Source organism: Struthio camelus, chromosome 5 (assembly GCF_040807025.1).
Source record: "Struthio camelus isolate bStrCam1 chromosome 5, bStrCam1.hap1, whole genome shotgun sequence".
Lineage (NCBI taxonomy): Eukaryota > Metazoa > Chordata > Aves > Struthioniformes > Struthionidae > Struthio > Struthio camelus.
In genome coordinates this window covers 55,716,744-55,835,905 of record NC_090946.1, presented here as the reverse complement: position 1 = coordinate 55,835,905, position 119,162 = coordinate 55,716,744, and the positions used below count along the sequence as shown (strand labels likewise).

General features: G+C 39.3%; 1 long non-coding RNA gene across 5 annotated transcripts; it reads right to left on the bottom strand.

The window, feature by feature from the left end:
- Positions 1–7,093: 7,093 nt before the first annotated feature.
- On the bottom strand, positions 7,094–116,597 carry LOC104141563 (uncharacterized). Of its 5 annotated transcripts, none has more exons than XR_011141583.1 (9): positions 116,460–116,597; positions 105,046–105,157; positions 100,107–100,341; positions 95,636–95,699; positions 45,035–45,131; positions 40,672–41,156; positions 11,606–11,728; positions 8,841–8,980; positions 7,094–7,608 (listed from the first exon to the last, which is right to left on the bottom strand). It is a non-coding gene; the product is annotated as an uncharacterized lncRNA (long non-coding RNA). The 5 variants fall into 5 exon arrangements; XR_011141584.1 differs by lacking the exon at positions 7,094–7,608 and adding an exon at positions 44,674–44,805 and having other exon boundaries at positions 8,775–8,980; XR_011141582.1 differs by lacking the exon at positions 7,094–7,608 and having other exon boundaries at positions 8,775–8,980.
- Between the last annotated feature and the right edge of the window lie 2,565 nt (positions 116,598–119,162).

Here is a 119,162-nt window from a genome sequence, read left to right as displayed (position 1 = left end):
TTAAAGCCATTCTAAGCCAAAGAAGTCAGAAGGCAAGAAGAGCCTTAGAAGAACAGCAAGCTGAGGAAGGGGATTTGTGTCCCAAAAGGATCTTTTTCATTGCAATAAGGCAGATTTTCTAACAGCAGGACACCAGCCTGCCTCATATGAATACTGCGAGCACTCTGATGATCAGCTAGACTTTATGGCTTTAAGAAGCAGCAGCTCTTTCAGCTGATGACCCCAGGCTCAACTGAGCCTCTGCATGTTTACTTTGCAGAGGGAGAATGGTCTGAGAACTGCATTGAAATGACAGGTCTTTGCAAAAGACCCTTTGAATCAGAGGTTTGAGAGAAATGGAAGTGAGATGTCCATAAAAAGGCTACCTTGCCTCCAGTTTAGCCCAGCACTTCTGACTGCCTCCCTCTACATTAGAGGATCTCTAGCAGAACCGTGCTGATGTTTGCTGAATTTGGAGGAGGACTAGAGCATAACAGTCCTCTCCCTCCGAGAAAGAGCAAAGAACACAGCTGAAACGTGCAAACACCAATCTAATGATAAGCATTGGTGTGGCAGAGCCAAAGCTTACTACAGCAGCATTTCTGCCTTGGGAAAAAGCCAGTTTTGTGTCTGAACTGGACAAAGGAGTGCTTTAGGTGTACGCGTTCAATCTAGAGAATTTACTGGAATAGATACAACTGTACAGAAGCATTGTTAGGGGTTACTTACTTGAGCCAGTTGACCATCCTCCAGCATACATAATCCCATTAGTGTTAAAGCTTTGCCTACGAAGGGACATGAGCGCTTTTGTGGAAACACCTTTACTCTCTGCAGCTTCTCTGCAGCAAAGCAAGGACAGCTATTGTATGGCAACAAATATTCTGCCTGGCTCTCAGTTCAGAGCTTTTTAATTTGCAAGCAATTTGAAGACACCATCTTTTCTGAGTTTTCTATAAGATAGTATCTCAGTCCCTGAGCAAGCACCACTGTAATACAAATGATAAGTATGAAGAGGATTCTGAAGTAATTTAGCCTCCCAAGTAAGTATGTGCTATATTAAAATATATAAAGTCACCTTCAACAGTTGTACATTTGAGAGGCACTCCCAACACCACTCCTTCCTCCACAATTGGCAGTGGAAATCCATCAGTGAGGCAAGAAAGCCATGCCTGAATTCTGAGATCTGTTACTGGAGTTGCACGTGTAACAGCTGATTATCTTTTAGAGCAGTGTGAACGCCTGTCTTGATATGAGGCAGAAAGTGCCTGAATTTGGGTTATGCAATGGTAATTTTGTGTGGAATGTTTCACTGTTGAGGAACTCTTGCAATGAACATAACTATTGCAGGATCATGTATCAAAAGGCTTAAAGGAACTTTCTGTGAACATTTCACATGTCCTCTATATATTAAAATTGCATGTAATTAGGAATACCATTGCTTAATTAACTTACCAGAAAAGGTTTACCAGTGTTGTGATGCACAGCTATTCTGCACTATCAACACCAACAAGCTTGCGCTGCTGTAAACTGCCTGAAGAAGAGAGAATGACTGCTGTATGTCTGACTGGAGAGGCTGCAAAGCGTTCCAGGCAGCCAAGGTTTTCACCTGAGCTGCATTGATTCGGTCCTGGTGCTTTTAAGATACATGTTTTAAAGGAAATGCTTAACATCTGCTGTAGCAGACCAAGAATTGAAAGGGTAGCTTGGCTTCCACTGCAAGAAGCCAAGCCAGATTTATAAGCCCATTGCAATTCAGAAAATTTCAGAGATAAAATTGAATATGCTTTCTTCTTATTTATGCATAGCTGAAAGCTGATTTAGAGATCTTTCCAAGTTTTTCCACTGTACAATAGCCTGTGGTTCACACTACACATTAGTTATTAAATGTCTTCTGGTTACCAGATTAAAAAAGAAAAAAAAAAATCTAACGGCACCAAAAACTTGTCACTAATTATCTGAGGAGGATGCTTAAAAGCATCATTTTTAAGCCAAGAACATTTGCCTCCCTTTGGATGTCTAACGTTTCTATTTAGCACCTTGCATTAGAGATGTAGTAAAACATTTGATCTTGTGTTAATATGCAGTTCTGCAATGCATGATCGGGTTCTTTGCTGCAGTCTCCCCTGAGTAGGCAGTGATTCATCTCTAGGAGGCTAATTTCTTACAGTTGAGTGCAGGATTTTAATAAATAAACCCAAAAGTGAAGTACCCTTTTGAACAGCCCTCATATCAGCAGGTAATATCAGTAATTTAGGAAACTCAAACCATTCACCGTTCCATCCAATTTATTGTTTTGATCAGTGCTGGATTTTTTTTTAAATATAACACAAGTTATCTCTTTTGTTTTAATTAAGACCATACAACACCACTGAGGAATTTTAACCCCAGAATGCCAAAGATATATTATTTGAAGGGAAAGCAGTCAAAATACTCAATAAAAACATACGTTCATCACTGCACCCATGAAAAAGAACAAAACATTTTCTATGGTAACATATGCTAACATATGCTAACATATGGTAACATATGCTGCACCATCCTCTCCTGAATGAAGACCTGGGGAAGGGACTTTTGAAGAGGGAAAAAGTTCCAGAAAGATTCCTTTAAAGACATCTTTTGCCTTACCCCATAAAAGCAATCATTTCTCCTAACTCTTCCTGTTGGGCTTGCTGAGCATTTCAGGCTTTCACAGCCTCAAGAATCGCAGTATCCCTAATTTTAGCTAGGCTTGGCATGAGCCCATATAACGCTCCCACAATTGCTTGCTATCTCAGTTTGTGCCAGAAAGCCACTGAAGACTATCCACAACCCTGCAGGTTGCTGAGGATCTAGTCAGGCTGTCCAAATCTATTGTCTTCTGCTGCCAGCATCATTTTAGCCCTAACAGCATGTTATCTGGACTAGGAACAGGATTTGCTGTCCTATCAGATAATTTATCCCACCCAAGAGCAGTGCGGACGCAATTCAAGTGGTCTCCAGAAGATAAATTTTCTTGTCATTGCCTACTAGGATGTGTGAGCATTTGATTTCCCCTGACTTCAAGGGCTACCTGACGCTTACTTGGGGAGAGGTGGGAATATGTATTGTAGAAAATGTGATGATAGAAGGAAAAAAAAAAACCAACATACTTTAACAACTACCTCTGTAGATCTTCTAATGAAACTATGCCTTGTCATGGACAAAACACTTAGAAATAACAATGAAAAGAATAGGCATTGTTTAAAGCTATTATTTAGAAATCATCTAAGTTTTTAAAGGTTAATTAGTGTAATTTACCCATCTTGGTTATTAAAAAGAGTTATACATGAACAATAAACATAAGAGTTCAATACATTTTATTTCCACAGTTGATTCATCCACATCTGTTTAGCTTTTTGTGACCATCTAATTGATTTGTAGAATTCTGTCCAGTACAGATGGGCTACTGTTCATGACTATTTTCATACCATTTATATTATTGTTGCTCTGATTTTTATTCAAGGCCAAATAGAGAGGAATATAAGAGTGTGATGTTCACCTAAACACAACAATGACATTAAATTTTCATTTGGCTCTGAGATGAGAATAGATTTGTGAAGACAATCCACTATGAATACAAATGAGTTGCTTATACATAAATATAATAAGAGTTCTTATTTAATTATGACCTATTTTACCAGTTCTATAATATGCTCTGTTACGAAGTTTTGTAGCAACAGCCAGGCTAGATCAATTGTCACAAATGCATTTGGCTGAAAACTAGAATTACATGCCTACTTACGCTTGCAAAAGAATAAAAGCTATGTCTCTGTAGCCTGTTCTATACCTACTGTGATTCTAATAAGTTTGTATGTAATCTGTCTCATACAGCCATACACATATATGCTACATTATTTTATACATACTAGGTCTGTATAGAACTTTGCATTTGATGGAGAACCTCTCACTTCATTTTGACAACTGCAAGGTCAGATGTTTCCCACTGTGGAACCCTCCTTGCTCATATTGCATGTCTTTAACAGTGAGTAAGCCTCAAAATGAGCATTGGCCTGTAAGGCTAGCTCTTATTCTAATTTCTGCAAGTCGCCTGGGTCCACCTGGATTAGTTTGAATGAACTGCCCTTATTAAATCTAAAGATAGTAAATCAACCCCAGACCCTCAGTCATCCAAAAGAAAAAAGGGCAGTTAATTACCCAATGAACCCACCTTTGTGACATATAGTTGGAGCTTCATGCATATAGCCGACGTGTATAATAGCAAGAAAGTAAGATGCATGCAGCTGTAACATCTTAGTAAAAGACCTACACTTTCAGTAACTGTGTACCCGTTACTCTGTAGAGGTTTGCTTAAGCGTGCCAACTACTTTGCTTGAACATAGGGAAGTCATTTTCTGATCAGTCACAAGTTACCACTAGTTAACTTGAACAAAACTAACATAGAGTTTTACTCAACAGACATTTTTGTGGCCAAGAGGGCATATAATATTAAGCAAGCTCAAATCCTGAGCTACAGTCTTTGCACACAGCTTTTGAAGCAAATAAAAAAAAAAAAAGTGGATTATTGCATTCATGTATATGTTAATTTTTCAGAATTTGCTGTCACTAAACAAAAGCATCATAGAACAGGGGAGAGGAGAGCAGGAGAAGTCTTCTGTTCAATACGGACTAAACTACTTCCGCAGGAAGGCAGGTTATTAAAACGACACAACTAAGTAGATTCTAATGTACATAACCTCAGTGCAACTAAAAGCCTAATGCTTTCTTGATTTATCTACCACAGTTTAACATAAGACAGCCAATTACCGAAAGTCTTCAGTACAGCTGAAAGACTTCATTGACATGTTGCAATAATACATGACAAAAACATTTTTACATTGGGAAAAATCAGGGAGATTCTCCTTTGAAGTGAACATTTTCTCCATTACTGCATGCCCCAAACAGCAAAGGAGGAAAATCACTGCAGAACTGAAATGTTTTTGAGTATTTAAAATTAACATGTTAGAAGTTGTTGACGCAAATAATTGTTTCTTACCATGGAGAAACAGTACTGATATACTCTCCAGCAGAGGACTAGGATGTATCAGTTCAAAACACTCTTACAGGAAATGTTTCGTCTCTACTTTATTTTCACAATTAAAAAAAAACCAAAAACAAAAAACCCCCATACATGTCAAACAGCAAACTGTGAACTCCACTTTAACACAGTGCAATAGCATTTTTGTATATGGACCTGGCTTTTAGCAGTACCAAAGTGTTTCACTGAGTACCTCCGATGCAATTTCAAGGTAAGCAAGCAGCAGAGTATGAGAAAAATGGATATAGCAAAGGTGAAAATCTATTTCAAATGTAATTTGAAGCAAGACAGAGAGTCAACAAGGGACAAAACAAGGTTGTTCCAGTTGGTGAAGCTGCAGAAGAGAAGATACTTACCCAGCAGAGACAGCCGTGAAAATACAGAAGAGACCAGCATGATACAAGATGGGCCAAAGGAGAGTGTCACAGAGATTGACCTTGCGGGATGCAACGCAGAAGGGCTTTTAGCACAGAGGAGATGAAAACAAAGAAAATGTAGCTTAACAGGAGAAGAAGGAACCAATTCTGGTTACACAACCCTGACAGCAGCCAGGCTGCTTCTGTTGAAGGCTACGCTGACACCAAGGAGTCTGAAGGGTATCAGGTCATTAACTACACTGAAGAGAGCTGTTTCCATGCTGAAGAAAACCAGACTGATAGTCCCTCAGATCATCTCAGTTAAAAAGGTGTTTCTGACTACTTATAATACAGAGTTTCAGTATTCTGCTTCCAGTGGCTGCAAGTTTCTGGAACAGATTTTCTCTCAATTGATATCAATGTTGTGTCTTATAACCAGAGTTCAGGGATCTTAGAGAAGTATCTAAGGGGAGAATTAACTTCACAACCTAATTGTTGAGGAGATTGTTAGGGTCATTTCTGTAACTCCACAAATTTGGTTAATTATAAAATATATCTAACATCCTTTCAATGCAGTTTATCAGTCACTCAGAGCGTGCTACATGAGAACAGTGAATTTGTGTCTGTTTGCCTCCCTCACAGGGAATACATTTTCTGCAGCTATAGGAGAAGCAAGAGCTAGAAAAATAGGTTTGCCGGGTATAATCACCAAAGCTAACATACCTTTACGTCAAGAAAGGGACCCTGCTATCCTTGCATAATCCAACGTTCATCACCATGTCCCAGCATCTTCTCTAGAGCCCCAGCTGCTTTGAATTTTTTTAGCCCCTCCCATTCCTGGCAGCTCAGCCGTGCGGTCACTGCTCCCTTTCCCACCTGCTCTCCCTAGCTCAAGCCTCTGCCCTCATCCACCCGTTTTCTGCCATGCTCTTGGTGTTCTTTTTCATTTTGTACTGCTAAGAACACGTGAAAAAATCCACAGCGACAGAGGAAGTCCTTGAATCACTGCTAGTCAGTCTATATAAAGGGGGCAGACAAATCTCCATTTTACAGCAAGGCAACTTGGTTTCACGTGTGTTTCTGTAGCCAAGTGAAAGTCAGAAAGGCTTAAAATGTAAGGCGGCAGAAACACTGAAAAACAAAGGGTTCCACAAATAAACACAGCCTTACAGCTACTGAAGCCAAAGAAGTTCAAGCAGAGCTATGCTGGAGGTGGTTTGACCCTTAAACGTGGTCGTCAGCTCCTGAAATGGCAGAGCGCTTTTGCCAGGCTCTGCTTTTCGCCGGCGGGTTCCTGAGAAGGGAAAGCTGTTCCCAGTGGGGCAGGAGAGGAGGCTCGTCGCCGTCCTCCGGCCGCTCAGTCCCCGCAGCCGAGGCTGCGCCGCGCTCCCGGCCCCAGCCCCGCAACCCGCTGCCGCTCGCTCAGCAGCGCTCACCTGCTGCTCCCTGCGCTTTGTCCAGACGGACCTGAGAGCAGGAGCCGGGCTTCCGACGGGAAACCTCTGCAAGCAGCACAACAAAACTTTTGTTCTGAGAACCTCTCTGTGTGTGGTTTCTGAAGAAATTATAGTGGTTTTGTTCACTTTTTTCCAGAAGAATCAGTAAAACAACAACGTGACAAAAAAGACCTTTATTCCCTTAGGAAGACATCATTTCTAAAAGCATTTATTTTTTACAGAAAATATTTCTATTAAAAAGTGCCCCTTCTACTACCTAAAGTGAAATTAATGCTAAATTCACCAGCATAGTGTAGCAGCAAATATGCTCAGTCAGAAAACACTAGTTATACCAATCTCTCAACTTAATACTTAGACAGTTCAAAAAAAAAAAAAAAAACCAAGGAAAAGCTATCTGTGTTAATTTCACTGAAATAATGTTTTCAAATAGAAAGCAACAAACGGATGCGGAAAATATTGAAAAGTCATGAATCAGCTTTAATCAATTTTAATTCCAGTATAAGAGGAAGTAATGCCACTTGTCGAAAACAAAACAATCGTTTCTGACTGTTAAATTTGCAAGAGACTTATCACAGTCTGGAGAGAGGTAAAGCTGGATGCTTCCCTTTTCTACCTCTGCATTAATTGACTTTCAGTGCTATTTGATGTATTCTGGTGAAGTTTCTCTGTGTTCTGAGAAATCGTCCTTTTTCCCTTAAAACCAGCTCTGCCATACGAATAGAATTAATTTTTCTTCCAAACTTGTAAGTCTTGAAACTGGGACCTAGGTTTAAAAAATACACATAGATATTTTGTATAAGTGCATTTCTTTATTAAAAGCTTTTTGATTTAAAACCATATTTTAACAGTTCTATCAGGGAACTTTTTGTAGGCTAGAATACTTCTTCTTAAAAACATTGAACATGTTGGGTTGATAATAAGGTTAGAATAAAACTAAAGAATAAGAATGGAAAGAGTATCTAGTCCCGCTTTTGTATCATTGAGCTCTTTTTTTTTTTTAAACAAACTGACTTTTCTGGTCCATGTACATTTTATGGTTAAAAAGAGCCAGAATCCTTTTATAAAATGTATTAATCGTTTAGGATCTTAGCACCCAACAGTCCATTTGGGTGGTGGTTGCCTAAGCTCTTCATTGACAGATTCCCTTTGAAAACTATGAAGATTATGGATTTTACACTTACATATAAAAAAGTTGAACAATTTAACCTTTGTCAGTACGAAAAAGCATGAACTTGTTCCTTTGGAGCAACATTGTGAGGACTTACAGCCATCTGTGAGCGTTTGCAGGGAAAATAGGCCAGCAGGTTCAGGAACCCAGGAGGGGAGACCTGCTGTGAAGGAGGTTGCCAAAGTATCTTTGGGTTCACACCACACGGTCTAAACTGCAGGTTTTGGCTTTCACCTCCTCGCTCATTTATAAAGTGGTTCCTCTACAGGTGCTGGGCTCAAGTAAACCATGGAACAAACATCAGGGTGGCAAACAACACTGGACATTGCCTTTGTTCGATAATGGCTTCACTACTGAGTTTTTTCATTACTAATTTCAAATTCTTAAACTAAAGAGGAAGAATTCACTGCTCAGTATAGCTGCCACCTTGCTAGCAGGCAAAACCAAGTCTGTATCTAAAAGTTGTTTTCTTCTAAACTGTGCTGTTGTCTTTGACAGCAGTAGGACATGCATTTCCTTGTGCATGCGCCGGTATTGTTACCAGCGATGATCAAAATATCTTTTTTCCGGTTTCAGCAATTAAGAATATGCATGTTTTAAAAGTAAAATATATTAATTTTTAATATTTGCAATACAAATAAATTAAAAAATAGAATATATTTATCAAATACAAGATAAACAAATAAATAAATATTTGCAATCTATCTTTTCATAAGACAGTTTTAAGCAATGTTTTCTATCAAAAATTGAATGCTGAAAGTAAGAGCTTAACAGGGTTTATTTTTAATATAACGGCTCAACAAATGTTTAATTTCAAATCCTCAAACCCAATGCCAGGAGCGCCTACAAACACTGGTCTCATCCACAGTCCAGCCAAGGTTGGAGCCCAACAGCTCGCATGGGCTTTCAATGGCATGCACCGCCTGACGCCATTCTGCTACACAGCACAGCGTTCTGGTTTTTCCTCCTGTGACAGAAAAAGGTCTGATAAAGTAATGACTTGTGTATTTAATATGGAAATGCATTTACTTCAGCGCACCCCATGGAGCCTAATGCACTAGATCCTTAAGTTGCCGTGATAGATTGGCTTGACGCAGCCATAGTGACTCAGTCGAGGGTGACTCGACGCTACCTCCCTGCTGCTTGACGCTGCTCTGCTTCAGAGCACTGCTCGTGCTTGGACCCCCACCAGCAGCTGGGGCCCCAGTGAGCAGGAGACGCTCAGGCCAGACTGTTTCCTCAGCAATATCTTGTGCACCAGCAACAGAGGCAGAGGAACGTGCAAGCCACTGATGTGTCGCCCTGCAGAGGAGAAGCCCTCTGCATGAGTGGCTTAACCAGCCTGGTAGGAACCAGTCAGTTCTGAAGCTGCCTGTTGAACAAGTCCAGTGGGGGAAAACCCCCCGAATGGGAAAGCCTGGAAGTTTTGAATTCAGCTGAAGATGTCAAAAAATAAAAAGGCTGCAGGTACTACATTTAAAATATACAGCAGCAGCAGAGGCTGTATATATATGTACTTGATATATTTGAAATTTTGAATTTAGATTCAGTTTATATGCTTGAACAGTTAGGTGCCATTTTAGCTCTGCCTTTCATGCAAAGCATGTGTTCTACACGTTTATTCATACACATGGGGGGAAAAGCCTTGATCTGCATGATGCAGCCATTACTCGCGCAGTTCTGTGCGATGCAGTGCGAGAAAGGCAGTTGTAAAGGCTCCTTGCATCATTAAAGACTCATAGCACTGGGCCCATCTTTTGTTACATACGCTGAGACTGAGATCAGAGTAACAAGGAACTTTCACAACTTTTAAAATACTGAGAAACAACTATTTCATCTTAGATTTCACCCCTAATGTTCATAATTACTGGTTAACTAATAGTTCCCTCCAAAGAGAGTCCACAATGCAGAAGTATATTTTCAGACATTCAAGAGCCTGTCAATGTGACACCCAGTCTTCCAGGCAAATTCATTAGGCCAGAATTAAATGCCTACTTTTGAGGAAAATATAGGAAGAGAAACTTCATCCTTTGTCAGCCATACTTTTGTTAACCTAGACTTTGCCAGATTTGCAGCATGTCAAAACTGGTGCTTTCCTCAGCCATTGAGGCACCGAGAATGCATACTCATTGTTAATAAGTAGTTTCCGCTTGCATGTGACAAAACAGCTAGCTGGCTAGTCAGCCTCAGTCAGTGTCTATTTATGGCAAAATGTCAAAAAAGAATGTCCTGCATTTGTGGCTCAACAATAATGAACATGGCTAAATCTGAAAATTAACAAAGGAAAGTGAACAGCTTTTTAAATTCTGAAGAACATTAGATTCTGGTGTCCTTTTTGTTCTGATTGTTTTGGCTTAACACTGTGAAAAGACCACCTGTTGGGCTGCCATTTTGTGATTGTATTAAATGCAGTGATTGCATGAAAGAACACTTTCCAAAATAACCTAGCATTATTATTCACTTATTTTATAGTAAATCTGCATTCAAAACCTGCAGGAAAGTATAAGGCTTTTTTCTAAGTGAAATTTAAAGCTGTAAGTTCTCTATAAACGTGCTTACTGCAGATGCATGCTTTTACAGTGACAGCCATGATACTTTTAAAGGAGCTCAATTAAACCTTTGATGCAGCAAGAAGCTCCTATATAATAGAAAGCTAACCTGTTGAATAATAAATGTAAGATAAATGAGAGATTAAGTTATACAGAACTGAGTATCTGTGATAATTAAATTAGTAAGGACTACTTGGAAGCAATATAGCTTAAACATTTACTTTGCTCCTGGCATAAACTTGGTACTTTCAGTAATATCAAATTTTTCTAATGTCTATAGTAATTTTCTTAGGGGTAATATGCTTACAGTCATAAGACTACATTGAACTGTGCTAGAATTTGCCGCATTTTGAGCTGGTTTATCAAAAAAAAAAATTATAAACATTTTATCTAAAACTATAAAAGTAGTATTCATTTTTAAGTGTTTTTGTGAAAGATACTATATACAGACAAGTGATGATGATGATGATTTACCTAATAAAATAAACGTTGCCTAAATTTAAAAAAAAGCTTATTTGTATTTTATAAACATCAAATCACCCAACCATTAGTTTTTCCCTTCAAATGGGAGAATTCATTTTCAGTTTAATGTCTTTTAAAATAATACATAAACATTTCCACCTGATTCTAGTAAACATGCCTGTAAATGTATTAATGAAGCAACGACTCTCCTTGAGTGTTAAATAACTTTTATTTAGAGCCAATGTTAATAATGTTTGAAGTAGAAAAGAAAACGTGTTTTCTAAGTATGTTTTCTTTTACACAGTTATGATGAATTCTGAAGTTATTTACACACTCTTTCATATATTTACCTAATCTTTTTAAATATGGATCTAATTCTGCGTACGCTTATTGGCACACGTATGTTATTTACCAGCATGAGCAATGACTCTCCTCTGTGTACTCTCCTCATCTCATGCCACACAACATACATACATTTGCAAAAAAATCCTCTGAATTTCATCTGTGAAAGGACTTCCGTATTGGAGCTGGGTTACACAGTTAATTTAAGGGAAAGTAAAAAGGGAGACGTATAAAAATACCTGTACGTATTTCCAAATCCTTTCACTAGCTTCAATCACAAAAGTTATAGCTGCAAATCAAGAGTTCAGTCTCTTGGGTTTTGCATATTTTTCATTCTCAGAAAAGTCAAAGCATCTGTAGATCTGAAAAAGAGTCATAAGCTTATTGTTATACACCAGATAGATAAAATTTATTTCCTAGAAGGCACCCGTATATCTGATGTTAGCAAAAACGTAGTTTAACATACTGTAACCTTTTAAAAAGTAAAATGTGGTTTTAATAATATCGTTATAGGTTAAAGTGACTCTTAGAAAATAATAGTTTTATTAGTCAAACAAAATTGTTGGCCAAGCAGATTTTTCCATGTGGATTGAACTCTTTCTTATGTTAGAGAAGAGTAAGTTTTTATGTGACTATCAGTGCGGAGGGGGGGAAAAAGTGAAGTGGAACAGTGTACAATGGACAAGGATAAATTAATGTCTAGGTTTATTGTTCACTGTGACATGAAGTGTATGTACTACACACAACTATTATATTAGACAGTTATGGAAACTGAGGCTAGCAAGCAAAAATGGCTTCTGTCTAAATAAAAATATGTATCTTTGGGAGAGACACAATATGTTTGGAACCCTGAGGGTTAATGAGAGGTAAGCTGGTGAAGGGGGGAGATGAGATAAGGGAAATAAAAGAAGCTGAATAGATGAAAGAAGTGATTCAGTGGGAGGCATTGTTGATCACAGCTAGGTGTCAGAAACAAACTGGAAAAATGGGAACTGCTTTAACATTGGCAGGAAAATAATGATAAAAAAAAGAACGTATACCATGTACCAAAAAGAAAAAGAAAATAAGAAATTATAAAAGGCTTTCAGGCTTTCTTTGGGACACGTCAGTGAAAAATGAAGCAAGCAAGCAAGCAAGCCCTGAAATGGAATCCTCTCTAAAGGTATCTGGGGAAGAGGGGCGCGTTGTCCCATCCTTTTCACATCAAGAATTTAATTTTGCATTCTCTTTGTCTGTCTTGAGATATACTTCCAGTTGCTCTACACTGGCCTCTTTTCCTTTCTCTTTGTCCACTTCGGTAGTCTACACTGGTGGAGAGACCGTTAGAATGGAAGAAATGTAGCCATGAAATTAAATCATCTGGCTGTCCTTTGCCAATGTGATTTTTGCCTAAAGTTTGAGCTGTACTCCAAGGCAGAGCAGGATTCTTATTCATGAATACTGGAGGGAACTGCACTTCCTCTATTTCCCTTGCTTGCTATTTCTTTTCTTCAGACTCTCTTAAGAGAGAAATGATTCTTGGACCCTCCCAATTTCAGTATGCTTATGCTACATGCAATGCGGACATTGTTTGCAGAACTTTATTACCTATTTACTATATTTCACTTTAGGCAACTTATGAAAAGGTACCAGCTTATATTTTCCCTCTTAAAAGAACTCCACTAAAATGTTATTAATAGAACCTTTAAAACCCCCAAAATACCGTTTGCTCTTTAGTGCCAGGGACATTCCAGTTACTACGTCTGTATTATGTTTACCCCCATCCCCCATGAATTCCTAAGACAGTTTCTCTTATATTAAGCTTCCTTCTGGTGCCCATAGCAACACCATCTACTACTGAAATGTTCCTGCAGGATTTGCAGGAGTCCTTTCAAAACAAGATGCTGATTCTGCAGTTACTGCACACCCAGCTACGTATATCAGGTTCATAGCCTGAACCTCAGTTCTCAATGAAGGGCAATTCAGCTGACCACCGACTGTCCTAATCATCGTTAGTGACAAAACACGGTACATATGTTCTCGTTTGTTGGGGCTTTTTCCCCACAGTAACAACCAACTTATTTATTTTTGGCAGTTTTCCTAACTGCTAAAAATCACACGAGGTAGCAGGGTTTTGGTTTTAATATGATCCTGCTTTCTCTTTCTCCTTTTTTATATTTCTCTGTTTGCAAGCGCGCTGACGTGCAAAGAGGCCTCTGCCCTCTGTTATGTGGCTCAGGAGCCACCTTCCGTTCCTGAGGGCAACTGTGTGAAGCGGGGGAAAAAAGCCCGTTTGATAAAAAAACAAACCGGGATATTTAACATGACCTGCACGGGAAGTCCCAACGGCTGGCTCCTGCATCCTAGGAGTCTCTCCAGTAAAAGCTGGGCTACGGGGGAGCAGCCACCCGCTGTCCTCGCCATGGCTGAGTCTCTCTTGAGGAAACTGGAGGATCTCAGCCCATGCCCGTGCTCAGCCGAGGAGCGACCGGCGCCGCCGGCAGACGCAGCGGGGTAAACAACAAGGGCCCGTGCTGTTGCCATTACCCCATATCGCTCAGTGTCTGTATTGCAATGCGAGTGGGTTCAAAAACGAGTAGGTAAATTCACAGAAGAGAACTATCAGGACGTCTGAAAGGTTCCAGCCTGGGTCCCCGCGCTCTGCCCCGGAGGTGGGAGAGGGTTTCCCGCAGTGCCCTGCGCTCCTTCCCGCCCTTCCTGCTCGGAGCCGCTGCCTGCCGCGCGCGAAGCGGGGTACGACAACAGGCAGACCGCCTGCCCCCCGCCGCTGGTCTCGTACCAGGCGCTTGCCCTTCCCCGAGCGTGGGAGCGGACCTGCCCCTGTGCCTCCTGCCCTCTCGCTGGAGAGGCCACGGGGGCTCTTGGTGGTGAAGGCAACGGAGGCCTCACCCCAAAGTGCACTTTGTGCCCCTTAGCCCCCTTTCCAAATCTTCCGGGAAGAGGAAAAATGCTGCTCACAAACACTAGAGCGCTGCTAACAGGCAGTACCTGTCGTTTATCTGATTTTGGCCAAAAAAGGAAAGGATGCGGGTACTGCTTGACACCGTGTACCTTGTTCACTCATTTTGAACACGGCATATCATTTAAATTCTGTGTCACGCCACGCTGCATGCTAGGAAATGTACCCTAGGATATTTTTAAAGCTATGAAAGTTCAGTAAATGGAGACTTCCCTGCAGGACTCAGCTATTAAATCTTTGCTGGGAAGTGGGAGCCACGTCCATTAAAAAAATCATATTCTGGTGAGACTAATCACATCTTTGTACTACTAAAGTATGCTTGAATTCAGATGTTAATCACATAAATATTTGGCAGTTATACATTGTGTAGAACAAATGCCGCAATTTGACAGAGTTAAATAACCCCTTATCTCTGAAGTTATCTTGAGAATATGGAAATATTTGGGACGTGTGTTAAGAATGAACATTTGAGCAGAACATTTGCCACAGGAGGCCAAAGAATCCCTTCGCTAAACACTATTTAGGGAGAGAATAACTTGCCCGGGCTGCACCTACGGCTCCCTTGCGCCGCGGGCCGCGGCGTGCCCCGAGGCGGTGGTCGTGCTCCCCCGGAGCACCGTCCGAGCCGGCTCGTCTCCGGCCCCAGCCCGGCGCGGCCACGCGGGCAGGGGCTTGCCCGGCTGCGGCCGCGGGCTCCTGCGAGGGTCTGCGTGTGGCCCCCAGACCTTACACAGGTGCAAGCTTTGGGCCTTGGTGCAGAAACGTGCAAAGGCGGGGGGGGTCACAAATCGTTCTCGCGTTGCTGACTTTGGCAGAGTCATGCCAGTGTTAACCTACCAGGGCAAGAGTAAAACTGTGCAAATGGTGCCCTGAGGTACAACACGGCCCCGTTTCTTCCTTCCAGCCTTCAAGCATGCTGTGCCAAAGCTGTAATTCTGAATAACTAAGAGTTTAATTCTGAGTAAGTTTAACTCTGAATTAAGGCTGTAGCCTTTTTGAAGAAATAAAGGGTTCTTTAACTGTCGAATATGCTTTTCAACTTGCAAGGAGATATGACTGACTTCCAACATTAATACTGAGAGTCTAATTTTTATCTGCTGTCATTCTTTCTACGCAGTGTTAATTCCCCCCTGTTACTGACAATTAGCTCTTTATTTGGTCATTCCTATTCTTACCCAAGCAAAATTCAGGTCCCAGAAAATTTCTTTTGTTTCAGGGAATGGCAAAGTGGTGACCATATCCAGCCCAGGAGACAGATTTATCTGTCCTCCTGGGAATACTGCTTGGTCAGAGGAAGGCAAAACTGGGGGTATTACCATGTATACATTGGCAGAAAGGAGGGTTGCCGGGGGGGAGAGAAGGAGAAATTTGTAGCCCAACTTGGATCTGGCAGGATTTCTTTGCTCATCTGAGGTGCTGCATAGACATGTCTCTATTGGACTGGCTCAGAGCGCCAGGTTGGAAGTGGCGCCCAAGCCACAGGACGTGGTGATCCCTTCCGGCACAGACAGGACTAGAGAGGGGTTTCAAAGTGAACCGGATCAAAAAAATCTGGGCCAGTGCCTTTGCTTATGAGGACAAGAGCCAGAAAAAGCATTTTTACAATTAATTTAGACTAACTCTTAAGTTTCATAGTGTTTCTTTCTTGTGTACTCTCCGTTATATCTTACTGTTGGAAAGTATTTCTTTCATGCAGAGGAATCGTGATGCTACGTAAATCTTCAGGAGAGAAAATGACATTTTTCTTGTTACGGGTCTTAAGCAGAAATTGCAATCTGAAAGAAGTGTTTATCCTCCATTTCTTAAGAAAATGTTTCTTGAGTAGATATGTTAGTCCTGCAAAGTTAACAGAGCAGCTGGTTCATTCCAGCCTGCATTACCCTTATATTTAAGAGGCTGTGATATACTGTTTAGATCTCAGAAAGGTTGGAGACACAGGGCCTCGTTCATCATCACATTGATTTTGGTTTATGCTTCTGTGAGCTGTTGCTTTCAATTAATTCAGGTTGGTGTAAAAATGATTCAAAATACACACTGCTTCTTTCTAAATGCCTAGAAAGTCTCTGGTGCAATCCACGATTAAATTTTTCTCAAGATAATTTATAATGATAATAATAAATCACATCCAAAGTTGTTTGTGTCCATGTGAGTAATGCATGCCTGATTTAAAAAAAAGAAAAAACATCCAGTGCAAGACACTGCTCTAGTTGGAGAGTAAAGCTGCATAACACAGATGTGGAAAGGTTTGTTAAACCGTCAGGATTTTCCTCTGTGATATATAAAATTCCAAATCTTAATTCAGACTAGTAGTCAGTAGTTCTTGGAATGGAGATCCTAGTACTACTTTTGAAAAACAATTTTATTACCTGCAGGCGCTGCTGAGAGAAAATCTGGGCTCCTGTCCAGTGACCGTTCCCTTTAAAAAAATCCTCTCGCTGTCCCCAGTCAGTATCAATATTTACTAAGTCAAGAAATTCCATTCCTTGTCTCCATATACTTGTACCTAGTTATAGCCCATCGCTTTGTTATCACTTTGCTGTGCTGACCAAATGTAAATTCTTTTCTTAAAACAGTGAAAAAATCAGAATTGTTAATAGTATAAGTTATTTTTAATAAGTATAGCAGTATATCTTATGTACCAGTTTTCAGGAAGAAACATAGCTAATATGAATGACGGGTTTCATATTCATATAAAGGCTACATAGATTAGCTGCTTTTAATCCCATTTAACTAAAGCTCCCCATTTCATTCTTCTAATCTTTCCTCATAAGCAAATCCTTCCAACTCCTCAGTCGTGTTTCCTATCCTCCTTGGAATTCGTCTCTATTTGTCTACATATTTGGAATAGAAAAAGAGGCCCAGAGTGAATGCAGGATTCTAGAAGCAACTCCGCCAGCATTGTGCCGAATCCGTAATTAAAAAGGGTTAAAGTTAATATATTTAAGCTACAACAGTGAATCCACTTGATCACACATGACAACAGAAGTATTTATAATTATAATGATTGTCTTACCTCTCAAATGCTCAGACTTAAAGTGTATAATCTGTACAGATTTGTTTTCTATAATGAAGATATTAAGGACATTTCCAAGGCAGTGCAAATTTCACTTGAACTGGGGAAAGAGATTTTTTTTTAAAGGATTTTAAAAATCTCATGCCATGAGGATTTGGTCTGCAAGCACCAATCTCTCTCACCCTTCCCCGCCTTCACTTTAACACTGATCTCTCCCGCTCAGCGTAGCAGGACCGGTGGAGAGCCTCCTTACAGTAGCAGCCTCTGTGTGCAGGCACAGAGCGCTCAGGACGATGCACAGTAGCTGCAGGTAGCAGCTGCAGATGATATTTTCAAAACGTTTTTGTGCACTTTTACTGAAAGGCTTCAATAACACAGTGGAGATGAAGGAAACCCATACGATCATTCCATCAAATTTTAACTGAATGTCAATGGAGTTTGCCTGTGTAAATTTCATTATTCGTATGCCCACATGACAGTGCCAAAAAAATCCCCAGTTGATGCAGAAAACCTAAAGCTGTTGACTACAGGAGTGCAGGCAAAGACTCGGAGACATCATGGATTAAGATTATACAAGCACAATGTATTTGTTTTGTTACCTTTCTGACCTATAACCAAAGCTAATAACATTTTGGTAAAGGCATATGTAAAGTCGAGAACAGAACCCAAGCTGCTTTTTAAGTATTAGCTCTTAAGAAGCACCATAGTCCGCATTCTGATTCTGCTCTATTTTTTGACAAACCACCTGCAAAACTACCATTTCTGTCACTACTGTTGCACATTAACGTGGCACCTAGGAACCCCTTTCGTGCATGGCGACCTCAGAGGGGTAATTGCAGTTCCCACCTTACAAAACATCTCTGATCTGAATTGCTTAATGCTGTGCACAAGTTCCTGATACCTCATATTGTCACTCACAGACCAGGGGCTCAGAAAGTTTTTTTCTTTCCAGCCAGTGGTGTTGTGGTATTAATCCAAACCAGCAAAGCTGTGCAAATAAAGTGTGTTCTTTCCAAAGACTGATTTAACTGTACAGAGCACATATGCATGTGTACCTTACTCCCCCCCAACACACCTGCACAAGTACATGCACACATTTACATCAGTAGATTAACTGCATCTAAAAATCAATTACTTATCTGTATGCACACGTGTTATTAAGATTTATGAAGGCTATGCATAGACTTAACTATGGGTTCTACTTAAATTCCTAAAAATCTGAATCAGAGAATGGTCCTGATGCTCTTCATCCCTCCAATATTTACCTATACATCATGAGTGTGTAAGGTACATTTGTATATAATATATACAGGTGTCGGGGGGATGTATCTAGATACATAGATAGATATATAGGCATCATGCATTATTTATAAAACTAGTTTATTACATATACAAACAATAATTATTATAAACATGCAATTATATATCCATATTTGTGTGTATATATAGATTTTTTTTTTTTGTCCTTAATGGAAAACTTGAACTGCAAGCAGCCATGTCAGACCTCAGATGGTTAACATTCACTTCTTGCTGTTTTATTGCATATTACTGTGCGCTCCTGAGCAGCAGGAGCAGATTCAGGCAATTACAATCAAGTCAGGGCACACGCCGTGGCTGAGCAACACGATCATGATGAGGATACTGATGAGGCACTTATCGAAAACCCCACATCATCCACACTCATCAGCCACAACATGTCACCCCAAATGAGGCATCAGCTGCCTTCAAATGGCTCATTGCACACTGTTTACAGCTTTCTTTGGACCCACTTTTGATTTTGCGGTCAGGACTTCGTTCAAACAGCAGCTGACTGGCACCGGCAAGCCTCAGGACTCGGCGTAGCTGACTTCCCGGGAGTCGGCAGTGTTGTGACACGGGGCTGCCCGAGGGAGACGAAAGGTCCCGGCTCGGTTCCCCTCAGACATGGGTCCCTCTGGGGAAGGGGCCGGGAGAGTTATTTAGCAAACGTCTGCTAGCAAGGAGGGAAGGGGGGAAGAGGGGAAAAGCAAACAAACAAACAATCCCACAGCGGTTTCTCATATTTTTGATTTGCTGCCTCAAAGGACAATCTTAGAAACCAGTAACAGGGATTGAAGTGGACCCATTTTGGCCCAGATCCCTGCTGTTCCTGGGACTCCTTGAGCCACTTTGACAATGGAAAAACTTTGACAATGAAAAAGGATCCTGAAAGTGGGTGCAAAACTCATGGATTCTGTATTCAAAATTTGCTTTGCATGCAAACGGCATTAAACTGGGCCGAAAAGTTTTCCTGTGCTGCAAACCTTTCCGCTTATTTATTGGGATTCAGGAAGACGACCTTTTTTTTTTCTTGCAAAAAGGAAACAAACAAAAAAAGAATTGGCAGGAGGGAGGGAGGGGAGAGTATCTCCGGGGCTCGCTGGGAATCAGCCCTCTTCTACAGGGAATTTCAGAGCAGACCCAAAAAGGAACAACCCGAAACAGAGAAACGGAGCCAGGCTCCCCCCACGACAGCCGGCGGGGGCTCCGAACAGGGCTTCAGAGCTCTCAGGGGAATAGGACAGACCAGGTCAGACCCTTGCCTAAATCGAGCGGAGTGAGAAGGCTGACCCTGACGCTGGTCCCTCCAGGCTAGCGCTCCCCTGAGCCGAGCTGGAGCTGAGAAGCTCTCCTGACATCATTGCCCAGAAACAGGCATTTCCACAATACAGATTCAAACCAATTCGTTTTGACAAATAGAAATTTTCTAATGAGAGAGCGTTACATCATAGAGTCCTTGACCCTGTGCCAAACAGAGATGAAAGAACCTTCGGGTAAATAGAAACCTAGTCCTTTAACTTCAGACATTAGCTGATGAAAAATGTGTATTAATAGATTATTGCCAGTTCCTTTCAGTTCGTGTGACAGATTGGAGAAGTGGAAGTGTTTCTGCTCCACTACTCTTCCTCTCCTACCTTATAACATCTTACGAAAGTAAATTTATTAATCTATCACAATATCAAATATCAAAATTCCCAAATAATTGCCTTCCATGCTATTTAAAATTTTATTTTTCAAATAGACAAATTTATGAACAGAAAGCTGAAGTTATTCCCTCAGTCTTGCATGGCCAGCTCAGACCCATGAAGTAATTTATTAGGCAACTGTCCTTTTTTTGATCGTTCAGTTAAGAGGTAGGAGTACATATATAGCTACCTTGGTGATGATCACTGTCTTCAGTTTGTGCTGTTTGTCTCAGTGGGTCTCAAATTTTAGAATGCAGTACGCTCACTTTGTATGCCAGATTGCAACAGCATATTTCATTGTGAAAATAATTAAAGCAAAAATAGATGATCCGTGCAGGTTTTCCTACATTTGTGTGTTCATCTGAGTTTTTTCCTTGCTGCTTTTGGTTCTAACCTGTGCAATACAGTGCTTTTTCTCTTAGGGACAGGTTCTTTCTGCTCCATGCTTTTTGTTAAATGTTAAATAGAGGATAAATATTTTCAAAAAAGGCCCAGTAGGGAAAGATACTAATTTGTACGATTGGTTCATTAGTCTTATTTACTAAAACCTTGTTTTTCTTTTCCAGGGATAGAAAACATTCTATACAATTCCCAAACTAATTAAGTACCTCAGAAGAGCTTAAACTTATGGTTAGGACTTCTATTGTGCTATCTTTACTGTGGTGCTCCGAGATCTGAGCAGGGGGAGGAGGTAAGGAGAGTGCACATATTGGGGTGGAATGGCATAAAACTCCTGAAAACTGCTTGACCAAAATAAAATGGAGCTACTCACACGCAGCATTGCAAAGACACTAAATTCTGTCTGTGTGAATGACGCTAGAGAAGAACTGAAGGACCAGCGCTAAAACATCCTAATTACGAACCCGTGGTGCAAACAGAATAACAGACATAGCATCAGCTCTGGTAGCTGTGTAAAAAAGAGTGGAAGTTTGCATTTCAGTGTCTGTATCTTGAATTGCAGCGTGGGTTCTCATGCACACGTATGTTTGTGTGTGCGTGTGCGTGTGTGTGTGTGTGTGTGTGTGTGTGTGTGTAGAGGACTGTTTTTGGGTCATCATCTTACGCTCTTTGTGATGCACATTCTAATTTAGGCAAAAGGGATGCATCTTTCAAATGCAGATCATGTTTGCGTTAGAAGAGCAATGAGAACACTTGTCACTTTCAGAACATTTATGTGCTAGAAGTACTGTTAGCAGAAGAGCAGTTTAGATAAATTCAAGACTTTTTTTTGCTGATCACAAACATTAAGCTTCACACCTGAAACCCTCAACCCCCTGCTGTGCTCTAATCCTAGCACCATTCACCCTTAGAGACTCAAAGTGCTGTGCCACTGCTCTCAAACATTTGATTGCCCTTACTTTGAATGCCACCACCTGCAAAAATGCCTTTTTATTCCCTTTGAGCCTCTTGAGAAGGAAGTAAAAATGATAATTCATGACAAACATTAATTAATTGTTTACAAGATGATCTTTTCTTTTTCTAACTTCTGTTCAGCAGACATGTTGAGCTGCAAGACTCCACGCTTGATGCCAGAGCTTGTCAAGAGGTCTGCATTGTTGTTTATCACTCAGGCATAGGATAGACTGCAGGTCATTGTTTCTTCAGCTCAAGTAGCACTGTCTAGCTCTTGTTTGCAGAATGGAAGCGCCATGCATGAGTTCCCTAGCATAAAAGAACTACCGGTTCTAAGAAGGAACAGGGATTTAGCTTCTAATGCAGAGTAAATAAACATTTTTCACCATCTTTTGCTCCATGTGATTTCTGAAAGGTCAAGAGGTGCCATTACAGTATTTTAAAAGCTTCAAATTATGTTTAAATAACGTATCACTAAACTCAGAGAAATCTTATCGGATTTTAAGAACCTATTGTCGCTGTTTTAGTTCTTGAATTCATCATCGCAGGAAGACGTATTTTGAAAGGAATGCACTGCTGTTAAGAAGGCTGAGATTCACTCAAAGTTTGGATTCAGCTTCACCCACAGGCTACAGTGTAAAAAACCCACTGATGATGCAGAGTTGATTTGAGTCATTTAATTCAAGAATTAATTCTACCAGTGATATTATGCCACACTAATATTTGACCTGACTATCCCAAACTCAGAGAGTCGATTTTACAGTCAATATAAAAAAAAACAGAGCCAAAACATTCAAACTTGGGCAACAAAATTAGACTCCCAGAACAACATTTAGGCAGCTGAAGATAAGCAAACAAGTCTGCAGAGAGATTGAGCTGCCGCCACCCCACTGAAATCATCAGAAACTGCAGTGAACAGCACCTCTGAAAATCAGACTATTTGTATTTACACATCTGCATATGTAGGCAGGCATGTTTGGACACCTTGTCCTATTGCTCTTGCAATAAAACAATCCCAAGAACTTTAAACCACATCAAAAGTCTGGCAAAAATGTAAAGAGAGTGAAAGGTCTTACTTGTAGGAAGTGTACAGTAATATGGCTTCGCGAAGAACTCAGGTTTCCACATTCCAAATTAGGAGCCCTTAGATCACGGCTGCAAGGCTAAAAATCAATGCTCTATTTTCTGAGTTAATACTAAGGGTTGCACTTAACAGACATGGAGACTAATAAGGTATGCAGAAGGAGTAAAAGCAGTGCACAAAAAAATTCAGGCCTTCATCTTGGCGACGATCCAGCACAATGATGTTTCAACCAGATTTGAAAAAAAAAAATCAATAACATCTGTGGTATAATGGTTAATTAAAGAAGCTCTTCAGCAGAGCTCAAGATGAGAGGCTCGGCCTGAAATTCAGACAGCTGAAGCTTGATTATCAGGAAAGAATGCTTTTTTAGCTATGAGTGGATAGGCCAAAAGCTGCAATGTGTGGAAATGGGGGAAAAATTGCTTTTATTTTAACTTTCTTTAAGTAATCAATACATGATTTTCACCTGCGTTAGGAGCCTGTTTACATCCAAAGGCTGTTTCTATACATCGACATAAATCTAATCCACTTCCTTTTGGAATCTATAGATCTAAAGACAACAGCAAAGATATCAGGTTGGCTGCCTACTCTTAATTCACAAACTCTCCACTTTCCCCCAATGCCCCCGCTGGCTATCCCCTACATGCAAAACCCATCCCACGGCAGATCCCTCAAGTTAAATTCTCTTCTTTATTTTACTCTTTAAGATCTGAGCCTTTCGAGACTGAGCCTGAAAGAACTGAATAGAAGATTAAATACTAAAGCACAACATGTGCAGTAACCAGACAATTCTACTGTCAACTTCTACGCCTTTTTATGCTGTTCTCTGAATTCTTTTATTTATTACCTCTATCTAAAATGCATATGCACAGACTTAAGGCCAGAAGGGACTATTCTAGCACCTTGCGTAGCACAGGATAGAGGTTTTCGGCTGGTAATTCCTGTGCCTTATCTATATCCCAGCGACGAACTGGAAGACACACAGTTAAAGAAAAAAATTGATCCTGATTTAGAGATTTCAAATGGCAGAAAATCCACTCCCTCGCTAAGCAAATTGTTCTGAAAGTTAATTAGCATCACCATGAAACTGTCTTACTTCTATCTGAATTTTTCTGCCTGCTTGTGTCTTGGTCTGCAAAGTTCAAGAGCTCTGGGCTATCAGAAACCATCTCTGCAAAAATTTACAGATCATGGTCAAGTCTCCTCTTCATCTTCTGGATGAACTGAAGAAGATGGTACTTCTTTACTTTCTTACTGTAGGCAGATTTTCCAGATTTTTTTCTTGAAAAAGAAATTTGAAAAAGAATTGCATCATTCTGCAATGCTGAGTGAGATGTCTCCCACTTATTACAACTGTGCACAAACTGGATTTTCCGTTTTCCAGGAAATTCCAAAATGAAATTCGAACAGATGGCAAATATTTTTTAAATTAACTGTCAAATGAAGTTTCAGGCAGAGAAATAATTTTCACTAAGCAAAAACCGTTTAATAAAATAATTGAAAGTTCATTTTAATTTTTTATTTTGAAATTAAGATTGCTTCTGTTTCCATACAGCTTCTCAAAAAAGCATAGAAAATTATGAAAAAAATTGTTCCAGAAGGTTAAAAAAAGATGTTTCCAAATCACTAGTGTTTCTTTTCGTTGTCTTTCTAAATGTAGTCTCTCGAAAGCATTACTTTGTTCCAGGCTTTACAGATTTGAGGGAAACAAAACTGTTCACTGAAAAAAATTATAATAAATCAGTTTAACTCACTTTAACAAAAAACTAAACAGGCGGGCTTCCTTTTTAGACTGTAAAATGCGTACTACACTCTGAAAATAACAAAAGAAATAAAATGGGAACTTTCATGAGCTCTGAATGTTCAGGGTAGGACTTCCAAAAGCAATTGGGATCGATTTACTTACGCTTCCATTTAAATCAATGTTAGCTTTACGGTTGCCTTCAAAGGGACTGGACTTAAGTCAAGAGCAAGTGCAAAGCAAAATCCTCCCCCTCAAATTTTATGTCAGAATTCTTCAGATTGCTCCAGAGTTCAAGTGGAATTTTCCTAAGCAAACAGTGTACATAGTGCAAAGGCCTTTTATGTCACCAACTTTTAAGAAATGAAAACATCAGCAAGTACCTATTTGGAAGTATAACTGCACTCACAGTCAAAACCAAAGGAGACAGATATCATTAAGAAATATGTGCACCTGACAATCCATATTAGGATATGGCCACCAGTACATTTTACTCTATATGCCAGATATATCTGAGCATGCATTAGGTTGCTCAGTAGTTTTACCTGATGTACACGTATGACATTCAAAAAACAGAAAATCTTCTTTTCTCTTTGGACAAGAAAGGTTCCCCGTCCCTGAGTTCTTTGTTGCAAAGCATAGTGTCAACTGTTCTATGCCACGATGACAAGCTCCTACAGACACTGGATCACATCTGATTGCCCTGTCTCACACAAGGTAAGAGGAATCCTGGTGTAGCCTCACTGTTCTTCAACGGCATCCAGAAGAGCCAAGCACTAAACCATTAATAAACTGCTTCTGCCTGTAGACCTCCTCATATGAAGTGACAGCTCTCTGCACTACAGTAACCCCCAGGGAGACCCTGGCACAGGTCTTCTGAATAGGCAGAATCTGCCAAGAGACAACACATTGAAATTTTTAAACCAAGCTTTGATAATTATCTGGCATTCAGCTTTTTACCTCCCACATTCTAACTTAGGTAATCAAGCAGTTCATTATTATTTGGCACGTGTTGTGGATGGTCATTGTTCTAGGGAGAATTCTTCTTAGACAGGAGCAATGTCTTCAGCTAGGTGAACAGTGGCTGTAAGGACTGCAAGGACAGGCAATGGGACTAGTGCTGGCTTCAGGATTTGGGGGTAGGCACAAGCTGCTTATGCCAGTAGTGCTCTCAGGATCATCTGGAAGTCCCAGGAGCCAAAACATCCAGCTGAGAAAATGGAGTGGTATGAGGTGTGTATGTCATCCATGGAGACTGAGGTGTATCAAGAGATAACCTTGAACTTCCTTGACCTTCACAGACTCTCAAACTAACAGGACCTCAGCACCAAACTGGCTCTCCTCTTTCTCTCATAGGTGTTGGTGGACTGTGGCATGGCATCGCTCTGCTACATGTCCTCATGCAGCCCCACCTGTTCAATGCCTTACTAGGAGCCTCTATGGACCCTGTCGTCCTGTGAACCTCTTTCCTACAGCTTCCTCCATCCCACTTTTGTCTGTCCCCAGACTCAATCATAGGTTATGTTCATACTCTTTTGCCCTTCTGATTTGCAATCATTTATCCTTTTCCCTAGACCTTGTCCTCTGGGAAGATGCAGATTCTTGAAATCCATTGAGAGCCACCAGAGTTGGTATGTGCAGAACCTTGGACGGGCAACCGCTATCTAAATTAGTGAGTCTGCCCTGATGGCTTAATCATTGGACTGATACGAATTGGATTTGGGCACAGCACCAGGCTATATAAGTACAGCCACATGCACCACAGCATTCTTGAAAATCCAGCTTGAGCAACCAGACTATAACCATGCTTCAAATCTGCTACCTTGCCACATTCAGGAACACACAGGAAACTTGAACGGCAGCCAAACGCTAATTCCTGCAACTTCTTTGGGCAGGAAGCCCACCAATAGTTTGCAAAATGCTCTTGCACCCCGAAAAACAGTAAAAATGACCATTTGTATTCTTAGCATAGTTCTGGAATGATGCTTCCTGGGTAAGATTCTGAGCTCAAAAAGTTACTTTTTAAAGTGCTGGCTTTAATGTATCTAATCATAAGAAAGCAATTCATTTTCTGTGGTTTATTTAATCTCTGGCTCTCTTAGAAGGTCAGTTTATAATGTAAAGTGGCAATCTTTGAAATATGTGGAAAGCAAACACACTACAAAACAAACTGACCATCAATGTTCTTCATATACAGTAGCCCACAAAAGAGACACCAGAGGTGTCTTTAAGTTACTACCAGCCAGTAGCAGGATTGATCGGGTAATGTAGAAATGTGAAGCTCTGAATTTAACATCTAACTTCTTTGAGATCAGAAGTAACTCAAAGTGTGCATTGCAGCAGCTACCCTCGGCCTGCAGACAAAGTAGACTCTCCTCTACTTGCCTTCATCTGGGTAAATTACACTGGTTTATGTTTTCTCTTGCTTCTAAGCCTTCTCGCTTAGGATGAATAAAGAGAACATCCTAGAAGTTTGCATTAAAAGGGGAAACAACTGGTGTAAGATGATCATGACATTCCAGTGTGCTACCATTTTTGATGTTTTTCTTCTGTACATTTAAGGCAGGTGTTCCAAGGTAATATTTCTGATACGAGTTAATGACAAAAGTAGATTTCAGAATTACACACTGCAGTTCAGCCTCTGAACTCTAACCAGCAAAACCTAAATCCTCCCACACTGCTTTAAATACACACATATATACACATATCCTTATGGAAAATCTGAAGTAAAACAGCAGCTGACACAATCAAGAATTAACAGCTAACCTGCGTTCCAAAGAGCTCTTGCACAACACGCTCTACTTGAAAGTACTAAGAGCTGCATGCCTCACTGATATAAGATATCTCATTCCTGCTTGTTGTTTCTGTGCCTCTGTTTTGAATTCTGCAATTTTTCATGCTCTAATATTTGGTAGAATATAGTATGAACTGCAGCCAAATATGACAGGCAAAGGATCAAACAGAGGCATGACTTTAAAAAGATGATAGAGGATAAATAGGATCTACCTGGTTCAGAGGAGCAGTGAGGTAATGCGTCTCTTTATATAAATGAATCCAAAGAGCACTGGTTTCAGTTTAAAGAATGAGCTGCTTTTAATTTTGCCTGAACTGATTCATCCATGCCCTGATTCATCTATCCAGATTGGTGATGTCACCACCACTGCAGAAAAAGCTTAGAGCAAGAGGCAGATCTCAGACATATTTGCAGAAATCTGGAGCAAGTCCATAGACTTCTGGGAGTTACTCTGGGTTTACAGTGAAATAGATGAGAGCAGAATCCAGCCCATGAAACCATAAACTCAGCTGTTATCAGGCAGAGTTTTAGAATTCACTATTAATATCTGCATTGAGAGCTATTCTAATTACAATTGCAAAATAATATTTTATATCCACTTTTACTATCTTATTCAAACACAGGAAATGAGTCAATCTTCGGAGAACAGAAAGACCAGTCAAAGGAATTGGTGAGTTGTATAATCCAGCATCCAACTTTGAAGTGAAGGAAAGGAAAACTGATTCCTGCAAACAGTCTGCAAATGGAACTGTTGACATACTCATGAAGGTCATATGTACAGACTCTCGCAGTAAGTTGCTCTTTTAAAAGTGCCCACAATAATGTGGATGCACTACTTAAAAGGCAGAATGAGTGCAAACACTCTTGAACAAAAAACGGCCACCGAAATCTTCCTACAACTGGCAATAATTCAGTGTAAGGTAACTTGGGAGTCTCCAGATTTAGAAAAATGAGGGTAGTAACTGTAATTTCCATCGCCTAAGCATTTCCATCTGAGGCTCATTATATCTCTCTCTTGAATTTGGTAGTTTTGAGTGCTAATATGTTTTGTATAGTTCCCACTTAAAGATTAACTTTCTGCAAACTATAGCTAGACCTAAGTCCCTTTCTTTTCACGCTAAGCAGGGTTTTTAAAACAAAAAACAAACTAAAATGGAACTCTTTCTGCAGTCAAAAAATACTCCTAATTTTTTCTGCTCTATTACCAGTGTATTTGGGGTTAGAAAGTTGAAATGTGAGCAAGAGAAATAATACCAAGAAAGTTTTGGGGAATGTTCTGTGGAAATTTATTTTCAATTCACTGTGTAAAGGGCCTTTAAATCTGTACATTCCCTACAAACTTGTAAAACTGGGCCAATTCTTTTTAGCATCTTTTGACAATGCTAGAAATGGAGATATGCTGTCCCAGGTGGGAGTGTCTCTGCATGCCTTGCAAGTGTACGCTAATAAAAGCATATCATCAAGGCCTAGAGTCAATGAGTTAGGATGCTACAGGTCCCTTGCTTTACTTGACGGAAAACTCCCAGATTAAAGGCAATACAATTCTTAACCTTTGCATATGGGACTCTATGCATAGGAGATGGTGATTCTGAAGATTTTTTTTTCTGTTCTTCTTGTAAAGAAATCTATGAAAAACTGTCCTCTAGAAAAGATAAAGACAAAGGGTTCAGCAGCTGAAAGCCAAAAATTGGAGATGGTTGTTTGCATGCCTAAGATTTAATTTGTTCTATATAGATATATGCTATGATCCAGTCTTTAATTTCAAAAAACACAGACAGATACATGACACACTGTTTTAATTACTGTCTGGAAGAAACCCTACCTCTTTCACTCTGCACTTATAATTTCTGTGGACTAGAACTATAAGATGGTATATATTTATATTAAAACTTTCACTGAGCATATAGTATTGCATTGTTATTTGAAAAATAGCACATAATTACACAGCAAAAAAAATAATAACTCATAGGCACAAAAGAACAGAATTAAGACTATATATACAACTCAGTTTTGCCATTTTCTAACTCCTGCAAATCTCAAGAGTCTGATTTGCAAGCCAACTCATTATCTAGCAAATTTTAAAAATCAAAATTATGTGGTAGATCCTAAGTATCCCTGAACAGGGCCTGCTTTAATCATGCTCTAGGTGTTTACCTAAAACAAAAGACTGTGAAGTGAGTAAAAGAACTGTGGCTCTCCTATGTGCTTGCCCATGCAAGAGCACCACAAGGCCAAAACAGCTGCTGCTGTTACTGCTGCTGAGATGCAGTCTCTGTGTGTGATAGCAACTGCTTCCACCCCACAGCAGAAGGATGCCCAACTAACAGTGATTTTTCATCCTGAGTCATCTTCTCCCTCTGGTCCTACCTTTGCCAGACAACATGTGTCTGAGCCCTGGTCTTGCCCCAGCCCCCCTCTCCTGTGGCTGACTCCAGTGCAAAGGCTTGGGCCGGTTCTGCTCTCAGAGCTCAGGCTCCATTTCCCTTTAGTGGAATACCGTAGACATATCTCAAAGAAGAGTCAACAGCCAGTTCTTCTTTTATCTCCTAATTTTCATTCAAAATCCCCATGCATTCGAATGTTCTTTTTTTTAAAAATCCAGTTCTTTAATATTTACATCATGTATTCACTTTCACTGATTAAGCTCAGGTGTCTGCGGTAGTGAAGCCACAGCAGTGCGTATAGGCTTGAGTAGAGGTTATGCAAATCTATTGAGGACTTTGGATACGAACTCAGGTGGCTGGTTTGCTGTTTGCTGGTAGTTTCATCCAAAGAACCGAGATTTAAACTAACTCAGGCACTTTTGTAGGCATTGTAATCACTGCAGGACAGCCACAGCATCAGAAGGATACAGGAGCCAGGAAATGACGAAGAAAGTACAAGGAATCATCAGGAAATAACCCTACTTAGCTCTCAGTCAAGGACCCAGGAGCTATGAGGAGGTGCTCTTGCTCAGGATCTGCATTTTGAAATTGCTATGGCAAGGAAAAAACGGGTTGCTTTAGCTGATCACTTGCCATTTTGTTTACCCCCAGTTACTGCCCAAGAAGTCAAGTATCATGCCTGTCCTTTAAAAGAGCAGTACTCTTGCTCAGTGGACTGAGAAACCTCTTGCTGCAGTCTCCTCCCCGGCACGGCAGAGGAATGCTGTACAGACAGATGGCCTGTATGGCAGAGCTTGCGCGTCTCGAACACTGACGGACACAAAGCTGCGAGCTTCCCGTTTGAAAGAGAGGCCCGTCTGAAAGGCTGGTCTCTCTGGGAGCATTTTAAATTAAAGGTCCTCCTTAATGAATAAGATGGATATAATTCCACATATTTTAAGATACTGTAATAGAGTATTCTAGCAGGAGACACTTCAGAAATCCTTTGAAGAAATAAAAACGTGAATTACGTACTTGGCTGATTCTTCTTAAATAGCAATGGTGCTGCTACTGTGATATGGGTATCTGGGTCATTTCTCCTGTGGCTTCCTTAAACATTTTGCGTTTAGCAAGAGGAAGACTTAAAAATGACTGACAAATCAATTGGGCAGAAATGATCAGCAATGTGCATTGAGCACCCCCAGTAGGTAAACTAGAAAAGCATTTAGTATTTTAATTGTTTTTAAATAACATCCAGCTCCACTCCAGTTATTGAATTCTGCCTTTTGTCAATGTACCCAGATCACCAAGGTCACATTAACTGCAGAGCTCTACTTGTTCTTCAAGGCAGTTTATGGTGAAAGATACTTAGGTCTCCCATCCTCATTTTTTTTCTTTACACTTTCTTGCTCAAATTGTTTTTGGTATTTTTAACTTCATTGACCAAAAAAGCAGGTGGTGCTTTCCTGCTTCATGGGAAGAGGAGAAGGCCCAGAAATTACATAACTCATGAACATGTACAGACTTGAGACGGTTTCAGTACTCAAGCAGAATTAAGACTATGCTTTGCTAGGAGAAGGGAAAAGGAAGACAGGGAATAGCACGGACTATGGCAGAGAGCACAGTCATTGTTCTTGTCCTCTGGCACCGCAGGGTCAGTACCCTCGGGAGCCTGGCGACACTCAGGAGCCTCATGCCTTACATTTTCAAAGGAGTGATACTGCAGAAGAGCTTCGACTCCAACAGTTTCGTTTGGAGGCTAGGTGGGAACTGAGGATTTCCAGTTTGTTGCAGCAAATATATTACCTCAGTTTTCAGAAGCCTGAGGGTTTGTCTACATGGAGGCACTCAGGAAGGTTACCTTGAATTAACTTACAGAACAGCTAAAAGTGAATGCATTAAATTATATTAAACCCCCTCTTTGAATGCTCTTATCTATCTCAGTCTTGAAGAAGTGTTACCTGTTTTCTTCCATTTAACTAGATTGTCTAGGAAGAGATATTACTTCTTCCTAAAAGCTTGGCCTGCCTTATTCGCTTCAGTTGCAAGACTCCTTTGTTTATTAATGAATTAGCTCTTGTGCACCCGTATTAAGACAATGTGACAAAAATTCACTTTATAACAATATAGGACTACATCATTACCCTGCAGATAAGTATCTGGAACCTTATAACTATTTTGCCAAATTAGCTGTATGTCTGTTGCAGAATTTAATAGCAGATTGATCAACTATTGCATAAAGGTGAACCCACAAACTATCTCCATTGCAGATGAATAAGGAATAACATATACATGAATTTTTACTTGATTGCACAGTGTTTTGTAAGTGACAGTTCTGTCTGGGTCTGGAGGAGGGGGTTACACTCATGCAGAAGCTTGTGTATGTGTGAGATCTTCAGTGTAACGTGTGTTCACCCATGCAGCTGGAGGGGTTCAGCTGGTTTGCAGCAAACAACGTCATGTGTCGCGCACATGTGCTCTCAGGATAGCTCAGCTCCCTGAGTTTCCTGCTTTTCATCCATTTATGTCACAGCCTTATTGTCAAAGACTTTTTGTTTGTTTGTTTCTTACTGGGGTGAGTGGGAGGGAGAAGGAAATGGATCCCTGGGTTAATAAAATTCTTGGGTCTTTGTTTAAGCATTTCCCATGTAGTTACTTCTTCCCTTTGAACATGAGTGGTATCTTTTCCAATTTTAATTAACAGTTCACAAGTGGATAAGCTAAATAGCCATTTAGAGCTATGGAAATGTAATTGCTCCACCATCTGGTCAGCTATAATATTTTATGATGACTGTATCAAGAAATAATATTGTTTCTTTGCCACTGGTGTAAACCACCATGCTGCTTTCCTAGTGCAGTTGTGTAGCTCTGGATTCTGCCACAAGGCCATCCTTGAACCTGAAGACAAGCCTCATGGGGTGATGGCTGACAACCAGAAAAGTATCATCTATATTTCTTTTAATTTATTTTGAAGTTAATGCTTACAGTTGCTTTGGCTTGGTTTTGACATTTTTTAAGCTAGCAGGAGCAATTGAATGTGGAACTATAATGGATTTTAATTTTTTCTTGTGCAGTTCTGATTACTGGATGGTACATGGAGCTGAAGTAAAGGAGATATCATTCCAAGACCAATGTGATATTCTTTGTATTTACGCTGCTACTTCAAAGGGAAGAAAAAAATTTCATTACCATAACAATGTGCAGCTCATGTATCACAACTATAATAGAACTCTAGCAACTTGCTGGCTACTGAGTCTTGGAAATTTAAATGTAATAACACTGTTTTGTTGCAAATGTCTGGTGGCAGAGGCCATTTCTTAGGTGCTATTGTAGAAAGGATCTAACTGCATCGCAAATGTGTTTACTCTTCCTGAAAGGATGGAGAGTGCTGCAAAAACCAGGAAAACGATATCCAGAAATTGATTTTTTCCTATTAAGCTGTTGATTGAGAAATATGTAGATGTTTTTATAAGAATGTAAGCACTCAGATACAGCCTTGTCAGATTTAAACCTTTGATGAGATCTTAAAAAAAAAAAAAAAAGACAAATTGTGAAGAGATGTCATATACTGAAATCGCTATGGACAAAATTCTGGCCCTGTGAGAGTCAGTGGGAATTTTGCCACTGACTTGAAAGGAATCCACTCTTCATTTCATATTGGAAAAACCTTATGAAAATTCAACAAAGTAAGCCCTGATTGTCATGGGGAAATGTAGCATAGGATAAAGAATGGACAAGTCATCTCTACAACCTAGAACTGAAGACTAGAATTGAAACCAAGTTTCAGGCAACCAAGAAAAGGCAGATTAAATAAAACAATTGTGACCATTACTTTGCAGCTAGAGTAGCATATTTTCTTTTTTGCAGGGGAAGCTTCCTCCAATATTTGCCTACTATTCCTTCCATATCTGCCAGAGGCAGGGTGTGGGGGATGTCACTATTTGAGGACACAGTGACACTATTCGTCACTGTTTGAGGCCCCCTTCCCTCTGCAGTCAGACAGCATGGGTCTCAGCTTGTTGCTCTGCCTCTGAGAATCAGCAAGACAAGTTCTGAAATCTGAGCATTGTCAACATGATCGCTCACTGAAACTAGTGAAACCTGGCTACTTGTGTAGCTGTTTTCTGCCTCATGTTCACACTGCAATAACCCCAGGGCCTCCCATCTACTGCATAACCTTGTTGCTGTGGGCAGCCTCTCCAATTTTCCATTTTCACAAACAAACCATTTACTTGGCCCTAATCCCTCCAATCATCTCCCAGCTACACTGTCCCAGCTACACTGTCCACAGCCACATCTGCCTGCTCTCCCTGCTGCTCAGGCTGGGTTGTTGAAGTGTTGGGCCAGGAAGTGCTGCGAGGTTCGACCCCAAGTCTGCTGACTGGCCAGCCCTCAGCCAGACAAAGCAGGCCACTGATGTCCTCAAGCCAGAGCTCAACACACGCCTCAAGCCTCAAGCACAACACTTGTGGGAAACTCTTATCAAATTTGGTCAAAAATGGCCAATGGGTTCAGAAGTTATGACACGGAAACATTGGGAATGGCAGAGAGAATGAATCAAGGGCAGAGTTACAAAACACTGAACTAGAGTCTTTACATTATTGTATTCCTACCGCATGCACGGCAGTTTATGACAGTAATGATGGAACTGAAATACTGCCAACAATCGACTCCTTATAGACCATGGATAACTGTCAGGTAACAGTGAATAAAGCAGAAAGAAAGCGGATAACTGTGAGTAATCCGCTTTAACTAGAACACCAGATACTGTATCAGTACCAACAGAGGACTCAAATTTGTGAAGAATACTAGTTAGATGTGTACATGAACTGGACAAATCGCCAGATAGTTTCTTCATGTGAAGAGACAAGTTGTTCCAATGTGTAATGATTTGTTCAGAAATGACCTTCCCTTACTGGCAAATCCTTGCATCTTATTAGTGAGAAGTAACTCAAAGAAAATATCCAACCTGGAAGCTGGAGCTATGAACTTATTGTGAACTACGTTACCTCAATGTTTGCTTACTAACATAGAGGGGATTTTTCCTGTGATTGGTACATGGAACATAGGACTTGTTTTTTGACAGGACTGGGGGAAGAACTATCACCTCCAGAACTTCTAACTTTTTTTTTTTTTTCAGAATATCAGATTTTCCTAAAAGGTTGTGAAACTCTACCCCGAGTCTGCTGTGAAACATTATCATGTACAAACAGCTGGAAGGGATGCAGGATAACAGCTCCATGGTTATCTAGGCTCCTAACAGGCTGTGTCTGCGTTAGCATTTGGGTTTGGAACAGCAGTGAGGTTTTGAAGCAAATCTCCCAGTCATCTCCATTTACCATGCATTGGTTCAGATCACAGGGCAGTTCTGGTGTGCTCTAACTGAATTCCCTCTCTTATCACGTCTGTGACTACTCAGAGCTTTCCGATACCACTGGAGTTTGGATTTAGCTCCCCATTTCAGAATTACACACAGGATCGTTTTTCTTTCTTGAGCAGCATGGTCCTATAGCACAGCTGGGAACAGTTCCAAGTCTGTGCACTAGAGGGCAATTACGCTCATACACACATGCCAGTTCATTGTTATAATATTCTTGCAGTAGTGCAGAATACGTTGATGCAGATTTCCTCAATTACCTGCAGGATTCTGATGACTACAAATCACTCACTGCAGGCTAGCAAATGGCACTTTTTAGCTGTCTCCATTGTATAAGATAGCTTTGCATTTTGAAAATTACCTGAATATCTTATTTTTATCCACCTAGGAGATGAGTCCCCTTAAATAATCCTATTTTCCACTGATACCCATTCAGATATTATTTCTTTACCCATCTTTTTTAACTCCAATTTAAGAATGCATCACCAGTGATTATATGTCTCTATAGTCAGGTATTGGAAAACAATTCAGAGTCCAAAGCATACAATTGCTGTTTCATTGTATTAGATTTTATTTAAGGCTGTATTTCTTTTGGAGAGAAATATTCCCAGTTTTACACTGAAGAGATTCTTTCAGAAGATAGCTTTTTGATTGAAAACCATTGAGCTTAGTGCATTTAGTTATTTAATTCAACAGAAACAAATCAAATCCAAAATTATGTTCATTTTTGGCGAGGCGTCAATTAGTTGTTATTGTCTACAGAAATTAATATATTTATTGTATGAGATGATGACCTTCCACCACTTTCAAGGAGTCTGTGTGTGACCTGTTTTCTAGCGGCATTGTATCTCACTCTTGCCTAGTATTTGTTAGCCAAAGCAGCTTATGGGTAGGTGTGCTGGGAGCGCCTTTAATTTCTGTCACGAGCAGAAATTTATGCGAAAAGAGAAGCAAAAGGGGCTAACACAAAGCATTGTGAGACCTCAAGGAAAAAACTGGCTGAGAAGGATTCTTCCTGTGAATTACCAGAGACCTAAATGGCAAATGACAACTGCCAGAGCCCAAGGAGACGATTGTTAATGGCAGCAAACACACACAAAAAAGGAAATAATGCAGTCTTCCAAGATTTGGTTAAGTGAAAGTCCAGGAGCTTTTAGTGAACTAGTGAGGGTTAAAGACAGATGAGAAGGATCTTGGATAAAATAAGAGAGAAGGAAACAATTTCTGCTGTTATTATTCAAGTAAAATATAACAGTGTCTAACAACAAGAAAACGTAACCCATTATGTTAAGCACAGTATAAACCCACTGGAAATCTCTGCTATAAAGGCAGACTGTCCAAACTCCTTTACATTTTGCTTGCTGGGTTCAAACATCTCCTCTGAAGAAACAGCCTTTCCTGCAACCATGCATAACCATTATGCCAAAATGGGTTTCTCAATAAGCCCGACATTTTAACACTGGATTTCTCACAAGGCTTTTCCCACCCTCCTTCAAAGAATTTATTCTTAAATTGTGAAAGTGACTTGGAGGTCAATAAATTTCACCTAGATTCAATGAGTTCTCTGTCTTCTTAACCGTATCTTGTGACTTCCCTGGATTACAGCATCTTCTTCCCTTGACTTCCCCAAGACAGCACACACATATCCTTTGAGTACTTCTGCTCTGGCATACAGGGCAGTTTTCTTCACTTGCAGGCTGTTCACTGCCCTTTCTACTGCCTTTCTTGTAATTTTAGCTGCTCTCCTTTTTGCATAACATTGGCTTCCTTCCTTGAGCTCTGTTCCAGAATAACTGGATCCATTATCCCACTGGATCTCACATTTCAATCCTGGGGACTACAGCAGGACCCTGGGGACTTGAGTTGACCCTTTCTATGGTGCAATACTTACTCAGCACTGCCTCAGACGGCTGGGTGGCATCCTTCCCTTGCTTCCAGCTTCCCCACAGCCTATGCACACCTCTGCAGGTCCAACAAGACTCCTAGGAGCCCACTGCTCAGTGGGTTAGAGAAATCACTCCCACTGCTGGCACTAAACTATCTGCCACAGCTGAGAGAAGAATGAGCAGCTTGTTGCCTCATGCCCCTGGAGAAGCACCACCTGGGTCTGTTTAGGATATTCTGTCAGGTGGACATCATTCGTCTTTCCCCCTTTTTACTTAAAAAGAAAAAGAGAGAAAGACTGTATCAAATACCCTACCTGCTATTCCTACCGTTTCATTTCAACCCCTTGCAGTTTCAGGGGTGGATTGCTTGCTAGCATTCCTCATCCTGTTTTAGACTAATGGGCTATCCTCCCTCCAGAAAGCTTATTCAAAGAACCTATAGAGCATTTCTTCTAGATACACTGACCCAAAACTTTTAAAAATGAGACAGGCTGCTTATTTGCAAGTACAGCTGTTTATGCCTCTTTCACATTCTTGATATTTCCCATTTAGAAACCTCAACCACTTTTCTGCTATTCCTTGACAATGTGGATCTCTTAGCTGTTACAGAGAAAGCCTACTCTTTAGGTAAGACCAGTTTAGGTCTTACCTGAACTAGGCTGTCTTTCTCAAGACCCCAGGCTGTAAGGGTACAAACTGTTGTATTTATGGGTAGGATTAGCTAGTAGAGGCTCAATGGAAAGAAAAGTAAGGGGCACTGGACACTAAAGAGAGGATAGGTAAGCAGGGTGAGACAGAGGAGAGGATGTAAAGTGGCAGAAAGGGAAAAAATGAAAACTCAAAGAGAGGTTTGAACAATCAGCCAGCCAGATGAAAGGAGACCCATACTATGCTCTTTGAATATCCAGAAGTTTGACAGCTTTGCAAATACTCCTGCCTGCTGCAGCCTGGTGATTTCTCCTTGCAGTTTGTCCCAAAGATGGAAATGCAGTGGAGCAGGGGACAATATAAAAGAGGAAAAATGTTCCCTGGGTCATAGTGCCATCCGTAGCGGATGGCACAGGAGACAGGAGCAGAGTGGGGAGAAAGAAGGTCTTCCCTGTGCTCTGTAGAGTTCTGAATGTGAACAATGCCCTTGTTAAAAGTGCACTAGTCTATAAAAATAATCCCAAACACCCCATGGTGAAGAGTAGTACTTTAAGTCATTTCTAAAGATTATTACAGTAACATTAATTATGGATGGGAAACTCATACATCAAAAGCAGAAAAATGCAACTCAGATCAGTATATGACTATTATAGAGAAAGGATAAACATAAAAAGCAGAGAGAAAAAAGTCAACCGAAAGAATAAATATACTGTGTAAATATTACCACCTTGAGCAATCTTCTATTTCTAACCTAAAACACAAGCTTCTTCTTGAGTTCAGTTTTTTATCATAATTATCATGTTTGTTAAATACATGGGGGAAATAAATAAAAAATATTTAACCACACAAACCCTCACAATAATTCAAAGGTTATACTATTCTACAAAACTACATTGCTTTTTTAAAAAAAGATTGGGATAACAGGCGAGGGGAAAATATTGCTATATTTTTAATAGAAACAGTATTATATACGAAACCTGCCCTTAAAACTTTTCTATTAATTGGAACAGAATGTCAACTGGAGTTCTGTTTTCATATTCAGTAAGGCCAAATTTAACTTAGTATGCATGTGTGCTGCAAACTGTAATGTATATTACATTGACAGTGAGGTACTTCTCTGTCTTTTGTATTCATCACACTTTTTTCTCATTGATATCAAAACCTTTCGATACCAATGAATCAGAATTTGTGTGCTACTAGTTTAATAAGACAATTGTAGCAATAACACTCCAGTCTGTATTATTAGCACTTCTGCTATGCTTACGTAAAGACTTGACTTTTTTTACAGAGTCTTTACACAGAGAGGCTTAATCCTTAGTAAAATTGTGCTTGACTAAGAACTACATTATAAACATGTCTCATTTACTATATTTTAAAGAGAAAGTAAACATTTTTCACTATTGAAATAATGGCAAGACCAGGTCAAGGTTTCACCCAAAATGGTTTTGCAATGGAAGTGAAAACTAGCAGTCAAAATGTTGCCTACTCTCATCCATAAAAAGAGAAGAAGGAACAACAACAACAAAAAGAGGATGAGGTTAAAAAATAGCATCATATAGCCCCAAACTAAACTATTAATTTCCTTTAGGTTTCAGTTAAGATAACAAAGTAGAAGCTGGGAACAAAAGCAGGCTGGCTAATGGGAAAAGTGTGTAGGAATGGTTAGAATAGAATTTTCTGTCTTAGGTGGAAAAAGAATTCAAAGAACTCAATGTGCTGAAGGAAGGTACGCTGTATAACCTTCATCCTAGAATACCAAAAAAACTGATACACAAAACTGTAAGCCCTACAGAAAGGAGTAAAAATAAAAACCTATCAGCTTAGGTTGGTATTATCTGACTGAAAAAGTGCAAACATAGCACCTGTATTTAAAACAGCAAAAAATGCTCTGGGCTAGTACAGACTAGTAGCCCAACCTCAATAACATATAAAGCTTTCTAATACAGTTTAAAGGAAGCAAATATCCTATTTCAACATGTATAAATGATATGGGAAATTTCTGTGCTGTGGAGCAGCCACTTGGGTTGTGTACATGTGCAAACAATAAAGGGCTCTTTTATTTGAAGTAAGCAGACAGCTCAGATCTGGAAGAGAGGCTTCTGGAGCAAACATCCCCTTTAGTCCCTTCTAAGGATATTCCTTCCCCATCCCTTACTCCTGTGCCTTCCCCCATGTTCTGACCTCCCCTTGCCACGCTGATGACTTCTACCCATCACCTCATTCTGGTGTCTCCTCTCCTCTCCTTCCTTTCACTTAGAAATGCAGCTGATGATATCATATTTTCACATACATAACCCACACATTACCTGACACGGTTGGGTTACCCAGCCATTTCCCTTTTAAGTATGATAATTTAAGAGGTTAGTGATTATCTGAGGTATAGGTTATACCCATGAAAATGCAGTGATTAAACATATGAAGGTTAAAAAGACTTGAAAATGTAACATTGGCTTTACTTTCTCAAAAATAGGCCACATCTTTTTCTTAAGAATCTTCTTCTGTATAAAATAAATGCAGTAGATCTAAGATTTTATAAAAGTCCTTTATAAAGAGCACAAGACATTGTTAGTTTACTTGGGTAAACTGAGGAATAGTCCAAGGGTACAGAACTGGAAAAGGAGAAATGCAACTGACTTATTTTAAAAGCTTTGGGGCTCGGGGGAGTTTATTGATAGAATTCCTCAAGGATTGGTCTTTCAGATGATTTTATTAATCTTTCCTTCAATGATTTTAGTACAAAAAGAAGAAGTGTATTATGAAAGCTAACGACAGAAAGCTGAGAGGCGTTGCCAGGAAAGAGGCGTATTAGAAGGTGACACAGGAGGTACTGGTTGACCTTGAGTGACACAAACAGACTGAAATGCAACAAGTGCAAAGTATCAGTCATGCCCTGTGGAGCCAGTAAAGACAATCTTTGGCCCACAGCCCTCCGACTCCCCACTCTGATCTTCGCAGGGACAGACAGGAAAGGCTCCCTCAACACTGTCACACACTAAAGCAAGAGCAGTGAGGCGGGAGAGCTGGCTCCAGCAAGAAGACTTATCATAGCATTAACACCCTCCCTCCCCTGCCCCACACGCACAGATACATGTAGCACAAGTACCTGTTGGCTCCTTATTTCTCCTTTACTTTCTCAGGCATTTGTTAGGGGTCCATAAGTCCTGTGCGGTTGTAATTTGCTCTCTCCCCACCTTTGCAAGACAGCCCTTATTCTTTTGATTTGACCTGCCAGTAGTGCGTAGTATCTTGCTCTCTTGAGATGTTGTAACAGCTCAGCATGCCTTAGGCCTTCTTGTCCAGAGTTTCCCCATCCGGGTAGGCACCTACATCTATGCTTACAATTCTCTGACAGAAGTTTCTGGAAACAGTAGTGTTTTAAAGAAAAATAGCGTGCCCTAAGGTTATACCAGCCTGTTCCGGGTATCTCACATGGCAGTCACAGGTGGGAGGAGGCTTCGCTGCCCTACTTTTAGTAGACAAAGGGCCCACTTTCCTATGATGCATCTTCTTCTTGTACCTGCCTTCATGAATGCCTGAGGCTACTTGATGGGAAGGAGACTGAGAAGTAGAGCAAGGAGATATGGTTTTCTGTGGAAGGAAAAAAAAGAAAGAAAAAAAAAAGAGAGAGAAAAAAGCTTTTTCAATGTTCAGCAGGCATTAGGGTAAGCAAGAGAAGGCCAGGTATAGCAATAAGGTGCCCAGCATAAGAGAAGAGGGGACATATGCAAGGGCAATAACATGCCAGAGTAAGCATGGTAGCTTGCTGTATAAACCATGATTATGGCCCCCAACCTTATTCTAGCCTCTTCTGGACTGGTCTGTTCTCAGTCCTTACTCTCAATCCTAGATATGGCTTACCAGAACTTTTCTTCAACAGAGTCTCTGCTCTGTTAATCTCTTCAGTTTCCCCCCTTTCTATCTTATTCTTAAAGTTTCTGCTAAGCTTTACCTTTATTATCCAGACCTATTTTATATGATCTCTCCAACACCTAGTCTAATTTAATGTAAGTGGTGTCCAGCAAACAATCTGAGCTCATCTTCTAACTTGCCTGTCTCCCTCCTCATAGCTCCAACACCCTAAGCTCCAAGACGAGTGTGATGGGGTTTAGTGCTTTATATAGAGAGGTGAGCTCATTGCTGGTTTGGGAAATTTAGCTCCAAAATAGCCTGAGCTCAGCTAGATATAATGGCATTTTCAATGGGGTTGGTGGGTTTTAAATGGCTGCACAAAGGAGATGATCAACATCAGCGTCTGCATGAAATGCAGACAGATGGCAAGAGGGAAGGAATTCTGTTGACGTACAAAACAATTAACCTATGGGGTTAAGGATCTTGTAGCTATGCCTAGATGACTACTGGATGTAGATGTGAAGACGGCACTGGGAGTTTTGATGGGCATTTGATGGGAATTTTGTGGGAGAGTCGAGTTTAGTGGGAGAGTGGCTGGGTAGAACTCAACAGCCTAAAAATCTCTTAGACTTCAGGAGATGAGATGCTAGTGTGTTTCGACTACTGTTTTACACGCACCCCAGCCTTGGCTTCACTGTTAGCTTGTATTCCACCTTCAGATGGTTGAGTTGTGCCCGCCCCATCCCTGCCTCTGAGGAGTCTCCCTGTCCTACATGGTGAAGACACAGCGATGGGTGCCGACGGCTGTGCTGGGCAAAGACTTACTCCCGGTAGGCAAACACCTATTCTCTTTTTGCCATGGCTGAAAGGCTCCTTTGCACAACCAGGTGCAAAGTTCAGAGTGCCTTAGGCAAGAGCAAAGGTTTGGCTGAGCACTTTTTCAGCTAGGCACTTTAATTATGTATTTAAATAATTAATAATTCCATGTGCTTTGCTTATTTAAGCTGGCCGCGAGATTTACCCAGGAATCAGCAAGGGTATGAAAGGGGGCAGGACTGCCTATAGAGGCAGTTTTGGATAAGGCAGGAAGGTAGGATGGAAAGGTTTGGCAGCACAACTATAGTATGCCATTGTTAGATTCACACAAAGAAAAGGCTAGGGTTTTGTGCCCGCTGCTGTTTTCAAATCTCATACAGGAGGCTAACACACCCCCTGGCTATCCCCAAATACCTAAGAATTTTAAAGCATTCAGATACTTCATTGTCTAAAATATGCTTTACCTTTGGTTTACGTAGCTTCCTCCTCCCATCCCCTTCTCTAAAATGTATAGATTATTTTCCACAGTAGAAATCATGGATACATTTTTCAGTAATAGCAGTGAAAATTCCCTTCTCCCTTTCCTATAAAGAAAATACCAGAACTTCTAACATACAATTGGGAGCTTATAATAGGAGGCTATTAGCGCAAAGCTAAATTTGGGATATTTCAGAGAAGCACATTGTTATGTCTGTTGCTTGATTTGTGGCACATGTACAGTTGCAGTTCAAGTTTCCCTTGAGCTGGAACAGAGGTTTGCATAAAACGCTGTAATAAATTTTACAATGGATACAAGTATGTAGGAGGGGTTGGTCTAAAAACAACAAGCCATCCCTTCTAATCAGTGCTTGACACATGTCCAGTTTTCTGAAATTAAAGTAAAAGGCAAGGTCAGCTATTCACTGCACGATCTGGTCATATTTATTTGCATCCATGTATTTGAAAATCCAAGTTTACATTTTTAAAGCTAAATAAAGTTGCCTTGTGACACTCATATTGTATCTATTACATATTTCACTTCAAAACCTCATCTCTCGTAAAGCCTCTTCAGTGTGCTTGAAGTAGCACAGCAAAAGAAAAGGAATTTTCAATTTAACTAGAGCACTGACATTCTGTTACACAATTCGATCTTGTCTATTTACCTGCTCTTAAAAAACACAAGACACTAAACAAAAATGCTGAATGCATCTAGTCTGCAGTGCCATAGGTGTCTGAATGCATCTGTAGCTTCCCTCTCACTCATCAGTGTAATTGTTGTCATGTTATTCCATTTTTTGATTAGTCTAGTCCGCCAAGCTCAAAGCTTTTTCTGGCCAAACGTTCTTCTGCTAGTTGTCATGGTGACTGCATTGTTCGAGAGGAGAAAGGCTCTGTTGTCTGTCATTGTTCTGTTGTGGTTTAGGTAATGCACGAGGCATCACAAGTGAAGTGGATGGACCTTTTTTGCTCTGCATCATTTCAGAGTATTGAAAATCTCACATAAAAAAGGAGCAAATAGGCCCTGACCAAAGAAATAACCAAGTTCTTTTAAAAAGAAAGTGCGCATTATTATAAAGAGGTAAAACAGCACTAATGATTAACTGAATAATCTCAGAAAAATGCTATAGAAATTATATTTATAGAACAATTGCCGTGATTTGAATGTTACTATACAATACTAACCATCTTGCAATTTAGCTTGAATATAGTTTTTAACTGTACTGTTTCAGCACCATTTCTCTCCATTTTCCAATGTCATTTAACCCTTGATTCTATTTAGCTTAAAATACTACACTTTAAGAGGTGAAGGTAGTACCTCATTTTTCAAACCGAATCTAGGAACATCTGCCTTTTACAGTAAGCTACCGCAATTAGTTTTTTACTTTTTATATCACCATTGGGGTATGTAATCATTGATTTTTCATTTCTGTTTTTCCAAGAAATAAGTCATTACTCCAATCTTAACTAAATCAGTTGAAAAAATCTTAAAAATTCAAGAGCTATTGACAATTTTGATTCGACATTCAAACAATTGCTTTTACAGATATCTCAAACCTCAGCAAAATTAGGGAGGAAACACTGGAAAAGTTTGCCAGACAAGATATTTTCTTTGAATGGTGATTAAGTAGTAGCTTTTCAACAGCAATTTACAGGTTTGAAGATTGAAGATAAACCTAATGTAAATCACAACAGCCCTACAAATCGATAGGACATGGTTGAAGAACATCTAGTTTTAAGCCTGTATTCAAATTCTTGGGCTAATAGCATTACGGGAAATAAGCAGGATATGAGCATTATTCCCCATGTCATTCCCGAGAAAGAACACCTTCCAGCAGAACCTGTCACTGGATGTCACCAAAGTTCCATGGATATAGAGGCAAAACAGCACTAATTTATCAATAAAACTCAAGAGTCTTAAAGAAAGCAAATAAGAATGACTGCTATAGGTAACTCAGCTTACCTATAAAATAGATAGGACCAGAATCTCCACTCACATAAATGTAGATGGACTCGTCTTCAGTGGAGGTCCTGTGGTTCACTCCAGTTGCAGATCCTGCTCACACAGCGCCATGGCTCTGAATTCTCCAGTATCCTACATACATGGAGCTAAGTGGGGTTTCTACTTCTGGCAAATACTTTGGCACACGCTTTGGCTATTTTGAAAAGTTTTATGGTTGAGTTGTAATCTCTGTTAACATAAAATTCCCCTGTTCACATCTATAAAATGAGAATGATATTTTCCCTTTGCCTCCCCTTTTTGTCAGAATTCTTTGTCTGGACTGTTTATTTAGCTCGCCAGAGCTGGGACCCCCCTCCCTTACCTCCTCTCACTGGGGACTGCTGGTGGCACACGCTTAACACCTGACACACGGTTTTGCCTCTCAGGTGCTCAGCAGCTCCACGTGTTAGACTGGGAACCTAAAAATAAAAACAGTCAAGTAAAAAATTAGGAGATACTGAATTCCTTGCAGGGGGAAACCATACTCCGCAGAGTACCTCTTTTACTGATGCCAAAAGTAATCTAGACAAAGATGAAAAAATATTTCTTGTGAATATGTGACTTTTTAATACCTATTAGGATAGTGGAAAAGCAGCTTGTCCTTTACGGAAAAAAAGGCGACTGTTTCATCATGGAGTCCATGCTCTTTTAAAGATGAAGTGTGGGTCTTTCAAAAACGCCAGAGTGACTTAGGCACCTGTGTCACAGTGACTTCCCATGGGTATTAAGTCCCCAAATTCCCTTGTTGTTTCTGGCACTTTTCTCCTCAGTAATTGCTTGTACGACAGGAAAACTATAGTAATTTGTCAAGGAACATTTGAGTACAGTAATTCTATACTTAAAGTTCACCTTAGACCCTGGCTGGCTCCGCATTTTAAGAAGCACAAGCAGCAATAGCTGCTTCCAGGCCACCCTCTGCTGCTGGAGCAGGGGACCGGCCGCAGCAGAGCTCCTGCCTTTTGGCCCGTGCCTGGTGTGAGGTGCTGTGCACACAGGCCTGGCACCTCCGGCAGGCAACACGCACACAAACATCGCTGAGAATGGCTGGTAAACCAGTGTGTAACACACTCACACACAGGCACACAGTACTCGGGTAACACGGGCAGGTCTGCACACAGCCCCACGTCAGCTAATGCCGGCCTCGTCTATGGCAGAGGTATAATTCCCACTAAATTCCTGATTCATTTTTAATTCTATGAAATTACCATACAGCCCTGTTCATTTCACCCTTATTAAATTCAGTAGGACTTTTCCATAAGGGATAGCGTCAGAAACATTAAAATAGGACAATTGCTGTTTTTTGGAGAGCTCTGTTGCAAGTGTATTGCCTTCTCAGCTGGAAAGGATGATTACTGATGTCTGAAAAAGGTACTTACTGCTTAGTACACAGTAAACATGTATTCTGTTTTTCTTTTGCTCTGTTAAACAATATAATACATAGTAAAAATCTACAGAAATAGCAATCAAAACAGACACGCTTTAAGAAGAATCCCAGTGCTTCTTAATTTGTACTTCAGTCCTCGCATCAGAAATTCCACCAGCATTCACCACTGAATATTCAGCCCTGCTTCCTGCTTAGGGCTGAGCTCGAGTCACGCAGGTATTTCTGTGAAGGGGATGACAAGGCATCATCCCTCTCTCCTACTGCAGCCCGGGGGGTCCTAGCCCCGCTTCGCTTTGGGAAAGCGGAGCTCCCCCACCAGACCCCTTTCCCCTGCCTGATGCGGTGAGAGCTCCCCCTCCTGTTACAGTCAACATTAGCCGCAGTCGACAGATTAATATTATTACCTCATTTTAATTAATTCCTCTCCTCAACTCAAAAAAGCACATCTGGTGCTTTTCAGAGCCAGACAAAGCTTCTTTCCTCCCATCCCCTCCTGAACATCGATTAATAACTTGGCAACAAAAAGAAAACAAGAGTTTGTTCTGCATACCTAGCAGTCAGAAGTGACAAGCATAGAGAAAAGGGACTTGCTTTAGATGGGGATCAAGGAAAATGATAGAACCACTAAATATTTTGTGTTTCTTTGCCTCAGCAGAGCTTATGCGTTCAAGTCACAGTGTAACGACCGCTACGGCTATGCAGTTTCCAGATCAGGGTTGTCGCACATCTGTTTAGCCTGAAGTGCAAGAAGAGTGATATGTAACTGTTTATGCCTATCCAGGTAGGTGGGTCCTGTGCAATTGCTCAAGCCCAAAGGCTACTTCAGACCTCACTGCCAAGCCTTCGTCTCTCAAACTCAGAGTTCAAATTCTAAATAAAAGTCATTCCACTTGAAGAATTTCTAAAAGAAAGGATTTCCTGACATAATGAGAAAAGCCACTTTCCTGAGCCCACAGTCCTACATGGCCCTGGGGTCTGCCAACATAGCATGGTAACAAGTGGGGCTGAAGATGATGAGGACAAAGCCCACTTCTCCAGAGCAGGTAGAGCTCTCTGACTAGGGAGATGAAATTGAAGCTCAAAGGAGACTTTATTTTTAAAAAGTGAGGACAGAATTTGGCATAGAAAAGGACAAGAGTTTGCTACCACCATTTATATATCATTAAGATATATATCTTAAGCATGTATATTGTATTCATACATCATTAAGAGATTTAGGGCAACTCTGACTCTCTGGGTATGTCCTCACAGGCCCAGGGTCTCCCCTAAGGCTGGGTTTGCAGGCCACGAAGACACCAAGCAGGTAAGCAGAGGTGCAGGCGAGCCTGGAGCTCCCCAGCTGGCTGGCCCAAACGGGCAGAGCAGGCTGGCTTGTCCCAGGGGTGCGGAGAGTGGGGTGCTCGACCACCGGCTGGGCAAGGGGGACAGTGGCAGGCACAGCATGGCATGCTCGCAGCCACTCCCTTGGCTGCATGTTCAGAAAAGTCTAGACAAGCCCTAGTTAGAGCTTGTGTGGGACCAGGTTCAGGTTTTCTGACTTGACCTCAGGAAAGTTATCGATGCCAGAAAACTGCAAGAACCTTTGCAAGACTTAAGGAAACCCCATTAACGAATCCATGAGCATCTGCTCCTGTCTCAGGGGAAGCTGGCAGTAGAAATAAGCCCAGCCTGACTTTTTTCCCCCATTTTGCAAGGCTCCCTGAAATTCAGTTTTGATCATTACACCCATACTAGTAAAGTCTGGCACTTTGTAGACTTCACAAAATTCTTCATTCACTTCTACATACGTTAGCTGGAAATTAGAAAAATAATAATTATTTTTCAGGCTACTTTAGGCCTTTAGAAATGTAGAGATTGATTCTGCTTTCATAGATGCCATGGTAAACAAGGAGTAATGTCACTGAAGCCCATTGAGTCAAAAACCAATGTGAGATAACAATTAAAGGAATAATCTACCAGTTTTGAAAAGTGGTTCCACATTGTTTTATTCTTGCCTGCATGCAACTCCATGACCTCAGTTCTTCAGTTCTCATTGGAGAGAGATAGGCTTTCAAGTCAGTGTCCCAAACTGACTTCTTTTAAACTTAACATTATTGCTAACTCAATAATTCAGGCTCATGACTTGCTTGGGAGCTTGACTTTCCCTTAGACTTTCTCTCTAATGATACCTTTGTCTCAACTCTCTTCCTTTCTGTCTCCATTGTATTTTAACTTGAGCATAAAAAATTAAGAGTGTGGATCGCTTTCATGTTGTGATTTCAGTTACAACTCCACAATGAAATTCTTCCTAGGAACTCAGATGTTTAATGCCCAAATTCCTTGTGGTTATTCCTGATGAGCCTAAGTACACAAGCAGCTATATATTTTAGAAATCAAAGCAGGCATGACAGCAAGATGAAAAATGTATTTATGCAAATTTTACATCAAACAGAAATATTTATTTTATAACAAACAAATATTTCTTCTCAGAGAATATAATTTTATTAGCTATGATAGAAACGTCATTACAACTAAACCAGATCCAGTTTAAATCATCGATGTTCAGGAAAGAAGAATAGATAGCTATTGATGAACATAGATGGAACAAAATGCAGAAAGTAACTCAACTATACCAAAATACAAGTTTCAACACGTAAGGAGTATGTCCACTCTTAAATTTGCCTCAAAACTGCTGTTTTATTTTTATTGTAGGACTGCATGTCACACAGAACAATATAGAGAATGGAGCTGTGTTAGCTAATCTGCCATAATCCTTTCAACTCTCTGAAAAAACAACAAGCAGTTGATAAGCTAGGTCAGGCTGGGTCGAGATTTCGATAGGAGACATCTAAGGAATGCCTAGGTGCTTTAGGAAGGGGATGCGGGTGATTTAGCAAGCTTGCTAAATCAGCAAGCTTGCCTTGCCCTCTGTTTCGGTAATGAGCAAATGGAGCAGACCATGTGCTGCTGAAGGGGAAACCTTTTGGGGAAGATATAATAAGAGAAATCCCAGTTGAGGTGCTATCTTACCTTTTCAGTTTTTACCCTACCAGTTGCATCCATTATAGTTATCACCTGTATCAATGCTAGTGTTGGTCCTAACAACTGATGATATAATCACAACAAATGGATGATATATAATCCACAATTATTTTAATTCATCCACCACAAAGTTCTCATCTTAAACAGAAAAATAAATGAGGTAAAATTATTTTAGAAACACGTACCTTGTACTTCCGAAATATTATACACGTTGTGCTGGCAAAAACAACCTCTCTCAAAGAAAATATTTCATTGAAAAGTCAATATCTGTGGGTTACTGAAAGTAATGTAGCAGTTTCAATGAAAAGAGTAAAAGCCTCTCTCTCTCAGACCTCATTTCATGCTTTTTTGTTTCCACTGAGCATATTTTAAGAACTAATCAGCCTTATAAAAGGTACCACTGTTAATCTACTGTTTGTCTTCGTCTTCACTGCAGCTGCTTAGTAGATAGAGAGCAAACAAAACCAGAATTAAGGTCATTCCATTTAAATCCTTTAGAGTGGAAGACAAGGAGTAAATTATTGCTGAGAATTACATGGAGGAAAAACCCAGGATAAGATAACTATTGTTTATTATCTGCCAGACCCGTAGTGGCACTGCATTTACATATTTGTAAAGGGATTACATTAACATTTTATGAGATTAATTGGTGGCATGGGGAGATTCTCTGATATACTGTCCACACAGCTTAAAAGTGTGCTCTTCTGTTTTCAAATGCCTTATGCGGTGTGTATGGTTAGTGAGAAATAACCAAAACCTACCACTTACCAACCAGTTGTCATGCACGAAATTTAATGACATTTCTTCACATATGTGAAGTGTAAAGGACGTTATGCCAACATTACACAGCACGTCAGACAGCACAAGACTAAATCACATAGGACCATAGTAAAGATTATAATGGGCAATTTTGCTTTCCTTCACTAGATGGCTTAAACCTGTATTTTCACATGTCTCTAAGGCAAAAGGAGCAATAGCACAAAACATCTCTTTTATGCTAATAACAGGAAATCATTTCACAGTAGTCAAATATGAGTAGAAAATGAGTGGTCAAATAAGTAGAAAATCTTTTGGCCATCAAAAAATCCACAAGCCTTTTCTTCAAATTAGGAAATGTTCCCTGGGAGCTACTCTATAAATAATACATGGTGGGTTTTAGTGTAATCTTTAGTATGAGAACATGCTTCCTTTAGAGCCAACAGTAATACCACTTCAAGAAGGAAATGCTGTGTGAAGAGAGGATCTTGCAGCTCTCTCCCACTTTAAAATCAAGTACATTGGCTCCACAATATCTCCAGCCCCAGGAGCCTGATGGCTGGAAAGTGAGTCAGCTTCAGAACTCAGATCTCTTGAGTGCCAGAGAGGTATGTCCCGCTTTAATACTCTGTACCCTTTCAGACTTCCTGCAATCAGCCTCCTTCATTCAACGCTGTAGCTCGTCAGAAATTAAATATTGGCACTAAGTATCCACAAGGAAAACAAAAGGAATAGTGTATTTTAGGTGATGAGTAAGTGCTGGCTCCTATATGTGAATCAGATGTGAAGAAAATCTCCGTAAAATGTGAAAGTTCACAATGCTACGGTTTGCACAAGTGAAAGTCAGATACTCTAGCTAGATATAATCACTTAAGCCAACAAAGACTCTTTATCTTTTCCTTTTCCAAGCAAAAAAAAAAACCATATATATATATATATATATATATAAAAGTAAGTCCCAAATGCAGAATCCCTTTGGATTTACAAACAGCCTGGAAATAGTCCTTCTTTCCCCCATTCCTTCTTTCCTCCCACTTTTCCTCCTTCCCTCTCCCAGGATACATCTGAGATTTTTTTAATTTACTCTATTTTGTTTGGTCTCCTGAACCTCATTCACATAATCTGACTTCACCCACCTAGACTGAGTTCTGACAGAAGGGCATTTAATCACTGACAGTTGTTGACTGCTGAGACTCAGATTTGCGAGAGGTGACAAAGCTCTGATGGACGATGGATCCAGAGCAGCCCCCGTGCCTGGGCTGGTATGACCAAACCATTAAGCCTCGCAGTGTTTGGAGGCCATGGGAGTTATCTTTTCAGCTTTCTAGGAAGTAGGAAAGCTTTGTGAGGGAGATTTTCACAGACGCTTCCAGTAGTTCAGGAGCACGGTGAGTCAATTGGACTTGTGCTCTTTCAGTCACATCCATTCTTTTGAAAATTACCCTGAATATGTTTAATTTTATGTAGTTCCCCCGGGGCTGCAAGATCAGTAAGCAGATGAACTACAATAAAAGATGAAAAATAGTGGGGTCTCAATTCTCTCAGATATAATAAATCACTGGTATCAGTGGAATTTCTATTCACAAATAAAAGATTCAGGGTAGAACAAGAATAAAACCATTTTACTCCCTTGTGTAGGGAGTATAAAATGGAAAATGTTGCTTTATGTTCTACATTTTACTATGCAATATGCCTGTCTGTATTGGGAAACCTAAACCATATGTATGCTCCCTATACGAAACACTTGGTTTACCTTTATTTCAGAAACATACGTTTTCAGTGTCATATCGCTAAAGATTTTCCCTAAGGAAATGAGGGCTGTATACAAACAAATGTTGGATGTAATAATATTGAAGATAACAGTCATTACTAGAAACACTGAAGAAATATATAAATCCTCCAAAACTGTCAGTTAGAGGTGACATTTGCAGATAGTATCACTTGCAGTCTTGGAGTATCATATCTCTGAAATAGATTTTGAAACACTTTTATGCACAAAAGTGCACTTAACATTTAATTCACCTCGGAAATGTTACAACAATGATATGACTATACAAATAACAGATATAAATACATAATAGCAAGAAAAAAAATCCTTATGTGCATGGACAAATGCCTAAAAATGAATCTGAGTCACTTGCTGAAAGCAGTCTTGATATATCTTCATGTAAAAAAACTCCCAAGAAATGCTACTTTTTGAATATTGGAAGCCTAACTTTAGCTCAGGGTTTAAATAGCCTCTGCATCTGAAAATGCTATAGACCACACATATATAGAACCTGCATTTTCTTGTATGGAGATAAAGCTAAAAATCATTTCCTCTTCACTCCTCATTCTCTCCGGTAGATATTGCTATTATCTGTGTTTACTGTCACAAGCATTTACAATGATGGCATTTGAGTGCTGTTTTCAAATATTGAAATATCAAGAAGACACAGAGCTCTGAGCTCTTCCTCTGCCTACGGGTGTCTAATGTGCCAGAAAGGATCAGGCTAGAGATTAGCAAGATGGCCTAATAGAGAGAGGCACAAAACTCGCCTGTTGATTCTAGCCTTTATTTGTTTGTTGGAAAGCATTATTCAAGAAGAGTCACCACCAGATGTATGTAACCTAAATGTATCTGTGTTCATACTTACATGCATTTCTGTCAGCAAGAGAAGCTGGCTATGCTACCAACTGCCAGTTTCTATAGGCTTGAGCTTAAATTCTCAAAAGATGGTGTGCTGAGTAAGTTTATAGCATTTAGCTTTAACATTGAATTTGGGAAATATGTATCCAGAAAATAAAAGCTAGCTGTACAGTTTGATGACATTTTCAAACAACGTTATATGGCAAAAAAAATCATAAACAGCTTTATATATCAACCATAAAACATACCTTAATGTTTTACCAAAGCTGAGCAAATGGTTTGGGTAAAAAATAAAATGCAGAAAAGGGTCGTACTCCAGCAGTGAATATAGCTAAGGAACTAAAAAATTATTATTTTTAACTGTTAATCTCTCGAAAGGAAGTTTCATAGGGGCTGAATTAAATAATTAATCTAACATAAAGAGGGCATTATACTTGCATCATGTAAATATTGACTGACTTAGCTAATGAGTGTCTGTGTATAAACAGCCTTCTTCTTTATTTCAACTGGAGTCTGGAGCAGACAGCTTTGTATATTTTACAGTCCCTTGTACCTGAGCCAACAATTGATAGTGCAGGAGATCAAAGCCTTGATATAGAGATGCCAAGCAATTTGTGTATAAATGTGCTCCTTAAAAAGTGATAAGAGCACAAAAGAAGTTTTAACATACTTTTACCATGATTTAAACAGAAAATAGCTAATTACAAGTTGTACCTAATGCTAAAAATGTACCAACAGGATGTGAGGACAGAAAATGCTTTCTATTTTTTCCACAAGACTAGTAAATCAGAAACTATTTAACATTAAAAAGCAACCACAATTCCTTCTGTTCTCAACAGGAACATTTCATTTACCTCCTTATTAGTTTCTTCTGATTTTATGTAATGGGATAGAACGTAATTTTGTCTGCATAATTTAACTAAGATATTTAAGGAGATGAGTAAGAAATAATGCCTTCAATGGCCATAAGAAACTCACTAATAACACTTCTTCGATTAAAGTCTTTTTTCTTTTATTGACACATATAATGAAGGTTAATTCAGTTCAAGACTCAAGCGTCTCTATAGCTTCTATAATAGTTATCATACTGTCTAATTTACAAGCGGGCTGAGCATGCCTTGCTTTGGTAAATCGCTGTGTAATGAAAAGTCAGTTAAAAGTATAAAAGCAGTAAGATATATTTTACTGCCAGCATGTTGGGACTCCAGCATGGACCTGTAGAACTACAGGAAGTATTGCAGTACAATGTGTTCAATTATCTGAAAAAGTCTATGGATAATGCTTTGATTTCTATATATTACTTGAAGAGTTAAATTGTGGGCACAAGTATTTTCTACTCATTTCTAACGAAGTACTTGGCTTCTTCAGTTTTTATTATGCAATAAAAGACAACAAGTCAGAAGTACAAATGCAACACTCACTACGGCTCTTAGAAATCAACATTATAACCCTCTCTCTTGACTTGTTTTCTCGCACTATATCAACAAAATTGGCTAGAACAAAAGAGAAAGGTGAATAGCATCTGAACAGTAAGTGCTTATTTACTACTGCATAGTACTAGGAGTCACACAGGATGGAGAGGGACTAAGAGAGAAAGGCATCTCTCCATAAGTATGGATATTAAAAAAAAAAAAGTAGTAGTTTGTACTTATTCTGCTCTGCTATAAATGGTGCAGAGCAACAGTCTCTCAATCTTGCAGTAGAGTCCAGGAGAGATCTGTGTTTGAACAAGTTCTGTGATGATTTTGAGTACTTTTTTTTTTTTAACGATACGCCCCGTATTGCGTTACATCATGAGATCTGGCTGGTTGTACAAGCCAGCCTGGGCATGAGAGCCAGCCTGGGTGTGCAGCGCTACTAGCGAGAGCAGAGAGAACTGGCTGCAGGAAAGGAGAAGAGGATCAGATGTGGGTGACTGAATCCAAGCTCTTCCTATGTGTGTGTGCATGTGTGCGCAGCAGAGTGAAGCGGAGGGAGTGTTGTAGCGCCGAGAGATAGACCCACTCCAGCTTTAATCTGACTGGCACCTGCAATGAAAGCAATGTACGTGTGCCAGTGCCAGGTAGCAACCAGAGTGCATCCCAAAATTTGGAGATCTGAGTAGCAACTTATGCAGAAATCTGGGCTCCTAACTCCTGCTGCCATCACAGCTTCAGCTCCAGGGCAGACATACCCTGTGGCAGCAGTTTCCCACACGTACGCAACAGGCTACAACACTGCACCCGCTGCCTCTGGCATAGCTCACACCTCTTCACTGTCTGAGTGTTTTGGGGGAAATCTGGACGTATCCTTTTCTCTGATAGTTTATCCTCAGCCACATCTTATTTTATCTAGATGTAATGACACTGCCTAAAACACTTATTTTAATATTTTTTCACCATTTATTCTATTCAAAATGTTACACTAATTTGGAGATATATACTGAGTAGGTACGAATGTCTTTACAGCTATATCTATAAATAGCTATACTCATATTTACTGCATTGCAGTGCAATTCCAAGCCAGCAACACATGAGAAATTAAATAAACATCAGCAATGATAAAGCTAATAATATGGCAGAACTGGAGTTTTGCTGCCAGTGAAATATAGGTTTGATTTGGGATGGTGATTCTGGTAAGGCACACTAAGATTTCCAGACAGAAAGCAGTAAAAAAGAGCTAAGCACAACGAGGTATTCCTACTGCTGTAGATCTATTTTCCAGCTCTCGCCAAGGGAAGGTGAAGCCTTGATGTGAATGGGGGAATAGGGCCGGGATGGCATGCAGCAGCGCAGGTGTCATGAGGAGGAAGGGACACGCTTTCCAGAGCTGGGGAAAGCATTCCCACTCGGAGGAGAGGACAGGTCGCACACAGCAACTGGAGCTCAAAGCAGCGTGCAGCCTTCAGCTTTGACACTGCGAAAGCAAACCTGGTGCAAACCACAGATCCACGGCAGAGGTATTGCTCTTCCCTGCCACAGCCACCAGGAGAGAGAGGCTTTACCCCTCCTCTGCCATGGACTCACATCCTCTGGTCCTCTGCCCCTGCATGGCTCTAGGAACATGAGCAGTGCCATCTTTGCCACCGGAGAGAGAAGCTCACAATTCATGAGGGCACAGCCCTGCACGCGAGCATACTGATTCTCTGCGATGGTTGCCAGGTGAGGATTTTTACTTTTTATTGCCTATTTCTTTGCTTCCTTTGGAAGGCCTTCCATTTCTTGGGCAAGAACAGTTGGAGTGTTCTTTGTTCATCTTAAAAAGGAAAGACGATCCAATGGATTTAAAATAATGACAATTATACAAAAAAATCAAGGTATTAGTGTCTCAGACTTAGGGTATATGCAGCCCTTGGCCTTCACAGAGACCTACACACTTAGAAGCACTTAGAATATGCCCCAATAAAATAAAAATGAATAATAGATGCGGGTCTAGCATTTCATTCACATTGAATTTTCTAGTCAAACTGAAAAGGAGTGGAAACAAAATCAGGGACTTAAATAAAAGAACACATAAGGCTGGAAAATACGTCTTACAGTAAAAGATCAAATACGACGTATCCAATTAGCTAACTAAAAGGGAGACTAAGGGGTAACTTCATCAACATCTACAGGAACCAAAAACGTAATAAAGGGCTCCGCAGTTTACCAAGAAAAGGCACAATAAGACAATTCAAACTTGAATGAAGATTTATATAAGACTATAAGTTTTATAAGTTTTATAAGACTTAACAGACTAAACTCATAAGTTTATAAGAATGTTTCTTAGGTGCTTTAGCATCTTAGAAGCTCATTATACTGGCTAATTATTCTCCAAAGTTTCCTGTGGTTGGCCCTGGGAAATCACATAGCTATGTAGAGGCTTGAGTCATATTCTTTCTCCCTCCTCAAAGTGCATGACACCATCTTTTATTTTTGTAGGTCTCTATTAGCAGATTCCTAGCTTTACTTGCAAAACTTCTTTTTCGCTCGTTACACAGCCTTTAAGATCCAGTGGCAAAACTTAAGGCTTATACAGCAGATATGTTCCCTCTCAGCACTCTACAGACTACAAAAAATATTTAACGATGAACCCACGTGGGCTGCCGGGGCTGGGTCTTCCCCTGGGTCTCCTGTTTGTTGAGGGGACGTGAACACTGTGCCTGTGTTGTGGTGTGACCCACTCCTTGTTTCGCTCCTGAGCTAACCGCCCTGCAGCCATCCTAGTTTGTTCACGACCCTCCCTCTGCAGCAGACCACCTAGTGACTTCCAAGAAGAGATGCAGGAAACGTTGACAGCACGATTAGCTCTGTGGTTGGCCCCCCACACGGACAAGGCCAGGGGTTGTTCCTGGTGTGAGATGGCTGGGGTGCAGCCAGCCCATGCTGGAGGCAGCATGGGTGCAAGCATCTCTGTACCCTTGGCCAAGCGCAAACTGCTCCCTGAAGCAACTCAGAAAGGTAGGGTAGGTGTATCCTACCCTTACGTCCTTCACGGACATAAGAAGGTCTTATATTTCTCTCTGGCCTTAAGAAGAGAATGAATATAAGTCTATAACACTTGAAAAAACTGCTGTTTCACTGTTAAAATAGACTGAAATGATCTATGGTTTTGTAGACAATTGCAGCTTATGCAGACTGAATGCTAGAAGGAGTTTCTACTGGAATTTCACCATTATCTGACATTTTCTTGTGTCTGGAGATTTAATGAAGTGGTAGAGTTACATTAGCTTTGGAACTGCTGACCTATTCATTACACAGGTAGTACTTTACATCACCTGCTAATTTTTAGAGGCCAAGCTTTCTGCCAATTTCAATTTCTGAATAATATGGAATCAAGCCAAAGCTAACCTTGTGTTCTGATCCTGATCCCACATCCTGCTAGTCCGAAAAAGTGTTATTCCTGAAACTGTCATCAAGTTATTTTGGATGCTGATGTCCCATCTTTCTTCAACAAATTTTCTGTTGCAAAGCCTATTCATTCTTTTGGACACTGCGCATTCAAACTTCAGTTTATGGCTGCATCTATTAGATATTGGGTGATAATGTTATTTTTTTCTGCCTTTGGATTGGCTTTTCATTCTGAAGCTGATCTGCAGGCAAAATAGACAATTTTCAAAGCCATTTCTCTCTATATATCTATAGGTCTCAATGCATGAGAAGGGAAGCTGATAACATCAGAAATACTATAATCACTTTATAGTAAATATCTTAAGGAGCTCACACACATCGCTGCAGCTAAAGGAAGTCTTCCATTGGTTCTGGTGGAGCTGGATAAGACTTCAAGCAACTTTTGCCTTTTTTGGGTAGCAAGACAACGCTTTTTAAAATTATTTCACATCCAGATATTCTCACATCTTAGCTCAAGAAAAACAAAACATAGCATTAAGGATTTCTAGTGTGATAATATATAAAGCTATATTCAGGTTAAATCTCACTGGAGTAGACATGCTTACCTCTTTTGTTCTCATATTTCTTGCCACAATGCTATTCCCTAATACAGTTTTATATGTCCTAACAGTCTCAATAATTTTCATTTAGATGTCTCTGTTTTTCCCACAGAAATGATGCTGTCATATTAGATCACTCTAGATCCCACATTATTCTGTAACACAAAACCTGTAGCTCTTAATTATTTAATTATTTTAATATTTGCACATTACTACAAGAAATGTCTCAAAACACTAAAGAAATAGTGAGAGCAAAACTCTAGTCAGTGGCAGACAAATAGATCAGATCTTGAGGTTGCAATAAGCACCACTGTTACCTACTTTCAACCTAAGGACAGAAATTGCTCAGTTGACACAAAAGGAGAGTTGAAATGAGTCGATAGTCACCAACTGGACTGTCCAGTGAGTTACTGTAAAATGATCTTGAAGTTTTTTTTGTCATACTATTGTTCTACTACCTATAAATTAGGTATTTGAAACATACGTGCTCTTCCAGCATATTCAAACACCAGTTATCCTTTGACTATACTTCATCCAAAGTGGAGGAGCCAAACCTCTCTTTCATCATCCAGCCTCAGACTGCATGTATCAAGAGTCAGAATAAAAAACAGTAGATGTCATCATACTATATCACCTTCAGTTACTACATCTAATAAGAATTATTACTCAAGCAGGCAGTATAAAAAGGAGATTTGAAAAGCACCCCTTAAAATTTAAGAATATCAAAGCAGCTCTGAAGATTTGCAGATAAATTTCCTTATTATTATGGCACTCTATGAATTGTCAGAAATCCTAGCAGTTGGAGTATTTGTATAATTCCCTGAGAATTAAATATCTCTTTTCTAATTTTCCTGCAAAATTAAAGGAAGAAGTAATCAAAGATCATTAGAAAACTCAAACTAAACAGTGACATCAAAAATTTCTAACCATGGTGAAAGATGCTCTGCTTTTATTGTATAAAGCTTAGAAGCAAAATACAATGGTTATACATTTCTAAATACGTATTTAAAAGAAAAATACTAAAAATATCTCTTTTCCATATTTACATGTCCAATTCAACCCTAGATAACCACTAAAACATAAATTCCGATTGCAATCCAGTTACAATGCACACCAAGCACAAAAGCCTTCTAATGATCTTTGATTAGTTCTTTATTAAATTCATCAAGGGAGCAAAGAAAATTTAATAATCTCCACCATTTGTCATCTTTCTGATTACAGTTTTGATTAGAACTTTCAGCTTTTATTTTCTTCTTTTCTAGCCTTTGCTATTACTGTAATACTGCTTTTTTCCTCTAGTTTAAGAAGCACAAGATAGGGCAAATGAAACAAATTTGTAATTCCTGATATCTTTTCTACTAGGGGTGCTCATGTGCTGAAAAAAGCTAGCTAAGATACAAGCTCTTAAAAGCACAAAATAGCCTTAAAAAGAATGTCCCCAATTTATACAAATAAAAATTTTCAGAGTCCAAGGTAAATAACGTCCTGCCTAACTAATAAGATACCTTAAAAATACCCTAAATATAGACTTCAGTAGAAGAAAAAATTTTCAAGCATTTGAAGGGGGAATTTACATTTTTCAAAAACATTAGTAAACTTATTTTATATTATTACTGTTACTATTAGTAACAATAATTAATAATAGTTAATATTTCATGTTATATTATTCTACTATTCAGTGTTATGATTCACTTACTGAATACAGATATTTAACAAAATGTGTTACAGAGCATTAGTGATATCCTTATCAAAAAACTGGAAAGAAACAAAATAACCTAAATAGATAAAACACAATTTTCACAATACCATATGTTGCATCAGCCAAAAATATATGTATATCAGCCACTGTTACAAACATCTATATTTTTTTTGCTCCCAGTGCAAGGCATGCACTGTCATCCTGCTGCCTTATGCATCCTCAGATTTAATGGGAAGAGCTAAGCAAGTGGCAGATCTTCTACCTGCAGACCACTGTAAAAAAACTGCAGCAGGAAGCGCTGCTTTCTTCAGAGGACACCTGAAACAGTCGCTGGGTGAAATACTGAAACAGTCCTTGACCAAAACCTGAAATCAGGAATCCCGTCTTTGACAAGTGAATATCCAAACCTTGAGGCTAAAGAGCTGTCCTCACCCTTCCTGCAGGCCTCCCTGGCCCAGAGATCCTTTAGATTTTCATACAAGACTTAACATGTCTGCTGAAAAGGAACATGTGGGCCTTGTACAGGGCGATAATTCTGCACGTCCAATTCGCATTTGAATTCCCTCGGGCAGTGGACAGACCTGAAATCAGGCTGTGGCTTGTGACATCTGCATGCTGTTGTACACAAACCCTACGCTGTTGAGCGGACTTCACGCTAAAGCATGGCACAGATTAAGGATTTCACAACAGGGGATAGTGGCGGGTTAGCTTCTTGCATGCAAGGTAGAGAAAAATCGTTGCTGGTACCACAAAGGACAGCAACAAAATGGAGAGAAATCTAGCATAATTCCTCTTATCCAGACTGAGGCAAGGCTGAAATCACTACAGAGGAACATCTCAAGCCCTGAGGGTTCAGGAGTGCACGTCATAAGCTCCTCTCAGCTGGGACACCTTTTCCTGGCTCATAATGGTCACTAGATTATTCTTCCACAGAGATTCCAGTGGTAGTACCTCTGATCTGCAGCTTATGTTGCTTGGAGCAATGTGTTTCAGGCTTGCCTCAGGATCACAGTCTCAAGGCTCACCAAATCTAGAAATGGAGCACCAGTCATCCTGATATCACTGCTAATACAAGGAAATACAAGTATTTATTTATGAATGCCAAAATAGATAACATAAAAATTCATAAAAATGCAAGAGAGAGAAAAGAAGTTATAAATGCACATATTTGCTTTTCCCGAGATCACACCACCTGAAAAGACACTTCTCTCTCTTTCTGGCCAACTGATAAGTGGTATGGACATAACCACTTTGGTCCAAGGGCATGTTCCCTATCACTACACTGCATACAGGAGAGAAAGCCCTTCTCAGTAAGAGCACCAGCTGTTACAGCTAAACCTTTGGTTTTTGCTTGGGGATTCTTCAGAGTCCAAGTCTTTCCTTCCTCTGCTTGTCCTACTCACATACTCCACAAGTAGTGACAATATTCTTATCCTGACTGCTCTCCAACTGACTACTGTCTCTTTGGAAGACAAGGTTAAAATACCTTCTGTGCTTGTGGAAAATGCTAGCAAAACAATTAATAACCCACCAGAGGATAAAATTCTCCTTCCTACCAGGAGAAGTGATGTGCAAATCTAACCGTGAAGCCTTCACATATATGGAACCTTCTACTTCCCATAGACATGTTAATCAACTGCCAGCCTTTTACACACGTGTACGTATACTGCACGCGAAACCAGACAGAGCAGTAATCGGTCACTCTGTAGGACGGTGAAGGTTTTGGAGTTATCGACAACTCCTCCTCTAGCAGCCTTTCCTTTGATGGATACAGTGGCATCTAGAGGGACATGCTGGGGCTCCACAACCTGCCAACAGCAAGCCACTGGCGAGGGAAAGGAGTGGAGCAGGGAGCACCATGGTAGGAGAACACAAATGCTTCACGACTTTCACTCACTGTGAGGGAACAGGCTAATAGACCACCACCAACCATACCACACTGTGATCCATTTATCAGTTATATACATTAACTTGTTTTTTCCCTAGACTGGTTGGGTGCTCCTTTGTTCACTAACAAATGTTCTGCTTGATATACATGCACACACAGTGCTTGTAAGTGGGCAGAATTGTCTAACTACAATATCCACTGGAGGTCTTAAAGGGTTCACAATTGCTGTCAGCTAAGGGAGCGCTCTTTTAGCATGGGCAAAGGAAGTCCATCTGAAAGCTAAGGACCAAAATCTCCACTTCCCAATTCCCAGGGATATATTTGCTTTATATAGTTTTGTCACTTATGTGCAACACAGGGATTTTAACCTTTCTGATTGTTATTAATGCACCCTTTTCTCTCCTGCATGCTATTTACTAGTTTTGTCTATTTTTATCTTATCTGAACTATTAGTACTGCAGTACTATTCAGTACTACCTGAACTATTTGTACTACAGTACAAAATAGTCTTGCCCTGAAAAGTAACTTGTATTTCAATGCATGTGAAATCCTGGGCTTATATTATAAAAATATAATTCTTGTTTGTTTTTTTTTTCCCTGGGTTTTAGAAGCGTTTTAATGTTATGTCATTATAGGAACTGCAATACAAAAACAAAATGCTTATTGTGATGTTTGTAATATGGTTTATTGCAGTTCCACTGAATGCTAAGCTCTGTATTTTTCAAATCTTAGCTTTTCCAAGTGCATAAATGAGCACTTTTCCTAGTTAATTGGAGCCCTTTTCCTTCCTCACAGGCTGTCTGCAATCTCTTAAATGCTTCAAACAATTATGTTATGTCTCAGATACAAGACATTATGTTAGATCCTTCCCTTGGGTGAAGTGATGTATTTGTCATGTGGCCCCAGGGGCCACAATCATTTGTTTATATTATCCTTAGCATAACAGTAGAAACAAGAGAAAAAAATGAGCAGAAGCAGTTGAATTAATGGAGATATTTAACACCGGTGTTTACAGTGAAATCTGTGCATTTCTTTACTGCAAAGGATTCATGATGTGACACTGTCACTAAGCTATTAAAGGATGTATTTTTAAAACGAAAATTTTTAATTAGCATAAAAAAAAATCATCTGCAGTACAGAAAACATGCAGAGTGAGAGAAATGGCAAGATCTGTAGTGAAGCTGATAACATCATTGAGAAGAAGTCAAAGTTTTACACCTCCTAACTGCTCTTTATTAGAAAATGATTTATTCAATATAAAATAGGTTTTCAAATGATGATGGGATTAATCAACTTGTTAGGAGAGAAAGTATTGAAATAACTTCACGGTGGGCATAGCTAGTTGTGAGATCAGCTCTCCCTTTCATAGGCACTTGTTATAACAGGCAGGGGGCTAACCCTCTCAGACATGGAGCTAATCAGTCCTTGAAAGTCACTTCATCTGGTGGAGTGGAATAATGCACTCTATCATCGTTTGTCCACCTCTCCCATTTGGAGCAACGGTATTTAGATTGTCCATTTTTGCCTCATCAGTTTCCATTTTAAAGAATTATAATTTTTTATATGATATCTTTTATGAGAACATCAGGTCAAATGCATTATGTCATAGTATCCAATTTATAGCTGCCATTATTAAGACCAGTCCATGAATATATAGTAAGATAAAGCAGCTGTGTAGCTGGAAAGGCTGAAAGGCTCTTCTTTGAGCTTGATTAAGTTCCCATAAAACGAAACAAAACACAACAAAAAATCCCCAAAAGCCCCCCCGCAAAAAACTCTGGGCAAGATCTAAGCTCATAATTAATGACAAAGACAGAAACAGCATTTCCAGAAAACAGTTAACATAATCAAACTTACAAACTGCAGGTTCCATTTACAATCGCCTCAAAGATGCTAGTAGCCTTCTGCTCACACGTGCCTGCACACACCATGCAAACAGATGGTCCTTGTCTCATTTTGTCTCCTCTCAGTGCCACAACCAGCTGTTTTCCACATCTGCAAGAATTCGTTCCTTTCCTGAGCCAGGGCTCAGGGTAACTGAACATCAGTAAGTTCTCTGGCCCCAGACAGGATCGCTCAATTTGGAGAAGGCTAAAGCTGGCAGACGAGGGCAATCTTTTCCTCCCTTTCGCTCAGCAATACCTTTCCAAATAAATTATATGAAATCTCTCCCTATCCACGCTTCAGCTCTGAACAAACTGTACAAACCCCATTCATCATCATATTACGCATGTAGCTAAAATTGACATGAGCTAAGTTGTTTTATAAATGAGCTACCTCTTTTTCTTAGTCCTTGGATACTGCGTTTTTAGGACATTCCCTAAATTTATATTTCTTGTATAACATATAAAACCAATCTTATTGACACTGGGGCCTTGTTACTAGATATTACCAAGCCCTTTAAAGTAAATTCTGAAGCTATGTAGGATTAAGTACCCCTGAGTCAAAAATATAAGTTTTTCTCTAATAATCTTTCAGACTCTTTACTAATGGATTGAATATAGTGAAATGTAACAAGAACAAGTGGAAACTGTCTCCAGCAAATTGTTCGTCTAGCTGAACTTTCCTGAATGTTTCATTACTCAATTAACCATGATTTAAACTAATCAGAAAATCCAAGAAATGAATAAAAGTAGGACTAGACTGAACAATGTTGACAATTTGATTATGTAATACACAGAATTCATCTGTTCACTGAAATCCTCTTAGTGTGATAACTCCTCTCTTCTGATTACAATTATTTCATCTATGTAGTGAATGTGTTTTACTTGTGTTCTAATACTGACTGTTTTTTTAAGCAAATTTCTTCTCCTGTCTGGAGGAGGCTGGTATCAACAAGGGATTAGCCATCTTTTGAAATGTGTTCACCCAAATGCAGAAGTAAAACAAGCGCCCAGATCTATTCTTCTTGTTAATGCAGTAACAACATGCAAGTGGTTATTTTTAAATATTGTTTCCTAGCCGTGTGCACTTTGTTTGTGTCCATGCAGCTATATTTTTTCTGCTAGATGACTGAAATCTACTGTAGGGTTTTCGGTGTCCCTAGCTGTCTCCCTGTCTCTCTCAATAATCCTAGCTGTTTACAACAGACCACAAAAATCAATTTTATTTTGCATAAATGATTGCCATTTAAATATTTATAACACAAAAAAACAGTGCATGGGTTCGAGAGAGAACATTATCCTCCATGAACTTGCTGGAAGGCACCTGAGGAATATTAATGTCAAGAGGAAGCATTAAAGTGGGGGGTGGGTCACTGTTAGCGCTATTTAGACCTACCATAGTGAAAAATAACTTGGTTAATTAGCTTTACCTTTTGTCAGTGTCACTGCTCTTGTTTATAATCACAGCACATAATAAAACCATTTCCTAACCAAACGTACAAAGCAGAAGGCAAGTTAATCTGAAAACAACAGCAATTTGTTATGCACTTTATTCTCTTTTGATTTAAAAAAGTCTTTTTTTCTTTATCTAGAAAACTGTGATCTTGAAAAACCAGGAGTTTCGTCTTAAGAAATTTTTCAAATAAATTCAACATTTCCTGTAAAAGCAGAAACTTTCCATAAACACTTTTGTAACTGAAAACTAACTGCTGCCGTTGAAAATCAGTTTGGATAAACATTTCAGGACAGACCTATTCATAACACTGATGTTCTGTGATTCTGCCAAGTGGTCACAGAAACTGTGAAATTAGTAGCTACATCAATCCTGCAAATTTATCTTCACATGCAATTTGGGTGGAGGGAGAGCACAAAGCTGGGCTAGAGACTCTTCATTCCCCACCCTGTCTTTTACAGAATAATAAAAAAAAACAAACAAAAGGTGCAAAGGAATTACGTGCATTGTTTGCTAAGAATTATCTATCCATTTTTGCTAAGTATTATTCTAATCTCCATTTCCTTTTTATCTATTTCACTAACAAACACCTTTCTTTTCTGATGCCACCTCCTGAGGATGGAGATGATCCCTCCCTATGTATGCACATTCATGGCATAGATAACACATACACAACCGCCAGCTATGGCACAAAGATCTGATAGAGTTTCCTGCAGTACCTTGTCTTTTGCTCTGCCAGACAGATAAGTGTAAGGAAAAGTCATTAGACTACATTAAAGAACAAACAGGGCAGATACACGGATGGAAAAACACAGATAACCATTACACATGCTACCGTGTCACATTTGCTGCTTTCCTCTTGGAATAGTTCATGCTACTGTTAGCTCGAATAGAGAAAAGAGTTGTATTTCTCCCTAACCTTCTCCATCTAGTTACAAATTGTGTTACTTGAAAGGCCAACTCAAGTCTTTTGCACTATAATGAGAGTAATAATGAATAATGGTACTTATGTGTAGTAAATTAGGCCCTTGCCGATAAACATCCTTTTTACCCAGATGCTTACTTTCTTGAATTTCATAATAGATTAGAAATAATCTGTGTGGAACAGGATGTGAAATTAACTTAAGCAAAAAGAGTATGCAGTGTTCAATAGAAGTTACTGTATAAGAATCAGCTTAATTAAACATACCTTAATAAAACAGAATTATGAAAATAGAGATTAGCTTAGTCATCTCAGTGTTCACTCCCCAGATCACAACGGTGAAAAAGAAGGATAGCTGGAGGCAATAAAATGTGTTGATCTCAGATATGCCAAATCATCACTTGTAATAATTTATCTAAATACAGTTTATGCTCTTCTTTGTTTATGCTTATGTTATGATCTTGCTAGATTTTCTTTTTTTATGGTAAGTCTTATGGCTTTTACTGTTCTTTATAATTAATTCTATATATTTCCCTTTCAATAGTAATCCTAGTAAAATCAAGTTAGTACTTCTGCATATACGATTGTAAGCAATTATATTCCACTGAATCCCCTATTTTATACCCACAGGGAAGAATAAACTGATGCTTGATCATATTATGAGAATAACTGATGCATATAAGGGATAGAAGGTGACCTTTCTGCAACTGTCCTCTAATATCTGTTTAAAAGCATGTTAATTTCAACACCTTGAGAATTTCTGACTATTTCTGAGTGTGTCAGGTGAGAACCTACTCTACAGAAGTCAGTGGAAGTTGTTGTTAACCGAAATAAATCCTGACATTAGCGGAAAATAAAACTGAATGTGTTACATATAACCTACACTAAAGGTTGGAATAAATTTAACTGTTTACAGGAAAGCATAATTATCTTTTTCAAAATCCATAAAGGCATCCTGAAACTTTGTTTCTGAAAGAAGAACATGTTCCAGGGCCCACCGACTGCACTATGATACAGTGCTCTTCCACGACGCTTTCAGGGTCTCAGGTGAACAGATATTATTCCCCTGTCTTCTTTGCTTATGACTGTCAGATCTCTGCAGTGTTCTCTCCTATAACTCCACATGCTAACTTTAAGAATAATGTATTTCAAATTCTACTAGAATTATGGGTGGATACGTGTCACATTGTCAACTAAAATATGGGCTTAGCGCTGAAGTTGGCAAAATCTGGCTATTAATATTTCTCTGCTGTCTAACATTACAGTGCAATTGGAGCAATGTTTCTGAAAGACCAGTTCGGTACATTAGCTCTCAAATACGAAAAAATACACTTTCATCATTGAAATTATTCACTTAAAGTAGCACTTCAGCAAAACATTGTCCACACTGACCTTGCAATTATATCACATCTAGTGTGTACTGATTTACATACGGTATGCTTTCCACCTGTAATTGGGGCTATTAAACAGAATCCAGAGGCTTTGGTCCACCCTCTGTATCTAACAGATTACACAGATTGTAAACTCAACACAATACATAGGAGAAGCTGCTGCTGAAGTTAGAGTATAAGTGCTCATCTCCATTAGGAGTAATACCCCTATACTGAAGGTGCAGCTCAGCATCTTTCTTTCAAATGTAGCTCATAAACAGTGATTAGTAAAAATCATTTTGGGATAAATTAATCTGGAAAAAAGAGGGACATCATTGTTATGACAGAATTCAAGTTTTTTAAAATCTCTATGTCCCACCAATTTTAATACTGCTGCTTGAACCAGTCCTTAGAAATCTGGTATTTCTGTTCTTTGACTGAATGATTTACCAAAAGGCTGAATTGTGAATAACTAATAATCACTTCTGCTTTCAGGTTTAAATAATCACTTGCTCCCAGACTCATGAAACTTTTCAGAATCAAGGAATTAATATGCCAGATTTCTCTGGCTAACCAAAACACCAGCAAGTCAAAATCACCACTTTCATGCATATGAAAGTATCCATACCCCATAATTTTTATAATATTTTGTGTTTTTTACTCTATTTTTCTCTGGTTACTAATGTCCTATGAGCTTAGAATGCAGATGATCTAATTCACCTTTGAGAATATGGAAGACATCTGAATTGGAGAGGTTCCTAGAAGACCAGGAGAAAAAGTAATAAAGTAGAGCCATCTTGAGAGCTGCGACACTATTCTGTATTGTTCTTGCAACGCGAAGTAATTATGGGATCAACTATTAGAAAACTCTGTATTAGAGCCTGGATGGCAGTAAAAATCACTGTCGTGAAGGATAAGATAGTACATTTGCATGTGAAAGGATTGTGAACAGTGTATATAAAGAATTGTGAAATTACCACCAAATTTATTATTATAATTTTGTATCATCACAGACTCATCTCAGTATGACCTGTAAGAATGGATTAAATTAATGTCATTTTCTCTTCTTGTTAACATCTTTATCACAAGAGCAAGCTGTCACAATGTTAGGGTCTAAAATAGTCTCTGAATTACAGAGGGCTGGACTACAGGCGTTGGACCACTTCCACATTCTGTGCTTTGGTTGGTTCACCTCCTCCAGTTCTTACTTCCTTCCCAGCTACAATCAGTATAAAATGTCTTTATATGCTACTCTCTGGTATAAAAGACAACAACCTTTACTGGCTTTTACCTCAAGGTAAGTTAAAAATGTGGAAATACAGGAGTTCGATGAACGAAAGAGAACAGAGGAAAAGAAAGGTTTGAACAGCAGCAAGGATCAAAAGAAATCGTATACATAATTTAAAGCAAGTATATATATACTTGCTTTAATATACATATATGAATACATATATATATATACACATAGCTGGAATACATATTATCAGAATGATTATTTTTATACTTGCGAGCACTCTGTCCCCTAAAATGATTTGACAATAAGAGATCACAAAGTATTGGTTTTCAATAACAAGTATTCAGGGCCTTAGAAGAGCACAAAACTGTTACGTGAAAATGATTTGGCCTTTGGAAATGTTGCCTCTTTATGCAGTTAGGCTATGAAAAAATAGAGGTTATGGTTGGTAAATTTGGTTCTCTTTTTCCCTTCTATAGCCCCTTTTTCTTCTTCCTCATCAATTTCAAATAAAGGGAAAGGAAAGGCAAAACATCACCAAAGAATTTTCCAAGCGAAATTTTGAGAAATTTTCTTAAGCATTTTGAAACAAAAACAAAATCTTTCTTTTGGAAATCTGCAGAACAAGAGCTTCAAGAATTTCAAATTAGTTGTTCCCTCCTTTGCCAATCACTTTTGTTTTCTTATTGAGGCACTATTCAGTAAGTGCAGATATTTCTATGAGACATCCTTATACCTGTTTCATCATTGTTAGTTATCATCTGAGCATTTATAGTCCATTTTCGTCTATAGAAACATGCTGTATGTCTCAGGTAAAAGTTCTGTGGGATTTCCTATTGTTTAATGGAAAAGTAAGAAGTGGCTATGGGAAGTAAAATGACTATTTCTGGATGTCAGGTAAAAGAATCCTGCAGATGCCCTATTGAGTTACGACTAAATGTTATTCCCTTTCAAACCTCTCTCAGATTAACTCTACAAACCCCTGGGATTGCCCTATGCTGTGTGACCCTGTACCACCAGACAGATGTTAACCCTAGTGCTGTTTTGTTATGGTTGATCTTATAAAATGTGACATAAAAATACAGCACCATATAAACAGCATTTGGAATAATAATTATGGCCTAGTACTCATTTCCTGTGCTTGCCTCTAGCCTTCTAGGTGCTACTTTGAAAATATCCAGCTACAGTATGAATTTACAATGTGAAGGAGCACCCACAATTTCCAGGAACTGTAACACTCAAATCTTTTGTAAAAGCTGTTTTTTCCAAATCATACCTTAACTGTGGCTTTCCGATTAGAGCTGGCCATCCTGACCATTTAGATACTAGCCTAGTGGGGAACATCGTGCGCCTTGCCCGGGGCCAGCTGCGCTCTGCTCTCTGGTGCTCCAGGTCACCTCCCTGCGGGCTCAGCAAAAGCGTTTCCTGCTCGGCGGAGTCCCAGGCAAGTGGAAGGATGTAGCAGTTTTTCCAGTGAAAACTGTAATTCCTGCAACAATTATCATTCCAGCATTGACTGGAAAAGGCAAAAAAATTATATATTCCACGTAAAATATTGCCAAAGAAGAAAAATACCCCTAGAAAAGTACCCCTAGAAGCACTTTTTTGGCCCCACAAAATACCTATGCATGGACATAACTCTGTTCAAAGATTCGGTCAAACCAGTATCCGGATGCCTCTGTGAAAGAACAAAGTTGGACACATGCTGAAATGCTTGTGGAATTGGGGGATACACTAGAAAAGTATGAATGTGAGCTATGCCACTCTATTTAAAACCACACAACAAGTAAGGCTTTAGAGTGACTATGTTTCTACTGCCTTTAGTTTTACCCATACCATCTGCTTGATAATCATCAATGAGGCTAAACTAATCGCTTAAAGAAGTGGAAGAATTGTTCTAACTGCTAATGAGTTGATTTTGGAGGCTGTAGTGCCTTCTTCACCTAAATATGGTTTTCAGTGTTCACAGTCCAGAGGCCTTGCTTGTTGAACCGTTTGGCTGATCGCTCCCCAACCTCTGCTAAATTATCTGGGTCAAAAAAAAATGCCAGACTATAATACAAAGACAGCAGCTGAACAAGTAAACTGACAGAATTGAGAGGGCAGTGAGGAGCTGCTTTGGGGTAACCTGCTCTTCCAGCTCAGCAGCAAATGAAGTGGTTCACAGCCTGGGAGGCACAGCTGTATTATTTTACATGCATAATTCACCAGGGTGCTTCTTAAAGAGAAGTAAAGCCAAACCCTCACAGAGTTCTAAAATAATCTCTGCTTTTTGATATGTTGACACTCGTTTTGTATTGTGGGTTTTTTTGGTGTCAGACTATCAAACATATCAGGTTCCAGAAAGAACAGGACAACACGGCATAATTTGATGTAGGTCACACTGCCGTCAATTGATGGCTTTTTAACATGGTATCTTGTATATACCATTAATTCCCGTTTTCATTGTATGTAAAGGATGATTACTTATTTAATGAAAAGACTTCACTGGAACAGAGTTTTGTCACAAGATAATGGTCTCATGCTGTTAACTAAATGGGAAGGCATTTACAGTAAAATATATACACTCTTTAATTTATGACATTAGCTTGTACAAAGGAAAGATCTAGCAATGGGATGTGGGCAGGCATAAGAAAACACACTATCAGAAAAATAATACTTGGGCTAATAATAAAACTGGTAACAAAGAAAGACAACTTTGCTGATTTTTATTCTCAAATCACATGTGTCAGTAACTGATTGTATCAGTGCAAGTTATACACATCTGTGGAGAATAAATATATTGCCTAATATATTCAAATTCTTCTGTTATTGGAGACCGGGTAAATAAAGCAATGAGCCATTTTCTATGAGATTCATGCCTCTTGGCTTTGGCACCCTCCACCCTTAAGTACATGTTATTTTGTGCGCTCAGCATGTGTTCAGTTCAGAGTGTGATCCTAAGTCTTCTTTAGGTTCTTCTCTTACCAATATAAATCAATTTACATATAGGAGCTTCCTAATGTTCCTGAATGTGGTATTAATATACAGCTATGAAACCAAAGTGTTAATCAGGACTAGTGAGACAAAAGATTTCCCTAAGGGGAAATTGTCAGTTACATAATCAGAATACATTAAAATCTAGTAGACTGCATGTTTTTAATAAAAAAGAGCAAAATGAAGGGCTGCATTTATAGATAGCAGACAAAGCTGCCTTAAAAATAAGCCTATTAAAGCCTCCTGCAAGGTCAGATCAAGGGTGATGAAATAAGAATTGACCAAACACAAGAGCAATTCCCAGCTAAATAAAAAGCCAGATATTCTTTTCTTCACTGACAACAGAAAATGAACATAGAGACAAGAAGGGTTGATCACTGATGCCAAAAATGTACTTTCCATTCTCTGAGCTTTCTAAAGTCTCGTCTTTTATCCATTTTCTATTTTTCATCATATTGCCTTTCTCTCTTTTTTGTCAATGACCTTTCTTCAGTCCAACTCAGCTTCTGTCTAATGACCTGAAGAGGCCTTCTTCACATGCTGGAAAGCTTTAGATTTAAGATCCCCCTCCTTCATTAGAGTGAAAAGTGAACAGCCTCTATGTGCTGGGTGTTAATGAATGTGAAGAAAGATTTTTTTTGTATGTGTTTTACACATTATGTTCTTGACTCCTTGAGGTGCTACAATAAATTGCTGCGCTTCATTTACAAGGAGTGATAACAGAAGCAAAATGAGGATCTGGCAGCAAATTACTTCTCAGTTCACCCTGGGTCAGGCTGCTGGGGCTAATGAGAAGAGGTGCTCTAATTTTAAACTCCTCCTCGACCAAGCTATTCTTGCATTAATGTTCACTGCTATAAATTGTAAAGTCAAATGAAGGAGCACTGTTGAAAATTAACCAGTATTTTTATCCTTTGAGTACCCAATAGAACATATTTTGGCTTCTAAGCCTGGTGGTTATCAAAGGCAGCATGACTATACCAGATGCTCCTGCCTCCCTCCGGCAAGATGCTCCCCGACAAAACACACGACTACTACTGTCTTTTTTTAAAACCAGAGGAGGAAATGGTACAGGTTTTCAACAAGATTATAATTTAACTGAAAGAAGAAGGTGTTTAAAGCCAGTCTTTTTTGTGCCCCTTTAACAGGGCACTGCACACAGACAGTAAAAGTCGTTCAGCATTACTCTATCCATTTAATGCTGCTGCATGTGTAATGAATTGTAATTGTGTATATGGAAGGAGACCCCGTAAATCACTGACCCATTTAGGTCTATAAGCACTTGGTTGCTATAAGCCCAAAGCAGGATTCGAGTAGCTAATGAGAAACTAATGCAGCACCTGCTTCTCTCATGAAACATCTTCCTAAGCACATATTTTGCCTATCTAACCAAATACAATACAATACAATACAATACAATACAAATACAAGAAAGAAAGAAAGAAAAAGAAAGACAGACAGACAGACAGAGACAGAGAAAGAGAGAGAGCAAGCCCAGGATCCATAGTAGGCGAGTTATGCGTCTTTGAAGAGCACAGTTCCAGATATTCATCACTGGATTTTTTTATTGATAACTTGGCACTGACTGAAATGACATTAATATATTTAAAACATTTATCAATGACATGGCATTCATTTGTTGTGTGATATGTTGTCCTGGTACATTCTTCCATGAAATTGCTACATAACATACAAATTAACCACACTACCCTACTCTAATCATTGTAATCAGTTATGTTTTCATGTGTACATTACTAATATATAAGGTTGTTGTAGTTCTTGTGTGTGGTTTAATTGCTTGTTTTTGCATATCTTGTGTGATTGATGATGTTCTAGAAATCTTTTCCCCGAAAGGAGACTTTCTAAATTACTTTGTTTAGATGCTAATGATTGTATTTCATTAGTGGCCCTCTCATCCAGAATCATCTTTAAATGAATGAATATGCCATAATTAAAAATCTGAATTATGAATTACTTTGAAAGGAGACAACATTGTCCCGATTTCCCACTGCGACTCAGTGTTATTTCAATTATGTAAATATGTTTAATCATTCCCCTTTTGTTTTTCTAATTATTTAATATTAATGTTGCTTTACCCCTTTATTGCTACAAGAAGGGATATGGCATCTTAAATGAGAGTACTTAGACAAGTGATACACAGATGACTAGATTCAAGCAGACATTTACCAGAATGCATAACCCATTTCAAAAACAAACATGCTATTAACATTCATACTAATATAGCAACACTAGCAGTAATTGCACTTCATGCATGTTTTGTCTTTACAAACCTAATGTATTCACAATGTACAATCTCCAATCAATTTTCTTATCAAACTTAAAATTCATTTGTACAACTTTAAATTCTCTTACAGTGCAGATTTTACATAATGAGATTTCTCTGCCCAGAGACTGCACTTTTTCAACAATTTAAAAAACAGATAGAAACCATAAAGCATCTGGACTTGAGATGTTTTTTTCTGGCCACTGCAGCCAGTCCCATTTTATAGAGCCAGCAAGCAAATTCTTCCCCATGAATTTGAGCAATAGGAAAAAATCAATGCTCCTGAAGATTCGTGCAGAGCACAGTATTTGCACTGCAAGCCACAAAATCACAGGACTATGGAATTGATATCTGTAAAACTATCAACACCATAAATCCACATAAGGCGCTATTGACACTATACAACTGACAATGGGAGTCAATCAGAAAATATTTATACTTCATGTAGATTTTCTCTGAGTTTCTAACTCGATGTAATTATAGTCTAAAATTTAATAATTGTTCATTTGTATTAGAACATCCTGAAATGGAATTCTTAAAACTACATTTTTTTCTTTCCTGACTAACACTAGCAGTATAAGTTTAAAACATTATTTAAAATATTTTGTTTGTAAATAATATGAAACCTCACCTCAGGAGACAAAGAAATGTGAGTTTTATTCCTACACTACTTAAAAACCACTGCAGTACTGTGAAAAAGCACGAAACTGTTAATGGGAGCTAATGTATCAGTTTGAATTATCAGCAACAGCCATAAAATTTCTTTAATACTCAAAAACCTATGTTTTTAAAAAGAAATTTTACATTTTAGCAACAACCAGGGTCAAAAAGTATAATGAAGTGGGTATGAATGTTATCAGTAAAAACATCTCAGCAAAAACATCCTGCCACTTCCAGTTTGGGTTTATTACTCTCTGCTTTGCAGGTTTTGCAAAGTAGGATTGATACTTTCAATTTAACTTTGCAGCTCTTTCAGCATCTGAAATGCACTTGGGTGATTAAATATAAAGAAATAAAAAAAAGGATAAAAAAGAAATAAAAAAAATCCTGACCACCTATGTGCTAATTTCCATAATTTTTGTAAATAAAGAATGTCAGAGACAAGAGAGAGGGTGGTCACTTTCCACAGACAGCAGTCCGTTGGTGTAACTGCAGGGCTAGGCTTCCTTGCGGATCTTGCTCCTGCCACCTGAATGGAGGTCCGGCATGCAGATTTGTGCATTTTGCCAAACACATCCATGCCTCAGTTCAGCAAGTTCTGTCATGACATGGGCTTTTGTGTAGACTTTTTTTTTTGGTCAGCAACTTCTTTCATAGTCACCTTTGGTGGCACAATCATTTTCAGTCAAAAAAATGAACACGGTATCAGCTGCAATTGTCATTCTATTACAAATTTTGTTGTTGTTGTTGATACACTCAATGTCTATTACCAATTTAGAGAAACTAACAAAAGCAACCTCTGAGTATTTCTGCGTACCAGTGCCAGTAAACTAGCATTTCTACTGAGATGAGTTTCCTTTGAGAGAAGATACTTTCCAAAACAAGTTTGAACAAAAGGCAGAGGAGGAAGAAAGGCAGAAAAAGGTATCCAAACTTATGTGGGCTCGTATGCTAAAAAATGAGTAAAGTAAACAGCACGGAAGATTAGCCTAGCAGCCTCTATTTTATACACTAAATTTCTCAAAAGGCAGTTTAATTTTAAAAATTATGAATGGTAATTGCTACATATAAATTCAAAGTCTCCCTCTTGGCCTAGCATGGGGGGGAAAACCTAACCAAATCTCAGACTCTAATACCACTCTCTGTTCTCAGGATTCTTAAATATGCAAATAGTTTTTCCACTAAGGATCTCACAGACATAGACCTGGTCAAAGCAAATTACCAAACAGTTTGCATTCATCAGAAAGGAAGAGAGAGCCGACGAGGCAGATAAAATCAATGAATGCAGACGTTTTGAACAAAACCTGCCATTTTACAGAGCAGATTATCTTGTACTGCGGTTCTTTAGTCAGAAGATAGGTAGTGGAAACTTACTTTCTTCTTATAAGATAATGTGAGGTGAAATGGCAGATAAAACCTGGCTTTCCTGAGATGAATGACAAGTTTTTCATTGACTCGAATGGAATCATTTTGTCTCAGGGGATTTATTATGTATGTCATGTATTCAGTGTTTCTTGTACAAATACTAGCCTTTTAAACACAGTTATTATTTAATGTTCAGTATTATTTTGCACAGTCTGTATTCAGCCTGGTCACACAGAACTAATGATCTCAAATTAACCAGTCAGCTAGCCTATCAGTTCTAATTCAATTTTCATATATTGATTTCTTGAAAAAGTGTTCCCATTTTGCATTTTAATTAAGACAGACATAGTGCACAGAATTACCATATGGAACATTATGGGATGAAATATTAAATATCCTTGATCCCCAAATAAAATATAAAGATTTATGAAATCTTACTCTTGGGTTAAATACTCGTAACCTCATCCCCTAGATGTCTCCAAAAGCACCATCTGTGACTTTATACAGCCTTTTCCCTATCAAAACTCTCATTGTTCAACATTTAGGGCCAGACTTAGGACAAAACCCAGACCATAATACAAAACTCAGGCAGACTTCAGGTGCCAAACTTAAAAACTGCAATTCAATATAATCACTGCCCAGCAGCTGATGTTGAGACCACCTAATGGAATTGGGTGCTCTCCCCAAATAACCAAACACCTTGCAGAATGTCACAGTTGTCCTCTACATCTTAAATACCCTTGCTCTGCACAGCTTAGTGACTAGCACCCGCCTCTGCCCCCTGAGTCCGAGACAATAGAAAAATTAGTGCCAGAGAGCTCTGGTGCAAGGGTACAAATTGCAGCCTAGCACACTACGACAAGACCAGGCAGCTCTCAGAATTCACTGAAAAGAAGCGATGTCTAACCTCTGTGTAACAGTTTGATGGTCAGAGCACCAAAGCCTTCAGTGCTAGGAAGTGCAGGCACACTGTATCCACCCCAAAACTCTTCTCTGTGGGCTGATTGCATGGGGAGAAAAGGAGAGGCAAGGCACTCTTCTCCAGCTGAAGCTGAAAGGCACCTCAAGAGGTCGTTTAGCCTGTTCTCCATCTCCAGGCAGTATTAACAAGACTTCATGTTATGTTTGTCTTTCCAAAGCTTTCCTGTCAATGTTATCTTTGTAGACACAGATTTGCCTCCAGTCTTTCCTGGGTGTCAATCTTCTACCAGAAGGGGATATTACAGGCATCCCAACCCCTCTGCCTCCATTTGCAGCATACTTGTCATCATTTTTGGCTCCAGGGCAGGGCTATTGTTAGTATTTTCTTGAGTGCCACGCTGAAATGAGAATCATGGCAGCATGGTCAGTTGCCCAGGTAAGTCAAAGCAACCTTTCCATCACACTTTGGGCAAAGATTGATACTTTTAATTATGAATAATAATACAAATAATAATTCATAACATGATGTTATGAATAATACTGGTCCTTACAAAAGCACTTCAGCACAATATACAGAAGCTGAAAATGCAGGTAAAGCAATAGCAAGTAGTGTTTTGGTTATGCTTCAGCATTTTGGATTTATACAGAGACTATCGCTGAACCAACTGAGGAAACCCTTGTCCTACCCTCAGTGGACATAAAGAACTGATCATCATCCTCTTCATAATTACCTGTGACATAATTCATGAATTGTGTCCTTTTCCCTTTTGTGTTCCCCTTCTTTAGTGTAAACTGATTCAGACACGTTTCCTGCACGGTTTAGAAAACATGGCCTATTTATCTTTCCTGTGGCTTTCCTCTCCAGTTACCTGCTTTGTTCTTGAAGCACCATGTCCAAAACTGAACACAGCATGCCAGCTTAGTACAACAGAGTAATCACCTCTCATGTCCACACACTGACACTCCTATTAATATCTTTCAGAATGAAATCTTCTTCTTTTGCTGCAGTGATTCCTCCAAATCATTTCCAAATCTAATGCTGTTCATAATCCTCCTCAAATGTTTATGTTTTAAATGTGTAATGTTTATTCTGCCCTCTACTTCACTGAAAAAATATCAGGTAGGACAAGAGCCACGATGGGCCACCTCTGAGCTCCACCTGAAGCATCATCCAAATTTGACCGTGCACCACTAGGACCATTTTTTAAAATTAATTGTACATTGACTTTCCAGTGGTTTCACCTAGACTATATTTGCTACCGATTAGGAAAATATGCAATTGGAGAGTGTCAGGATGCACCCCATCTACTGCTTCCTGCTTCTACTTCAGTTCAGTTACCTTAATAAAGAAACTAGACTGGTCTGACATAATTTGGTCTTGGCCAAAGTTAGTTGTTTTAAGCATCTTCCTATTTGCTAACGGATTATACATTTTTCAATAATTTGTTCCAGCATCTTTTTAATATTGAAGTTAGGTTTCTCTGCTTGTATGTTCCACTTTTCTCTTTGTAAAGACGGATGTTATGTTTGTCCTTCTCAGATCCCTCAAAGCTATGCATAAATTGATGAATTAACACACAAGCTTCTTCCAAAAGGAATATAAAATGCTCACTGTAGAACAGTCACTGTCACACTTCAATCACACCTAAGTTTTACCCTTACTTGGACAAATAGCTTTCCCCTCCCTCCTTCCTCTCTCCCCCACCCAAGTTACTATTTTGCTTGCATAATGAAAGAAAAAGAATGGCCAAAGGATCTGTAAAAAAATATCAAGTGAAATATGCCCCATCAAAGGTCATTTAAAGAATATTTAACTCATTAGATCCCCTTCTGGTTTGTTTCCTGACGGTCCGTCGGAGGCAGCAGGGAGCAGATTACGAGCTCTCTGAATCCTTCTGGTCCTTCATGGCCTCCTCCCTGACTTCCTTTTCCTGACAGCCCCTCAGGCACGACAGGAGCGTCCTGGCCCATGCCAGAAGTATATGTGATTAAGTGACAACGGATGGGTAGGATTAGAGGAGCTCCTCTGATGCAATGATAAAGCTAGTCTGACTCCTACTTGTAAATAGGTTTTTCTCAGTTCAAAATTCTTATGTTAACCATGAGGAAAAAATAAGGTATACGTATCCCTAGTTCATTTTTTAACAAACCAATCACTCTGAACAATGCGGAACGACTGGCAGTTTCATTAGTAAAAAGTATCATCCCCACCAGCATGACCCACTATAGCAAGTAGTGTGAAAACTGAACTCCATCACGAAGATGCTTTCATCTCAATCTGAAACAGATAATTTAACATTAACAAGCATATGAGAGGTTTTTAATAGAACCAGTTTCTATTTGCTTATAGCTTTTTCATCAGCTGCTAAGAATAATAATACAATCAAAACAACAAAATCTTTAACCGGAACACCACAAAAGATCTCATGTAACTCCACCTGCCTCACCAAAGCATCTGAGCCCAACTGGAACAGACAGAATTCTGTGGGAATGTGGGTTCCTTCAAATTCTTTTGGATCGGAAGGAGGAATAAGCCTCAAATGATTTGTTAAGTGTTTCTGACAAATAGCAAATAAGTTACAAAAAAAGATATGCAGGGATGCAAAATATGAAAAAGTAGCTTTATTTTAATCTTCTGAGTGATTTGATGTCTTTTAACAAATTACTAGAATTATGTCAATTGCAAAGTCAGAACACCATTTCCAAATGATAGGTCAAATTCTTTCTTGGAAAATACTGGAGCATTCCAGTTTCTTTCCCTCATTTTTGGCCCAAAATCTTCACCAGATTTAATTCGTTTTTTCTGTTTCCTTTTTTGTGTATGTTGCTCTCCTTCCTCCTCCACATAATGCTTTTCCCAGCAGTTTTAACGATCTAGTAAATGCTAATACTAAAGACAAACCTTAGCATGGTAGAAGTAAAGAGGGTTCCCAGAACTGTGATCTTCCTTATGCTACTGCAGCATTATTTTGGTTTCAGTGAACAGCCCCACTTAACAGAATGGCCAGCTAGAAGTCAAAAATCCAGCACAAATGTTTGCATTGTAGTGGTTTACACAAAGCTGATACTGTAAGAACTAGTCAGTTCCTTGCCTCCCTCAGCGCTTGCCAGTCAAGCCTCGGGCCTCTGCTTTCCCTGATGCCATAAATTTTGCATTTATTTTTGCACAGCAGATGAGCTTCCAAGAAAAGCAAAAGGACAGCCCCACATCTCTCAGTGGTTAAGGCATTGTCCTAGTAGACGAGAGCTCAGCATTTGCATCCTCAGCCTGAGGGGCAGTTAATCTTTGGCACCTAGGTTAATGCTCTGAATCGGTAGCACCTTTTAAGACTTCCCAGCTGTTAACTCATTTTTAGATATTTCCATCAGGACTTGAGACTCTATTGTTAATAGGTACCACAGGTAACTTTCCCTTCTATCTGAAAAGAGTGTCAGTGTCTACCTGCCAAAAAGAAAAGTTCCCGGCTTCTCTAGTATTTAGCTTTTGTTAACATTGGACAAAATTGGTGTACTCCCTTTACAATCCTCTGCATCAGCTTTAAACTTATAGATCTATCCTTCCTATATAGTTAAAAGAGAAATCAAATGAGATAAAGTGCCTAAGGAAAAAGGGAGAGAAGGTAGGAAAGAGCTGAAGTTAACAATGGCATTGCTATTACTACTGTCATTGCCTGAGCTTTAACAGTGCCTCAGAAGAAGCTAAAAAAAATGATGCTTTCTTCTCCAGTTTATACACAAACCAAAAAAGAAGTGCTTTGGAAAGGTCAGAGATGGAGATCATTAGGACTGAAAACATCAGAGACGGAGATCATTAGGATTTAAGAAATTCGATTGCAACTTGAAATCTCCATCCTGAAGGAAGAGATAAGATTTCACTTTTTCCAAAGTTAGGATAACACATGTTGAATGTTTTTTTCCTCCAAAATTAAAACTCTTAAAAATATCTCATTTGATATGCCAAAAATTTGGAAATTTCTAATTGCAGGATAATATTTTCAGAGTCTTGAAATTCCATTGCGAAAGCAGTTCATATTGCATCAGCTCAACTTAAATGGCCTTGTATGCATTTCTCTCTGGGAAAGAGACTTTGCAGGCCTGCCCCTGTTTTCTCACAGGGAGCAAGGAGAGAGGAGGAGGAATGCATGCACCCAAAGTCATGCAATTCATAGGCAACTAAATTCAGGAGAGATGTAGCCCTCCTGCAAGCTGATGCAATAGACAGCTAGTGGAGATTTGAATATCGACTCCTTAAAGGCAATTCACCGTGGAAGAAATTTAAGCTCATATTTTACTGAATCAATATGAAACAGAACAAACATTCTACCTAAGGTCAAACCAACTCTAGTTAAAACATTTTGTTAAATTTAAAACATTCAACAAAAATAAGGTTTTCCAATGAAAAACCATCCATGTTGTAGGAACAGTGTTTTCCATTAGTGGATCATTCCAGAAGAAAACCCATACCCAGATCTATTTATTTTATTGTTTCCCTCTCTAGTCATAATAAGACAATATTGAAATTTTCTGAATTCTTTCCATTAGGCGGAGAAGCTTGTGACTCGAGTCAGATTTTTTTTGCTACAATTCTTTTTATATACAAAGAATGTACATAACATTCTGCTTCCCCGAACACAATAGGGACAGACAAGAAGCAGTTCGTCCAGGCACAAATCCAAACTCGCCTTTTCAGCCAGAAATCTGCTCAAAAGAAGCTCAGCTCTTCTCAGGGCCACAGTAGCAGCGCTGCTCTGAACGCTCCTGCCCTTCCCTCTGCAGCTCTTGGCTTTCTGCTTCCAGCGCACACAGGCATGCACAGCTGTATTACACCCCGTGCTCTTTCTCTCTCTGCCTTCACAAACAATTCCTCCTGCCCCCTCAAAACCACCTTAATTCTTCAAAGACAGTTTTTCTGCAGTAGTTCTAACTGTTTACTGCTTTAGACAGAGACACCGCTTATTTAATTGTGCGATTTCATAAGAGCTTGACTACATTTTCCAGTCATCTCAAACTAAGTGAACCAGCATGCCAGATAGTTACAGCTTGTCCAGGAATCAAAGATAAGCTTTCTAGAAACCACCCCCTTAAATGCCACAGACCTACTCCCTGCCCAAGCAGTCTATGGAATAGATACTCCTTGCAGAATACACCTCTGCTTTATCTCCATTAAATTAAGTATGTAGGTGTTTCTTAGCCCAAACATCCTCTTCTCCACGGTATTGTTTCTTGATTCATGCTTAGTCTTTTAATGATGCCCACAGCAGAATGAATAAGCTTAATAAAGCAGTTATAAAATGATTTTTTTTCCAGATACAGAATCGAGGAAGTTTTACAGCTGCTTTTAGGAAATTATAGCAAAAGAAGTCAGGCAGGCAAGGAGAGACATACAAATTAAGCAGCACAATGGAAGCTTTCATTAAGACAGCTTGAGGAAGAGACAAGGTCCATCTCTCATGCTACCTGATGATGTTCTCGTGTTCAGTTGCTATGAGGGGTTTTGGAAGTCAGATATTACAATTCAGGAAATTCTTGGGTTTGTATGCCCCTGCGGAGTGAGAATAAAAACAGCAAAGATGCAGTCCTAGGAACTCCTAGCACCCCTTTTGGTGTAGGATGGTGAAACTAAATAGCCAGCCTTACAATAGCTGAGAGCAACTGAAGCAACTAAAAAAAGATCTTGTTTAATAAATAAGCTAAGATTCAGTGTTCTTTTTTGTATTTGTTTCCATGATTGCAGATTCCATATGATTTACCCCTTACCTCAATAGAATGAAGTGAATTGATCTTTTTAACCTTAAATCTTGCAATAAAGCCAGACCTCCTAGTAGCACAGGTTGTCTTGCTCACCTGGAGAACGTGGATGTTTCCAAGAATGTGCGCATCACTCCTGCAAGAGACTGATGCTAAGTTTGCAGTGAAAAGCTTTACTGCCAAAGTTAGCCAAAGCTCTGTTGGCCAGCAGCAGAAAAATGAGGAGAAAGACAAGAATTTAGTGACTTCAGGTTCTGTGAGAAACTCTGCCTTGCATTTTAACAGTATGGAGCTTTCTCTTAACAGCTTCTCACTTTAAAAAGTGAAAAGAACAAGAAAGAGAAGATCTCCTTTCTTCCCCTTTCATCACGAATCTTATTCATATCCAGTAGTTTAAACTCCAGTCAATAGCTTTTTTTTTTCCCCTGGAAATTTGTTTAGCCTGGGAGAAGGGAAAAATGTGTATGAAGGTGAGGAGGCAAGTTACTGTGTCTGCTAGGGAAAGGTACTACCCCACTACCATTCTGAATAGTGGGTACCATTGAACCAAATTTAAAGAAAATAACCATTTCCAACAACCCCTCAAACCATCATATGAAACAGGTAGAACAAACATCATCTATCAGCCATCACAGAGCAAAGAGCAAATGTAATCTCATTAATCCCTGATTTGATACTACGCAAATTACGAAGCCTGTTTGCCCTTTCTACATTTCTACCTTGCTAACAAAACCAGCGTTCACTCCAAAAGAAAGACCCAACAGGGCCATATGTTGAAGAGCACAATATTTTCTGGTGGGCAGTAGTGCTAAGAATGAAACCTCCATCAGAAGAGGGCAATTTGAAGGCTACACTAGTAAAATCTCATTGCAAACAGTGTTTTAAGTAGAAGTCCTTGTTGCAGCCCTTCATATAAGATGGCCCTGACCACTCAGCTGAGCCAGCGTATTGGGAGCTACCTGCAGACCATACATGGATTCACTTCAGGGAGAGGGTAATGAGTATAGCAGGTCCCTGCCGTTTGGGCTACCCAGCAGGGTGTGCATCCTCTCATGCCATGCTACTCTCATGGCTGGGCACTTAGGCAGTACCCAGCTTCAGACTGAAGTTGCAATGATTGTATCTGCAGCTTTCTTGCCCCAGGCAGTATTTCTTCTGCATTGTGCCAGCAATAACAGAGTCTGATTTGGTCTCTAGAGGTAATGTAAAATTCAGGCCAAGGCACAGAGACGTAACAGTGTCATGAGTGTTAAACCATATAATCAAGACTGCTTTTGCCCTGGCAACATGCCATGCATATCACTGCTGTTTGATGGCAATCTGTCATTTACAGTAATCTTGAAAGCCTTTTTTCTTTCAGCTGCTACAGAGTGATGTCATACAAATGAATAATTTTCAAGTTTGACACCAGCCTGAGATCTGGTACATCTGCGTACTCTTTCCACCAGTGTTAGCAACAGTATGTGCTGCACTAAACTAAACTTTTGGCCTAACACAATACTCAGCTTGTTAAAATTAAGTCCATTATACACAGAATCAACTGGCTAAATTATACCAAAATCAACTAAATAAATCTGTGCATTCCAGCATCTGCAAAATATTCTTTTAGGGAATCTATCACTTAAAGAGTTTTCAAAATGACAATGACTATCATGAGGGGCAGCCTAGTTAGCGTCTAGTGTACAGTGTCCTTCAAGGAAAGAGAGCCTTTCTGTATGTTTGGGAACAGGCTTATGAGTTGCCAAGAGAGAATGTTTCATTTTATTAAGAAAGAAAGTGAGATATTAAAAATCAGAAAAAGTTAAAGATTGTTTCTCCCTTATGGAGATGTATAGCACTACTGTTGTGAGAACAAATGAGGAAACAGTATCTGGGTAAAATATTTGCCTGAAACGCTAGTAATGTTATGCAAATACTGATGATGATTAAACACCTAATTATTATTTTTTGTATTACATCCATATGTGAAAATTCTAATCAAGAGCACAACTCTACTGAGTTCAGTGCCATACAGATATGTCAGGGGAGAAATTCCCTTTCCCCAGTCAGTCTGCAATCCAAGCAGTAAATGAAAAGTAGCAGGGGAAATAAATCAGAAAATAAGGTGTACCCAAGGGTACACAGTAACACATTGACAGAACTGGAAAACAAACAAAGAAAAAAACACACAATCTTAGTGCTCTGGCTCTCAAGCCCCACCGTTTCTACTCAAATCATGAAACTCGTAAGTCCAAATGGCTCTGTTTATCCACAAACATTTCATCCTTCTCTTCCTCCTTTTGCATGTCCCTGTTTCTATCTGATTTAAAAATCAACAGAGTTATCTAAAAGTAACTCAGCTATTCTGAGAGGTACAGAGATCCTTTCTATATAACACAACATAAAACAAAGGTTAGCTCCTCCTGTATATATAGATCTATTTCATTTGAGATAACGCAGCACATAGTACTGCAAACTCCAAAAACAAAACCAAACAAAACCTGATGGTGATCGCAGCAGTGTCTCAAATAAAGGACTAAAGAGGTCACTTAAAAAAAAGGGATGAGATGGCCAAAGCCAAAGAGAGAGCCCTTGCACTGATGTTTGGAAGAAGACAAAAAGATGCTCTCAGAAAAGGAGGTTTCTAGATTCAAGGAGGCCCTGATCCTGCCATAAAATTGGGCTAGTGTTAGAGCAAAGAGCAAGATCATCTCAGCCAACCTCAAAAGCAGACTGAGCAACAGAGAGTAAGGAGGAGCATCATTCCCTATGGCTCTACACCACCTTAAACTGTGTTAGCTGATAGCTCCTGCCACATCCTGAGTACTCACCCCAGGTCAACCACGGCAGTTAACGTTGGCTGCAGCGCCCTAGCCCGCCGCACCCCTCGTGCCGACATCGCCCGCGCAGCCCTCCCGGTACTGGCGTCGCCCAGGTAACCAGCGTGCAGCTGCAGCAGCCGGGTCCACAAACCCGGCAAACCACAACCATCCGGCAGCACTTCCACTTACTTCTCCGCTTTTTAACAGCTAAATAAAATCAATGAGAAAACAGGAATGGTAGGTGGGCCTCTGTGAATGCGGTGTGATATCCATGTGGAAGAGAACTTGCAAGACATACAGCACTCATTGGCAGAGCTGACAGCGGGAAGGAAAAGATCTGCTGCAATACTGGGATGAAAATAAGCAAAGCACGTAACTGCACTTTCTGTGGAGTGCTTTCTGACTTCACTGAGGAGTAAAACGTGTAGGTAAATACTTTCAGCCAAATACGGAAAATTCGGATATGAAAATGTTGCCACTGTGACTCATGTCAGCCAAGGTTTTTACTTCAATCACAACAGCAATTTTTAGTTATTTTGAGATTTTGTTCAATTCAAACCTCAGGAACTTCAGTGACAGCTGAACCAAAAAGGTACCACTTCACATCCTTGGTTTGGGCTTTGACATGTTCAGGTTTTCCTTAAAACCTCAACATTTCTAAGGAAAGTACATACTATGAAAGGAAAAAAGAACATTTTATCACTGAATATCCTATTTGACACTAAAGAGTTGTTTCAAACCTTGCAAAGAATATTTACTTCCACTCACTATGTTATTCACACCAGTTTATATTTGCATCTGATTGACTGCAGTATTCACAGACAGTTCAGCCTCTGCAACTGTGTTTAAAGAAACTTGCAACTTAAAAAAGAATCTCTGAAGACAGCACCTCTTTCTTCTATTCCTCCCTTCCTGCTGAAATACACCTGGCAGATCCTCCAATCTAAGATGTTCACCTCAGAAGTCCTTTTAAAGAAAGAGCATGTGATAACTTGCAATCAATTCCAACTCCAGTTTTATTGCACAGTTACAGCCAACCTGTACTCAGGACCAGATCAAGGGATAAGAAAAAGGTAATTTTCCTGTCACCCTTGTTATCCATCCACATCTCTTACGTAGTAAAAAGCAAGAGGTTAATTCAGTCCTCGGAACAATTTAGAGAAGTTTTTCTGAATTACTTATTTGCAGCAAGCTTCAGCAGGCTGTTCCATCTATGGGTATGGGTCTATGGGTACCATGGGGACTATGGGTCCCCATACCCATGGGGACTATGGGTAACCAAAGCAAAGCAGTGGTCGGAGCTCACCTCTCCTCACTGCAATAGGCCATATGCAGAAGGAAGGAGTAAATAATGGCAGATCTGTGCAAAGTAACCACAGGAGGGACCCGAATCTGTTACATAATCCTGCAGAAAGGGTCAAAGGTGTGCCTAAAACATCAGAGAAGATCAAACAATCGTTTCCCTCTGTGATGGGCTATCTATTTTAACTTCTGCTTACCAGATCACTACAACGGTATCTTGAGGATTAAACAGCAGGACTTAACTATTTCTGCAGCAGAAAGAGGTATTTGCAGTTCCAGCTACTACTGAAATTTTCTGTGCAAGTAGAGATGCCTGTCAAATCTTTTCATGACATTACTATGACTGCTTCCATGATTCCCAGCCACAGAGCAGGGATCTCTGAGTTTTCTCCTTCCTGTCCACTGGTAATGGCATGCTGTCCTGTTCATCTGTGACCCCAGCTAACAGTGGAAGCTTCCTATAAGACCCCAGAAGGAATGAGGGGACAGCCTCAGAAAGAGGAAGCAGCCACCAGCACTTCCACAAGCACTTCCACTCTAAAGAGCCCAGCAGCGCTGCAGATCATAGTGCACCGCATCACTGTCAAAACTCAGCAGTTTGGAGATTGGGCTGATTGCCTGCATAGGCAGAAAGAGGGCTCAAGGCTGAAGAAAGCCATAATTCAAACAGTTTGAAAACATTTTGGTGGTCCCATACTCTTTATGTCTATTAAGGGCACCAGAAGCAGGGAAGTTCTCCACTGAACCTGCGCCTAATATTAGACTATTAGACTTCTCACGTAAATACATTAGCTGTGGCCAAAGTGACAAATCCGGGTAGAAGCAGTTGAGCAGTCAGCAGCTAAAATAAAGACAGTTTGCCCCCTGACAGGCAAGCTTCACTGGATACAAACACAACTCTGCAAAGACAAATACATTAGCAGCTTTTCTGGTAAAGCTGGTGAGCACCATTTCAGCAGCACCAACTGGCTAATCAGGAACAGAATTAACAGATCCGACAAGAGTTCTGTTCACCCACGCCGCCTGGATTATATTGGCTGTGAAAAGAGAGGGGCACATATGCTATTCATGAAGGTGTGCATGACCTACTTAGCCTTGCTGCCCGCTTTCCACCCCCTCAAATGCCACCAGCCCCCTGGAGATGTTTTACCTATAACAGATGGAATTGCTTCTAACATACAATTTAAATCATTTAAATTCCAAGAAAATGTATCATTTAGTTCATTATCTAAATCTCAGCACTAACCAAGCCTTAATTCATCAAAAATGTTCCACAAGAGAGTCAAATAGCAGAGAGAGGCATTTTAGGTATAGCTCCAGATAATCAGTCTCCGTTATCACAATCTGAGATTCCACAGGCATTATTTCATCTTTATTGTGCCTGAAGCTTTCGTTCTCCAGGATGGTTTGATCCTTTTTGCTGAGCCTCTTCAGCTGCAGAAAGCTGTGGTTTGCTTTCCAGTTCAGGTTCCCGTCTGCCACTTCTAATCCTCATTTTCATTCTTGCCAGTTAGTCATCTGATCTCTTTGATCCTTTGTAGCAAGCCTTGAACTCTGTTTTTATTCAGATTAGAATCCAGTGTCAGGAAGTAGTGTTTTCTTTTCCCTGTGGCTTTGCAGCCTTTAGCTTGTTTAAGCTTGTTTTCGCCTTCCTAAGTTTTCAATTGCTTCAGCTATATTTTCTATGGGCTCTGGCTATATTTCTGAGCAACATACAGCATTTGTGACTATAGGTTCTCTGTTGACACAATTGCAATTCATTCACAACTTTTATTTCTTCTCTTTCTTTTTCAATTCCTAAACACTGGTTAAACAGTATAAAGCCAACTGTGTACAGGTATGAAGCACAGAGAACAGCTGTAACTGGTACTCTTCTGACTGTCACAGTCAATATGTATGTGCTCCTTGTAGATGCTCGGGAAACTGGGGTCTTCACTGGACCCACGTTTATTGGAGTGGGTGATGCCTCCCTCAGTCTCTCTGCTCTCTCATACGAAGCTGGAGTATGTCACTTTTGCGAAAAATCCTTCAAAACTCATGTTAGCAGGGGACCAGGAGTGAGGATCAACATGTCAAGAACTGCCTGCAGCATCTCAAAGCACCACGATAGGAAAAATGATCACTGCCTTCTCCATGTGCATGCTGGAGTACATCACACTGCAAATGACCGACAAGCACAGTTCATTTGGCTCATAGGAGGAAGGACGATGCTTGTTTCTAGCATAGGTCATCCGGCTGAAGATGCTGGTGGACAGTAGGATCTCTTCCTTGATGCACTGTAATAATTACACATCCTCGATAGCCAAAGCAGTCATCTGCCTTATTACTCCACTGGGATTGAACAGAACATTTCTCAGGGCTCTTTTCTGCAGAGAGAAGAGGATTTTCTAATCGAAACCAGTGCAAACAAGTAGTTGCGTGGGGATAATGAGGTACGGGCTTATGAAATGACACAACTGCCACAAGAACCAGCGTTAACTGCTGGGTCAACGGAGATGACATCATTGGACAATATGCCAAATGCTCTATCCAGATGTATCTCTGTTCCTTAATCTATTGGTATAGATAGACAGTGATGGCAAAATTAGTACCAAGGTTTCTTTCTTATCCATCACATTGCAGCGTAATCTGTATCACCATGCAGGAGAGCAATGGAGTCTTTAGCTGTGGAGCAATACAATGGTCTTAGTCCACTTTTTGAAGGATCCCACATGTTTTTTGGAATTATGTTTATTTTCTATCAGAGTCTCCCTCATGGCACTGCACTTCAAATGTCATGAGCTTGGATATTGGTCTGATGTTACCAGTGCAGCAGTTATTAGCATCAAATTAAAAAAAAACATTGAGATTACTAGCTTTAAGGACCTTAAACCAAGTATACCTGAATGTTTGCATCCTCAGACAGAAGGATGAGCACAATGAACACCTCACTGGGACCTAACTTTCTGTAAGTAGGATAGGCCACGCCTATACATGAATCCCAAGGTTTAGAATTTGCTGTAGGAGCTGTCATGGGTGGAAAACATTACATCCAATTGGACAGGGCTGCCAGTTACAATCTTTCAGAAAATATCTATTTCAGATAAGGAAAGAAGAAAAGCTCTCCTTGACACCTTTTAAAAAAAATACAAGTTTCAAAGTTCTCAAAAAGGATCAATTGAGCACTCATTGAATAGCATCGTAGAAGAGCCAGGAAAGAGCTATCAATTCTGTTCTTTATGGCCTCACACGTAAATATAAAAGTTCTCAAAAGACCTTGCTATTCAGAAGTCTGATTTTTCATGTATTAAGCATACACATGCCACTGGATCCATGCTAACATGTCCTCAAGGAAGACAACACATTCCTCAAAGCAGAGAAAAGTTCACAAAATGATCAACACCATACTCCCTGAAATGTTATGTCATGAAGCCATGAATATTCTGATTTTAAGCATTGTCAACCAAGTTTAAGGACTGCTGAGCTACAATATTCCCTTAAGCACAGCTAATGAATAACTCTCAGATCAAAGAATCATTGTAGGAGTTCTTGAGAACAGTCATTTTCTCAAGGACTATGAAACACCTGCCCATCCAATAAATTCCAGTGCAACTTCTCCTCCAGACTCTTCCTGTTCCATGGATTTGGGAAAGTCTGGGATACTAGTACTGAGTTAATAGCCTTTTCGCTCTGATGTTCCGGCCAGCCATGTAAGCATTGATTCATCATACAACTTTCACCACAGGTCCAGGACACCTCAGGTGTAAGCCATAATTGTAGCTTTAAGTTTTCTTAGGAAATACTCTAAGAATAAGGTGGTCTTTTTTCTCATGGTTTGATCTTTTAGGCATTAATTGCTTTCCTGGGTCCCTATTGTTGCAGAGTTTTCTTTTCCTAAGCTTCTTTCTCTAATGAATACATTTCATACATTTCTTACCTGTATAGATCTACTGAACCATTTGTTGCCATGGTTTCCTTAAATATTTCTATGTCTCTCCTTTCCTATGTTCCACAACATACAATTTTAAAGTTTTGTAAGCCAGAGTTTTATTTATTGACATAAGGTCACATAAGTTAACCAGAGAACTGTGCCTTTGACACCACAATATTCATATTTTACATTTGATTTAGCCGCTTTATATGATTTAACAGAAATAAATTTTTTCTTCCTATAGCATTACTTCAATTTCAACTCATAACCATTATGTAATAAGAAAGATACATACAAAGAGTACAGGTTACGTATGTAAAAACCAGCTCAACCTAATTCCTTAACACTATTTTTTTTCAAAAAACATGTTTAAGTATGATCTTCCAGATTCTTATGCCATCTCCACCTCTACTAAGATCTCCATGCTGCTTAACAAACAGGTGGCAAAGCACTACATCAGGATGACAATTTGTGTCTAAAATGTACAAGAGTTTAATGAGAGAGATTGTGAAAGATGAGCTTAAATAGGAAAAAAATTTTTGCTGTTCTTCTATATGCTCACTCTGCGTTCAACTTTCAATGCTGGCAGCTAAAGGGCCAGCAGGAATATTCATATTTGCTTGAGTTTCTCTGTAATATGATTGCACAAGGATATTAACTTCTATGTGTTTACCATTCTTTCACTCTAATGAACGATCATCCATTTAAAAAATATACACTATTTTGGTCTATTGCAACCAGAAGTTGCTTATGATGATTCAAAAAGATAGAGGAAAGAATATAAAGCACCAGCATTGGAACAGTAATGTTCTGGGCAGGAAATCTCACTAATGGATAATGGCATACTCTTTTTTACAATGCCTACCAGAAATCCACGGGTTTTTTTAATTAAATCAAATAAAACAAGAAGCTCTGTATGTCCAATGTAAAAGCAACTGTGCGTACAGGTGCAAATTTCATGACCTTATCATTTAAGCAGCTTTGAATGCGGTTTGCACCTTGTTTTCCTAGATGCATTTCTCATTTATGAGTCAACAATGCTCTTTGATTAATTTATACACAGTTCTCATTTTCAGCCTCATTCCTGCTATTGTCAAGTTGCTCCTCCTCCGTACTGACACATGCCATAATTTTGCAAGGAAAAAGTAGGGCTGATTTTAAAATGAGTGAAAACCTGTGGCAGCTGCATTAAAGCAGAGATTTATAAAGCTCCGTAACTGTCCGCTGGGCCAGGCCAGCGCAGCGCAGCGCTCCGCAGCCGCCGCCCGGCCCCTGCCATGCCGCTAATACCGCACCGGCTGGCACAAAAAGCCCCTGCGCAAGGCCGCGGAGGAGAAACAGCGGCTCTTTGCGCCGCCTGCGCGCGGGCCCAGGCAGGCCACGGCGCCCCGGGTGCTGCCGCGCTGCTCCGGGACTGCAGGGAAACCCCGCTGCGGCCGAGCCGCGCCGCGCCGCTCCGCGCCCCGCGCGCAGCCCCGCGCAGCCCGGCGGCGGCGGCGTGGCTGGTGCAAGGGCGCCATCTGCTGGCGGCGGCGCCGGCCGCGCCGGGCGCCTGCGGGCCGGCCCTGTGCGCTCCTCTCTGGGGCTGCCAGCGTCTCCTCACGGGAAACGCAAGGGCAAAGCGAGGACAGCCTGGCTCCGAGGGATGCCTCTCCTGCCCCGCAGCAACATCCAAGGGGCTCGAGGAGAGGCAACCACGCAGGATCTAGTGTCCCTGCTACCTCGAGCAAGGCGTTGCGCAGCTAGCAATTCTTAAAGAGCTGCTTACAGTCCAAAACGCATCTCAGGGCACATTTAAATGCCCAGAAAAAGATTCAGGGAAAGGTTCTTATCGGAGGCTGGCTCGAAAGTGAAGGATCCGGGAGACTGACCATTCAGTCACGCTCACCGCAGGGAAGCTGAATGCCCGCTCCTCTAAGGAACAGGAACTCGTCTGAAAAGCTCCTCAGCGTTTTTATGCCTGAATCTCCATGTTAGGATAGTTACTATTTTCTATAGTGTAAACAAAAAAAAAAAATGTATCCAGCAGATCGCAGTTATGACACTTCTGTACACATCTACTTTTCCCCTCAAAAAAAAGGGGGGCAAAAAAAACCACCAAAAAAATTACTGCATGTTTCTGGCAGTCACAACCTGCGGTAATTTGCAGCTCTCCTTCACAACTGCTGCCTGCGAACTTTAAAACCACTTGTCTCAACAGAAATTTGTTTGCAAGGAGAAGAATAAATCTCAACAGAGAAGAATTCACAAGAATGTACAAGAAGAATTTATATTCATTCCACCTCAGGTTGAGGACTTTGCTTTGTAAGACAGGATCTTACATGTCAGTTTTGTATTTCTGATCTTTGTTGTTTGAACTGACGGGCAATAACTACCTTTTCTTTTTAGTCTCAGTCACTAGAAACAAGTTAACAATTTCCTACAACATGAAATGAAGCATAATAAAGAGTAAAAACTCCAAGTGAAAAATACTTCAAAAAATCTTGAAAAATCATAGCTACTCTTGTTTGTAATGTGTGAAATTATTACAAGTATGTTCACTATGAGGACTATTGATAGATGACTCACAATTTAGCTAAATTCAATAAACCACATACTGTGCCTATCCCAGTAGGTGACTCATGCATTTTGTATTTCAAGTATCGAATGTTTGCCAAAAACAGTATTTAAAAAAAGTAGGAAAATTGTTTGAAAGGGCTTGTGAATAGGTTGGGACTACCCACAGGCAGCTCTTGCTTGTGTTCTGGCCACTTACGTAGGATTTCATGGCATGACTGTAGCACTCTGTAAGAAAGCGCTTAGCCACAGCAACCCCACCTCACACACTTCATACGCTTTCTCTCACATGTATTGCACCTTCTTTAAATACACACACATTAGCATTTATCGCAATACTTTAAAACAGTTGTGCTTTAAAGAGAAAAGCCTGCAGAGTAAACATTTTCCCCATAGAGTCACTGCTCAGTAATTTTATGTGTTTCCTAATCTTCCTAGCATTGTGCGTTACACTCCTAAAATTGATTGTAAAAAAAAAAACAACAATAATCTCAAAAGAGATATTCAGCTGATCTCTGGATACTGTACAATAGTATTTTAAATGGAACAACTCAATGTAAAACAGGCAGACCTGGGCCCACAAGAAGGAATAAGTTTCGGTCCTGGTATTGACACATATTGACAGATTTTCACTGTTTCACCAGCCTGCAGGGAAGCAAAGGAGGCTACTGCATGTCAATAACTCTTAATAGTTTAGCTTAGACTTTAGGCAATTTTCCAAACTCATTCATATAGACCTCAGAAGAAGTCTGGATGTTATTTTTAATATTGAGCAGGAACTGTCTGATCCCTGAATACCTTGTACTGTGTATGCACAACATCCACACACCATAAACATTTTTTTTGAGGGCAGGGATATGGCCACAACCATGCACCAGAAAGAATAATCTTTTCTCCAGGGCCTGTCAATTGTATATATTTATAGCAAGCGTGACTTAAGGTGTCTATTGTCTAGATAACTCAGTTCTCTATATTATAGATATTGTGTTTATATTAAAGGCATTTTTAAATGTCCAGTCGCTCTTTTAATAGGTAACAGATAGTGCAGGCTCCTGTCCTTAGATTTCAAAAGCAGTTAATATAGACTTCAAGAGCAGGGTTAGGAGGGCTGCTGAAGCTCCTGTCATTGTGACAGTGAAATGCACCCTCCTCCCAGAATAATTCCACGTGCTCTAGTAGTACCAGTCATTGACAATAGAATTATTCAACATAAACTGAGGGGAAATATCACCACCTAAATTTAAGCAGGGAAGTCTTTTTTTTCTTTTTAACTTGTTCTGCAAAAAATCCATACTCACTTGGAAAAAAAAGATGTCTTTACTGAGTTTCTCTTTATTTTTTTTCTCAATATGCCTTTGACATTTTTCTTGCTGAGCTAGCTCTTACTCTGACTTAACTGAGTCCTTTCTGATCCCTAGAAAAAGCCAACATGATGTCATCTGAAAGTAAATGAATTCCAAGTTCATGTTGACTAGGGATATGTTAAGTCGATGGAGTCAAACATACAACTTTCATATATGTAGAAGTGGTAAAACTAAGCATACATCGAGCTCTGAACTTTAATTTTATTCATTAAAAAACCTGGCACGGAGCATATTTTATTCATTGTTTTGTGAACGACTTCACATTTGCACCCTATTTTTCTTGCAAAAAACTACCCAAAGAACTCATGCCAAAAGTACTACAGGAAAACATTTGATCTATTTTAGTGTCACTTAACGAAATTTAGCATCCAGAAAACAAGTAGGAGAGACAGCATCAGTGCGCTCAGATAATTCTCCGTAGGCCTTTAGCAATTCCTTTGTAAGAGCATCATTAGTTTGCTGCCTATGAAATTATCAAAATTGATTTCTTTGTATTGACATGGGTCCAAGTTATGTTACTTGAAGGAAATATTAAATTGTAAACAGAAAAAGAATACATATTTTGCTAGTAATAAAATCTTAGCCAATTGTTCCACAAAGGGAGTCAATGCTGAAATTACTAAAAATTTTAAACAGCACACGGAGTATTTTTAAAGACTAAGGCATTTATGCACATGGGAGATCATATTAGTTGTCAAATGATGACAGTTGAAATATCAGCGTTATTAACAAGCGGCCAGAGTATTGTTTTACTATCCATGCATCATGCTGGAAATACTGTTTAACATCAGAGGCTCAATATTTATCAAGAGCATTTGATTTAATAATTTCCAGTATAACAGTACTCCACAGTTTCCATTAGTTTGATTGAATGTTTTATCTGTCTAAGCAAACCAAGCATTAGGCGCTTCAGCGAAAGTCACTTGTAATAGAGAAAAATATAATGCATGAATATTTCATTAGTAGATGAATACCCATCAAAACTTTACTTGAAATGCTTGAAAGTACCTACTGAATATTTTCCAGTTATTTCATAAAACAGAGATGGTTGTAATGCTGCTGCTGAAACAGGAAAAATCTATTAGATCATTTAACATACTAAAACAATTATGGTATAATTATAAGGAACATAATTATATGTTCTTGATGTCTTTAATTGTGCAAGCCTTACTAATTAACATTAGAAATTCAATCAAAACAAATTATGCTTTAAAATTTAAGGATGAACTTAAAGAGAAAGATTGCATTTCCCAAGTCAAACAATTATAACTTTGAATTCTGCCTGATATCAAACAGACTATTCACATGCATGTTTGCTGTTTCTCTCTTTCCATCTCCTATACGCATGTATTCAGTGTGTTTGGAGACATATATGTCTCAAATGACTTACCCTTAAAGTTAGAACGTCATTTTCACTTGAGCCAAAATCCAGTACAGACTCTTGTGGCCTTGGACTAAAATTTAAAGGAAGAGATTTATACTGTGCCCACTGTGTTTTTGCACAGCACTACATTGTGCATAAACTTAATGTAAGATTCAGATCTCCAAATCTATTCCTGCATTTGTTGTTTGTTTTCCTCAAACTGAGTAACTCCATTACTCCTCACCTCTCAGGCCCGTGGAGTATCTATAGGACAAAATTTGGAGGGTGAAAAGTTGCATTCTTTTGGAAAGTTTAGATCCATGTCATGTAAGGGATAGAATCAAACGAGAGTTGGACAGACACTTACTAATAAAAACTATTCTTTTGAAAACATTTATTTTCTGCTGAACTGGAATTAGCATAATCACTTCAATTTTGTTGTCATTTTCAGCTTTCTGCTGGAAAAATATGTCTTTGAGGATCAAGCTGGTTCTAAACAAAGTATATAGGTTTTTTTTGCAAACAAACGTGTTTCACATCAAACATACATCTGTTTGTCTGTTGAAGCTACTGTTCAGCTTTGTCGGAAGTATGGCCCGGTTACTGCCAGCCCTCATATTTCTACACGGACTGGGCTCCCAACTGATGGGCCACACTTCTCAGGGTGCCCTACAGCATCCATGTAAGTGAACTACTGAGCTGCGTCACATGAGTACAACGCGCATGGTGCATCCCAGAGAAATATGGTACCACTACTAGCCCATCCAATAGATTGGACATGAGCATTTCAAAACCTCAGAGAAATATAGATTAATGTTTAATCCAAAAGCAACAAGCATACTCAAATTGGAGTACTAGAGTGTTGGCAGTTTGTCATAAACTAAAACAAATTTCAAATCATCAGAATTCCTTATGGAATGAAAATTCCTCATTTTCAGCTAGCTCTAGTCTTAGTCTAGTCTGATGAGTTTTTATATTTGCTTGGGCATACCACTGAGACTGTGAGAATAATTGTAGCAAATCATTCTGTGGAGGATAAAAAGAAAAATAATTTGAGTTAGTTAAAACATTGCATTAAAGAGATCAATATAATAAACCTTAGGAAAGCAAATTTCCACTTAAAACATGTACCAGTCAAATACTATTTAAAACCTCTGTATTATATTTTATTTCTACTAGGCCTGGACCCTAACAAAAGTATTTAGGTGCATTCCTCTCAGTCATTTAAAAAAAAAAAGTGGCATCATCATTCATAAGAACAGCAAAACTGGAAACCTGTGAGAACTTGGCTTCCCTCTTCTGAAAACAAAGCAACGTACAGAGTAAGCCCTGAGCTTATTCCAATTTATATTTTTTGCTTCCATTAGTTTCTGCTTGCTTCCTTCAGCTAACCAAAATGGAACTGCTGTCATCTGCTGTCTCCCCCTGCTCTTTCCTTTCAGGCAGATTACACACATTCAAAGGTCTAAGCCACAAAAAAAGGAATTTCAGAAGTGGTCTAGACCCAAGACTATATGCACCTGGGAACATGATCCAAAACTTCCTGAAACCCAATAGATGGTTCTGCTAAAGATCAAATTTCTTGCTCAACATGACCAAAAGGGCAAAGGGCTACATACAGATGTTAAATTGCACATTACTTTTACCTTCAAGTGACAGAACTGGCTGAGTGTTAACAATAATTAGAAAAGGGAGATGCCTGCTTTCATAAAACTGTCTGTAAAGGAAGCTGAATAGATAAAAGGAATGGTGGAAAACCGCAAAGACTGTAGCAGAGCTTCCAACCTCACAGTTTTCTTAGTTTCAGTAGAAAAAAAATTAAGTTATTGAAATCCAATATCTGCATAGACAGCACCTAGGCAGGACAGCTAGCAATTTTAGCTGTAAAAATCTGTTACTGTAATGCATCTTGCTGAGCACTGAGGGCATGGGTCAGTGCCCTAAGCATAGGAACGTATTGCTACTTGGGAAACTGTAAGATATTCAACCTACCCTAGGGCAGGCAGATACAACTGAAGATGTGTAGGAGACCTGCACCTCTGGAAAGGCAGCTGGAGGCTATCCCACAGCACCACATATAACACTGGGTGACTCTGTCTGGTCAGCTGAATCCGCCATATCTGTCCAGCTAGGTTTTGCCTAGCCAGAGGTGAAGGTAGCTGTGTTTTGGTCAGCTCAAATGCACATTTAAGGCTAGCTTAGCACTTTAGAGTGAAAGACTCCAAAACAGTATAAAATATGATAAATACTAGATTAGGTGACATGATTACAGGCCAAGTTAATCTAGGTTTATGTTCAAGATAGTCTTAGTGTTAGGACTATGAGCTTTCAAAAGTCTGCACTGATCACGAAACAGGCTATTACTTTAGATCCAAGTATATGCCTAGAAAGGTTTGGCCTTACCAAAGCAACCATAGCAGTGATGCGGGCCAGTGAAAACTGATGAATATTTTTCACAGAATAATTGCATCAGAGTATTTGAATTGTCAAAAGAAAATTCAGACAACTCTTAGCATAATTTGATTAATCAACACCTCCTTAGTGAATAAAGTGTCTCTCATGCTATCAGAGGTTGAAGGGGAACAAGAGATGTGCTGGGAAATGATTGAAAATCGACTGACTACCACAGAAACAAATCTGTCAGGTCCCACACATACAAGATTGCTTTTTATTTTAGGTGCCATTCCATTGTTTCATGGAAGCAAAAAATGATGGGATGTCTTGATTTTCCATACAAGCTCCTGAAGCATAGCAGTGTAATGCCTTCAGTGTTATATGATAAAATATCACTGGTGTGGTAGGGCTGCTTGGTCTCTCTCCCTTCAACCCACAATGTTTTCTGGTGTGCCTGGAATACAGAAAACTGTTTGTTCTCTTACAGTTGTTCCCTAATAATTGTCTTATCACTCTTCACTCTTCTTTTTTCTATAACTAGATTGGCTTAATTTTTAATATATATGTATTTTTGTACATATTTTATTTCCATGTGGTCATCTGTGCAGTTAAGTGGGCTTCTGTTGCTTCATATTAGTTGTGAATGCATTAGTGGAAAATGTCAAAAGAAGAATATATGCTTTTTTTTAAAGTAACGGTTATAACAACGTATTTTCTGAAACCTGATACCTTCTTTCCTCCCTTAAAGAACAGCCAAAATACCTCTGCGGCACTGGCATGCATTTTGCTGGGGTTTCGGATGGTCGCACACAGAGATAAATAAATAAATAGTAATAAAAAAAAATAATGCTACATCCATTTCACTTTGAAACAAATGATTACAGAGCAGCTGATTACAATTTGAGAGAAGATGTACAAAGGCAAAATGCGAGTTGAAGCAATTGGAGTGAATTAACTGGTGTGCTCAGGCATGCTCTCAAGAAATGGATTGACTCGCGGAAGGAGTTTTAGTGGTATGAAAACTTGCATTGCGTTTCTTCAGCACACAGAAAAGCAATCTTCCTGATTTTCCCTAAAGTAGTAAAGCAATCAGATATTTTAGCAGTCTATTGCCTGCTAAAAGTGATGGAGAAAAGGTAGAAAGCACAGAAACAAGAGAAAAAAAAATCAGAAGCATCTTTAACATGCACCAATACATTATCAAGAAATATACTTATTTCTCTGAAGTTTTGTCTTAAAATGGAATTTTTTCTTCAATTCAAATTAATTTGCCAAAATATTTTTGGAAGAAAAAGTAGCAATAATTCTTACTCAGCTTGCAAAGAAAGAGAAAATTAGGCCATTTTGAATGCTGCATGTGACTCAGAGTTTCTCTTAGAAATGTTTTCTAATCTTTACATAACTCTTTCAGCCATTTAAAAGCCTGTGTTAGACAGAAACTCAAATTTCAACTCAGGAAATTTCAGCACACGCACTAACATTTTTAGAAGTTTTTTTTTCTTTTTTACTCATGACCTCTTGTCATATTATTTGCAGTTGCTTAGATACTTACCTGTAACATCTTCAGCCCATATGTTACCAAGATAAGAATGATGAATTCCTGCAGGGATGTGTGGGAGATTTCCAAACCTACCAGTCTGAAAGAGTCCAGCTTAAACTTTTAGCTTTGAAGATATTCATCTAAATTAATTTTTTGGTATTATTATTAATGAGCTAATTTTGACCTTAGATGCATGTGGACTGCTCTCTGTGGTTACAGTGAGGGTCCTGCCTTACCACGGGCTTTGCCCGCACAATTCTCCCACTGCATTTGCTTCTCTGGTGGCAGCAGCCTCTTTTCCTGAGGCAACTAGTGAACAAACGTGAGGTGGGAGGAGGCAACAATAGTTTCTTACACTTTTACAGGTCTTCTGTTTCCCTCCACAAGGACTGAGGGAAAGAGAACCGAGCCCAGTCCTTGCTCTCACCTCCACCCAGTATATCTCACGGAGCACAAACTGCCAAGCTTTGGGCAGCCACAGCCTGATAAGGCAGGAGGGCTTTCAGATGTGGCTCCAGAAGAGCATACGAAGGGTAGCGACTAGTTAACTAGTCCTGGTCCCACCTTCTCTCCTTTCAAGTCTCCAGCCATCAGCAGGGACGTCTGACTATAACTGAGAGCTCTGGTAGGGCCTTCTGTCCCCCCACATGTTTTCATCCTCAGCAGGAGCTGAACGCCTTCCTGGAGGTGGTGCTTTACGTCAGATGTCTCTCCAGGTCATCCTCAGCACTCAGCTCTAAATACGCCTCAGAAAGTGTAGCACCTCTTCACTATCTTGCTTATTTCCTCAGCCCCAAACCTAACAAAACAGATAAGATGCATGTTTAATGTTTAAAGCAAATTTGACCTATGTTTTAAGCATCTAATTAAGTATATTAAGTAAACAAAATATGAGTCTAGAAAGTGAATTACCTATACTAGCCTTAAGATCTACTACATTAAGCACATGTTTATTTTTCCTTAGTCATGCAATGCTAGCTATACCTTCATATTTAGATGCAAGGATTTCAGTATCTTGCCAAAGTACTGCAATATAACAGAAAAAAATAATCTTCTTTAATACATTTTATCCAATGATCAGACAGAAAAGAAGATTCCCTCAAGAACGTGCCTATTTTTTCACAAATTAAGTCTTATTTGCTGAATAGCTTTTCATCAGTGCTATACATTCATAAAAATTAACAACGTGAGAGGTAACAAGAACATAATGTGCTATACTGGGACAGTGGCAAACCAGACTGCTTATCCTGTAAATGTCATTCAGATCAGATATTAAAAGTGAAGACACACTAAATTAATTTAGAAACCCGAGCATCCTAACCTTATGACCAAGATCACCAACTTGGATAATGAGTTGTAAAATATTCAAAGCAGTTAATTCTCACAGTTTGAGTCAAAGATAGTGCCATATTGAAATGGCACTATCACAGAATTGAAAGGTAAAGACAATACTTGTTGCGGTTAAATAAACAGCATGGAAACCTCCCGAGGTGGAAATAACACTTTCTTATGTATTCACTTATCAACTGTAACTGATAATGCATTATGAAACACTGTAAAGCACTGGAATAGTAATAGAACCAAAAGCCCAAATTCAAGCTCTAGGCTCCAGCCTGACAGCTGAAAGCATAAACAACATAGACCCTCAGGTCTATGTTACCTCCCTCAACTTCCCTCACATTTGATTACCAAAATAACAGCAACAGTACCAGCACAGCATAAAAGCTTTCATGGCTCTAATATATGATCTCAGTTATAACAGCGCCAAACTGTGACAGAGGTTCTGTATGACCAGCACTCTATGCAAGCAAACAGTTACTGTCCCCAAAGCTTATTTTAGCAAGAGACAACTGGGAGAACAAAAGGAGCAGTAGAGGGGCTGCTTCCTTGAGGAGGATTTCACTCTCCAAGAGGTGGAAAAAAAGAGCTACAGATGGTATAAGAAGAGATATCAAGTCTGTCCTCCTTCAGAGGATGTTCAAAGGGGCCAGGCTTTAGCAACAGTAGAAGTACAAGCCAAAAGTAGAAAAGTACAAGCCTCCATTGAGGGTAAGTCCCTGCCCTCAGGATTAATGCTTTTCCTCAGCTATTGTTAAGGTTGGAAGGTGCACTTAGTGTTATGGCTAGTTATATCAGAGCAGGAATAGCTTTCCTACATTATTCATTTATCATATTTTGTAAAACGCTGTAATTTGGTCCTCTCTTGAGGTCTTGGCTCTTAAGAGAGAATAGCAGCATGAAACCCGTGGGCAGTGCGCTCCTAATGGAGATCATGTCAGTGTTTTTTTCAGTTCTTCCTCTGAAAAACAAAATCTCCACTACATTGGACGTTCAGAGCTTGTTTTTCAACAAAAATAGGTCTCAAAATTGCAATTGCAATTATGTAAATTTTGATTTTCCCACCTCTGGGACATCCCAGTCCCCATTAATAGTGGAACCCTCCTCTATTTTATCAACCCACACCAAAGATACCAAAGCACTAGTGCTCTATTTGCTTCACTTATTTTCACTCTTGTCTTTTGCATTCACTCCTTTCATTCTCATTACATCTTCCACAGTTTTCACTTTGCTATATAAATTGTAATCCCCTCTCAGAGACATGGCTGACTGTCATCAGAAACATGGGCTATACAATGGCCTGGAAAAATATCCATGGGCCTCTTGACTCCACTGTTAAATCAAAACCTCAAGATTCCTACTAGAAGGGTTTGTTGAAGGCTGTTGGATGTTTTTCTTCTGACTCAGTGCAAAGCAGTATGTCTTCCCTATGTCCATCTACTCCTGTTCACCTTGTATCTATACAGAGGTTAATATTTTTTAGTTCTTTATTTTGATGAACAGCAAATTCATAATCACTTGGGAAAGACTGGAAGGAAATAATTATAATCAGATCAGTGGCATTCATCTGAGGACAGATTCTAGGAAACGCCGACCTACTCAGCTCACTGACTACTGAAAGCTGACAGTACTCAGCACATAGCATGAGTAAGCCATCCCATTATTTTTCCTCTGAGTCTTCTGATATAAATGTAGTACCTACTTACTCCAGGAATGTAAAGCTGCTTCAGTGAGTGCTTTGTCTCCATTCTCTTTCTACTTGTAAATGAAATCACACATGTTAAGCAAATCCTCTCTTGTATAGAGTTATTATTATAGGGACAGAATAATACTGAAAAAAATCTCTGAAGGATTTGCTAAAACCTTTAAAAGATATTTGCTTTGATGTTATATATCCAGCATTAGCATTATTGCAAATACGTAAGCAAATTAATTCCCTATAAAGGAAATCCACACTAAAATGAAAAAAAGGGCGAGGCTATTAATGAGAAACTTGATTTTTTAAAATCAAAATTATTCATCAGGGAATCCAAATAAATAATCAGTAAATTTTATTAGAACAGGTTGGACTTTTAATACCAAAGATCTCATTGCTGAACAAAATTTGCAGAACAAAAATTATTAGTTGTTCTGCAAATAATTTAGAAGAATGAGTATATTTGAAAGACCCTTTGCAAATGGTATATGACCAGAAATAGAAGCAAAACAAATATGTTAAATAATTTATAATGAATTCTGTAGCAAACTCATGGTTCAGCCTGACTGATGTTTGAAGTGCTAGTTTGAATTTTCTTTTTTAAATAGTTAAACTTTGTGGAACTGGAACACATCTTGGTCCAGCGTCTGGAGGCTTTTTGGTATGGGGTTTTGAAAGTTTTTCATCTTCCACATTGGCAAGACCTAGCAGAGCTAAAGACCAAAGAATTCCAGTCTCATTTCATCAGTGCCAGGAAACTTAAAGTTCATGAACACCATTAAGTTCAGCTGGTGCAGGATCTATAAAGTCTATCATCAGTGCCCACGGAGCTGAAAAGTCCGATGAACAGTGCTTTGAGTGATCAGCCTTATTTAATCTTTATCATTATTGTAAACAAAAAAGGCCAAATGTAAAAAGAAATTCTAAATGAAAATGAGCGGATGGTACTTCGGGCCTACTGTCTGGCATTAGTGTTACTCTTAGCCAAATAAAGAATATAGAGGAGTTTGCTTTTAGATAAAAATATTTTTACCTCCTATTCCAAAACTCTCACCCTTTGTAGAGATATACATAACCCCCTGAAACATATCATAATCCAGCTAGTTGCACTTTTTTTCCTGTTCTTGTTTTACATCTCAAGTCTTTGCTTAAGTGAAGTTGGGACAAGCTTTATATTCGAAGAAACTTCTTTAACAGGCAGCATCCACATTAGTGTTCAAAACTGACCTACTTACAAAAAAAACATTTCTTAAAATACTTTCCAAGGAGCAGGACCTCCACTGGGCATTTTCCATTGGGTGGCTTTTAAACTTTCCCAGATATTGCCTCATTAACGTCATTTGTCTGCACATTGACAAATGTATATTTTTACTTATTATTTCTCTGAGTTTCCTCTCTGATATTTAAAATTCCTCACAACTCTGAAAAGTCTCTCTCCTCAGTAAGACTCTCTTTCTGCAGATCAACCTTGACCCCAGAGAGGAAAACCCCTTACAAAATCCCAAGCAAATGCCAGAACCTCTCTGCACCAGGGACACTGTAGAAGGAGAAGCACCCATTTTTGTCCTCTGTTATTCTGCAGACATAAATCTTTTGTCCTAGGACAAAATTCTGCTGATAGATGTCAGGGTTTGTCTTCTACCATGGTGAACTATAACATTTTCCTGACAGCGGAAGACAAAAATTGGCCCTTCAGTAATGGCTGACAGTAATGTTGCCGGGTTTTTTTAGCTTAAGTAATTTGTGGGGCATTTAGAGAACACTCAGATAATTGTTTGTAATAGCGTTAGCCTGTTTTAATAAAAGACCGCCTCTCAGTTGTTAGTTAACATGCCCTAAGCTAAGATGTTCTGGAAGAGCTGTGCATCAGTCCTCTGCAAATGAAAGGGATTCACTTAAACCGTTGCTGAAGGTGGTTTAAGCTGATCCATTTTACTGTGCATTGCAACACCAGTCTAATCAGTTACCATTTCCCAAAAAACAAGGCGATAACCAGCAGGCTGACATAATTGAATATGCTAACATAATTGTCTGAATATGCCCTGCGAATGCCAATGTACCAGTTTAATCAGCTGATGTCAGCATACTGATAAGAATTACATTTATTCATTCATTATATCTCAAGCTGCAAATAAAGCAATTAAAATTCCATTACAGAGTCCACAGAACAAGCAGGTTTAAAAAATGTTCATTGTGATGATTAGAAATTTAACTGAGAATAAGTATCGTTGTTTCCCAAAGTCCTTTTTTCCCCCTCGGAGAACAACCTTAAGGTACTGTAGGTCACATTTTAGACCTAAAATATAGAGATAATGAGACTCGTCTCTTTTGTACAGCCCTTTAAAATCTCCTGATGAAAAGTGCTATATAAGAACTCGATATTATTATGATTAATGCTCATAATCACCATCTCGTCAGTACTTTTTCCCCTTCTGACCTTGTAGTTTCCATGTAGTAAAAGGCACTTACCTCACTGCTTGATCAAGCTCTTAAGACAGCTCAGGCAGCAGGTTTATGCCTCCTTTCCAGGAGGTGGATTCAAGAATCTACCTAGGTGGCTTGATAAAAGGAATGGGATGCTCTGAGGGAAAAAAAAAAAAAAAGAGCACATTGATTCTTGTTTATCTCAAAAACTTTCTCATCTCCCCAACTCTCAGGCTATCATTTTTCTCTATGGGTCACTGTCCCTTCAGATAGGACACCCATGGAAATCATCCTAAGTAATTTGAGAGGAGATACATTAAGCATAGTGTTTTAGCAATGGAGAGATGTCGCTTTCAGCAGCACTCGTTCTGCTACAGCTATTCCAGGTTTGCAGGCAAAGACTGTGGATAAGTCTCCTCAGGATTTTGGCTGGATGGCATCTGAGTTATTTTACACAAACACGTCAGAAGCAGCCACATCAGATAGAGGATTTGGAAAGTACTATCGAACAGATTTCAGAATTTAAGGAGTTTTATACAACTTACACTTTCATGCTCTTCCGTCCTTATTAACAGTGGGGATTTCAGCAGGCTATTTAACAGCAGCCTGGCAGGGAGCAAGTGACTTTCACAGGACCTGCATCATTACGCGAGGCCTAAACTCTACCCCACCAGACTACAGTGAAATGCAGACTCGCTGAATGAAGCCTTAGTCTCATTGAAGTTAATGACCAAAACCTCCCTTAGCACTGGATACACGGTTTCACCTATCCTCTGGCTACGCAAACAAATCTTTTGGGAAGCTTCATTACTAGGTAGAACACTACCCAGACTGAAAAAGAAGAAAGAACACATTTCAAAGGATGCATTGAAAAAGTTAAGATTGTAGAGCAATTTAAAGGATTTTACTCAATGTCTTCCCAAACTTCAATCACTGCACACACTTTCACCACAGGACAAAATCCCATTTACATTTTAAGGCTCATTTAACTTAAATCCCTTCATTTTGAGCTTCATTAAAATATTTTTCTGTAAAACTAAAACATAGTTTTTCTGTAAAACTGAACATGTTTGGACCCGAGATAAGAGTGAATATAAAACTTCTAGTATTTTATTTACATATCTATAATTAGCTTTTCCTAAACAAGAAAATTAAAATGTTCTTTCGAGTGAAATATGACAGATTTCCTGCCTATTCAATACTTTTTCACAGTGGGCTCTGTGTTAGAGTATTAAACTCACTAACTTTTAGTAACTTCTTGAGATTTATTTTATGTCAGAATCCACCAAACATGTTGACGATGTTCAGGCAGCCCAGATTTGCAGCTATTGTTATTGGCATGTAACAATCTTAATATAGTTGCACACCAGTAGAGGCTCCATTCTTAGAGTAAACTTTAAGAAATGGATATCCTGAGAAAAGACACAAAGTAAGGACTGGTCTATAATTGCAGATTAACCAAATATTATTTTATGCACTCGCCTCACCTCTGCTGCAATGTTTGTTTCTATGTTTCTAGGTGCCATTTCTCCTTACAAAATAGACTAGATTAGAATGTATTAAGTAAACACTTAATGACATTCTAAATAGAAGAGTTGAGCAAGGCCAGTTTGATAAAAGTGATTAAGGTTAATTTATTTTAACTTTCTGTTAGTTCATGCCTTACTGCTACAAGTAGCATATATTTGCATTCCAGGTAATGTGACTGACTTGTGAATGCCAGTTTCCTAAGTTCGGGCAGAAAGACATTTGTCACATGTTCAAAATAAGCAGAAGTCAAAATTCCCAAGCTAGCATATACGCATTGTTCTTGGAGATTTCTTAGCCGTGTGACTTGTGTGCAGTTCATGCACTGTTGTGTCCAAAATGTGAAGGTAAAACAGAAAGCACAAACTTTCAGAAACATGGAAGCAAAACCAGATCATCAACAAGTCAAGCTTTTCCTTCCAAAAGCCTAATCTCTTAAATTAATGAAAGTACAGAGTGTTTGCAGCACTAACAAACATGAGACCTACTTTTTTTTTTTTTTGTAATAAAACTGTAGCCAACTACAGTGATTTAATAATGAAATACAACTTGCCTCTGGAAAAAATTTACTGAAATAAAACAGAAGAAATTGTTTTTTAAACAGGACAAATCCCTAGATTTCATTAAGATCTAAAGCAGGACAGGCAGTGCTGGAATGTGTCTATAAGTATTTATGTTTCTTGTCACTATCATTCAAGAACAAATGCCAGAAGTATATACACTAAGATGTTTAATGAGACCTAAAGTAATTCTAGTCATATATATGCGTAATTGTTTTGACCAACAAGTAAGATTCTTGAAAGTACATAAACACAGCATACAAGAAATGGGTTGTTTTCTGCCTCAGATTTTCTCTTCTCATGACATTTTCCCAAAGCTAATCAACGGCAAGGCTATAGGAATATCCAAATAAATCTAAATATTATAAAGGATTTGTAAGAAATCCACTTTGATACTTTTGGCACCACCTCTAAACATTTCCTGCATACAAGCTAGATTGAAACAGGTTATATATAAAATCAACTACAGCCCAAAAACCCATTCTTTCTGCCTTCCCTTGCAGAAGCTCATGTTTAGGGTCTAAGCAGGGATCGCGCAACTTAATATCTTTGTAGCCATCCTTAATGCTCTTAGAAGTTTAAGCAGGGTTAGCATAGGTCTTGCCAGAAGATATGTGGTGAAACACGAGAAACAAGTTTGGTAGGAAAAGTTTTGTTTCTAAAAGAGGAATACCAAATTAAAAAAGAAGTCGTCCTCTATTTAACAATAGCTACTTAACTATTGCTTAGCAAAAAGGCAAAGAGTTTATGAAAAATCATAACTGAAGAAATAGATTTTCATTCATCAAAATGCCTCCCTTACAGTAAATATTTAAACATACGCGTAGGATATTGTAGAGGAACTTTCAATACTGCCAGCTAAGTTTGGTCTTTGGAAAATTTCAGCATAAGCCCAAAATTGATATTAAAGCATTTCCCTCTTCCTGGCAGTCACAGGCAGGTGATCAACCCTTTTCCATAAAAATTCAGCCCTTCTCCACACAAACTCAGATGTCTCTCCCAAATAACCTTGGATTATATTATTTTTAAAGTACTTTGTACATTTTTCTCATTGCTTTGCTGAATTAGTTGTGTTTATTTTTAACCTCACTCTGCCAGCTGCACAGATACCACTAGCTGTGAAACAAAAACCTTCACAGCTGGAAACAAACTAAAATAGTCACTGGGATGATGCCACAGATACACAGTATCAATTAGCAAAGGGAGCAGCTGTTGCAGCAAGTAAAGGCCTTCCTGTGTTTGGTTTGCTTCCTTGTCATTTTATATCAGATGACACCACTCCTCATTAGGAGACAGTCATTACGCATGCTGCACCAAATTCGTTCCAGCAGAGAGGGCCAGAATAAGTCTTTGGAACCACTTACACGCTACGTAAGCTCTATTTTGGGGCCAGTAAGTAGTTCACAGGACTTTTGCTGGCCCTAACGTGCATAAGCAACTTCCCTTGTGGGGAGTAAAATACAATGACAGCTTAGTCACTGAATAGCTGCCCTATTTTTAGGTGGCCCAGATTAATGGGAGTTCTCCATCATCTCAGTGGCAATGTCCTAAGGATGATGTATGCTACAAGGGCCCCAAAAGCCTCAAAATGCTACTAATGATATTACACACAGCTCCAAAGATGTACATTATCTAAACATACTCATCTTTCGAACTGAAGCAATGATGGGATCTCAGTCTGCTGCTGCTCTGTATTTATCATATAAGGGATAAGGATGAAGACACAAAGAGAAAGAGAGAGAGAGAGAGAGAAAGAGAAAAGGTCTCATTAAACTCAGGCTGTAAATTCTGGGCCAGATAATAAGGCTATTCCACTAAATTAGTGTTGTTAAACCAAATGCAATTAGCCTCCCTGTGTTGTGTCTGTATGCAGGTTCATATGCTAAGTATGTTGTTCCATCGAGAATCCAAGATACCGTCACGCCTCAATCTACAATAATCCTGCTGTGGATCACGAACAGCATTACTTGAAATATCTTAACTTCTCTGTCAAGTCTCTCTAAATGAGAAAACATCCAAGAATATTGTGTACAAGGCATTCAGAGGGAACCATGAAATGAAATGCAATGAAATAAGCTTATCTGGGACAAGCTGCAGCCTGGAAAAATATAGACATTTCAATACCATAGAATAAGAACGCTTTATAGATGGGATTTTGGTGGCAGGTGAATGAAGCACAACGTGCTCATTCTGACAAATTCTTCTGCTTCCCATCTCTCAATATATGCAAAACTATGCATAAAAAATAGTATAAGATTCCAGTAGTTCTTTAAGAAGTACAAAGTACAGAAAAATCAAGAAAATCTTCAGTCATGTTTTTGGGAATACACCGAAATAGCAGCATCACAAGTACAACACTGTGTAGAGTGATTTAGTTATCTTTGAATTGTTGTGTTTACTTCTAAATACAGTCACCAGTACTGAATTTAGCCTTGGATTAATTGATCTGTAGTTTTAAGTGATCCTTTCAGGAAAGTTAGCTCTGAATCCCCAAGAAAATATAGAATGAGGCATTTAATCTCCGACCACTATGAAATACTTCCCCAAGAGAACCAGTTAATTCTTGATATTACAACACTCTCGAAGAGACCCATATCACACAATTTGTTTTTTTATATTTTTTTCGTCTAAGAAACGTATTCCTACAAGCTCCTGCAAATGCCTCTGCCAGACTTAGAAAAGGCTCATTTTCCACTCCGGAGTGTCCAGTTCCTCCCATGTTTTAAAGTACAGTGAATATATTAATTACCTCACTATAACTGCTTCACAGACCTAACTTGGGTACTTTTGAAAATGCTCAAGGATAAGACTAAACTAAGCCTATACTGGCAAAATTCACCATCTTAACTTCCTAAGAGTAGTCTGAGGAACTCAGCCTAATTTGCAGAGGTTCTCAGCCTTCAAGATATCTGTAAAAAAATGCACTAGACACTCAAAGCTGTGCTGCTTCTTCTACCTAAAGGTACCTTTAGGTACCTTTGCTGAACCACCTACACACTAATTTCATGCCTAAGACTGCTTGAGATACTTCACCATAATTCACTGCAAAGCCCATATTGCTAGGCCTGCTCCATCTGAGGCTCTTGCAGCTAGCAGTGATAAAGCCACATCCTTGGCAAGCACTCCTGTCACCAGACTTACATAAACAGCAGGCATCATCATCTCATTTTAGAGGAGTAGGTGGTTTGACATCCTAAAATCAGGACAGGGTCTCAGCGAGACAGATTTCCCAGCTATAATACAACAGGGAATTTCAGACACAACGTCTCTGGCATTCGCTATTGGCTAGATCATGTGTCCTGTCACTCGAAATGATGATAGTTCCAAATCATCGCCCAGGGCCCTCACTGTTGCATGACAGGGTCTTTGGCACATACTTGCACACTGTGAATTCCATGTCTGAACCATGGCATCAAGGCCTGGACACTGCAGTGATGAGGGCCCCAATTCATAAGGCCCTTTGTAGAACCTGGGATGCGCGTGCATAACCTTGGTGTATGCACAGTCTAACTAATTCTGATAGGACTCCTAGCCTCTCTCATGCTTTCTTGGGTTGAGTTACGATCTTTGAACACACCATAAGCAGCTCCTGCAGTGCATACTGACTTACACATTTTAATACACATTTATCCTTATACTGCATAAAAACTAGTGTTAGTGATGCCTACATAAGTATTTCTATTTTAATTCTATTATGTAAAGACATGTTCTCCATTGTTTTAACCATCGCGTTTCAGCTGAGCTCAAGATCTGGATCATTAAATGAAAGATGTGTCATTCACTGTAAGTTATTAGTACAAATCTGGATCATTTCAGTACTACAGTAGAAAAGCGCTACTCTGCAAAAGTTACTGTGTACCTTGTGAAGAGGAAGGTAATGTAAAAGTGACCATATCACAAACCCTCTCCACAGCTGAAATCAGATCGCAACCCTGTGACAATCCCAGATGAAAACCAAATGATTGAAGAGACCAAACCAATCTTTTATCCATCAGGGTGAGCATGCTCAAGCTGTGACGAGCACATATCAGCATGGGAGGGCAGGAGCACCACTACCAGCCCTGTTTGTCCTGTGCATGTTCAGTGAGTGAACTTAGGGTCTCTGTTCCATGGCTGTCAGTTCTATGCCTTTCACAAACACTAAATTCACATAAAAGTGCTGTAAAATTTTATTAGGGAAAAAAACACCCTTTAAACAGTTGGCTCAGTTCTCTGCTGAAGGGAACCTTTCTGTTTAAACAGTCAGAAATACTCAGGCCAAGACAAAAGTACATTAGAAGAGTTTAACAGAAACTGGCACTGAACTAACTCATAATTTGCACGTGCCAAATACCACTAGTTCTCAAATTTTATTGTAGCTCAGGTGTATTCACGTATTTTCAAACCTGAAAACAACAGCCACTGAGTCATGTCTGAGTTCATGCTTAACTCTTAAACAATCAAAACTAAGCCAAAACATTGCTCTCCAGAACTTAGCACAGTAAACTGTGTATTATTATGTTGCTCCAAAATCTTTCAATGTTTTTTCCCCCAGAAAAATAACAAGAGTTTTTAACTATTATAGTTTGAGACCAAATGAAAAGTAAGAACAGCACTTACTCTGTTCTTTTCTTCCTCTCTATTACCATAGAACGGATAGAGCACCAGTAAAACGACATAGGAAAGATTTCCAAAGACACGTAGGGCCGAGGCGCCTATGGCACTTATCTCAAGAGGATATTTTGGGCCAACTTCACAAATGTATTCAGTATCTAAACATGTACTATATAGATGTATAAACACAAATCTACAAAATATATTTAAGAGTCTAATTGCCTCACTCTAACTTATTTCTAGTGAAAACCGCTTTGTGCTCCAGACAAATCTCACACAAAATAAAGTGAATTGCCCATGCACCTTTGATGAATCAAAATAGAGCACTTATTTGCACCTTCATGCACTAAGTATCTTTTTAAAAGTTGACTCCGTGGATCAGATTCAAGAGGAGAATGCAGGAATCTTACTACCACTTTAGACACCCAAATCAAAAATTCAGATCCTCAGAACTTCCCCAAGTTTCCGCAGATGAAATCTCCAAGGAGACTATGTTTCTGTACTAGGAATCACCAGAATTACCTGAGTCCTGAAAACACTTGACCGTTTGGTGTCTAGCCCACACCTAAACCAATTAAGATTCCCAGATCAGGCTTTCTACCATCCATCTGTCTACAGGAGCTGGCATATTAGATATGCTCAGAGCACGTCTAATCTCTGAAAAATCACAGCCAGGAGAAGAAACTATCCCTTCTCAAATTCCAACCCTTCTCATTCTAGTCATTACAGTATTTTTTTAGGATGCAGGGTCAAATCCCCTCTTAAACTTCTGTCCTCCGTATGAGTGTCCTAACCATCAAACTGCAGGATGTTAAAACAGTTCTGTTTTGTATAAAATATTTAAACATTCATTAGACTAGAGGCACATCATGCATTTCATCTGCAGCTACAGATTTATAGTGGTTACAGAGAACAGAACCATTCTCTGGCTGGCCAAGCTGACGTGGGAGAGTCAAGAAAGAGGTAATTCCATAACTGACAAAGTAGGACGCTCACTCACGTGGCAGCGTGAGATATGAATTCATGTGTGTAGCACTCCTCAGTATTTCTTCCCATGGCTAATTTGGGTGCCTATGCACTGTGCTACCTACTTTCTCAGTCTTAAATTGCTTAGAGAGCGTGGGATCATAGATATGAATTCATTGCAAGACAGCTGCAAGCTGGATGCTGCCTTATAAAGCCTCCTATCTCAACTTAAGCCCAACTGTCTAAGGAGCTAATGCTCTATAGATTTGGAGCATCTAATAGTCATTTATTTCATTTTCAGTTGATTCAGTTAATTCACTTTATTACTTTGAATAAATGGGACTTACATATCAACATATCTTTAGAGCTTGAGGCTTTAGTTGCTTTTGAAAAACTGATTTTTGTTGAAATGTGGTTTTTGAAACTGTGGTGCATCATATATCGTTAAGATACCTTAGGACCTTTTATCAAATATGGCATTACTCTATTACTATTTGTGAAAAACAAAAACTCCTTACAGATAAAAAACTAGTCATCATTAACATATTTTAAGATATCACCCCATTCCTATACCAAACTGTAAAAGAGATTATGTAACTTAAGAACAAACTATAATTGGATGAAGTGAGACTAAAAAATTGCAGGTTTGTGTTCCTTCTAGTATTAATTCTTTGCCAAAGCACTTCATTAAATCTCAGTTACAGGTCAGAGTTGCACCATGAAGTAGTAGGACATGTTAAATAATTATGTAGTAAGCATGGACCTATGATGCCTCACTTCACTTGGTGAAAAAAGTAAACGTGATTTTTCAGGTAAAAATTCCATATCCATTAGACATTTATAGATCAGGAGAAGGAAATACATTTGGTTGCAGAATCCCCCGGTGTTCTTCCTCCATAAAGTATTTTCTCAGGTTACTTATGAAATCAGTGAAGCAATGGCACAGCTGTTACTCAAACATGCAGCTAAAGTTTTTTAAATGAAGGAAAATACACGATTTGCTTCTTCAGAACTTAGATTAAAACAATGATAATTCTTTTATATTTTCAGTAGTTTGACCAGGAAAAAGTCAGCTGAGCAATGTAAGATAATATGGAAATAGCATATTTAAGTCTGTAAGGCCAAGCACTATATTTAACTCTTCTCTAATGCATGGGAAGAGTTAATGCAGGGGAATGCAGTCATACCATGCAATACACTCCTTGAATACAAGAGATATTGGGCCTGAATCTGTGCTCTTAATAGAAACAAAGCTTCTCAAATTAGTGACATTTTGGGCTCTGGGACATCATAAATCCCTTCCATCCTGGCCTGTTTGAGTTTGTTTTGAGCTCCTCCTGTCTTTGCCACCATATGGCATGTTCTTCCACAGCAGTTAGAGCAAGAACTGATTTTTTTTTCAAAGTGAAAGGGTTTTTTTCATTAAACAAGTTTTAAGGTCAAATCACACTATCATATAAAATTTATAAAAAAAAAATTCCACTTTAACTTAGTAAAATAAAATTGGATGCATTATTTAGAGATAGTTTTATTCAGCCTCTCTACTATTGAACACTCAGATGGGATAATTGGCTACCTTATACATGCATAGTCGTAAATGAAGCTTAAAATGTGGTCCTTTACACTAAGCATAATTTGGAGGAAAAAGCATCCTAGACAGATGTCTACTCCATGGTTTTTAAGAGTATGTGATACCATCCGCACTTTTCACAGCTAAACCCTTGAAAACTGGGAGACTGACAAAAGGACCCAAACGTGAAGAGCATTCATTAAAAGATGTAAATAGCCAAGATCCGTGCTGTTTTGTTTCAATCTTCTTTATCCTGTTGAAAACAGGAAAGCCTCCTGTCATGCAGGCTCAGGGATTTTCAGGGCCCAATAAAGGTTAGTGACATTTTCAATTCATGTTTGTTTTCATTCTTCTAATCATGAACCCTGTGTCAGCCTGAGAAACCAGCTGAGCTTAATCCATAACCTTTTACAAGTGAAACATTAACTCACAGCATGTTCTGTTGTCTTTTTAAAGCAATACAAAAGCAAAAGGAGAAAAAAAGAGCCACAATATACATGATAAAACATAGCAGCAGCCAAATGTGAAGGCTACTTGAAAGCAGTTACATTTGTGGAAAACAGTATATTTTTAGGCCATTACATTAATCATATTCAGATGTCATAACTGCAGTTTACTTCACAAGACTACTCAGGACTGACAGTGGCAGAGGACTAAGGGCAAAAATGTAGAAATACCCAGAGAAAGATTATCTAGGACTTTTTATCCTACATTTTCATATATTACATCAGTATTCTAACATATTTTCATACAGCCATTTCCATTAGTAATATACTATGCAGAAAATACCCAATTAATTTCTCCTCTTTCCTTCCACAGATTAACTACTCCCACTGGTTTTCCCTCAAAGTTTCATTCAGTTATGTGGACAATGCTTTAGGTTTTTATGGAAACACCATGCAACAATCTGGATCTTATACAAGAGAGACTACTAGCCACATATGGCAGCCCTCCTGCCCCAGTGAGTGTGTGGAATGACACATACTGAGCAAACCTAGAGGGAAGAACAGCTCTGACTACAAAGCTCACATAGCCAAGCAGGGATAATTATTTCTCAAGCCTGTAAAAACCATTATGGAGAAATCCTGACCTCCCATATCTCTGTTGGATAACAAATACAATCACACGTGTATTAAGGAGGTTCTCAAGTTACAAACTTTTATTACCCAGAACAAGAAACCATGCTAATTCTCAGAGAAAAATAAAGAAGCAGTAATCAGAAGCTATCTGAAAATAGACCAGCAAGGAAGGCAGAAATTAAAGGGTATTTGATTTCATGAAAATAAACTTGTAATGCAAGATGGCTAGGAAACCCCCCAAAAGGAGAGTATTAAGTTTGATTTAATGTACATACCACAGATAGTTCCTGTGAAAAATACAAACAAAAAGCAGGACCTAAACCCTGACTTTGTGAATTATTGCTAAAATAGTTGAAATTAGAAAAGAGACGTAAAAGTGGAAAGGAATGCAGTTATTCAGCACGCTGTGAAACTAATGAAGCCGATGGATTTTGTCTCATGGCTGACCACCATTTCAACTGAATTACAGTAAGATATAGCAGGAGCTTACTAGACATCAAAGCAGCCACATGTACAAGCCCTTATTAACGGCCCCACCATAGGAAATGTTTCAATTGGATGTTTTGCCTTATTAGACACCAGAGAACCCATATGTGAGGTAAAACTTCACTGAGTAGCGGATTCACTCACTCCTAATGAAGGAAGGCTGAACACGTTGCATTATTCTCCCCAGAGGTGGCATACACAGGATTTCTTCCTTACTTGAGCACCTATTTCCCTAACATCTTTGGGACGTCTATTCCTATGCAACTGGATTTGGCAAATAAGCCAAAAACTATAGGGGAGGGCGACAGGGAGAAAGGGAGAAAAGGAGAAAAGAAATAACAAAAAGATAGGCAGACAGAAGCATACACACACGCACAGTAAAATCATAAAAGGGCATTTTCCTTACCAATCAGCTTACAAAATTTTCAGACTTAATTACAGAAAGCTGAAGGGAGAGCCAAAAAACCAGAAAGATGAATTTTCCCAAGCGTTACTCTACTGCATGATGTACTAAGCCAGTGTAGGTTGTTTCCCTACCCAGTCTGCCTAATAGGGATATTTTGACAGCAATTCTGTGCCTCCTGGCTTAGACAGCACTGAGACCTAGTCTAGCTCAAGGTCATGAAATAATAAAAAGCCGAAGCTGAAGCTAACAGAGAGAGTAAAGTAAAACATTACCTGTCACATGTTACCCTCTTAGTACTGCTTGCCTAGCAAAAGCTTTGGCGAGGAGAGCAGGACCCACTGCCTGCAAGCAGGTCAACAGGGAAAGAAGCCGCTGTAGCTGTGCAGTGCTTTTCCCTCTGATTTGCTGGCTAGAGTTACTGGTTAGACTAGAAGATGCACAGCCCTAACCCAGCCCTAGGTCCAGGAACAGAGAGCAAGGAGAGACCATGGCTCTGAGTCTCACTTAATTCTGGCCTGCTCCTGGGGCAAGGAGCTGCCTGCCCAGAGCACACTGTAGCATTACAATCAAGCCCAGAATGAATAAAAAGGAGCTCAGAAGGATTAAAAGGGCTTTCATGGCTAGCGAAGTAAATACTAAAGAGAAAGAAAGTCCATTAACAGATGAGGGGATGAAATTAATGGCAACTCAAAAATGGGTGAAATAATAGTCTTGTTAAATGAAAAGTAGCAGGAATAATAAGGAACTGGAAGGTCCACTAAAAATAACCACTGGTAATCACATGTACAAATCTATATTAAATATTTCAATTACTTTCATGTATTAAGAGAATTAGCTAAAAAAATTTATTCAGTCACTGATTATTACACCTTCAGTAAGTACATCTGTGTATTCATGCATGACTCGTGCTGATCTCAGCAGAGTCTGAGCAGTAGCTTTGTGGCCTCATCAACTCACGTCATCTATATAATTTTTCTCTCTCTAGACCCCGTTATGTTTTCCACCATCAGAGCTTCTGCAACTTCTTCCCTGATTTTTTCTCCCATCCATACACAAATTTAACATTGTCAGCTAATTTTTCAGTCCCCTTTTCCCTAACATTTCCACCACTAAAAACTATTTTATCTCTATTACATGTGTCAGTGTATATGCTTGTTTTCAGCATGTTCAGGATAGTTCCTGTCCCTCATCAGTTGCCTTTTCCCACCTCCAAAATTCACTGTTTTGCATCAGTCACTTAGTAAAGGGCATCGTGCTCTTAGCGTATCAGAGATCAGGTAAGACATTCCCAGCAATGAAAGCTTCTGCTCCTTCCATGTGCCAAAATCTTTTCAGAGAAAATTCAAAACAAATTCAGTATCCATGTTCAAATAGCATTTTCTTATGCCCTGCCCAAAATAAACCATTCATTTTCCCCTGCTGTTCTTTACAGTGATTTAATATTGACAGTAGTGATCTGTAATGAGTTCAGTCATATGCTGTTGAATCCCTATATCTGTCAGCATCCCCCCAAGCCTGTAGGGTGGAAAGGTATCAAATGCTTTTTGAACAATCCATAAAACATGTAATTAGTGGGTGATCACATTTTTTTCAGTGATGTGCTTTCAGCAGTGTCATGGAGTATATATGCCTCACCCCTCTCTGATACCAGCCTTTTGTAGCGTGGCAATATTTCTAGCATTTGCTTGCTGTGATCATGGATTACAAGGAGATGAATCTTACTTGAAAGGGATATCAGTGAGATGGGCTCAACTGTTGTAACATTTATGTCCGCTTTCTTTGACAAGAATAGAAAAATTCCCTTCATCCTGTTGTATAGCCCATTTCTAAACATTCATACACAGTTGCAAATTTTCTACAGGATCAATTCGGTAGTCACCAGTCAAATTCAGCAGTTTTGCTGATTCATTTTCTCTATAAAGTGCTTTCCCAAGCTGTACTTTCAGATGAGCATACATCAGATCCCTGGTAAAACTGATGGCCCTGACTTTTTCTTCAGTATTTCTGCCATCCTACACTGTGAATAGCTCTAGGGAGGTATGCAGATTGGCAAAGTGAATACTGCATCAGTGTTGGTTATTCCACTTTCATTATATTCAGCCAGAGAAAAGGCTTTGGTAAGTCTGACCGCTTTTTATTACTATTTCTTCTCTTTTTGCTTCGTAAGTTGCATGCATTTGTTCACTCTCATTTTGCCAGCTTTGAAATTTATCTTTCTTCCTCATTTCATAAATCCTGATCAACCTTTTCTATTCCTTTTGAGAATTTGTATTTCTAACTTTCACAGTCCAAGTCCTGTTACAGGAGTGATTGATTGATTTACTTGGTCTTTTGACAGGCATTTCTTGGTCATACTCATCAGAGAATTAGAAAGACTGACACTGAGAGGCGAAACAGAGCACTACATAGCACAAGCAGAAATTTCAGAAATTGGGAACTTCAGAAGTGGACTCTTAAACAGTGGGGCTGAAAGTCTAATGATTCAGATGCTTCCCTTGGCCTTACAGGAGGAGTTGCTGTATGCTCAGCATGTTTGAAAACCTAGCCCTCCTTGCAGTCCCCAGTGTGGATGTAGGAGGCTGCTGGCAAACAGCTAGCATTGGAAGTCTTGCCCTACAGCACCTGGAAGGAATGGGACTAAGTGAAGGAAGGGGAAACAGCATTAAGGACTGTGAGATCATTACTGACTGTGCAATGCAATATTCATTTAGTTGTAGTGGTCCCCAAAGGAAAAAATAAAAGCCCTGACACCTGGGCAAATTAACATGGTTGCTGAAGTCAGCATCTCTCACCTACTGCAACAGAAAAATCTCCTGCTTTCACCGACAGTTGTGCTGGAGCTAGCAGTAGCTTTTTGTGGCATTCCTGTACTATTCGTTGCTCACTGCCTCACCCTGTTAGCAGGCCTCCAACGGCAAACAGGGGTTTGCTAGATCCTAATCATGAGGGTTCAAAAATCTCTCTGTACCTGTCCC